The sequence below is a fragment of the Sander vitreus genome, chromosome 20, assembly GCF_031162955.1.
Source record: "Sander vitreus isolate 19-12246 chromosome 20, sanVit1, whole genome shotgun sequence".
Taxonomy (NCBI): Eukaryota; Metazoa; Chordata; class Actinopteri; order Perciformes; family Percidae; genus Sander; species Sander vitreus.
Window position 1 is genome coordinate 14582606 of NC_135874.1, and position 121751 is coordinate 14704356.

A 121751-nucleotide genomic window follows, 5' to 3' on the forward strand; every position below is an offset into this window, starting at 1 on the left:
CCTACCAAGAGCCTGGGTCTGTCCGAGGTTTCTTCCTAAATGGGAGTTTTTCCTCGCCACTGTCGCATTAGCCACTACCAATGCTTGCTCGTGGGGGAATTACTTGAATTATTGGGTCTTTGTAAATTATAGAGTGTGGTCTAGACCTACTCTATCTGTAAAGTGTCTCGAGATAACTCTTGTTATGATTTGATACTATAAATAAAATTGAATTGAATTTATGGAGAAGGAGAACCAGGAAATGAGTAGGGGGAAATGCAATGTTACCAAGGAAATGAGTCAGGGGAAATGCAACGTTACCAAGCCACGGCCAGCGTAGCTGCGAGAGGTGCACGTCAGGCTACAGCGTAGGGTCCGGCGTAGACGCAGAGGGGTCTGCGGGGGTAAGCCGTCAATTCGACGCAGGAGCATAAAACGGCCTTAACTGTCACTAACCCCCACCCCCTCCCCCAACCATCTTGTCGGTGATTGGCTGGAGTGTTTTGTTGTATTTTGGTGCATATCATGTGCCTCTAGTGTTTGTTTACGACCCCTGTGTTGTCTCCCGAGACTGGGCTTTTTCACAGTGTATTCAGGGATCAGACAGCTAGTGGATCAAGGAGAGATGCCTACGATTTGAGACAAAAATGAAATTGCGCTGAAACCATGCAGGAACTCATTGTGCACCTTTTAATCTCATTGTAAATTGGGCAAAAAAACCTGCTGGGGTTCACTGATGCTTCATTCCAATAACAGATTAAGATTGATGACAGATAGTCAGTTTTTGTTCAAGGTGACTTTAAGCAATAAAAGCAGCAATAAAAGCAATAGGCCAATAAGGCAATGATTTATCATAGAGATTCAGCTGAAGTCAGTCACATAGCTTAATCTTTGGGCTAACCCGATGAGCCTAATTAAGTCATCCTGGTTCATTTTTAGATGTAAAATGTCTCTGTTGGCTTATGTATTGATCTGATACAGAAAAGATGTATCACTATGTGTTTTCCCTTGCTGCTGTATACTGCATAACTGATTTTCCATGATTAGCTTTTCTATATAGTTAAAATTCTATCTAGTCAGGAAGATAGATGAACTTGATGGATGTGAATGCTACACTCTACACACAGTGTGTCTGACTGGGAGGAACAGACACTATCATTGAGTTACATGGACTGAACTCACCGCCCCTCCATTAGCATTCCCAAGAGGATACAGACAGACTCGCTTCACACACACGATGCTGGTTATACTTTATTATTTCCTGTGTGTGGCATTCCATACTGTAGCCTCGATTTGCCATTCTTTTTGAACTCACCAGACATTTTAAATGATATGAGAATTGGGATACAAGGTTGTGATTGTTTTATTGAGGCAAAGCAGAGCAGAATCCAAACACACTTTCATCCACTACTATCCCCCACCATGATCCCATCACTCTGGATCTTTAACACAGCTAGTTCAAAAGCCTGAGAGGCTTTCCACCCGTTTGTTGTGGTGTTAGAAGAGATGCAACACAGCCTGGGAATTTGCACCGTGGTAGTAGTCTCTTGGGGAGTTTGCAGGACTGTCAATGAGGCTGATTTGGATTCACTCTACTGCAGAGATCCTACAGTCTGGTTGAATGTTTACGCCTGGGTTAAATTAAATGTGTGTGAATGAGCTGGAGAGATACAGCTCAAGAGCCTGACAGGTCGCCTCTCAGAGGTCCTGGGTACAGGACTGTTTTTATTTTTTTTTATTTCTAAGTGACTTGACTCAGGAGAGACCAGAGTGTCACTTTTTGTCACGATTGTGCTCATCTCCTTTTGTCCTCCATCATCCTGACATAGATTGATGTAGAAGAGCCACTGAGCCTGCATTGTGTTCAGTGTGGCTGTTAAGCTAAAATAAAGATGAGGAATGCATATTTAAATGTGAACATTAAAAAACATGATGCTGTGATAAGGGAGATGTTTTGCTTGGTGAGCATGCATTCAAATAAGCTACCTGTACTGACCTTGTGATGTTTTAGATCCTGTAGTGTACAGCATATGAGTTTTTTGGACATGCACTTTTAATTGTTTATTGGCAAGGTCCATTTTTTTTATATCTAGCTCTTGCTGTTCTTGAGCATCTGCCAAATGAATGTAATGTAATTTTTAATCTGTATTCTTTGGTATATAAGGAGTTTACCTGCTCAGTACACAGCAATGTTTGTGACCAGCTGTATATTTCCAGCAAAGGGGCACATGGAATGAAATCCTAAAATGTGTGTGTGTTTGTGTTTTTTGTCCTGTGGTTTAACAATTAATATCCTGTGGTTTACATTGCTTGGGGACCAGAGGAGATGATCAGCAATGGGGGAGAATTCAAAGCCACTTCAGTGAGAGTACACCAGAGGTGTCCTCATCCTTATACTGTCTCAGGGCACATATAATAAAGGGATCCCATACTATACAATGAAATAATATTGGGACTATTTTTGCTGCAGTATGCAAGACAAAATGTACGTTCTTGCAATGTGGAGAATGTTTAAGGGTGTGAAGTGAAAGTAAAATGCTTGATTAAGCATCTTGAGTTATGATAAGAGGAAACCAAGAAAAGATGGGGGAGGTTGAGACGGTGCCTGTCAGGGTCTAATGAAGTACAGGGACACGCGACATGCTCAGGCTCATAGTGTCAAATCCTAAGAGGAGCAATAATTACTGTAAAAGCCACTTGCTCCTAATGATCATAGTGAAGCAGCTGCAGGATCCCATCACTCAGATGTGTGTGGCGGGGGCTGGCTTAAAATGTCATGCAATTATTTCACAGGTTATTTCTTGGTGCCCTTCAGGGTGGCAAGGTTAAATGAAAACCCTTAGCCAGAGGCTTCCTTTGGTTGAAGTGTGTGGGAGTGCTCAGATTTGGATATTATAGGAAAACCTGACGCTTTGTTGAATGTAGCACTCAGAATTAGGCAGGCATTATAAAATCTGTCTATCATTGCTGATAGTTTGGTTGGTTTTAACCGTGATTGTTAATCACTTGATGATCAAAATACCATCTTTGTGTGCTATCCAGTGAAGAAAATTAAACACAATCAATCATGCATTGCAGTGTACAGGTCATATATTACTGTCAGACACATAGCACTGGAGCATTTTTAATCTTCACCAGCTAATTGAATTTCCATTGTTGATTGAACGTTGTGTAATTGCATCCAACACTGACCTTTGACCCTATTGATATTTTCAACTGGCTTGAAAATAATGTACTGAGTCTGTGAGTGACTTAAAATTCACCACTACTGTTGAATTACTGCAGTAAGTTACTACATGGGGAAAACTATTCTTGCAAGCACTTTTGTCAGTGCAGGACTTTAGGTGCGAGCATGCGGCTATTTCCTGAAGACAGAACATACCAGTGCAGGCCTGATACAAGTCAAACTACCCAAAAGCATCAGTAAAAAATAATTGTTCTTCCATTTCTGGTTCTCAGAACTGTGGTTGGCATGTGTCAGTACAACATGCAAGGATGAATACTGAAAAGACCCAACACCTGGTGATGATGAAACATACATCTGTAGCTTATCAGATACCACAGTTCAGTAGCTCCAAACACACTTTCACTGAACACTGAACTAGGCAGTTCAGTGTATTCTTTATTCCAGTCACATAAATACACTGCACATTGCCTATAGCAACAAAAATAGCTACAAGTGGTGGTAAATGTTTTAGTTTAATCTTACTCTCTTTAAAGCTACTCTTGTACCGAGCATCCATTTAAAAAAAAAAACTTTGGCTGAACTCATTATTGATCTTCCTTTCTGAAAGTTTATGAGAAAAGACGCAGCTGGTTACAGTTCACTCCCCTCCCCTCTTTTCTTCATCCCCCTCTTACATTAGGAGTCCCACAGTATGCAGCTACTGCTCAGGTTCACCAGGCACTGCTTGTTCAGTTCATGCCTATGTGAAGCCACCTTATTTGTGTAACAAGCTCCCTCTTTAATGTAGTATTTGGTTAGCAATGTCTATGATCTATGAGAAGCTGAGATAATAATGTTTGAGTAGTGGATCTGAGCTTGGCCCAGAATATACCATTCCATCCAATTGTGTGTTTGAAAGTTTTCAGCTGCAGAATGGTTAGCATTAGTTGCTAATTATTCTAAACAAAGAAGTCATTCATTCCACTTATTTGAAACATAAAAAGCTGGTTTGTGAGGTTATCCCACCTGTTACGCAATCATGATGTCATGGCAGTGCAATTAGGAAAAAGTGACTCCAACTCAAAAAACCAAGTTCAGTCCCCTTTATTGCAATGCAATGTTCCTGCTAACATTCTAATGCCAAAACAGTAATGGCTGTTTGACACACCCTGTGTTTTGTTCTGGTAATGTTCACAATATAAATTACATGCATATATATCTACAAGCAAGAGGGTTTCTGTGTACAGTATGACATCTGCTTCAGCTATTGCTCTGTCTGCAGCTGCCTGGTTTTCATGGGTTTCACTTTTTCATCACCAAATCAGCTTAAAGGAATGTTAAAATAGCACATTGTGCACCAAAGCAGTGAATAATATGAACATTTTCAGTTTGGTGGTTCACTAAATCACTAATCAGCCTGACCACAGCACATCCAACAATTACCACTCTGATTTGTTGTTGCATGCAAACAAGGTCTGTATTGAGGATAGGCGCTGCTGGAATGAGGCTTAGGTTCCGTTTAACAAAGCATATGACAGCTCCTGCTTGGTGGACCGCAGCAAATACAGCTTAGCTAAAATTTAAAAATCTAGACTTTATGAGGCTTTGATAATTATATGATACAATAAAAGTAGTCTAGATTATTTATGCAAAGATCACATGACAGAGTACATTTTCACACTGTTTCCTTGAGCTGCATTTTTATGATCCCTCATTGATATGCCTGGTTGTGCTTTTCCAGGTCCCATAAAATATTATACAATGTGCTATTAATATTATGTTCCCAAATTGTACCTGCTGGATGACCCTATTCACTTTGATTTCCAGTGCTGTTATTTAGCCACAGAAAGGGCAAAATACAACTGAGGCATCACTAACGGTTCAAATATTTTTAGGCTGGTTTGGTCTCGATTTAAAGGCTAAGACCTGCATTTAAGGCAGATGTTACTGAAAATATAAAGCCATGTCAGTGGTGAAAAGGAAGGCTGGTGTTGTTTGATTCTGCTGATCTCACTGACTGAGCCACCCTGTCTCTGTATAGCAGATGTTCGCCAGGAGTGAGTGTATTCATTTCATAAGGGAGTTGAGGCCTGAGTAGCCAGTCAGGGTCAGCCTGGGTCTCAGGCTCTTCATTTAGCAGATGCCAGGAGACGCTGCAAAGCTGAAAGAATGTGTGAACACTGCCCAGTTTGTGATTTAAAGGCTGACCAGGGTTTTGCTTCGACCGCTGTGATACTATTTATACCGGTAGCTGTCCTGCCGGGGCTGAATGAGCTGGGAAGCATCAGCAGATTTTTCATCCCAAAGCCCAGTAAAAAACACAAGCGCCCTGGGAGCAGAGGCTGCAGTTATTTCAAGCTCCTGTTAACAAAAATTGAAGCGCTGGAGTCTTCACAAGTTTCAGATGGCGCCTAATGACAGAATGTTTTCTTTCTCCTCTGCCTTTTCCCAACAGGATTTTGGGAGATACAAATGTCTTTTTTTAATTACATTGAGTCTTGGCTGTGTGGCGCACAAAATACTAAATATATTCTCACTAGGGCTGCCAATCGCTTAAAACATTTAATTAATTGCATGATTGTCCAAAGTTAACTCACGATTAATCGCAAATGAATTACATAACATACATTTGTATCTGTTCTAAATGTACTTATATTTTTCAGATTTTGAATGCTCTTATCAAGATGGGAGCGGACAAATATGCTTGCTTTATGCAAATGTATATTTATTTTGTGACAATCCAAAACATGACACAACACATGACTGTCTAGAATATTATCCAGGATAACCTCACTAGTACTGTATGCTCAAACATTATGCTGAAAGCATAATATGACAAACTCAAGCCAATCAAGCAACAACAGATGGGAATATTAACCTAAATATAACATTACTTGGTAATACTAATTCTCACATAATGCAGTATCTACTTTCATGTAAACTCTGGAGCACACACACATACAAGGTTGACAGTACTCTGCTTATTACTGGTCTAATAAGCCTTTTTATCTGATACATTGTGATGGCACACTACCAGTGATGGCACACCAGCATCAGTGCTGAGCCTGTTTAGGGTTATCACAAAAGTCTGGATCATTTTCTTCTCTTTATCAAAGGTGTAATAAAAATGATCTCCAGTCAGCTGTCTTGATAAATGTTGACACAAATCTATTGACAATATGCAAATAATTAAAAAGAAGCTTGCATAATTTACAGTATTGTGCAGCGGTTTATGCATAAAGACGAGGCAGTATTGATACATATTATGTCCATTGAGTGTATAATGTCTACATCACAGACATTTTCACAGAAACACAGACTTCCAGCATGACACTGCATCATTTTCACATAGTGCTGCTTCTTTTAACTCCACCTTAAGAAAGAAACTACTGGCGGTGCTGTAATCAAAATGCTGCCTTTAAGTGCCCTCGGAAATATTTTGATTGCATACAGGCTGTATTGCAATGGATTAATCAAGTGCCCAAATGAATGGAAACTAGATTTGGGAAATTTGTGTTACATCTGAGTCAATGAATTGTGATTCTTAGAGTATGGAGGGTGTGTGAGTTTAACAAATGTAAAGATTTGATACATTTGTATATTGTATTTTCTTTTTGTTAGTTGTAACCTATGTTTAATTTAAATTGTTCATTTAACATAGGTTATCACATAAGTAGCAACAATTGGAAAATAAATAAACTAAACATCAGTTGAATTTCATCAAGTGTCTTCTTCTCAACACTACAAGAGAAAGTTAGTCTGTTCTGATTGATTTGGAAAGTATACTGAATAGCAACCTACAAGTTACCACTATTACAGGCTCTATTTTTTCCCCAAAAGTGCTTTGAATGCACATAGTAATGGGGGCATTAATGCTGTATGTATGTAACCTACTGCTGCTAGCAAGCTTTATTAATCAAAATCGCAGCAAACCTTAGTTGCCAACACCTTCACAGATGACCATAACTGCACCAGAGTCACTAAACACGGTCTGACAATGTGAGACTACTAAACACAGGTCCTAAAGTGTTTTTCCCACTGGGAATCAGACCTAGAATCATTATTAGTCAAGAAAAATGACAAACATGCTTATATGCACTGCAATAGTTTGATACTATGAAACAGTTAAACATACAGTTGGTCAGTGCTGTAAAACATAAACATCAGCACTTTAAGACCATGTTTAAGACACACCACTATAAGACTGAAATTTGACTAAGCTTAGGCTATAACAAAATGTAATCACAGGTTTTACAGAAAAGTAATGTTAACACTGTGAGATGGAGAACATTTTTAAAATTCATCTGGCGTTCTCTTCATTTTTGATGTGTTGAATAATTTCAGGTTTTGTTTTTTTTATACCATCTGCTCTTCCTTATGTTTTTTTTCTAATACAGATATTAAAGTGCGGACTGTCACACTTTTGTTGTTTGCTGAAAAATTCTGCTAACATCCATTTAAGCTAATGATGTACCAAATATCCCACATTAGTAGCAGTGTTTGTAAGTGTTATTGAGATACGTTTTTTTTAGATTATTTTTTTGGGCATTTCCGACCTTAATGATAGGAAAGCAATGAACGAGGGAGAGAGAGGGGGAAGACATGCAGGAAATCGTCCCAGCTCGGACTCAAACCCTTGACCGTCTGCGTCGAGGCATGAACCTCTGTATATGTGCGCGTATATGTGGGCACACATCGCTACGAGTCCTTCGTTTACGAGGGGCACTTAAAGGCAGCAGGAAGGAGTCCACGCCTCCCATGAATCCTGATTGGCTCTCAATTACCAGCTTGTGTCCCTCATTGGCTGTTGCGCGTCCATTGAATCCCCTCCTCTACCTTTGTCGATTTCTTGCGCTCCCGTTGAAACGCCTGGTTGTTGTTTCCCCGGGAGAAGAGGAAGAAGTTGTTCAACCCGCGCTGTCGGAGGTTTGGGAACACCGAGAGAGGATAACAGACGCTAAACCGAGGAAGCTTCACTTTCTTCTGTGACCAGAGGACGATCTGTGAAACTGAGAGTATAGAGAGTAGTGGGCTGAAAGCCAGGGGGGGGATATAACCTACCCATCACCTTGTAGCACATCGCGGTGTGCAAGCGGCAGCTGCAACTCCTCGAGCCAGCGTGCAACACCGCTCCTCTGGATTGTGTTGCAAACAAGGGAAAGACATAAACATACACAGAGATGGTTTACTACCCGCGGGGACCTTCAGAGACCACAGAGACACTACTGCTGCTATTGCTGTGAACTTGTATGTCCTAAAACCGTACAGACGAAAAGGGGGATTACAAAAAAGTGCTTATTCTTCTTATTACCAGCAAAGGGATTAATTATGCCGGACCAAATCACAGTTTCAGAGTTTGTGGCAGAGACGAATGAAGATTATAAATCGCCGACTGCCTCTAACTTCACCACCAGGATGTCCCACTGCAGGAATACAGTGGCTGCTCTGGAGGAGGTGAGTGACTATGGTGCGACTGGGATTGTAGTCCCCATTAATAATAATCTAACCAAAATATTTTCTCTTAGGTTATCCTTCCATGATATTTACCTAGCCGAATGTTTGGTTAATAATAAAGATGTATGTCAGCTCAGAGTTGTAGGTCATCTCTATACAATTTGAAAAGGGAAATTGCCCTCCACTGCACCTCTACCCATCCCTCATGCTCCATATTCCTATTCTAACCAGCCCAGCCATTGTTCATCAAGATTTGTATTACTGTACTGGATCTCTAGTGTGCCATTATAGGCTACAGTAGTTTTATAATTATTTCTGTCCCCTTAACGAGTACCCAGCAAGAGCAGGTATAGTCACATCAGTTGTATATAGCTCAAAATCATGTATCACACATTTGCATCAAAGGGCTTTACAATCTGTCCAACATGTGACCCCCCTCTATCTGTAGACCCTCAATTAGGGTAAGGAAACACTCTCTAAAAAGGGGAAACGGGGAAAAAACCTCAGGAAGAGCAACAGAGGAAGGATCCCTCTTCCAGGACAGACAGACAGACATGCAGTATGTCCTTTGCAGAGCGTAGACAAAAAACAGGAGTAACATTGAGAAACACAATAAAGTGAGAAAAAGTATCCAGCACTTTTTTTACTAGGGATAAATGCAAGTATTTTGGATACATATTCATTCCCACAGTGATAGAGAAAGAAATGTTACTCTGTTTCCCCACTTTACAGTCGCATCACACTGTATGTGCACAGAGAACACTTTTTTGCAGGTCATCAGGAAGAAGGACACTTCCGCTTTGTTCCCTGACAGCCCTCAACTGCCTCCCTCCCTCCCTTGTTATAGTTTCCCTACTTTGTGTGCTGTATGGTAGAGCCTCGCCCTGCCTGATGGTAAAAATAGAATTTCCCACATGAGCAGCTCAGTGTATTATGTGTGTTAGTGTGTCTCTGCTCTATTACGTGAGGGCACGCTTGTAGATGTTAGGTGTTGTGTGAGGAAATGGACAGTTTCCTCCTGATTTCACTGTGGAAAGTTTTAGTTGTCATCTGAATGGAATTGTGACAGACGATGTTGTGTTGGGACATTTTATTGTAAAAACAGACATCCGCATGCATGATTTGTGCAGAGGCGAGAGAAGTCGTGGCGTCTGTCAGCTTTACTCCTACTTTATTTGAACCTGTGTTTGTGGAGTGCTGAGCCAGGCAGACATACACACCTGCTCAGGCTGGCAGGTGCTTCACTTGGGCGTCAGACACCTTGCTATCCACCGTTTTGTTCAAACCTCTGCTGCTGCTGGTTTTAAAATAGGGTTGCACGATATTGACAAAATGTGATATTGCGATATCGATTATGAATATTGCGATATTTTTAAACTTATGTTAAATTACAAAAATTACGGGAAAACGCATCAAAATGGATTCATTACAAATTAAACAAGTTTTCTTATAACACAAGGTTTATTTCAACTGACAGTCATATTGAACTGGTACAACATGAATAAATAAATAACAACCATGTCTACAGAACAGGACATGTTTTACTGGTTGTACAGTATAAAATATATAAAGAGAACAGGACACAACTTTTCTTTCTCTTCTCTGATTGGTTCCGTTTTGTTGTCTCTATCAATTTCTTCACTTACACTGTCACTCTGTCGTAATATGCACACCCGCGGTACGTTTGTCACGTTTGCATACTTATTGCGACAATTTCGATATATTGCGATAACGATATTGAGTCGATATATCTTGCACCCCTATTTTAAAATAGCAATTACTCTGCTATTGGGAAGGACTTGCACTGCTTAGAGTGGAATGTGCTTTTCTGTAGAAGTAAGCAAATACGTGTGTGGATTTTACTTTTCTTAAATAGTAGCTCAGCAGTAATTGCTGGCTGGTGAGGTTGGTGTGAGAATCAAATTCAGCAACTTTGTTCTAATGATGAGCTGCAGTTGAAGCTGCTGAATTGTTGTTGCAGAGATGAAGAGTAGCATGTTGGTATTTAACATTGACCTCCCCACTCTCGGATTCATGGAACACAAGGCCTTATTGTTGGGACAACAGGACCTCGCTCACTTTGGTCTGTTTGACCAATTAAACACTGCAGTGGATAGGGAACACTTCCACTTATTGTCTGCCCGCCTTCCTGGAATCTCAAACATACGCACACAAATAAAAGCTCATTTACATATGTACACAGGCGTCCCCAAGTAGCTGGTATTTTTTTGAAGGTTAAAAAACAACTTTTTAATATATTCCTGTTAGTGTTTCTTGAAAATTTTGAAGAATCATCAAGAGGATGACGCTTTCACCCTTGAGTGTAATGATGCATCCATATTCTGTATATTCATGAAGACTAACTGAAACACAAATATCAGATTTAGCTGTTTTCAGCATTGTGCTGTGTTTCAAACATTGTGCTGATTCCGACCTTCTCTAGAACAGCAGTTTGTTATACTGTACAAGCGCTCACTTCTTAGCTTTTACCCTTGAACTGACAGTTGAGGACTGGCTGCATGGAGCAGCACAGTGTTCTGTGATGCTACATGGGGCTGGTGTATCATTTTAGAAAAGGCCTTGTTTTTTTGTGAATTGGTGCCTATGAGTGTTTTGTTGCTGACTTCAATATTTTTGCACACAATCTTCTGTTGCCCTATTGTTTTTTTTTTCTAAATAAATATTCTGGATATGAAAAAATGTGTTTATAAACCTTTTAATACTATGTGCATATATTTACTTTACAATATGCATCTAGTAGCCTATTTTCAAAGTGCAAGCAAGTGAAGTGTATGATTATGCATTGTGTATAAATAAAGTATACTCCACCAATTTTGGACTACACTCCCATAACCTTGGTAGACTCACAATGGACAGTTTAAAACAAAAATGATCAAAAAGAACCAGACATATAGGTTGAATCTCAGTTCTCTTAAATTGCATCCACGGTTCCTAGCTTCCCTTCCTCGCCTCTTAGTCCGTCCCAAAGAGGAAGCATGGGAGAGACGCGAGGAAATCATGCAAGGAGAGAGGAAACGAGGAAATGTGTTTTTAGAGGGATGAGGCGCAGGGGTGATTCTAGGATCAGACCTTTAGGGGGGCTCAGCCCCTAATGAGAATTTGACACGGATATAGTGCCTTGCAAAAACGTTAACCCCCCTGCCCCCGCTAAATCAGTAATTTCACTGGATAACAATGAATATATGTATTTATTATTATAACAGAGGTTAAATGCGAAATATTGAACATATGAAAAAATGACGAAAGCTCATTTATGGACTACCAGAATCAAATGAAATGATAATGAGGTGTAAACAATAAATAAATAAAAAAAATGTCCTTGACTGGGTTAAAGGTGCATATCATTGGCGACAGCAAATTTCTTTGAACCTGTAGTTGTTTGCCCTCTCTCACTAACAGACAAGTTTGCAAACTCTAACTTGAAGCTATGAAATTAATTAAAAAAAAGAAATTGTTTTTTATTATTATAATTTTTAGGGGGGGGTGAGATGAAATTTAAAATCGCCACTGATGAAGCGTCCTTTCCTTTTTGAAGCGTCGCGTGAATTTGTCAGCTGTATGGGCAGAGTTAGCAATGTCTTTTAGCTGCACAGCTTCTGGGAAGGCTGCTCTTGTGTATCCTCACTCACAGCTCCTTGGAGATCCCTCCTAGATCCTTGCTCCTCAAGGCAAGAATAAGACCTTTGAGAAGACCTTCACGAAGAAGGGCCAGAACAACTTCTGGTTCATGCGAGGAGCTATCAAATAAGAGAGATTCAGCCCTAGTAGCAGCTAATGTAGCCTCTAGCCGCTAGCCTCAAGCAGAGATGAGGAGTGGACTACAGACGTCTGGTAAGCTCAGTACTTTCTAAGTCCACACCCCCAGATATTTTTAATTTTCAAACTTTTAGTCTTCAGCCCAAATTGACAAATTAATCAGACTTTCTGCGGCTCCCTCTGGAGCCACAAAAGGCTTTATACAACCATTTTCACATATGCAATAGCACTGCCCAAGACCAATAAACAGAGTTGAGAGTCCATCAATTGCTCTGTATTTCCAAACCAGGCTTGCGTTTGTTTAAAATAGCTGATGCGCTCACCTTCTTGAAAGACCTTTAAAACTGACCTCTGGGTCTGGTTTTTTACAGGAAGCCTTTAAACACATTAACAGGAGAGGAGACTCAAGTGCTCAGAGGTTTTACGTTAATGGATGAGTGCACAAATGTTGTGCAATTACTTCTTTCTAAGCTTTAATTGCATCTGACACAACCTTAATTCGGCTAGTAGTTTTCCTGGCTATTAAGAGGCCATTCAAAGAGCTTGTGTGTGTGCACGCGTGTGTATGTTTGCGGGTGTGTGTTGGTAAAACCAAAAACGTGTTTAGCCAGTAAGAGGATGCCGGGCTTTGTGTCATGACCCCCCTCTGTGCTACTGTAAACATGGCTTTTCTTCCTCCACACTTGTGTTGACTATATGGCAAGACCAGAGTCCAGACTTTTCAGAAATAAAAGCTCTAGGATCTGGCTTTCCCCTCAAAGTTGAATTCAAAATGATCTGAATGGCAAGTAATGATGACTCTAGTACACTGGGAATGCTATGATGTAACCCTGATCATAATCATTTTGTCAAATACTTTGTGTTAAATTAATTTCTGATTTGTAGTTCATTTTAATGAAATGTTGTGATATGCTAAGGTTTTATAAAATGCCACATCTTCTAGAATTTAGTCTTTTGCTTTCTTGGTTTAATAAGTGTGACATTGAAATGCATGACCTAACAAGTTCCATTTGAAGGAGGGCTGAGCTGACCTCTGTGTTAAGTATTGATCTTGATGAAAATGCCCCTGTGCTTTTGTCTCGTCTAAGAAAAACTCATGGGGATGTCTGCAGGATGTCTGTCTGTCTGAGGCCAGAAACTGGCACACATTGTAGTTGTCCTATATCTATTTTTGCATCTGTGACTGTTTTTTATGCACCAGTTACCGAATCCTTCCTGGCAGAGAGAGACTTCTAAAATGATGCAATCAATAGAGTTATCTCCTTGAACAAATCTCAAGTGCATTAATCTAGCTCAGGTATGAATACAAGTACATTTGTGTGTTGCACTTATGGCTCACTGAGCAGTTGTGGCAGGCGTCAAAAGCTTTAATGGTGTATTAATTTTCTGGCAGAGTGGATCAGTTATTGGGACTGTGTTACATCAAACTGAATACAATGAGTTGAGTATGAACGGATCTGACTCAAACAGTAGACTGCAGAAGATTGCTGAGTATTAGGGCCTGTGGCTGCAAAACAACCATGACTACTTGACATTCAAGACAAGCTTTTGTGTTGTCAGCAGTGTAACCCTTTGATCAGTGTGTCAGCTGCATATAGTTGCTCAGACAGAGACACAAATGTTTCATGACAGTACAGCTGCTTTGTAATTTACAGTTGCTTGACAGGTAGAGTACATGCTTGTAATGCGATCTTGGACATCCCTTGTTATTTATGCATGAATAGAAATATCCCCAAGTTGTTTCAGACCCTCCCTGGCCCATAAGCAAGGTTCTGCGCTTGATGTCCTCAGCATGCCTAACTCTCTAGCCCTGCTTGTATACAGTATTTACTAGTGCTGTCAAATGATTAAAATATTTAATCGCATTAATGTCATAGTTAACTCACAATTAATCGCACATTTTTATCTATTCTAAATGTCCCTACATTTCTTTTTGTCCAATTATTTTTTTCTCATTTTAATGCTCTTATCAACATGGAAAAGTGGATCGACTTGCTTTGTGCTTTTGTCGCCTGGCTTTGACGAGGGGGCAGAGAATTCGCATCAGCTGTGTGCTTGGCCATCAAGTGGTATTTCAGACTGGACGTGCTGCGATGAGAGCTCAGTTCACAACAACAAAACACACACCACTTTGGTCTTTTTAAAAGTAAACTTTCCTTTCAGAATCTTATTGGCATCCATTTTGGCGTCTCGTGCTCGCCATCCACTCAAAACGTAATGTTGGCCTACTACTCTTTTGGCCAGCTCGCAAGCCCAAACAAGTGTGTGCGGCGTGCCTGGTTTTTTTTTTTTTTTTCGGTCGAGCTAGATCCGGTGTGGTGTTGTAGTTTTTCTAACGTTACTAGTTGTTGCAACAGCATGTGAAAAAACGACAAAGTTGGCTATGCCAAAAAGAACGTTAATCTCGCGATAAAAAAATGTACGCCGTTAAAATGGGTTTGCGTTAACGCCGTTAATAACGCGTTTAACTGGCAGCACTAGTATTTACGTAATGTTTATTTTTACAGGGACAAGTACATAGCATCAACCAATACCACAGCAGTCATGAACTAAGCTAGTTTGCAACAGTTGTCCCTAGATGGGCCTTGTAAAAACACACAGCTCAATAGAAAAACATACAAAACAGCACAAAACAAAACAGTAATACAATACAAAGTACCCTTAAAATCTTTATGTAAGACAACTGATTATCGGTGCCTTTTGAGATCCTTTCAAACAGAGAAAGACGGCTCTCTAAATGATGTTTTGGAGAAATTACTTAATGATTGTAGAAGCTGTGGGGATCCTGTGCCTCGCATGAACCCAAATAACCATCAACAATACTGCAATAATTGTAGGCCTTTATCCATAGAGAGAAAACAGAGCTGCTGCATTGTCTATATCCTCCCTTGTGTAGTGCCAGAAATCCACCCATCCACTAGGCCTCTCCCTCCTGTTCCATATCCCTTTGTCCAGTTTATTAATGTTTTGCCCATATAACATTTTATTTATAGCCCAGTCAGCTTTTCTTGGGTCATTAGTGGTGTTGAGGGGGGTTGAGAGTGACTCAGTCCTAAAGGCTAGCATCATTAGTCTCCCATCTGGCTATTATTTCATCCAACAGAGGTCCATCACACTGGTATGCCAGCTATGCACTCGTATGGCATGCTTCCTTGTTGCTTGATTTTGTTGAGAGGTTATTAGGGTGTACCTCTGGGAATGGGGACTGTATTTTCAGCATCTGTAGGCAACCGTTGACACTGGCTGTGCAGGCCATACCAGCCTCCAGTCTGGTTCTCATGGACTGTTTCTGATGTTGGTGAACAGCAAGGTAATTGGGCTTGTAAAATAGTAAGACGATTCTCAATAAACTTGAGTGTTAAATCAGGTGAGTGCCTGCTGTGAGAATCTTTAGTCTTTTATAGCACCACTAAACTTAATCTCAGGCTACCAATTGTTTTGGGTACTTTAACTTGACATGAACCTGTATCTTCTGCTAACACAAGATGATATCTCATTTAATTTCCAGCTGCCTCTGTGGCTACACTGCTCTGTTTGTGCATCAAAGGTTGTTGCAGAACTAAACACATTGGCTCTACTACTGCATTGTACTGAAACATCTCATTTAAAGTGTAACAATTTATGGCTGATGTGTTAACATCCGAAGGCAAGTGTGCTCTCGTAACTCTTCTCCATGTGACAGTCTGACAGCTTGTGTTGATGCCGGAGTAGTTCCCGGGCCAAGGGAAGCCCTAGCCTTTATCTGCCCTGATTCCTTCCCCCATTCCAGAAAAGGTTGGTGGGAAGGGCTGGCCTGGCCGGGGCAACAGCTGCCCCCCTGCAACAGGTGGCCTGGAGGAAAGTTTTAACAAGGCTCCAGACAGTAGGATTATCGATGCAGGGACAATCCACATTTAATAGCTTTAGAGACACACGGATGGATATATAAGCTCTAATGCACACATGGCCTAAATGTGCACTCTGGCCCAAGTGAGCAGTCCAAACCCCCAACCACTATGGCCATTTTTCAGGATACCACCTAAGAAGCTTAATGCTTCCTATAATTGAAATGGGATTTCTGGCAGGATCACTGCAGTTCTGTTTCCTCTCTTCACCCTCACTCTACGTCGGCTGTCCCTACTGTCCCTTGACTTTGCCTTACTGTAGTTAGTACACCAGAGTAGGCCAAGTGCATTAAAGCAAAGCCAACAACGCATTCTTCCAATTCCTGAGCGAGAACTCTCGGTTTTTAGGTAAGAAATGTTCATGAGTTTCCTTAATTAGCTGTTCCCGATGCATTTGTGCTCAAGAACGATAGGAAAGTCTTAGTGTCATTGTTTTGGTCTTGGATATAGGTGCACTACATTTTTATAGTTGGAGTTCAGGCACTGTTAGCATATACTTGAATGATGTGTTCACAGCAAGAGTTTAGTTTGGTAAATGATCCCAAACGGGTGATGTGGGAGCGCAATCTCTGGCACCTCATTTGTGTTGTTCATACTCATGATGCTAGCTGTATGAGCTGAGCTAACTTTGCTAGCTGGGTTTAGTTAACAGTCAACAACTTAATTTATTGTGACACCTTTTACTTCTTGGTTGCACTTTTGAATTTATGTTGTGCACATGCCAAAAGGTGAACAGTAATTACACTATATTCGATTAATAAGACACATATTTTTGTTGTGTACTGAACTCATATTTTGTACCGAACAGTTCAGGAGGAATACATGTACAACAAAGCCCAGAGTCTGGGAATCTAACTTTCAGATTCAGTGGTGGTTCACCCTTACCTTAGTAGCAAAAACCCTTTTCGTCCTTGATGTGGGATCTCAGTGATTCCTATTGGATCTTTGTTTGAAACGATAGGTCTCTCTCCAGCCTTGCAGGGTACAGCACGGTCTGTGTTATCACCCAGAGACAGGCTCAGACCCGGCCCTCATTATGATGCAGCAGCCCTCCCCATGGATCAACCAGGGGTGAAGGTCACAGTCCTGTCCTAATTGATTCAAAGCCATGATCTCCCTTATCCTCTGATGGGGGGGGTTTGACTGTTTTGATGTGATATGATTTTACTCACTCTTGTACACCGTCTATCCTTATTGAGTGTGGATGGTGGGAGTGAATGTATTGTGTGGAGCCCATTGGCCATCGTCAGTCCGGTAGGTCTGTTTGGTTTGGAGGATGGTGAAACTCTGTCAGCACGGTGTAGGAGATCGAGGTGAAAGGCAAGACTGGCTGCTCTCTGCCCTTCACAGAGGTTAGGGGGTTAGACACCAGGGGCACTGGGGGTAAATGGGAACTTAAAGCTCATCTCATCCATCAGTGTCCTGGCCCAGATTATCTGAGATGGCTCCTGTTGACGTCTATTGTTTCCTGGCAGGCCCTGCCTCTTCATTAATGAACTCCACCATTGATTTGAAGTCCTGGCCACTTGGCTCTGCTGGGGGCCAGGGTGGGGTGGGAGGGGTGAATCTTCACAGTTGTGTTGTCCTGCTGTCACTTTCACTCAGGGAACAGACCCACACCTTTTCTTCTCTGTTGGGGATTTGTTTTGAACTCCTTGGAGGCTCTCAAGGGATCTGAAGTCCAATTGTTTTTGACATAGCTGGGACCAAATTTGATGTCTGGTGCTGCAAGAAGGCATTTTTGAGTCAAGACATTTTGCTCATTATCATTTTAAATTAGTCCATGTTTTGCTGTATATGTAATGATTTATTTAATATTCCAATGGTCCGAAAAACCTGAATCCCTTCGGTCTTTTGTACAGTAGGATACAGTACATCTTTATTGGTGCAAGAGTTTTAGAACCTTAAGTACATTTAAAATGAAATCCTTTCTCATTGCAAGTTTTATCTGAAGAGACTTTTGGTAAAGTTCTCCTGAAGTCGACCCTTCAGATTGTCTGTTTCATTGAAAGGCTGGGTTTCCGTCAAGGGAAACTCTTCATGTTGTAAGTTCCCAGCGGAGTTCAAAAGGACTTATTTGAAACAAAAAAAAATGTTGTGCCACTGAAATGAGCTCTCAAACCTACAATCTTTCTCTCTCTCTCTCACTCACTCACTCACTCACTCACTCACTCACTCACTCACTCACTCACTCACTCTCACTCGCACGCACACTTTCTGTAGTGTTTTACTGCAGCGTTTTCCAGGAGAAAGCATTAGGCCTGTAACATTTCCAAATTCTGCTGTACAATTTATTGTCTGAAAAATAATTGCGATTAACAATAAAATTGTCTCTTTCAGTCAGATTTAAAAATATTTATTTATGTATTACTTTTCCAAACAAAATAAAGTTTTGAATGAATTCCAGGATACATCTTTTGGTTATATCACTGTTATGTGACCCAGATAATGTAATAACACAAGTACACAGCCTATGAATTAAACCACGCCTCTTTATTATCATAAAAACACAATCTTTCTTAGATGAACATAAAATTGACAATAGTACAGTATTGTATAGTTTTCAAGACCTTAGCTAATGATAGCAATTAATTGCGGTTAAACAAAGAAACCGCAATTATGTAAAAAATAGTGCTGTCAATTGATTAAAAAAGTAATCGAGTTAATTACATACTCTGTGATTAATTAATCTAAATTAATCGCATACATAATTTTTGCTGTCAAAGTATTTTAAATATTTCAATTCAAATGAATAATCAGCATTAGTGACATTAAAATAATTATTTTCGGCTTGTTTATAAGGCCATATGGTCAAAATTAAATGATTTAATAACAATGTAATAACTATAACAATTACTTATTTCACTAGTAAATTGCTGTTGAACGACAAAAACGACCACCAGATGGGAAAAGGGCATTTAACAATAACTTTGAATGCACCACGAGGCTGTAGGTTACCAGTTTCATTGAACAACGGCAGCTGCACATTGTTAAATTGTTACATCCTCTCCAGTGAAGGATCCTCTCCAGTGAAATACAGTCACACTTTACACAGTTTAGCGTTAGCTGTCAGCCTTTTAACCGTGTTTAATCCAGCTACTAGCTAGCGGTAGGCTAATGTTACCTGCTGCCGAGTATAGTGTTAACTAGCATCACGTGCAGCGATGTTTCTGTTTCCTGTATCGTCAGTTTTCAGAGCATTCGAGAGAAGCACAGACATATCAGTGGCACCGAAATGAGGAGTCGAAATCCACGTTGCTATTCGGTCTGGTAGATACAGGTCGTGAAGGCACCTGTGCAGTATTAGCACCGGGTTTCGGTACCCAACCCTATTCAGGAAGAAGATTTGTATAAGTAAATGTTCCAATCAATGATCCAGGCAGCACATTCTTGTCTCCCTCCTTCATTTTACAGTCGAATGGCGGCTAGAACGGCTCCGGGTCAAGCGTCAATATGGAATGGATTAATCTGCGTTTTAACACGTTATTTTTCCTCAGATTAATTAATCGAAATTAACGCGTTATTTTGACAGCCCTAGTAAAAAAACAATTGCGATTAGACAATTATGTAATAATTGTTACAGGTTTACAGGTCATTTTCCCTCTTTTTCTCTCTCAGGCATCATCACACTCTACAGAAGTGTGCAGTAACTGTTGGCCACCTTGCCTCTGGCCTCACTGCCTTGACACCATGAGGTTGACACGTACGTTTTTGTGAAAAAAGCCAAAGAGAGACTCCAAGGTGAAGTTAGGGGAGTTTTTTCTTCCCTCAAAGCGCAGCACATTTGGTCCTTATTTCCCCGGCCCTTCCTTCCAACGTGGTTTTGATCAGTCTCCTGCTAGTTTACAAACTTCATTAAAGACTCCCCTCAAAGTCAAGGAGACCATTATAACATCAGGTCTCCACTGTGATTTTTATCCATTGTATTTTAGGGCCTGACACATGTGTAACCCTCCTTTTTAAAAAATAAAATAAAAAATAAAGGATGTTTGAAGAAATGAAGGCAGTGACAAAATGCTAATCTTCAAATAAGAACAATTCCAAACAAAGTAAATTTGAAAGTTGGTTAGTAACCGGTTGGGGCTCTGACAAATCAGACACAAAAAAGATACATTGCCACCGTAGTATTATCACCAGCCGTCTGGGAAAACCACGGAAACAAAAGTTCTGCCCTGGTCTCTCACCTCATAAAAACGCCCTCAACAACGCCTTAGCAGTTAACATAAAAGATTGTTTTCTCAAACACTTAAAGCACTGCAGTTGATGTTGTCATCCCAGTGGGACTTCTGGCAGCTGACGATCAAGGCTCTGTTCCAACAGTGGTCTTTGTAGTGCTCACTGAGGAGCTGTAAAGTGTCTTTGTGCTAAAATACGAAAAGGCTTGTAGGTAGATGACATGTTTGAATAGTTGCAGCCAGGCTGAAAAACCTGAACAGAAACGGAATCAAAAAAGTCCTATCCTTCTAGTTTGCAGTCAATCTTGGTGTTTCAGTATCTGTGCATGTGTGTTTGTGCGTGTTAATGAGCTCGTGTCAGACAGTCTTATGACATAGTAAAAAGCACCCTCCCCCCCCTTTCTCTCTGATCCACACTTCCACTGAACTTGCATACTGGAGTTTTCCATCCCCCGGGGGCAGGCTGACTACACACATCTGCTGTCTGACAGAACAGAGAAACCCTGCAACCATGGCCTGTTAGCGGTCTGCTCGGAGGAACCCACTTCTATCCCAATATTGACTTTACTCACTCAACTTGGAGAAAAGTTGTGAATGAAACACTTTAAAGGGTGTTTTCAGATTTGTAGTTCTGAGTCCATTGAACATACTCAGGCTGATGTTAAGAGTCGGTCTTACAGTGGTGCTATCTCTAATATGTAACAGAAAAAGTTACAGTGAACGGCCTGAGTCGAGCACAGCTTCCTCGGGGATCTGCCTTCTCTTTGATGCCTGCAGGGTTGAACTGTATATTGGGCATATGTTTTGAATGAGTCACGGCTTTTCTTCTGTGGATGGAGAGAGAGAGAGAGAGACCTGTGTTTACCCTTACTGTGCCACATGTGGAGCTTTAGACAGCAGCTCTGTGTCTGGCTGAGAGCTGGCCAGCAGTACATATACAGCACCAGGCGACCACTTGAACGCTACACCTGCAGAAAAGCTGACGTGTCATCATAGTGCAGTGGTTCTCAAAGTGGGGTTCTAGGGGGTCCCCAACTCCTAGGGGTCCTTATAGGGGTTCCAGGGGGTCCCCAACACAAAGGGGAATAATTTATTTTCACTATAATTTCATTTCATAACACGATGACAGATTGTAAGACTATTTTGCACACAGTTTTCATTCACTTTCTGTTATTAAACATCTACAAGCAAAAATCTATCAGGTGGAGGACCCTGGGACAAAGCCTTATCAGATGAGGGTCCGTGGTCTAATTTGTGTCAGTTTAGGGGTCCTTGATGTGAAAATGTTTGAGAACCACTAATGTAGTGGACAAGACTACTAATGACAGTGGAAATCTCCATAGATTGCATTCAGGTGACTTGGCATGACTGCTGGCAGCCATAAGGAAAAAAGAATTGTGGTGTACTACGTCAACATTATGTGTTCTCCCCATTAACATCCAACGATTAATTGCATTTGCGATAATATCGCGATATGTTAAGAAGCGATTTCCTAATCGCAAAGGCTGCAATTTGGTCACGTGACTCGCAAGAGCAAATCAGTCTGCACCCGCAGAGAAAGTATCAACTTAGCACGCTAACGCTACGCCGTACCTTGAGCAGATTTCTGTCATTCAAACAACTCTGAGTTGTACTTTAAAACTTTTACAGCCATTTTAATAAAATGAAGGGTTTTATTCGGGCTCAAGTCCATACATGCAGTTAATGGATACAGGCACGCAGAACTGAAGGCTCGGTTAGCAACAATTAGCTCTGATTAGCGGTTAGCTCCAGTTAGCTAGCTCCGTTATAAAGATATGGAGTGGAGGAGACTGCCACGGGGAGGGGTAACAACCAGACTCTGATAAATGACGTTCGAGGAGCTTTCACAGCAGCGTGGCTGCGTTGTTTCAACGGTTTTATTAGTACAGTTAATCCCACGGCAAGACCAGCAGCAGCATGCTACTGCTAACGTAATGATAGCCTTTCTGAGTGTGAGTGCAATGTTGACGCTGTCATGCACGCGGCACGCAACTTCATGAGGGGAGGGAGGGGCTGAAGGCAGCTCCTCTGTGTGCGCTGTAAAAAAAAATACACTGTTGTATATACTATATTTTTACTTATTTAACTGTCTAGTAAAGTTCAAAGACAGTGTTTAAAAAGTGCAATCCACATGTTTACATATGTTTATTACAGTAAATGATAATTAAATGTATATACTACTAAGTGTGGTAAAGCCACATATTTGTTTTTATATTTCTGCAATCTGCACTTTAGTTTGTGTGATTTGTTTCTGACTTTCATATGAATGTTTACACCAGGCTTGGTCAGTGCTCAATATACTACTGTGACTGAAGTAGTTAAATAAAAGATGTCATTCATATAAATTCATGCATCACGTAATTTCATCATCACATACAGGCCTCCAGGAAAGAACAGTTTGTTTAATATATCTAATCTTGTATTGTTCATACTATACAATGATTTATTGCTTGTCTTTGTTGAATAATACAGAAGACAAAAAGTTTAAAAAATAATCGCATGTTGAATCGCAATCGCAATATTTTTGAAAAAAATCGCAATTACATTATTTTCAAAAATCGTTCAGCCCAGATGCATTGTGCCGCTGCTGTGTTGCAAGGAGGAGGAGGCAGGGGGAGGTGGGCAACCATCTTGACGATAGGGGTGTGAATCACCAGAGGCCCCACAATCCGATATTATCACAATACTTGTGTCACGATACGATATTATTAGCGATTTTAAACATATTGCTATATTGTGCGATATATCACAATTTATTACCTTTTTCTCAACTTCAAAGTATGTCCCCAAAGGAAAACTACAACATCTGTTTTATCTAAAAAGATAAATTTCTCTGTTTATCTCCCAAAATGGGATTGTCAAGCAGCTATAAATGTTGTATGCACCTGACAAACTGAACTGTTTGTATTACAGTCTAGTCCACCTTAATTAAATGAAAACAGGTATGCACTGTAGTACAGTACAGGTATTTTAAATAATGCAACTTGTTCAAAGAGTTGAAAGTTGTGCAAGCCCTTCAGCAACTGGGGAATCTGAAATTATATTACTGTTAAATGTAAATAAAATAAAACATGTAGTCTTACATTAAAATACAAATATTACATGTAAATGAAATAACATACAACATGTACTTTTAAAGTAAACAAAAAGGTTAAAATTAAATTGACTAAAAAGTTAAATTCTCACGTGCAACTCGTATAATAAAAAAAATGATACTTGGCATCCGTGTATGGATACAGTATTGCAACGGAAAATATCAAGATACTATGCATTTATCAATTCTTTCCCCCCCCTCTGCTTGACAGTCCCAGGAATGCTGCTCTATATATGGTGGCTGGTGGTACTTTCACTCAAATGTAATTTGGGTTTTTGTTAAAATATCACAGCTCATCTGTAATTGTGGTGTGATGCTTAATGTCTCGAGGATGGATATTGTGAATGTGCCACCGCCAGTGGCAGTTATTGATCTGAAAATTGTTCTAAGAGGAAAATGGATAAGAACCATCTCGCTGAAAGATCCAGTTTCACTTTTTGCTGCTTGTCCAAACAGTGTCGGCTGACCTTACCGCCGTGATGTAATAAATATGATTAACGTGATGTCAAGTCTTGCCCATGATTTTCGCATCAAAACCAGGGCTTTTTATTTACGTTCCTGGGTGAGTGTCGGTTATACAAGAGCTAGCCCTTTTAAAACTCTTAGATGTTTTAGTAGTTTTCTTTGAGGAGTGAAGTTTGTTTGGGTTTAAAGTTTTGATGGTTTAACATCTGGCACCTTCATAAAACATGGATTACAACAAACCACAGCCGTCACAGATACTGGACCCACACGTGCATCAAATAAATTGGATAATTGCATCCCAGACTGCAGCCTTCTTATTACCTGATTTCCACAGTATATGCGGCAGACTGATTCCTCGCATGACTGTCGCAGGGTGAGGGCTTAAAGGGTTAGGCAAGGTTAATAGACAAGTTATAAAGAGATACCAGACTCTGTGTGTGTGTGTGTGTTTTCATTGTTCTCTCTCTCTCTTTTATGTCCTGATTGGTGGAAACTTGAGTATTTGTATCAAATTCTGAGTACGTATCAGTTTTTAGTATGTTTTCATAGTTGTGTTTCATAATGGATGTCATATTCTTGCTGCAAAACAAATATACATACAGGTACAAATAAAGCAACCAGAACCAAGCTTAAAAAATGTGTGTAGTAATGCCGATAGTAATACTACACACAGGACAGCGTCTTGCCAAGCAGACATGCTGTCATCAGCAGATAGTTAGTCGGCAGGAACAATGGGGCTCAATCTCTGCTGGGTCTGTCAGTCACTCCAGCATGCAATCATCCAGGAATGTCTTTCTTCTTCAGACAGCCAAGTAAAGAGGTGGAGAGCACTACGATAAAACAGGCCTCTTAGCTGGACTTACTGTAGTCAGCGGCGTCATGCCCTCTTCTCCCGTCCCTCTGTTTTCACATGAAGTCAGCTTTTTGTTCACAGTAGCTTACATTAGTGTTGGAATACTTAAAATAGCCTTTTGTCTTTGAGGATGACCAAATTATTTTATTTAAAGGATGAAAAAAATTAATTAAATGTAATTCAAATGCTATAAAGAGGCTCACTCACTCACTCACTCACACTTCCCTTTATTTCTGTCTTTTTCACAGTCACACTAGCTGCAATTATGTTAATTGTACATTGAATATCTTTCCTTTTTAGAAGAGTTGTTCAGACAAAACAAGCATTTTGAAGACCACCTCAGGTTCTAGGAACTTGTGATTGTTTCTTGCATTTTTCACTATTTTCAGATTTGTCAAAGACCAAACAATTAATTAATTAAACTATTTTTTAGCAGAATAATCAATTAAAAAAGAATTGTTATCTGGACTTTTTTACGGAACCCAATCCATAACAAATTCCCCCACCTAGTTTGGTGTCCAGAATTAGCTTTGCATTCTTCTTGGGTTGTAGCTGTATAAAGGGACTTCAAATGTTTCATGTGAACAACTCAGAAAGTGGACAATGGCTGCATGTGAAGACTTGGAGACCCTCTTTTTCTAATTTCCCCTTCTTGTTTTGGTTTTGAAGACCTAGACAAATGCTGGGCCAAGCACATTGGATCCATTCGCTCTAGTTTGGGTCTGAGTATGTGCTTAACCATCTGAGCTTTGCTTTGTGACAGCAGTCAAAAATGCTACTTTATATAGAAATCGGTCACCTATTTTGGGGCTCTTGTCTGCTTATGCTGTTTTTTTTTCTTTTCTTCCAATGGTGGTTGTGGTAACTGCAGGGCCAACAGGAGGTGGTTATGAAGCCTGTGAGAGGGAAATCTGCTCTTTTTTTATTCACATATTAATCTCTGTACTCATGTCATATTTAAAATAGTTGTACCGTATCATTCAGAGCGACCAAACATTATATATTCTCAGGATGGAAACATTGTCTGCTTGCCTCTGAATGTAAATGTATACTGTAATCTATCTGAGCATCCTCAACATTAATTAGGTTTACAGTGTCTTCTTTCCCTCTCTGTCTGTCCATGCACACCCATTAGATATTATCTATCTGTACTGTGCTCACAGAGATCTGTAACCTGACACACGTTACTCTACTATTCAGGAAATGCACCACCATAAGTGAATGGATCACCGTGGCGACGACATTCAGGACCCATCAGTGTTGTGATAGTCTCTGTAGATTGGCTGGCAGCAGGTGGCGCCTGATTGTAATCATGATGACGATGGTGATGATGATGCCATTCATTAAGATGCAGATTAATTCAGTTCAGTTTGGGGTTCCTCCTCCTTGGGGAGAAAAGAGCCACTCTGGTTAGTTACTCTGAGCTGCTATCAGGAGATGAAAAATGCTGACATCGCAGTAACGTCATGTAAAGTGAGCTTGTGAAGCAGCTCCGGGCTCGGAGGCTCGGTCTATTGTGTGAGGATTCAGCTCTGATCCTGCGCTGTTGAAACGCTACACGGCAGAGGAATTCCCCTCTAGCTGTGAATAGTTTTTGGGTTAAAAGTTTCTAATTTTAGAGTGCTACAAACGAGGGCTCGCACATAGGGTGGCCCGGTGCTCGGAGAAGAGTCGCTTTGCTCAACCATGGAGCGCACATTGGAGTGGAAATGTGTGAAAGTGATTAAAGAGTCCTGTGTGTTTGAGTGTGAACGATTTAGAGCAGTGTGTTTGTTGTGTTCAGCTGCGATTGGTTTATTACCCCGCCTGTCTGCCCCCCTCTTGTCTCGCCCCTTTCCCCCGTCAGACCACTCTGTGCAGATTGAAAGGGTCTGCTGGAGCGTGATACTGCCTGATTTTGTGTGTGTGTGTGTGTGTGTGTGTGTGTGTGTCTGAGTCTGAGAGCGAGGGAGACCTTGGGTTGATGGGAGCTGTGATGTACATGTCAACTGGTCAAACTGATTCACAGGCTGATTACTGACGTCATGTGGAGGTCAACCAGGGGCTTATCTACCAATGTAGACCGTTGATAGCGTTTACTATTTTATACTGACAGGAAATGAGGCAGTAGTATGTGTACCAACTGATGTCAGTCAAACTGAAAAGCCCCTGCCAAGTAAACAAAAAGTAATGCAAAATCTATGATACTGTTTTATTTTCCAAGATCTGCTGGGAGCAGATTCACCACCATCTGCTTTTGTATTTTTTTTTAAGCCATTATAAGCTCCTCTAATTCCTTTGTGCATTGTTTGTGGGACATCCCAAAATCAAGCAGATGTAGTGCATACTGGCTTTTCTGAGTGTACTTTTAATTTTTGTCATTTTCACACTACACACTCCAAACTTGCTTTTGAATTTTAGTATGGAATTGGGATACAGCAAAGGTTTTGCTCTTAAAGCTGCAACGGTTTACAAAAGTCTTATCTAGTGTTGTAATTTGCATATGCAGATAACGTTATGACATGCTCTGTTTTAACACAAGCCTACTTCATATTAACAGAGTTCAACACACTCATACTGGGGAGCTTTCCCAGTATAACTGAATTCATCACGATTTTCAAAACATGTTCGGGAAAATTCAGCTGAAACATTTTAGGTCACAAGGCTGCTCATGATTATGATATTATGAGGTCAAATTGAAGTTATCTGAATGCCAATGAACCAATGAAGAAGGGTTGCACAGTTGCTGTGTGCTGTACTTCTAATACTTCCAATACCAAAGCAGTTACACGACTCTAGAGTGGAACACATAGCTGCCATCTGACTGTGTTAATGTAGCATATGCACCAAAAGCTTTAGTCACAAAGTGAACAGATTGTTATGAATCTCTTGTCCATTTGGCTTGTCTTACTCTACAAAAACATCAACGCTACTGCCAGGGAGCCCAGCTGAGTTGGTCAGAGTGCTGCGTTTGTATTTGCCTCCTCTTTTGTCATATTTATTATTTTTTGTACGTTGTGAAGTTATCTAACTCCACTTCTATGACACGCTTAACTACAAGAATATGTGACTTGCATTAAATTAACCAATATTTAAGCTCAGACAGCCATTAACAGAAAGGTACATAATGACTGAATCAAACATGTCTCAACACATTTTTGCAGTTCTCTTATGAAATTATGAATGAAACACACACAGACAGTCTGGTGTCTTATTGGTTCTTTGCTCCACTCAGTTGGTAAACACCGTTGCATGCTTTTACTTCATTAGCTCACCCTTGTTTGACCTCAAGTCCTCCCCACCAAACACATTCACAGCATCAAATAATCAATAAATGACAGGCTAATTTTGAAATGCTTCCTGCAATACTGAACAGGAACGAGTGATGCAGTTCTGTGAAAGATATGTCAATTTAGAGATTTAAATATCCATACAGTATGGTCAAACTGAAACTCATGTCAAAGCCAGATCCACTGTCCAGCCTTTTACTGTCATATGCAACATATGTGGCATATGTAACAGATGAGTGATTTAACAGTAGCTGAAGGAACTAAAACCACAGCACTGCAAGTCTTGCTTTTACTCAGAGGAACAAGTAGCTTCTGGTCCGCTTCTTTTAATTTGCACAGTTCCCTTCATACATCAGATTTTATTTTTAACATGTGTAACTTTTACTAAAAGGAGTTTATTTGTGTAAACACATTTGTCGGGTAAAGGTTGTGATGATTCTTTTTAAATCTAATCTACACAGATTTATTTTATTTTTTTTGTCATTTGGATTATAATCATTTTGTTTTAAGGTGTTTGTTTTGTTTGTTTCTTGAGGTCTGGTGTGAGTGAGACTGTAACTTATGTAGCAGCTCAACAACGCTGTTAAGATCCTTGCTAAAGCCATGAAAGGTGAAGAAGTAATAAAGCCACATATAGCTGGAAAAATGTATTCAACAGTAAATTCAGGTCTGGTGTTGTCCATCTCTCTAAAAATGTTTCTGAATAATTTTGACACAGCTCGTACAGCAACATAGATGAGGAAATTGGTTGCAATGACAGCTACTGCGTTCCAGACACACTTTTTAGCCCGTAAGTTACGACTTCAAGTCACGACTTGGTAGCGTTCCAGGCAAAGTCACGACAAACCCTTCTAGCTAGCGTTTGCTAGCGGCTAACTAACGTTGATGTTAACTAGCGTTATCTAGCGCTAGCTGATGCTAGCGATTTCTAGATGGCGACATATTTTGGGCTTCATTTAATAAACATAACCTATAGTAGTACACAATCATATGTGTATTTTTTTTTATTACAATGTGTGGAATTACTTTACATTGCCTATTTATGTATATTTATTTCTATTTCTCACTGTTAAGTCTGTACAGCATCAACAGGGGTTGACATTGTTGTTTATGTGTATGTGATGTCAAGACTGTAACTCTGTAACTGCCGTTCCAGGGCACATTCACGGGTAGAAGGTTGTGAAAACACGAGTTACGGGTTGCCTGCAATGCATCATTAGACTTATCATAGCAGGAAAAGCACAGGTGTACGATGACCGTGAGCCAGTATGCACAATACCAGGACCCTGGAACTGAAGCAGCTAAATGGAATTCAGTCGTTATCAATTACACCTGTGCTTTTCCCTACTCCGACATGTCTGTTTGTGAAAATGGCCGATATGGTAAAATGTGTGTCCAGCTGGTGATTATCTAACTAACTTCAGCCTTGTGTCTGAATTGCAGTGCAGCCTTGAGTTTTTTTTTTTTCAAACATTAGCAACTGTTTGTGACTGATTAGGCTGTTTGTCTTTACTCCTCCCAACTTGTAAAAATTCAACTCAACTGCTGAGCCGAATCTGACAGAGTAAATGTTGTTACTAGATGGCTGTTTAACCATTCGTGTCAGCCATTAAATGCGTGGCCTTTGCTGTATGATGTAGAGCCACTGCTCCTTTTCCCTGAAGCTTAGCAAGCCTTATTATTTAATAAAAGTGTAATAATAAAAAAGGGTGCCTCCAAAAATGCAAAATACGCTTGCAGATGGTGATACATCTGCAGTGTATCAGAGCTAATTGTCAATCTTCCTCTTTTCTTTAATCTCTGGGTTAATTTTTTATTCTGCCCGTCCCTCTGTGACCCCTAATTTTTTCTGTCATTACCCCTTTAGATTCACGCTTGTCTTTCTCTCTCGTGTGTGTGTGTGTGTGTGTGTGTGTGTGTGTGTGTGTGTGTGTGTGTGTGTGTGTGTGTCCACATGGAAATCTAAGTGCTGAGCGGTTTTTCATTTCGCAATAGTAAACAACCAATACTGCACAGATTTATGGATTTAACATGTTGTCATCACATCTAGTGGTGTTGCTGTGCAGTGTGGGTGTGTATAGTATTTGTTGTGTGTTGCAGCTGAATGAGGGCCATTGTGTGTTTTTGTTGTCAAAGGGTCTAGGGGGATCTGAGTGTCAGTCAGTTGGGGAGCAGGGCAGGGAAAAGTGGCGCCGGACGTACTTAATAAAGTCCCTAAAAACTAATTTTCCAAAATCCCCCTCATCCCGAGAGACTCCCTCACTCATCACTGGTACAGTGCTGCATTGTCTCAGCTGGACTTCCAGTGTTTGTTCTGGTTAGTGTGTGAGTCTGGGCTCAATGCATGTGAAAGTGTATGTGACTATGGTTAGTCATGTGTGTGCCCGTGTATACACCCCTCAGGGAAATTTTCCTTCATATAAGAGACCTCAGATGCTCACTGCTCTTGCCCTACAAGCTATTCTACTAATAAACACACACACACACACACACACACACACACACACACACACACAAACAATATAACCGATGATGGAGTTCAGGTCTATTCTTAGCTTTTCCTTGAATAATTCATTACTTGCAGTTAGTTGAGATGGTGTAGAGACACGCACACGCACACACACAAACTGTACCCACCACTTAAAAATGGGGATGTCATCCTCATACATGGCTTGCTACCTAGCAATGGTCATATGAAATAGTGTCAGAAAAATGGCGACAAGCGTGATTTACATTGACGCAGGCTTTTTTAAACATGATTTACAGAAATAACAACTCAAAAATTGACGTATTCTAAAAATGACATATTTCTTCAATCAACTTGAAATCTAACTTGAGTGGTGACATCCCAGTGTCTGCTTCTTTGTGTGTCTGTCCAGGCTCTGGATGTGGACCGAAGTGTTCTGTACAAGATGAAGAAGTCTGTGAAAGCCATCTACACGTCTGGTCTGGGTGAGTCCTCCTGTCTGACCTGTCTGACTTCAGGATTTTCATTTCCTTATCTTAGCACTTTCACTTTAGTCAGAAACCTTCAAAGATGTTTTCAAGCTCAATTTTATGACAAACAGCTACCCCTTTTGGTGTTAAAATGATCAGTCAATCGGTTATTTATTACAGGGGTTTTCAAACTTTTTGTGTGTGTGGACCACCTCATAATACACATAATAAAATATGTCTAAACCCAGCCCGATCTGCCGGCGATTTGATTTTGCCCTGTAATGTTCAATCTTAAAAGATTGAGCTTGGTCTGGTGATAGCCATGTAGCATATAAGTGATCGTATTAGCGCCCCCTGCTGTTGGCTGTTAATATCGCTTTTTAGACGTTTTTTTGTGCCCACGGCCGTCGGTTGGACGACTTTTCCCGAACGCACAGATTGTCAGTCTGTCCCTGATCACTGGTACTTATGTACACACGCACGCACACGCACGCACGCACGCACGCACACACACACACACACACGCACACGCACACACACATGCACAAAAAGGCCTTTCCATATCCAATTTTGTCACTACCAACGTTTTTCTTTCTTTCTCTCTCTCTCTATCCATCCATCTATCTATCTATTTCTCTTTCTCGCTCTATCGCTCTGTCAGCTGGCTCCCCAAATAACCACATCCTCTCAGCATGTTAACAAAGAAGCCCAATCAAGAGATAAAGGTCTTTTTTTTCATTTTATTCTTTCTCTTTCTCTCATTATGTTTAATTCTCCTTCAACCAACAAGCAGCATTTACACATTTATTCTAGCTCGGATTTGTTCTTTCCCCCACAAGTACCCAGTCAATATATTAAAACATTATCTCGGCAATTAGCACTGTGAAACTTGCGAAAGCACTGAACCAAGTAAGTGAGGTTGGGGATTGTATTAGTATTGGGAATAGAGTAGATGTTTCATCAGATAAAAAAAAAAAAAAAAAAAAAAAAACTCTTACATAAGTCATAGCAATACTGTACATGATGTTAGGTATAAAAATCAAAAGAGTAAATCCGTATAACCTTTTATTCTTTGACACACCATGACTGCCTGTATCCTCTCTACACTAACTTTTTGTGTGTGTGGACCACTAGTTGTGATCAAGAATTTTCATGGACCACCTCATAATACACATAATAAAATATGTCTACACACAGTCCTACCTGAATTAATCCGCACCTCTTAATAGGCCTACTAGCACTAAAACTATAATTGGTCATCGCATCAGTACAACAGGCTTGTTAAAAGAAAGTTTACTGCACACAAAGGCTGCCACATATTTAATTTATTTATTTACTCAAGCGCCCGAGGGCATAATCAGGTTCATTTGAACAACAGGATTATTTCCATATCAATGGAGTATTAAATCTATACAGTATTAAGAACACTTGGATATAGTCAACATTTCAAAACCTTTAGAGATTTCAAGGGGATTATTAATCTTTAGTTTGGACTTGAATGTCACGGCCGAGCGCCACTAGCCTATTTCAGTAATCACACAATAACTTGACCATTTAATTTAAATTAAAATTTTATATCAATATACATATTCTTAATTTTTATGGGAATTTCCTGGTAAAATGAAGGTTAAAAAACTATTTTATATTTGATATTGCTTTTCTAAGGACCACCTGCAGTACTCTCACGGATCGCTAGTGGTCCGCGGACCACAGTTTGGGAATGATTGATGATTTATTACATATCTTATATCTTTTTCATAATGTATTTCTCTCTTTGATAAATAACAAAGAATAATTTGGTGTTTTGTGGCCACTGGACTAAGCAAGCAATTTCAAGACATCACATTGAGCTGTGGCATCTTAAACATTTGGTGTTTTATTCTCTTTTTTTTGTTTTTACACAGGATAATTAGTTTAATACAAAATGTACAATCAATTTAAAATAAAAAGCAAATATTAATTACACCCCAATGCATTTGCTCCACTGCCTTTAAGGCAAAGGTAGGGAGGATAGTTATTTCCATGCTCATTGTGGCTGGTTGTGCCAGTGTTGGGTGTTTCCAGTGTCTTTTGTTTGGCCTGCCTGACAGAACCCCGCTGAGCCAAAGAGAGGGAGCGAAAGAGGGAGAGAGACCTCTGAACAATGTGCTGAGCATGTCTCTTTTTCAGAACAGTATGAGCTCTGTTCTCTTAGACCAGAGGGACAGCTGTCTGATCCAGACCCCCAAAGGAACAGCTGGGGAGGGGCGCACAATGTGTTTGTGTGTGGGTACTGAGGCATGGACATACTCCTGTTCTCACCTCACTGTTAAAAATGCATTTACACATTCATGTCTTTTTGCCACTGCCAGACTCAGAACCTCTATTTTGTCATCCCTTTACTGTTTTCAATGCATAAATTGAAGGACAGATGTGATACATTTAACTGAAATTTTATTTTTAAATGATTTCATGTGACAAATAATAAATTGATTGACATGAAAGGCGTGTGCATGCGTGCGTTTGGCATGCGTGCGTTTTTAAATATAGAGTCAGCTGTTTTAGCCCATTTACTACAGGTGCTCTATACTTAATATTTACTGCACCAATCAATTAAACCAATCAATCACCAACAATTGAGCAAATAACTGTGTAATGTGAAAAAGAGGTCTCTCTTACTGACAAACCCACAGAGAATTATTACCTGACTCTGCAGTTCTCAGCTCTACAGAGCAGTCTTCGGCTTATTGTTTTGGTTTCATGGCCCTCAACTTCACTGTTTTAGTTTACTCTCACCGCTCTCAGTGCTGCAGCAGGCAGCTGTTTTCAGCGAAAAGGCTCTAATAAACCCATTGTAAACTATCTGTTCAGCACTAAATGCCAGACGGACAGAGTTAGCGACTAGCAGGTGAACATAGCATTTAGCTTCTAAAGAGCCAGATATTTCCCTCAGTAGTTGGTAGAGACCAAAAAAAGAGCTAAACGAATAATAAATATTGGACTTATATTCAGGTGGCCAGGAACGCGATTCCAAATGACTGATAATGTTGCTCTGTAACTGCTGGATGTCTGAATAAACAACCGTTTGCTAATAAGTTCCCCATCCAAGGTTTTTACTGCACAGAGAATTAAGGTGTCCGCCTCCATCAAATTTAATGCTGCCCCCTGTTCCCGACAAAACTCTCACAGGTGTCTTCACAGTTTTCTATCAAGTGTTGATTTCTGTCATTTGTAACTGCGCTTTTGGCATTGTGTCGATGTGGGGACGCTGTATTGTAATTAGCACGGTGCACCAGGAAAGGCACTGCCAAATAGGAAGAAAAGAGCCATCTGCTTTTGGCTGGACTGCAGAAAAGCGAGAGCGCCACTGTGTTTCTGCTGGTAGCATCTTAGCCACGACAGCAAAAAATATGAAAGAAATCACAAAAGACAACAAACATTCAGCAATCAATCATATGAAACACACAAAGCCGATTAGGTCATAATTAGTCTCCTTTTCCCTGCTGTTCAATGTTTTAATATAGTTTTGTATCACTTTATTAATCTGTTCTTCAGAGAGGATGCTGAGATAAAGGCTGAATAATGAGACGCATAACAGGGAGCCTCAACATGACTGCCTCAATACTCAAAGAAGACAGTCCTGGTATGACTGGCTTTCGAGCCCAAAACACTGGAAGCATATTTTTTGGGGAACAGTAATGATGAGGGGGTGAGGATGGAGAGGGTATGGATGATGAAAGCTACGTATATAGATGAGCGAGAGCCCTGTGTTGCTGCAGGGGCCTGTCAGGTTGTCAGCTTGTGGGTTTTGATGAATAAACCAGCAGCAGCAGCATCTCAAACCCCTGAAGAACCTGGAGCTGATAGAGCAGAGCTTCTTGGACAGACCTGCCAAAGCTGCTGAACAGATAACGACACGAGGCAGACGAGTGAATGTTGTGTTCCAGCTGCTGTAGTATGGGCTGGATGGAGTTGCTGAATAATGCAGCACTATGCCAATGTTGCATTAGAAAAGCACTCAATTCGATGGCGTCTGGGCTGGCCATGTCTTTTTAAGTCGCTGCTGCACACATACACATACTGTACATTTCTGTCGTGGCTGCCAATCAAACAATGACGATGAGACTTCCACAAGCTCTAATGTAATTAAACTGGATGGATGTCTGAGGAAAAATACCCGACGAGACACTGAAATAAAGAACAAAGTCTCCTTTGTCTCCTGTAGGTAAAAGTTAGCAACACTCTCTTATCTCAGTGCCGGTGGTCGTAGAGAACATGGAGTACAGTGTTTTTTTCATAGAGTCCGTAGAGAGATATGGAATTGATCTAAGGTCGGCTGTACATTGTGTTAGTGAGCGTCAGAGCACCAGGCCTGATGGAGCTGAGTGTGAGGGAATGAGTGTGGGAGAGACTGAGAGAGGAAGCAGAGGCCAGTCTGCAGTCTGGTGATTAAACTGTGTGTGTGTGTGTGTGTGTTGTGTGTGAGAAACAAGCCTTGGGGATGTCAGATAATCCTCAGCAGACACCTGGAAACTAGTATATTACAGTATGTATGTTTTTCTGTGTGTGTTTGAGAGGGAAGTTACAGTAAAGGATGTTGTACACAACTGGGTATAAGCAGGCCATTTATGTTGGTTGTAAAATTCTGTGTATGTTCAACCAAGTCATGGCCTCTGTCCTCCAGTAAACACAAGATCATCGTTTCCTGAGGTCAAGCAACAGGGATCCTTTTTTCTATCTCTCTCTGACACACCCGTGCACACACACACACACACACACACACACACACACACACACACACACACACACACACACACACACACACACAAAACTTTTTTCAAGCATTTCTCTGAAACAGTAATTTGTTTTAAATGTGGAAAAAGCCCACATACCCAGTTTTGTTTCAAAAGGAAATATGTACATTTTGAATGAAAGTAGCCAAATGGTGTAAAACCAATGCAGATGAACACCCAGCATTTTTTTTTTTTTAAAGTTATTGTTAATACCAAAAGTCAGAAAGTACCAATTAAGTAATTTAGGAAGATCTCAGATGTTATGGAAACTCTTAATTAGTTATTTTCTAAAAGGCAAGGCACTCTGGAAAGACTAACCAAACCAAAAAATTGACAGTGCTAAATAACATTTGTAAAATAAGTAGTATGTTTTATGCTAATAAAGTTTTCTAGATCTAGTTCAGCAGTTTGTTATAAAAACTTGGTGCATCACAAGATGATTAACAGGGTAGGAAAGCAATGAAAACACATTTCTGCTACACCAAATGATCCTTTCTTCTTTTTAGAGTTTCCTCTAATCTTAACTCTTTTATTGTACTGATGACCAGGGGTCTCAAGTAGAGGGGTCACAAGCTAAAAAGGTCTGGACCCACTGATCTAGGTCATTTCAGCATCAAAATGCTACATTAGAGGATGTTCAGTGTAAAAATAAAAGGACATGTAACATTAACACAATGTTAACAAAACGTTTCAGAAGAGGGTCTACTTTTTAGAGTGATTCTCTTGAAACCATGCAAAGCTCATGTTTCTTTAAGAAAGCCCCTGAGCACCAGGTTTATGTATTGGAAATGTTTAGGCAACATGTAGAGCGGCACTCAATTAGCAGGTTTTGTTTACAGTGTAAACTAAAGAAAAGGCTGCCTCTGCCCTCATTTCTCACTCACTTCTTTTGTGTCCTTTCTCTGCCATGTTACTCATAAACTAGCTCAGTGTGTGATGTAGTCATTTGAGGTTCAAAGCTGCACTACACTGTAGACTGCATGTGTAATGTGTTAGGTCACGTTACAACAAACACACATGTACTCACTAAGCAGCCCAGGGGGGTTTGGGCGGTTTGGGCTGTTTGTCGGCGCTGAATAGCAGAGCTCTCGTGCCACTTCAAAAACAACAGCAGGCCACCGCCCTGTCAGCTCAGAGCCTGGCAGAGCCACAGCCAAACAGCTGGAGCTGATGTGTAAACTGTAGACTGCAGGTGTGTGGTAAGGCTCGGTGTCTGACACATGATGGAAGTTTATTATATCTCTGTTTCACTGCTTTGAACCAGAAGCTATTTTTAATCCTCAATGAGCAAAATAGTTGCAGATTAAGTTGTTGATAATTGTTGAATTGTTGAGCGTTTCAGCTCTAGCTTTTAGTCTACTGAATGAAAAGATAGGGTATGTTTTGTGCTATTTCAATTTTGGGTCATAAATGCAAATAAATTAAATGGCTCCATCATTTGGAGAAAAAAAATGTCTCTACTGTCAAAACAAATGTTGTGTCATAACAGCTAACATCTGTATGAAGTGCATTAAATGCGCATGGTAACGTACATTTTTAGATTTGATCTACAAAAAGTTAATTGGCAGCAAATTTTAATCATTGAATAATTATTTAAGTCATTGCAGTGAAACTTCAAATGTGAGGAGGATTTGTTGTTTCTGTTTTTGACTATTGTGAATTTAGTTTTTGACTGTTGGTTGGGCAAAATGAGCAATTTGCTGATGAGATTTGTGGTTTTTTCACTGTTATATAACATTTTATTGACTAATTTAACGATTAATCAGTTAAATGTGCTTGGTTTGTTTAAAAAAAAAAAAAGGGTTACTTTGGGTTCGTCGTCTCTAGTTGTATTGAGAGAAAAAAACATTATCTTAGGTACGTTGTACTAGCTGTTCAAAACTACCACTTGTGTCTCATGAGCTTTATCATGCAGCTCAGCAGTGGTTTAAATTAGATTTGTCTGATGTGAGGAGATCAGCAGGTAGTGACTCAGAGGCTTTCAGCTTTCCCTTTTAATAACATGATGGATATCTCTGCAGCAGAGACATGAGCATATCCAGCTTCATCTATAAACCTGCCTTGTTTGTGTGTGTGTGCGTGCGTGTCAGATGAAAAGCTGAGTCATGATATGGCAGCTTGTGTCTTTTAGTATGCATCCTCATATTTTTACACATCCCTCTTCTCTTTTTTTCCCTCGAGTCCCTCCCTCTCTCTCCTTCACGTCTCCTAGTGAGTGTTCTCATAGCAACAGTACCCAGTGCTCCATCCCTCGCTCCACCGCTGTCCCAATGGCATTAGCTGTTTTCAGGTACCTAGTCTGGCGTGAAGTGAATTAAGTAGAATTATCTAGGCAGGGATGTGCACAGATATTTGGAGGGGCTATTGCTTTAACCTGGAAACATGAGAAAACTGCCGTGTTTTATAATGGAGGCTTACCTCTGCAATATAATATGCAAACCTTCAGGGAAATCATCTCAAAGCAAAGGCCATATATGTAATTAGGTGACTGTTTAAGGTTCATCATAATAATTACATTGACAAGATGATCTGTCTGATTCAGCTCAGCAGGCGGTTCATTGATTGATCACATTGTATTTTTGCTTTGCACTAATTCATCAGAGCAGAATGTTGCAATGTAGTGGGAGAAAGTTGGGAAAAGTCGAGACAAATGGCCCAATCAGTGGTGGACAGCTCATACCACCTGGGAATACTTTGAACTGTAATGGGTGGATTGACCAGCCAGAAAAGTGGATCTTTTTTCACTGATTTTGGACTTGTAACAATCATCAGAGAGTAAAAGCCCTTAGTTTGATTCCTACAACCTGTCAAAGCTGACGTGTGTGTGTGTGTGTGTGTGTGTGTGTGTGTGTGTGTGTGTGTGTGTGTGTGTGTGTGTGTGTGTGTGTGTGTGTGTGTGTGTGTGTGTGTGTGTGTGTGTGTGTGTGTGTGTGTGTGTGTGTGTGTGTGTGTGTGTGTGTGTGTGTGTGTTCCAGCCCATGTAGAGAACGAGGAGCAGTACACTCAGGCCCTGGAGAAGTTTGGAGAAAATTGCGTGTACAGAGATGATCCTGATCTGGGTTCAGCTTTCCTCAAATTCTCCGTCTTCACCAAGGAGCTCACTGCGCTTTTCAAAAATCTGGTGAGTCTGCTGTGTGTTGTGTATGTGTGGACAAAGAAAGATTTCCATCCTCTCCCTAATTGTCTCTATCCCCTTGAGTCACTGTCTGTGTTCTCTAACACACACACACACACACACACACACACACACACACACACACACACACCAAGCACATACTGAGTCCAGCTGGAACATCAAGCCCTCAGGGAGGTAGCTCAAGTTTTTCCATTGAGATGGCCAAAGAGCCACTGCAACACCAAATATCTCCTGGATCTAATTCAACCTGTATTAAGGCCAAAGCTTTATTAGAAAAATCTGACACCATCATGTGAGGTATGTCGCTTCCCCCTGGACACTGTATCGACTCACACTGAGACCAGGAGCTTGAGATTTTTATATTAGTGTTATCTCAACACCGTATATTAAAGAAATATGAGCTGCCGCCTGACCTGGATGTGAAGATGTAATCTCTCAAAGCTTTAGCAAGCTCTCGCTTTCTAGATTACATGTGCAGCATTACACACAGAGGCTCTCAGTAACTCAAACAGGGGAGTTAATTGTCTCATAATGGATCGTGTTATATTTTGAATGGTGTGAAAATTCAATTTCTTAGCGATTGAAAAACGGTGCAAATACAAACAAACTTTGGGACATAAGAGAGACTTGGCAGAGTATAATTAACCCATTGTCCCCAATTGCTTTAGAAATGGGTATTTCCTAGTAGGTTTAAATCCTCTGATGCAACCTTTCAACTCTTATGTCTTTTCCTCACCCTCCTCCAGTTCCAAAACATGAACAACATCATCACCTTTCCTCTGGACAGCCTGCTGAAAGGAGACCTGAAAGGAGTCAAAGGGGTAAGGCAACAAAACCGCATGGTCTTGTGTTACTCTACTACCGCACAGGAAGTGTTATACGAGTAGATGAATAGAGCTTAGCCTTCTGCTGAATCATCAGTGACCACAAGAAGTTCTATAAGTTTTATAATGTGTAAAATGTAATCTGCTGGTTTAAAGTGGTTCGAAGCTACCTTGACAATCAGTGCCATCCTTGATGTCATGCTGTCTTGCTAATAACAAGCTTCTCTGATATGCCTCAGGCTTTTTTCTGTTTTCATAAAAAAATAAAAGTTGAGAAGAGACTAGATAGACAGTAGGGCTGCACAATATGAAGAAAATATGCAATATGCAATAATGTTGTTGAATATCGCGATAATGAGATTACTTGCGATAAATACACAGATATTAAAGTGTACTTTCAGTATTCTGCTAAAATAAAACAAGTTGCTTGTTTTAATTTCAGTAATTTCCAACGTTCTTTTATTAAACAATTTGAACATGAATTGAACATAAAAGGCACCATTAAAAAAAGAATGACAGTTACATTTTAAAGTGCAGTTTTCTACTGATATTTTCTGTCAACTAACACAAAAAAATCGGAATGTGTTTTTTGCGATATGTCGCAGTCTTTGTAAAACTTCTCAAACACAAAGTGGCCCCTCGCCAGGTACAGAGGTATTCGAGAAACTAAATGAAAACAGATTGAAGTGTTGAACTGATTGTTTGAAGTTGACCAACAGGCCAGTTACCCAATACAAGACCCAAATCTGAATTATCTTAGAAAGACTTGCCCTTCTTATGACTTAGTTTTGTTTGAAATGTTTGGATAGTTTTGGTACCAATGCCAAACTAATATTTTTTGAATACTTTAATTTGAGAAATGTTTTTCTACAAAATCCTTTTCTCTTCTTTTAACAAAAGAGTTCTTAAATGTTAAATGTTGTCAGGTAGGTGTACAAAATCTTTGTCTCACAAATGGCCTAAAATTGTATTGTATTATTGGTATTTTATTCCTTTCTTAGAGATCTGATTTGTGGGGAGAGAAAGATGGGGAATGACATGCAACAATTCTTCTTACCCAGACTCAAACTGGGGCTTAGCAATTCATGGTGCCTTAAACCCATAGGCCACCAAGGTCCCCCTAAAACTGACTGTCCGGCAAAAATGCAGGTCTTTCCATTCATTTTGAATGGGGTTAGTGCGTTTAGGCTGCGGCGGGGGTTGCCGCAGGGGGGACACACTAAAACAACCGCAGCGGGCATGTATTGTATATAAAAATACACAAAATAAATGGAGGTTCAATACGCAGCCCTATGTACACTGACACACAACCCCTTAGTTAGTCAGCCAGTCAGTCATGTGTGTCCACCAACCGGACCAAACCCAGACAGACACTCGTTAACAGTGTGCAGCTCTGTAATGCAATCAGCACTTGTTACTGTCCACGGCGGGCTGTGACCTTTCACTCTCCAGTCACATGATTGGCTGCGGTTTTCATCGAGGTATGATGCGATTAAGCCAGCTCTCTAATGAGTCTGGTTGCTGTAGAAACGGCAGTTGTCCCCATGACCCTCGGCCGCTTGGCTTTGTCCCGACCTCTGAACTGTTGTTCTCTTCTTTTATTTTCTCTTGCTCTTTTGTGCGTCTCTCAAGTGCAGTGTTTTCTTTTCAGCATCTATTTGCTTTTCTCTTCCATGATTTCCTTTCCTCTCTCTCTGTTAACTCCACTCTCTCGCTCTCTGTCTCCTTCACTCTGTCCCCGCCGCCCACCCTCTCCCTCAGGCTGTGGCAGCCAGTCACATCTGTAATACTTACCCACTTATTGCTCATTACCCCTATGATGATTCTCATTACCCTAGTGATATGGGGGCTAATGAGCTGCTGGTTATTTTATACCTCAGGACTCACACACTTATATAAATGTCACCACTGTTGTAATGTCAATAAACCTCAGAAAGTAAGCGTCAGTGAAAGGAAAGTAGATGAAATTATGGATTATTTCTTGTCTTTGTTCAAGGCTACACCCCCCTTCCAACCTCTTGCTCACCTCCACAGCCCCAGGCTGTTCACTTGTCCCTCCCTTCCCCTTCATCGTCTTCCTCCTCCTCTGTCATTATTCTGCTTCTTCACTCCTGTCCTCTCCCAGGGGAAGTACCTGTTAGGAGAGGGGAAAGCAGGAAGTCCAGACCTGCATGAAAGGCTGTTTAGACTGCAGGGAGAAAAGGAAGTAGAGTAGGATGAAGTCAGATGTCATGGATGTCATTAGAGATGACGAGGGATGTATATAAAGATCAGAGAAGTCTATGGAGAGAAATTAGTGTTGGGTTTTTCATGATCCACAAATAAAAACAAGATTTGTGTATGACATATAGGACAAAATACAAAGTCTGCATATATTTTAACAACTTCAAGTTGATCTAATAACATCTGCTTTTGAAAAGCTGCTTCTGCATGTCTAAAGATATTTATATGTTTTTATTTTTGTCTATAGGGGTAATGAAAGGGGCACAGCCTCTACATGCTTCATGTGACAAAAACAGTATAGTCAGTGAATTTGAAGTTGCCAAAATTAAAGCCTTATGACAATGGAATATTAAATTTAAAAAATATTTCCTTAATTATTGTGAGAATGGTAACGAGCCTTTCCCACTTTGAAATTCCAAATGAATGTGCTGAAAAGAATTGTGAAGTTGTCCACCAGCACTTAAACGCAATGTGCATGTGTGTATCAGAGGCTCAAAACTCCACACACAAATGTAACCCGATCGACACTTTTAGCGAATTGTAAATAAATGCTAAATTAAGACTGTCTCTCCACGGGAGACTGAGCATACAGAGGAAAATACTGTTAAGGAACAAAACGGCCAGGGAAACAGGAGCATCTCTCTGAAGAAAGTGTATAAATAAAATATCCCTAAAAGATCAATCTGGTATCTTAAAATGCTCCACAATTACTGCAGCTGTGTGGCAGCTATAATAGCCACCAGTCCTTTCATTTGATTTAACTCTGGACTTAATGGCTTCTTGTTAATATTCTGCCAGTGCTGTCTTGCTGTCTGGCAATGAGTGCGATGAACTAACCCAGAGGGAGCCAGCCGCTAATGGCTCTGTGATTAGAGTGCTACCACCTAGCAACCTGTCACTGCTGCTCAACCATTTTCCACCTCATCTACCTCCATGGCCATTTCACCACAGAGGGCAATTGGCATTTCATGAACAGGATAACTGTTCATGTCATAAAAAGCCTTTGTTTGACAGAAATATTTAACTGAAGTAGTCTTTGTTCAGGATACAGTTCACTTAGTCCAGCACTAGCATAAAAGGCTGGGGTGGGTCACCTGGAAGACCCAGTAGTGTTTTTACTGAAGATGAACACACCCCTAACACTCCAGTCAGTGGAAAACGAAAAGTGCTGAGTCCACAAGACCTTTCTGCTAACAGCGGACTTTCAGAGTGGACGCCGGCATGATATCATGCCTACAGCCGACCTCCTCATTGGCCAGTCTGTGTTTCTAACCCACCATGAGTCATATCATATCAGCTTATCACTATTCAGTTACAGTGTCTGGATAGTTGCTGCAGATCTGTTGTGTGTTTATGTAAGTAAGGATTGTGAGGAGAGGGACTCTGGGCTCCTGCACCCTGTCTCATTGTGGTTCAGTGGGTCGTGAACACCCGAAACACCCACGCATTCTGAGATTTTAGAAAAGAGCAAATACTAAATGAGGCGCGTTTCTAGAGGGTATACAGACAGCAGAAGTAGTGGATTAAAGGGTCAGTTCTCCCAAATTTTAACAAAAGCACATTTCCCCACTAGCTTCTATTGCTAGTCATGCAGATTTTGGTTTTTATTTGTTTTGAGTTATCTGTCTCTTAGTTTTCTGCCTCGACTACTTATATGGCAGAGGTAGTTTGTACCATGAAAAAGGACATTTACATTTTTTAATGATAACGTGCAGACTTTGCAGAAACAAATGTTGTTAATTGACAGAGAGTTAATCTGCAACGATTTTAATAATTGTTAGTAATTTTTCAAACAGAAATGACAAATATTCTTTGGTTCCAGCTTGATTCTGTGGGGATTTGCCGATTTTAGTTTTCTGTGATATTAAATTGAAAATGTTTCTATTTAAACTTGAACTTCTTTGTTTTGGTTTGTTAGACAAATCAAGCAACTTAAACATGTCAAATCAAAAACCAAGTTAAACCTAAACTATCAGATACCACCAGAGTTTTTTTTATTATTTGGGTGAACTGACCCTTTTAAGTGAATACGTCCAAAAACACTAAAGATCCAAACTAAACTCTACTTTCATTGCTGCTGACCAGGTTGTACATTCATTACCGCAGTGGGAAAAGGTATGAGGAAGTTGCTATTCGTGGACATGTGTGGTTGTAGGTAGGAAGAGGTGATACATTTGCGAATAGAGGCCCATGACATTCCTCCTCTGTCCTTTGGATTCTGCTAGACAGGGAATCAGGGCACTAAGAGCTCGCTGCTCTCTCAGGGAGTGATTTGCCCCGTGCCTTGGCCTATTCTGCTTAGCCATTCCCTGCCCAGCGATGCCTGATTCTGGTATTTTTAGCCATTGTTACCATTTTCTGCTCTCTCTGGCGGTGACATTTCCTTCCGCTCAGCCTCTCTTTTCTTTCTGGCTCTCTCTTGACCTACAGTACATTCTTTTGGATATTTCCTCTTTTGCTTTGGCTTTTTTCTTCACTGGCTCATTCTTTCACTATGGTTTTCTGCTTTTGTATTTTTATAGTCTTTTATGCTCTCATTCCTCTGGTGGTTTCTGCCCTTAAGCTGGTTGACTGAATGGCTGAGTGCTACTTGGCTTGGCTCAGTGAAGCGGACTGTGATTCTGTGGGCTCACAGGTTGAGCCTGCCACTCCTCTGCTGTTGAAGTGGAGGTCAACAGTGGGATCACGCTCCTCTCTGGAGCTCTAACAATGCACTAAAGCCATAAACTGTCTGTCCTGCCAAACATAAATAGTTGTGCTTTTCACATGTATGAACAGAAATGCACAGTAAGCAGATATGAGTGCTGCTTCTTTCTGGCGTTCTGGCTCTGGGATCGGGCAACAATTTTTTTTTTTAGGGAATGACACAGCTGATCGCACCCAGTAATGACGGCTTTTGTTTGTCATAATCACTGTTTAATAGGCACTGCAGTGTTGGGGATGTTGTTTTAATCAAGCATGTTGCTCAAGCAGCTGTTGAAAGCACACCCATGACAATGACACATCAGCTGCCTGCGTTATGAATGCCAAAAAGAATTTCACCATGATCCTGCCTTCCCCAAAACCCCTGCGCATTAACAGTAACCTCGCCAAACTCCCTGCTGAGACAGCTGTGGGCTGCTTTGCATCCGTGAGGAGGATGATTCAGCTTACTGACACACATCGTGATGAAACGCACACCTGTGAACCCACTCACACATACAGTGGTTTTGCTCATTAATGGTTGAGAAAGGAAAGTATTTTCTAAACACGTGACAGTGATCATGATTGCAACATCTTTGTGATTCCTGGTTGCTATAATGGTATGTGTGTGTTTAAATTCCAGTGAACAGCCTTATGTTGGAGGTATTCCTATAACTGTTTGATCTATAAAATGTCAAGAAATGGTGACAGATTCCCAGAGCACAAAGTGACATCTTAAAATCTCCAGGTATTCACTTCACAATAACCTAAAACGGAGAAAAGCAGCAGAGCATCACTTTTTTGAAGCTAGAATGAGCAAATGTTTTTTTCTTGAAGATTAGAATAGATTGAAAGTTGAAACGTTGTCACCACAAGGTCCATTTAGGAGCCGTTCTAGAGCTTTCTGCCATATCAAAAATTGTTGAGTAATTTTCTGTTGATTAACCAATCGATGAACAAATCATTTCAGCACTATATGCCTGACTATTGTTTACAATTTAAACTTTGTTTGTTTTTCACAGGATCTCAAAAAGCCTTTTGACAAAGCTTGGAAAGACTACGAAACAAAAGTGTAAGAAACCTAATGCGTATCCTAAACATCTTTTTAATAAATTTTTCATAATAGAACCAGTTTGTGAATCGGTTAACATTTTGCAACCTTCTGACCCAAGCTTATAATCTTGTGATTGCACAGCCATCATAAGTTTGAATTTATATGCTCAGCAATTCAAGTCTTAACTTGCCAATTTAAAGCCAACCACGTGTCTGTCAGTATGTTAAAATGAAATGTGCAGTATGTGTCTTGTCTCTGTCTGACTTGTCTTGACTAACCACTCTCCCCCTCTAACCTCCATCCCTCACCATCACCCTTCCACCTCCACACTGAGGCACCATTTCCACTGACACACCATTGTGACTGTGCATGCAAAGAGCACATGACTTTTTATAGTACTTTCATATATTTTACAAGCTGCAAAGGACATTCTTTACTGAAAGGGTAATACATCTACTCTCCAAACCATTTCAATCAGACAGTACGGGCTTTGTACTGACATTGAGAGTTCAGCCCGATGCTATGTGACTGTTCCTGACCGTCCCAACTTATTCTTATGATTTGACTCTATTGATGGCGAACATAGGCCATTAATAAAGTCCAGTTTTCTGCCTGAATAGAAAACCACACAAACATCGTAACATATCTTGCCGCTCTTCCTTTTCGATGAACCTTTGACCGCCTCTGATCTCTCTGCTGCCTGCTGTTTTTATATTTACAGACAGAAAGAGATGCATTATTTGGTCTTAACACACTATTGATTTGTGATTCCCTTATTTGGTTTGCAGGCTCTTTGCATCCGACACCTGAGTTTGCCTTCTGTTTTCAGTCTCCAGGTCGGGAGTCACTTTGAATGCTGTTAATTCAGGAAGAGTGTTTATAATTACTAAAATCAGACAAATCATATGTAAATTTGAATGCAGAACATATCTTCAGTACTCCAGTGTCTTCTGTCTTTATTTGCTAAATGGTAAATACTTCCTGAACTGATGGAACTGAAAGTGACTCGATTCTCAGCCCGATCATCAGTTTAACAACTGTCAGTTTTGCTGGCGGCCAGACAGCCTGGCTAACATGTGTCTCTCAATTAGTCGCAGCCCTGATGATGCTGTAACGCTGTCAGGGCTGAATATTCATGTGCTGACAAAGGCCAGCAATGTACTCTTAATGAAATTAAATTTGGCTCGTTCGCACTGGCAAAATGGCAAATTTTGCCAGTGCAAAGATTACCTTGGTAAAAACAAAACCTGCTTTATTTTTTTTGGAATAGTATAAAGAGAAACAAAACTGCTAACTGTCTCCTCCCACTACGACTCACACCTCAAGTCAAAGTTAGCATTTGTTCACAGCACCATGTGACACAGCCTTTGTGCACATGCCAAATGAAACTAGATGTTGTGCAACAGCAATAATAGAGAAGAAGAATTTGTTTTTTTGCTTCCTTTTTAAAGTGGTGCAACATCATGAATCTTAATAAGAGAGCAGCTGATAAGGAATGTTAAAGGAATAGTTTGACATTTTGGAAAATAGTCAAGTCAGTTTATTTATAGAGCACATTTAAAACCAACCTAGGCTGAACAAAGTGCTGTACAAAGTTATATTATGTTCTAAAAACAAAGGAAGACAATAAAAAATATAGACACAATGAACATCATACAAACAACACACTTCTATACAAATGTCCCTAAACTAAATCATAGGCCAAAGAATAAAAAATGTGTTTTAAGACAAGACTTAAAGATCTCTGCAGTAGAGGAGGACCTAATATGAATGGGAAGTTTGTTTCAGAGTCTCGGGGCCACAACTGAGAAGGTACGATCACCCTTTGTTTTCATCCGAGACTGTGAAATAGCTAAAAGGAACAGATTAGACAATCTTAGGTTCCTGGAGGAGTGATGTAGGACAAGGAGATCAGCAATATATAAAGGGGCCAATCCATGTAATGCCTTAAAATCGATTCTATATTTGACCAGTAAAAAGTGAAGAGAAGCCAATATCAGGGAGATATGATCCCTCCTCCTGGTACCAGTCAACAATCTAGCAGCCGCATTCTGGACAAGCTGCAGGCGTGATAAAGATGATTGGCAAATCCCAGAATACAAGGAATTGCAATAGATTGACTACTGCAATTCCTTGTATTATTTTGTCTCGTATTGAACGAGACAAAATAAGAGCATAAATAACAGTCTTATAAGAATAAGTCCTTACGACAGAGCAAGGATTTTAGTTTAGCAATAGTCCTGAGATGAAAAAAGCTACATTTGACAACCAAACTAATTTGTTTGTCAAATTTTAATGCTGGGTCAAAGATGAAACCTAGATTTCTGGCAAAAGGGCGCGCACTTGAGGCTAAAGTCCCCAAATTTTTCGAAAGTCCGTCAACTGAATTTGGGCGGCCAAACAACATGACTTCTTACTCTCATTAAGTTGGAGAAAGTTGTTAGCCAAAATAGTCTTTTTCGCTTTCCGACTGAAAAGTTAGATAGAGGTAGGTAGGTAGATAGTTACCGCTCGCATTTGTTTGTTAAATATTTAGCTACAGCAAGGAGATGGTTAGCTAAGCTTAGCATAAAGACTGAATTAAGGGGGCAACAGTTAGCCTGGCTCTGTCAAAAGTTAACAAAATCCACCCACCAATACATCTAAAGCTCACTTATTAACGTGCTATATCTTGTTTGTTTCATCCATACAAAAACCAAAGTGTAAAGACAACAAGTTGTTCTTCTTATCTAACTCTTGGCAAGAAAGCAAATACGTGTATTACCCAAAAACGCCAAAGTATTCCTTTAAGACTAGTTGGTAGTTTTATATTATAACAATATGTTTTAAAAGATGGCTCATGCAGCCCCACCACTTTAAACTTCTCTCTTTAAAGTTCAGTTGTAGAATGGCCTTTTTGTATTTACCGGTATTTGTTTTTGTCATATATTGTACTGAGCCTAGCTGCAGGTTGAAGTGATAACACAGTTGAACACGACGTAGTGAAGTCTGTCTTGATGCACATGAACCAGGCTGAACAGCTCTCAAATGGCTTGCGTACACCAACACCCTTGTCCCGTCTCTCTGAGAGTGAACAAACTGCTGCATCCTTTTTGTAGGGAATATGCTGTCAGAAAAACCGCATATGGAAAAGAATGCCCTGTTGCATGTTCTGGTGCCTCCCCTCTGTTTGTTTTGTGTGTGTGTGTGTGTGTGTGTGTGTGTGCGTGTGCGCGTGCGTGTGCGCGCGCTAGACATACTGTATGCAGAGTGTATGGTCTTTGTGAAAACTCAGCCCTGAATATTGACTGTCGGGTAACCTGGTGTGTGAAAGGTTTCACCAGAAGCAAGAATGCAACAGCGATTAAAATCTTGAGCTACCAATCTCATTTGCTCATGCCCTCCCTTTTTCGGTTCCAATTGCCATCATCAGTGAGAAACAACAAGAAACAAGTGTTTTTGGACACCCTCCAAAAGCACTGATGAGCTTAGTGCAGTTTAACCCCTCTCTTGACAATTCTGATTTCAGAAGTTCAAACAACACAAAGCTTTTTTTCCCCCATCTAGTTCAGCGGAATCAGAGCAATTAGACAGATGTGCAAATTTAGTTCTCAGTATGTTACAGCTGGAAATGCAATACTACAAAATAGGTGATGACTGTTTGCTCTGGCTTTAGTTCTGTTGTCTGGTAGGGAAACCAACGGAAAACATTGTGTTTACTGGGATAAATGCCAAGGTTACCTCGCCCGACTACAGAACTTAAAAGAACGTATTGCACACCTTCATTTTAAGGTTTGAAGACTGCTTACTACCTGGATGGCTTAGATGAACCTACACAGACACACTGACGTTAATGTTGCACCATAAACCCTCCAAATCCCAGTCATTTCTAACCTTATAGCTAAAACTAACCATCTCTAACCCATGACCATTTAATTAGTATTAACCATAGTCTTCTCAGGCAGCCAGCTCCCCCAACAAGGCCACCCTGTTATCTGCCGGACAGCAATAGGGCTGATTTTACACAATACCACACTTTTTCCCCTACGTTTACGGGGCTGTCATGGATGTGCTGTATGCTCTTTGACCCCTGTGATGTCACTTCTTGCCAGCACCAAGATAGAGAAGGAGAAGAAGGAGCATGCGAGGCAGCATGGGATGATAAGGACTGAAATCAGTGGGGCGGAAATCGCTGAGGAGATGGAGAAGGAGAGGAGATTCTTCCAGCTTCAGATGTGTGAGGTTAGTCCGACTGATGATTGGGTGTTTGCTATGTTTACTAAACAAGTAATTCATAATGACATATGCACCATATATTATTAAAAATGACACGCCTGCTTTCAGAAATTGACGGCACACACTTTAGTGCGTCTGACGGGTAGTTGATGTTTGGAAAATTGACTTTTTTACTGGCTAGGTCTGTCAAACTTAGGCTATATATATATATATATATATATATATATATATATATATATATATATTTATATTTCAGAATGGTTGTTTAGCCTTTTGAAATACAAATCTTAGATTACATTTAGTATGTTTGTTCGGTCTGTACCTCCTTTGATGTTTTTTTTTAATGAAGCTTTACTTAAAAGATGAACACATTTACTTTAAATTGTCTGGATATGAGATGAAAGGGATGTATATGTTTGAGATGGAGCCCTCTGACTGAACCTGGCCTCACCCTGTCTGACTAAATGTGTATTCAATATGTTTACAGTATCTCCTTAAAGTCAATGAGATCAAAATCAAGAAAGGGGTGGACCTGTTGCAGAACCTCATCAAGTACTTCCACGCACAGTGCAAGTAAGACGAACAAATCCTATACGGGAAATGTGTTCAGGTTGACCTGAAAAGTGTCAGTTTATATGAAGGCACTCACATGTAAATGCAGACCCATTTTGTGGCTGTTCTGTGTTGCTAATGTGTCCGTGCTATGTTTGAATTCATGTGCTACCTGTTCAGTTTCTTTCAGGATGGTCTGAAAGCTGTGGACAACCTGAAACCATCAATAGAAAAACTGGCCACAGATCTGCACACGGTGAGAAAACCAGCTGCTTTCTTTCCTTCACTTGACTCTGGCATTTATATCATATATCATCACGTGTTTCTTTTTTGTTCTTCCTCTCCTGTTTTCTCAAATTTACCGTCGCAACAGATTAAGCAGGTGCAGGATGAGGAGAGGAAACAGCTGACTCAGTTACGAGAGGTCCTCAAGTCAGCGCTACAGGTGGAGCAGAAAGAGGTAACACACACAGCGCTGAAGTCCTCTATGACTTTTCAATGTCAAGATGTCAATCAAATATCACATTTTAATCTTCTTAATTCCTATATTTCTGCTCTAAAATCAGATGATATTTGATATGGACAATCCTGAACCTCTTTTCAGAGTTGGAACACACACACACACTCTCTTATGTAAATTTAATATGTTGGTAATAATGTAGGACTCTGTCAGGGTTGGGGTCCAAACACTACCATGTATAAGCTGATTTCAGATTTATTTATAGGGACAGTGCATTTTGATTGATTTATGTAAATATGCATCTTCAGTCCCTTTGGCAGATTGATGTTAAATTAAGAAGTTCAAGATTCAAGAGCATATTTCTAATTAAACTTCTTGTGGAAATTGAATCTGTCTTGGGCTTAGGTGTTGTCCATTTGATCCATACATGCATTGTTATTATCTATGCTATGATTTTCTCCACCACCTGAATGAGTGGACGTACTGTAATTCTTAACTAACTCCAGCCCTGTGCTTAGCGAACCATTAAATATGCTGCAGCTCCTGGTCTCACCTGAAGATTGTTTTCTTCTTTCCTCCGCTGCCTCCGTCTTTTGTGAAACAAGTCTAGGAGAGTAAGTGGATTTTTTGAAGAAGAAGAAAAAAATTCCTGTGGTTGTTTGCATCCTGTTTTCATTGTGGTGTTGCTCAGTTGTAGTGCTAGATTAATAGTTTTTTTTAATGCCCTTTTACAGCAGCATACATTATGTTTTTGTTCAAATGTGTCATTGTCGTGTTTCAGTGCTTTGGTTCATTTTAGTTGTGCTTTTTTATTTTAAATGACTTTTCAATGAGAAAAGCTTGAGCTGGAGCTTCATTCCTGTTGGCTGTGTGTGTCTACTGATAACAGCACACACCAATAAAGTCATTAAAGCCCCGTCAACGCCTGCCTTCAGAAGTTATCCTCTCTGTTTCCCGTGGTGTTTCCAGACAGGAAATGACATCACTCATACAAATCTCTGGCCTTTGTTTGGTCCTTTTTTAACATTAGTTGTTAGATTGCAGTCAAACCTGAATATCCAAAAGAAAAATCAACTTAAGTTTAAACTTTATTAAGATTCAATCTGTTAAAACTGCATCCAGGCTTATAATCCAAATGTGATTCGTCTGAATGATCTTTTCAGAATGGCTTATGAGACTAAAATGGCAGCGTTTTGCCACCTGCCATTGCAGATTCTGATTCATAAGTGGTGTAAAAGCTCCTCTTATTTTCTTATCCCCATGCGTATAAAATCATTCAGGCTCACAGCAGCAATCTTCTATTGATACTTCCAGATTCTCAGAGGAGCAGGAGACTCAGAAGCAGAGTGTAAATCTGAGCCATTTAACGCTTCACTTGACTGCAATTTGAATGTGCAAATCAAGCTTTTTATTTAGCTTTTTTTTCTTATTTGTGTAAAGGCTCTGATTTCTTGTCTCTATTTGTTTGTGTTTTCCCAGGATTCACAGGTGCGGCAGAGCACCACCTACAGCCTGCACCAGCCGCAGGGTAACAAGGAGCACGGCACAGAGCGCAGCGGGTATCTTCACAAGAAAAGTGACGGGTGAGTTTTTAAAAATAACTTTAAAAGATCAGTTGTGGTACTGTAGGTGAAGAAAATACTAGTGTGCTGTACATACCAGTTGTAGAAACGAAGATTTAAACCATGTACAATTATTTTCATTACGAACTTACCTGCTCATTACTTTTTCATTTAATCGATTCATTTAAGTCTATAAAATGTCACAAAATAGCTAAAAGTGCTAATCACAATTTTACAGAGCCCAAGATGATGGACTCAAATTTCTTGTTTTAACTGACCAAACCATCCAAATCCCAAAGATTTTTAAGTTTACGATATAAAAGAGAAAAGGAGAAGATCCTTTCATTGGAGAGGTTGGTAATGATTTGAAAAATGACTTAAACAATGACTTGACTACCAAAACTGTTGCAGATTAATTTTTTGTGGATCAACTCATCAATTAATCAGCTAATTGTTTCAGCTGGAGAACACATGATGCAGCTTTTTGAATGCGCTGCTCAGCCTGTGTCATAACTAATGCATGTTCTGTATTATAACTTGTGATCATAAATATTATATCATAAGTGTCTGCTCTTTAATTTCAGAGTTCACAGTGTATGTGTCTTCTGTGTTCCAGGTTGAGAAAAGTGTGGCAGAAGAGAAAGTGCACAGCGAAGAACGGTTACCTCACCATCTCACACGGCACAGTAAGTAGATAGTACAGCTTTTTTGACACACGGACAGGATCTATGTGTTTGTTCTGGTTAAAGCATGCACACTTAAATGCACACACATGTGAATAGACTTCCATAAATGCTTAATTTAGTCACACACATTATCTTCACCCATTAATCTGAATTAAATTAAACCCATGAATATATTAACAGAAAGTAGCTGAGAGCCACAGTTCACAAGTTAACATTCTTCTCACATTGCTGCCTCTGCTGAGCCTCTTTTAACTCTGTTTGTTCAATATAAAGATTTAGCTGTGGCCCGGTCAACTCATCTCACTGATGCAGCTCAACTCACATGTAGCAGCTTATCAGATGTTTCATTTGGCAGCAGCAGTAGTCAGATATGGTTAAACACAGCACTCTCACTCATTTATGTTGTTGTCATTACCCTCCCTCCCCACCTCCCCTCTCTGTTCCTCATCTCTCTCTCTGGCAGGCTAACCGGCCGCCGGCTAAACTCAACCTGCTCACCTGCCAGGTGAAACACAATCCTGAAGAGAAGAGAAGCTTCGACCTCATATCCCGTAAATTCAGCTCTCTCTCTTTGTCTTTTCATTTTATATGTGGCCTTCCTTAGCTTTTTGTCTGTTCGCACCGTTTTCTGTTTTCTTAATCTGTAAACGTTTCACTCAAATGCCTGATTTTAATTGACTCCATTCATCCAGACAGCAGCAGGCCGGCATTTGTTGTGCAGCAGTGTGGTTTTCAAATGTTTTTTTTATATTTAGCAAGCTGCAGCAAGCCAACAATAAGCAGATTTGTTTTTTTTTAAATATACATTAACACATGCAGCACATCTCAATCTAGCATTTAGCTTTAATCTTAGAATGAAATAACGAACAAAATTGACAGAAAATGAATCGGCAACTGTTTCACTTTTCAGTCCCTGAGAAATTGTGATAGACATTTTTCACTGTTGACATTAATCAAAATGTCTGCAAAGTAATCAATCATGAAAATAATCTTTGACATTGTTTGTTTGTTATAGTCCAAAAAGAGTCAATTTTTGTCAAATAAATTAAGTTAACTAAGCTGTACACTGCAGTCCATTACAGAATTTGTCTTTTCTGTGAGATGTAACTAATAATATTATTAAACAGTTGGGCATTTTAGGCCTTTTTTATTACCAGAGAGATGAGAGATGACAGGAAATGAAGGGGACATAACCTGCAACAAACATTGCATTTCACGGTCATTTAAGATGAGCCAGTTTTTCCACACATAAGAGATCCTGGCATTGAGCTGGAGAGGTTAAGCTTCAGCCACTAGAGACACAACATGATTTAAGTTGCTTTGGATACAGTGGTGTAAAAATAGTTCTCCCTGGTTATTAGAGAGTGATTCACATCTAAAGAATTGACACCCTCAGTCTGACCTGTCAGTAGGATACTTTAATGCCCTCTGTAGGGAGCTCAGAGCTTTTCCCTCCATCTGCACTGCTCGTTGATTCATGTTCTCCTCTCTTTCCTCTCCCATTTCTCTCTTCTGTTGTGTCATCCATTTCTTTTTTGTTTCAGACGACAGAACGTATCACTTTCAGGCAGAGGACGACCAGGACTGTCAGATGTAAGTGCCTGTTCCTTCCTGTGTGTGTTTTGTGTGTGTGTGTTTTGTGTTGTGTGTGTTCAGTCTTGTTCCTAAGTGCATCCTGTTTACCACCTCGGCCACTTCCTACCTCACACCCAGTCAGACGCTTGGCCTTGCCTTTACCTCCTACCTCCTGACTAATAACTGCCTTTTACTCCTGTCTTCTCTCCCCTTTTACACTCCCTCCTCCTTTTCTTCACATTTCTTTCTGCTTCGGCTGCTCCCATCCCCACCTCTCAACCTACTTTCTCCTCCTCCTCCCTCTATTTCTCCTTCTTCATCTGTCATTATTCTCATTTTCATCTGCCTGACTCACTTCTCCTATCTCCCCTCCTCTCCCCCCTCCTCCAGCTGGATCTCGGTGCTACAGAACAGTAAGGAGGAGGCATTGAATCAGGCCTTCAAAGGGGACCAGCATGTCGGCGAGAACAACATCGTGCAGGAGCTGACCAAGGCAATCCTGGGAGAGGTCAAGAGGATGACAGGAAATGACGTGTGCTGTGACTGCGGAGCGCCCAGTGAGTGGCAAAGAGAGATAAATGATTGGCAGCAAAAAATCAAAACGACGACCTTTTTAAATGACTGTAGATAACGACAAAAAGGATCACACCAGTGGTCACATATACTTTACATTGTTACTGACCTTTTCCCAGAGCATGCCATACGTATTAGACTCCTTTTCTTCCTTCCAGGCAACATTTAGTTATAATTTTCATTTATAATTAATAATAGTTTTGAAAATCAACTTGCACAGACATGATTCTACCATTTCATTATTGTTTATATTTTATTGCTTTGTTCCTGTTACATGATCACTGCATGATAATGCAGTAAGGAGCAGAGACTGTTTGGGAAAACTCAAAGAACCCCACATATCCCACATTAACCTTTTTAATGCAACGAAATGACCAAATTTATATTGTTTCTCATGACAACCATGTTTAACTGTCTATTTATTTATTTATTTATTTTAAATTGATTACTGACAACCTACCGTACTGTTTTTGGAGACCAATTCAATTGATTGTTATGAATTGAGATCCCTCGATTTCTCGGGATTTGAAATCTGCTCCCGGGAAAAATACCTGCAGGGAACTCAGGATTTGAAGCATGTGTGCCTCTGTGTGTTCACATACTTAAAAGTATGTTCTTCTCTTAAACCTCATTAACACTATCATGGAACTGTTGTAGCTATATTCCAGCCTTCAGATGCAGTAATTATGATAACACTACTGCCACAATTTGCATCACTGTAATCTGAGGTTTTATAGCACAGCAGCTGGAAGGATATGTGCATTTCCAAATTGAGAGAGGTGCAATGTGCATTTTACGCGCACAGCAGCGGTAACTTCATTGGTTATTTAAATCTCCCGACACCAGGACAGGATCAGTGAGAATCTAACGGTAATTATCCACGGTTCTGTGGTTAAAATCAAATTTCATTTATGCCGAAAAAACCTAGGAAAATAGTGAAATATTCTCTGGAAGTATTGACTTTAAAAGCATTGGGAAATCCTCTAACTTTAGTCTTGGCTTCCCTACTTTGTAAGGACATAAAGCCAACAATATGCAATGGATTATTTGAACATGACTCTGAAATAAATGAACAGAAACTATTTGCTTTCTGGAAGGTAGGAAATCAGACTGAAAATGTGTGGTATGCTTTGGGAAAGCAGTGATATACTGTATATGCATTGTTATGAGCTAATGGATTTGGCTGAATGCTGAAAGTCCTGCAGACTGGATATGGAGATATTACTGGAGATATTTTGTCACGACTTCGAAACAAAATCAGTTTTTCCTCAAATACACAAAGTTCCCCTAATCATCTTTTTTTTTTTCCAATCCCATGAAATGTCCTCCTCCAGACATGTATATACTTTCACATACTGTGTATGGTATACACATACATTAGATCCACACATACCTTGAGTATCTAGGTCGGACTTGGTTACAGTACAGCTTGGTCATTTTCTTCTGAAATTGTGTGCTGTGAGATAGTAAAAAGCCCTTCAGGCAGCTATTACATTTTCAGAGCCCATGGCTTTCCACAAGGACACATCAAAGTTGGCTCACGTGCTGCAGGAATTACTTTAGCTTTAGTGGTTTTTGCCCAAGGACAGCGTGTCACCCATATTAATTTCTCCCTCTTTGGCCTTATGTGTCGTTTACCTCCTCTTCTCTCCATTCTCTTGACAATTTTCCTTTTGTCTTTCTCAGACCCGACGTGGCTGTCCACCAACCTGGGCATCCTTACCTGTATTGAATGTTCTGGGATCCACAGGGAGCTTGGAGTCCACTACTCCAGGATCCAGTCCCTCACTCTGGACGTACTCAGCACCTCAGAGCTCTTGGTAAATCACTGTTGGCGTCCGTCTTCTTGCTGAATCACTTGACATCCCCTGTTTTTGTCGCAGTCTGAGTCACTCCAATGTATTGATTTTTCCGTGCGAATCGCTGTGGGGATTTTTTGGTGGGATAAAACTGGAGGAGAGGACGGGTGGGAGTAGATAGAGCGAGGAAGAAGTCGAGACAGGAAGGAAGGAGAGTAGCATCACCCCAGGCTTCATTCTCCTCTCCTCTCTCCTCCCAAGACCTCTGGAAGTCTCCACACTCAGAATAACTGAGATTTTTTTATGGCTTTCCTAATCACTGTTTGGTGTAGAGATTTACCGTCTGTGGGACGGTCGGGATTAAATGCTTCCAGTCATGATTGCTTTCCTTAGTGTTAAGACGCCAGTTGTGTTAGCCACAATTGGGCGTTGTGCAGTTTATAGGGCTCCACGCACACAGTAATGGCTCCTGAGGTGTGAGTTTAACAGGCAAAGATGACGGCTTTTAAATGAATGCATGGTGGTGCAGATAATGTCTAGAATAACTAGTTTTAATATGTGTGTGTCTGTCTGTGTGTGTGCTCCACAGCTGGCCAAGAATGTGGGGAATGCAGGCTTTAATGAAATCATGGAGGCTTGTTTAAGTGCTGAAAATGTGGTGAAACCCAACCCAGCCAGTGACATGTAAGTCACCCCTCCAACATCTCTCCTCCACACTCTCCCCATCCCCTCCTCTCTCTCCCTGTACTCTAGCTCTCTCTCTTCTCACTTGTATCACATTACACTCTGCCACAGCCGATCAACAACTGTTGACACCATCACTGTGTCATATTGACACATCTTAACCAGCAATCTACTGTCATCAGGTTTCCTGAATATGATTAATTGGTGCTTAAAATTAAACATTTTCTCCTACCTTTAGTAATGATTTATGTTTTAAAATACATGCCTTTGTTCTTATGCCTGCAGGGAAATGGCATTTTTTTCCTCAAACAAGAGTGCCTTTAATAGAGAGGTTTAAAGTTGAGTAGTAGCATATGCACAATTGATATTGTCACCAAGTTGGTAATATTTTCTCATAGTTTGAAAAAAAATCCCGCTTTTCCTTGCAGTTTAAACCTAATTATGAAACTCGATCAAGCACTGAAATGTTAATAAGTTGATTACAAAAATCTAATTTAGTGTTTTTATGAACTAGTTATGACTAGTGGCTTTTGATTGGTTTTAAAGCACAATCGCTCCCATTCACATAAAGACCATAAATGATACAGCCGTAACTGAGCAGCTGCCTCTTCACATTTCTAACCAGGCAGGCGAGGAAAGACTTCATCACAGCCAAATACACAGAGAAACGTTTCGCTAGGAAGAAGTGTCCTGATGCGCCGTCGCGGCTCCACACGTTGTGTGATGCAGTAAAGGCCCGGGACATCTTCTCGCTCATCCAGGTCTACGCCGAGGGAGTTGACCTCATGGAGCCTATACCTCTGGCCAACGGACACGTCAGTACACAAAATATTCAACCTGTGTGTGATGTCTGAAACTGAGTCTGTCCTTCAATGGTGACTTTGAAACTTTACCCCAGTTGTTTTTCTACCAGGAGTTTGACTTCTTACTCATCACAATCTGATGCATCCTTCTTGCTTTTTACCTCCATCCTCTACAAACACCTCACATTCCCAGGGAAATATGAAAACATGATGCATGTTTTATCTTTTTATTTCAGGAACAAGGGGAGACAGCCCTTCATCTCGCAGTCAGATTGGTGGATAGAACGTCTCTTCACATCGTCGACTTCCTCACGCAGAACAGGTAAACAAAGCCAGAAAACAACAGAGGACAAAACATTTTTTTAAATTAATTTTGGTTATTTATTACTTATAGAATGCAATGTGCTGGATGGAGTTTTAACTTTCCATCTGACTGTGCAGCAAACATTGAATGCACCATTAAAAGACACCACTTGGCTGATTTATGTCTCTTAACTCACCAAATTACAAAAAAACACAACACATTTTTTTATACTCCTGTGTTGGGATTTAAAGTTTTCCTCCCTCTGTCTGTGTCCCTCGGAAGTTTGAATTTGGATAAGCAGACGGCCAAAGGCAGCACAGCACTACACTACTGCTGCCTGACCGACAACAGCGAGTGTCTGAAACTGTTGCTGCGGGGGAAGGCCTCCATAGAGATCGGTAAGGAACCACACCAGCGAACAGCACAGCCGTGATGCATTCACTGACTCTTTCTTTCAGTAAAGAGAATCCTATAAACCATACACATATGAAAAAGGGCATAATGCGTATGTTCAATACTTTAAGTACATTTGGCTATTAATGCTTATGCACTTTTAACTTAAGTAAGATTTAAAGTGCAGGGCTTTTACTTGAAACCAAGCATTTTCACATTGCTGTAGTATTACTTTTACTTAGTAAGTACGAAGTTTAAATGATCTGCGTACTACTTTTACCACTGTCTCACACAAATGTTTTCTCTTGCTGCATCATCCTCTCTCTCTCACACACACACACACACACACACACACACACACACACACACACACAGACTGACACACACACCCCTCAGTCCAAGTCTTTCAGGTTTAGTTCTCAGAGGTGCGGGCTCTGGCAACAGACCATGGCAACTCTTTCTCACAATACTAATCTTTCTGCTCCACTGTGACATCAACAAAACAGCCAAATAATAGATACAGCGAGGAACCAGATAGTTGTTCAGTGTGGGAAACAGTCTAATTACACATTTCTCATGTCGCAGTAAAATGGGAGGAAAGAATATGGGCTGTGTTTGTGCTCACGCGGCATGTGGATACACTAGTGATTATATGTTGTTGTTGTTGTTTTCCCTGCTAGCTAATGAGGCCGGGGAGACGCCGCTGGATATCGCCCGGAGGCTCAAACACCTACAGTGCGAAGAGCTGGTGAGCTTACTATGTTTAGACCTGGCTTATGCCTGCAAAAACATTGCTTCCTGAAACCATGAGCTGTCAGTCATTCGTGTTTGCATGTGTGTGGATTTGTTTGTGTATAGTTGAACCAAGCGCTGGCAGGGAAATTCAACGCCCATGTCCATGTTGAATATGAATGGTGCCTGCAGCATGAAGACTTGGATGAAAGTGACGAAGATCTGGATGAGAAGGTGAGAAGAGTTAAAGTACTACACCTAGGCAAAGGGCTCTTAGAGGATGATGAAACTTAAAACAACAACTTGGAGAGCCCTAAAATATTTCTGTGAATGGATATTTTCTATTCTTTTGTTATTAATAAAGAAATATTTTGTCTTCCAAAAATAAAAAAAAAAGATGAATTAATTATTTCCTTTTGTTCTTTGAAATCCATGCATTGACATATAAAGCATTCCCACCATGTTGTGTTTATGTGAGGATTTCTGCCTGAAGGTTCTGAACTTTTAGCACATTTTGTTCAAAGAATGACCTTTTTGTTAAATATTTCAGTTAAACTAGAAAGTTTGCACTCCCGGAGGGGCTCAGTTGAGGGTAAGAAAGTACCATGTGTGTACTTTTTTTGAGTACCTTGAGCATTGATCATTCAGTATTTGCAGGGAAAGTGTATTTTGAGTTCACCTGAGCTCATAGCATTTGTTAGGGAGTGGATAGCTTTATGTGGAAAGTGTGTTGATAGGCAATCTTTTGGAATTTAATGTTGAAATATTGCAGACAAAGTTGAATAATGTTGAAATTGGCTTAATTGGTTTTAGAATTATTTGAAGATAGTTACTGTAGTACTGGTAAACAGTTTGTTGATTCTTCGTTTTAAAAGACCAAATATCACATTTGAAACAATATATGAAAACAAGCCTAAGAAGAAAAGACTGAAAATGGCAAAAGTCTGTGCGACTGACATGTACATGATATTTTACACTGTACAAGGTAAATGCATACAGTGAAATGATAGAAATCTGATAAATCATTTCTGACCCATTACATTCTCACATAATGTAACTTTTGGCCCACACTGACCCTCTGACCTTTTGCTGCGCCTCCAGCCCAGCCCTCACCGCAGAGACGAGCGTCCGGTCAGCTGTTACACCCCGAGCAGTAACTCCCACATCCAGACCAGTCTGGGCTCCGCGGGCCGCGACGCCATCGGCCTCGCCAAGGACAAGCAGCGTGCCTACATGCCCAACCTGGTCAACAACGAGACCTATGGCACCATCCTCAACACCAACTCGCCTCAGTCTGCCGCCACCTCTGCTCCGCCCCTGCCCCCGAGAAACCTGGGTAAGCTCAGACACGGCAGTATCAGAACTTTAAGAATGGAAGGCAAATGTAGATGGAAGCATTTGTAGGCAAAATGGAGTATCCTCATTTTATGAATATGTTAAAGTTTATATCAATGAATAGAGGAAAAAGATCCAGCTAAACCTGATAATCTTTCTGACCTGAGTCTGACCTATTTGTCTGCCTCAGGGAAGCGATATTTATAAAATATGCCCTGGAGGAACAACCTGGTTTAGATCTACAGTAAGTGATGGCCTAGTCTCATTTGGCCCTTGTTTCCAAAGCCTTTGTTTTAATTACTATGCAGGTCTTAGTGACTTTTTGACATGTTTCAACACCACAGATGTCTATGGGTACTGAAGCAAGGAAAAGTCACAATGGAGACGGATGGATGGGCAACTTTTGCAGAAAGTTGTTGACCTCTTTGCTATATGAAAAATTGCTATATGGCCTTGTGCATCCAAATGATCTAAAATCTAAAGGGCTACTTTTTATGTTGGAAATAAGTGTTTTGGGATACCAAATTCAGTGTAATAAAAGATGACTTGATGAAAAGAAAATCTAAAACCTTTACTGATGAGTCTTTTTATGAGCTGCTAAAGAAAAACCTCATCATAGTTCTACAGGCTAACCAACTTGTGACACGTACACCACAGTCGGTCTTTAATAACATTAGTGGCCGTCTGGAGTGCTGCCAACGGAGCGGAGGAGAAACAACCAGCTGTATTGCCCACCTCGCCCCACCACAGCCCCGAGCCTCGGCATTATCCACATTCCCTCTCCCCATTAACTGCCACTTTCAATTACACTCAAATAGACACAGCTTGACTTTTAAAGTGGACGCTGGTTCTGGCAAAGTGCAGTGCACTCTATCTGTGTCTCTTTTTTTCATCTTAATAACCCTTCTCTCTCTCCGTATCTCTGTCTCAGTCCAGTTATCCGGTCTTGCGGGGATTGGTCAGTCTTCAGTGTCCAGCAGCTGGAAGCCTGGTTCTTTAGACCTGGGTGGCCGACAGAGGTCATCCTCAGACCCCCCCAACATGCACCCTCCTGTTCCCCCCATAAGACTCACTTCAACCGGAGGTATGGACCCCAGTAGATCCGTTCCTCCTTCTTAAACTAGACCATTGCTACAGTGAAGTCATATTAGTTTAAATAGTGTTTTAGATTCAAAGTAGTCTGTTTGTCTGTGGAGCGTAGTTCAGTGTTTACTGAAAATGTTACTGTGAGGAGGCATCTAAATGTTTCATTTTCATATTGGGCTGGGAGAGAAAAAAAAAAAAAAACATAAGAAGAAAAAAAATCATTTTGAAATCAATATCTATGTTTTCGGATAAAATCCAGATGATATGATTAACGTGAAGCAAACTAAACTGAGGGGACTAGCAGCTTCAAAACCAGAGCTACAACTAATGATTGCTGTCATTATTGATAATTGTATTTGAACTAATTCAAGAGATGAATTAGTTGTGAATAAGTGATTAATCATTTATCATGTAAAAACCCAGTGTGATGATTTCTTTTTGGATGCCCAGGTCTTGGTCCTCCTGTGGCAAAGATGGAGGCCATGAGCATACAGTCCAAGTCGAGCCAGGGACCACCGGGGTCCAGAGCAGTGCCACCTAAATCCCCTGCAGGGTAAGGAGAAAAGGGAAGGGGTGAGGGGAGGGGGACATGTTTGCACATGGCTAACACAATTTTTCAAGGTGTCTGCAACTATAAATATAATGTTAACATGTTTAGAGTGTTTAATTCTGCAGTCAGTGCTCAGTGGCGCTTTTGTAGCTTAGCTACACAGGAAAACAATAGATACATATAATTTACAACACATACACAAGAACATCGTGCTTTACCCCAGGGTTGTGTATCTTGCTGTCGAATGCTTGTAATGTGGACATTTTTTGTTAGATTAGTCTTTATATGATTATTTCTTTGTTGATGTGAGTACATTTTTATTTTGTTTTACAGCAATGATAAAAGCTTCAACAGACCTCTAAATCGAACTACATCTATTGAAAGACCTGGTGAGTATACAGATCAGAGAGTTAAAATATCAGTTTTGTTAGATCTGTTTCTGTCCAGTTTCCAGAAAGTTACATTCACATTGTTCTAGCATATGTCAGGTTCTGTTTCTTCTTTGGAAACGTGGAACGTTTTGTTGTCGTTGTGATATAATTTCCTCTTCCTGTTCCAGCTAAGGAAGTGCCAAGATGCCCCCAGAACTCCATGGGTCAGTCGCTGCCTCCAGCCCCCACGCCGAGGAAGGCCTACCCAGTGAGTCCCCTATTCTTCCTGCTGATTATCATCCAGATATTGTTTATTTGTAAAGTGCTTAATCATTCATACCATTGTACAGATCCTCTGGCTGCTGTTTTTTCAAGTCATGGTTTATTCCATTATTAGTGTTGTACAATCCCCTTCAGTGCCCTGCAGGTTGAACTATTGTCTCAGTGTTTCCAGTGTCCAGTGGAAAGAGCTTCTTCTCAGTTTTTGTAGAGAAGCTTTTTAGCTCCCTTTTAGGGTTTTTAAGGTGGAAGAATATTTACAGCTTTCTAGCCTGCAATTACGAATAACAATGACATTTATTTTTGTTTGTCAGTCAATGGAGAATCCTAGGATTAAAGCAACTTTTTCTTTTCATTTTGTGCCTTTGTCTCAGAGCCTATGCTGCACCAGTTACATGTTATCACTGGATGAATCAGTGGATTTCAAGGTCCTATATCCGCTCCTTCCAGCTTAACCCAGTCCTTTGTACAATTTCAATCAAATTGAACTTTATTGTGCAAAGAGATTAATTCCTTCGGTCAGAGGTGCAAAAACTAGACAAAAGCAGTACAAAATACAAAAAGTAAAACAGTAGAGCCGAATCCTAAAGTCCATTTTATTTGTATAGCCCAAACCTACATGTAGAGTTACCTCCACGCTCTAAAAAATTGCGGCGTTATACTCCTTATGTTGACTAATGATGACCGAGGAGGAGTGCACTCAATGGCAAGAAGTCCCCTTATTTACAGAAGCCTTTATTAACCCCAAATCACAAATTTGCCTCTAAGGGCTTTACAGTCCTTCGTCCTTAGACCCTCAATTCGTAAAAGGAAAAACTCCCCCAAATCTTTTAATGGGTTGGTTAAAAAAGAGGAACACAACCAGAAGACTGTACACTGTCGTCCCAGGGAGCTTTGCCTTGTAATGTAATTGGACACAGTACAGGTCAATGACTTCATCTTCTCTGTGTAACTTGGCCTTAGTTCCCAATAATAATAACAATAATAAAAAAAACATCCAAATAGTTAACACACACACACAAGATAGGAAAAAAGGCAACACAAGACAGAATGCACCCACCAAATATTCTCTACCATTTCTCTCTCCTGTGCACAAACTTGTTTGTGTGCTTTTTTTCTGCCTCTCAGAAGCAGAGGCCGAAGCGAGTGAAAGCCATCTACAACTGTGTAGCCGACAACCCAGACGAGCTGACCTTCTCTGAGGGCGAGGTGATCGTGGTGGATGGAGAGGAGGACCAGGAGTGGTGGGTCAGTATCTCTCATGCTGCAGGCTTCAGTGTTTCGGGGTGTGTTTTTGCATTTTGAATACTTGTTCTCAGATTAAAGCACAAAGCGCTCCCAGTCTAACTCTGGTCCCACTCTGGTCCCAGTTTTACCATATGGATGTCCGTGCACTTAGTAACCATGGTGGCTAAAGCAAAAAGCCATGACCTCATTCAGGCTGATATTCCCCCTCCTCCTTTTTTTCCGCCTGCTGCTGCTTCCTCTGTGGAGCCCCTTGTGTGAGCAGCGACCAGCTGCAACTTGTTTTCCTCTAAGCCACTTCTGCAGATATGACCGTATTTAGTCTCTCTCTCTCTCTCTCTCTCTCTCTCTCTCTCTCTCTCTCTCTCTCTCTCTCTCTCTCTCTCTCTCTCTCTCTCTCTCTGTGTCACTGCATGGATCCTTAAGTCCCCCAAGGTCCCCGTCATGCTCCCTCTCTGTCCTGTATTCAGCAGCGTTATCACTCTTTGTGTGTCTGAAATATCGAAATGAAAGCACAGTAACGATGGCAGCACGAAGAGGAGATGATGTCAGCTGTAGTGAGTGTCACTGTGGTGCTTAGTTGGTCTCTTAGCTGGAAAACATTACTGTATTATATGACTCAAGCTACCAAGTTTAATTTTTCATTTCTGAGTACACATTTATTTCATAAGAGAAGTAAAAAGGATGTTTTGTTGTTTGTAACACGTTTTCAGTTTTCGAAATTGCTTATTATTCTGTATTTATTTCCTCAATGGCATGTTTCACTTTCAGCCTTGTTTTGTTGGAGCAGAAACATGTCCTAGCTTTTTATTTTCAGGTATAGAAGACGTTTAAAATGACTTAAATGGACATAATAAGTACTGTCTTCTTTATCGACCAAGGTAATAAATGGTGTTGTTGGAATGTCATTTTAAATATTTAGATGTTAATTGTGTTTTAGCCTCTCATAGTCCGCTATGTGTGCTCCATTAGATGGTGGTTAGTAACGATAGCTATTGGCACTGATCTCCTAATGCACTTCAACTTTAAGTTTATATAGCAGTTCTCAGATTTATTTTTAAACTATAGATTACAAATTAGATTCAAATATTTATTTAATTTTTTCCCACACATAAAGCTTTCATATATACGTTAATTTCGGACTAACTCAACGGAACCTTTTTCTGTATGTTGTAATATCTTGACTTCCACTACGTAGACATTTTACACAACTGTACCCTTTTATCACAAGGAACGTGTCATATTCACTGAGAAAAGGCAGATCTGTCTTGGGATTTTAACAATCGATATTGAATCTTTCAATGGCGATTCATTGGAAAACCCAGCCCTAGTATTTAGTGGTGTTTTAGTCTTGTGTATGTGCTCTAGATAACTTATTTTGTTGACTTAAACCCAACATGGCTACAAATAGCTGCCTTTTATCATCCTCTGACGTCGCCTCTGTCTTCCCTCTTCACAGCTGGGCCACATTGAAGGCGAACCGATGAGAAGAGGAGCCTTCCCGGTGACATTTGTACACTTCATTGCTGACTGAAACATTCCTCTCTGAGTCTCAAGATGCATCGCAGGATGCAGCGCCCCTCCTTCACCCGTCTATCCAGCCAGCTGGCAAAAACATCCACCATCGTCCCAGTGTTTGTTGTCGACATCATCATCTTCATCATCTGCAAGCTTCTTAGAGTGTCACTGCTGGATAAACCCCCCTCGGCTGCAACTTAGTATGGCTGTCGTCAGGGCAACCATAGCAGAAAGTCTGGGTGTCACTCCATTGCGAGGCATCATGGGACTGTATGTGGTTTTAATGCTTGCTGTTAATGTTTCTGACAAAGACTCTTTAAGATTTAAAAACAATGATTGTAGTGAATGAACTCTCGCAATAAATGCACTTTGCTTGTCTTTATCCCTGTTACAACATAAGACGACATGCAACGTAATGAAGGTTAATATGTACAGTATTCATTTCATCCATTTTCTGTTCAGCTGCATTGTACAGATAGTACTGAGAAGACTACAGCAATGTATTTTAACTTACTAACGACTGTAAATGTGAAAATAGTCAACATGCTTACATTCCACCTCTGTGCATGAGCAGTTTTAAATGCCTACCTGTTTATAGGTGCGACCATTCAACTCTGTAGTAAGCCTCCAGTGTGGAGGTTTTCTAATGGTGCTAAATTAACCTGGAATATGCTAGAAGCTGCACCTGAGGATCGCTTCCCTGTCCCCATTTTAAAGACGGACTGGCATTGAAAGGGGGTGAAAATAATTTAAAAATAGCCTCTAACTCATCACACCTGCGAGAAACCACTTTCTCCCAGGTGTGTGGAGTGATGGAGCAGCTTTTCCACACACACTGCCTGCACTGTTTCATCGTAGAGGATAATATTCAACAGCAACACTCCAGTTCTTCCTCCTGTACTGTTTTTAGGTCGAATGCTGACACTGACACAGAGCTGCAGCAGCCAGTAATTACCTTTTATGCCGAGTCTGACACCTCGGGCTGTCTTCGCCTGTCATCTGCCTTATTAGAGGAACAGGAAGGGTTTGTGTGTTTGTGTGTCTCGTCTGCACAGAATAAGCTGAGAATGAAAGAATATTGAAGTAAGAGGACATAAAAAAGAGAACATGGGAATGTGATGAAAAGCAGGAGTTGGCTCTCTGACTTTTGTTGCTTCCTCTTGCCTTTGAGAGCACTCAGACTTTTTGCTGATTATATTTTTTGTTCACAAATGAGCTGAATTTAGTCTCCATCTTTGACACTATACAGAGAAAGAAATAGCCTTCCTCCAGCTTAAGCCTCCTGTATCTGTACATCTCTGGGGTCCCATAATGTAGAAAGATGAGTTTATCAATAGTGTTATGAAATATAAATACATGTAGTAATTAACTTCATTTTGGTTGCAGAGCAACTTTCTCTCTGTTCATAATGTTGATATTTAGGCATTTAACCTGAAACCAGTGTTCCGTGGATTTGTTAATGATAAGAGAAGTGCATCGTAGCTGATACTCTCATGTTTAATGAACTCACTAAAAACAGGAAGATTTAATAATCTATTCATGTAAATAGATTTGATTTCGTTGATATTTATATGTAAAGAAAAGTTAACCCTGGGCAGTGAATGTCTGTGTGCTGTGGTAATGAGCAGTTACAGATACAACCTCAGCTGGACGTGTGTGTGTGTGTGTGTTGAATACACAAATACACACACAACTAGGAAAATAAACTTAATTCATTCTCATTAACTGTCTGTGGATCACTGCATTGACTCTTAACTCTATTGTGCTAGTAAATGGGAAAATGAAACTGGAATAATAAAATATGAACAAACAAGGCTTTGCTCTGTTTCTTAATGAAGATCCATTTGTGTAAACAAATGCCCACTTTTACTCAATTATTGCTGACACCAAATCCTGTTTATTTGGGGGATATTTCAGTCTAAAAAAAAAAAAAGGTTGAAGGTAATGACCTGCATTTAAAAAACATGACACCATTTGACTGGTGTGATTCTTATCAAACTAAGTCAGATGATGTATCAAGAGCTCCCTCTGATGGGGAATATTTCAGCATGTTGCGTCCAAGCGCATGTAAAAACATACAAAGACACACTCAAAAGTCAAGATGACACTAAAAGAAAAAGCATAAATTACACTTCAAAAACAAAACAAAAGCCTTTATTGTACCAGATCAAATTCTTTCATTTCCTTAATGTCGCACATTTTCAACCTAATCTTAACAGGACAGTGCTGAAAAGGAGGACAGAATAAGGAGGAATGGGCTATTATGTACACTGTGAAGTCAAGTAAGTACCACGACTGTAAACATGCTTTTTCCTCCGAAATCTTTCATATGCTTCTAACAGCCTAACAGTTAGGATGTATGTGGTTTCAGTAAGTCTAATGTATTTAACGCATTTTTATCCACTGCATAAAAACAAAGAATTAAAAAAATCTGAAAACATATCAAAGCTTTTGGTACCAAGAAACTTTAAAACAAGATACAATAAGAGTCAAAACTGAGTAAGACTTCACTCAGTTAGATTTTAGCTTTGTATAATGTACCTTCGAGTCAAAAAAGACTGCTATGTCAATACTGTTTGTTTCAGCATACACAACAAAACACACAAAAGGAGATCTAAACTTAAAAAGAGATCTGAGTGGTTTACACATGAAGAGAAACAAAATGCATGTTGTAAAATGTTTGTACCGGGTATTTTCTCCTCTGAAGAACGTTTCCCATATTGACACAGCTGGGTAGAGATATTATGTACCATTTTCTACCATCACTTACATTACATATGAATCATTTACATTGTTCACTTATTCCAATGCTTTAAAAAAAAATGCAACAATTTACTTTTTTTCCAAACGTTCCTTTTTTGCTCTTGACTTTATGTGAACGGTCAATGGAACACATGAGGTAAAGGAAAGGAATTCAAAGGAAGTGATTCAGACAAATTCACAGACTCAACTGGAGAACGATAGTCGGGTGATAGTACGTACCACAAACTGAGCTTAACGTGACTTTGCCATCAATACAAAGGCTTAATTGATGTTTTCCTGCAAACTAACATGGAAAACATACAGGATGTGTCCTCCAGGTGTATCTCTCTTAAAGAAAACAAAGTAAAGTTGGACAAAAGGGAAATGATTTAAATGTTTTGGGAATCTTCTGATTCACTGTTGCTGGTTTTGTCGTTTGTTTCATTTGTCATCTAGACAGATCTCAGCTCCCGTCCTGCTCTCAGGACTTATCTGATGTCAGAGCGCAGTCAAAGGAAGCTGACAGCACCTTGCAGATGGACTGAGCCTGCTCCTGTTCAGAGAGACGATAGATAACATAACACGCAGGGGAAATACCTCAAATCCAGAAAACATTTCATCTTATACTTTTGTCACACTCACCGAGCTGCTGCACTGGTACACCCAGATGCTGCACTCCTCTTGCTTTGCATCAGTGGTTTTGAGAGCCAGGAGGTTCTTCCCTGCACCCAGGCCGTCATCGTAACACAGCATACGCACTATCAGGTACAGAGGGTGCCGGTGCAGCACATCCTGGACCAAAAGGTACAATTAAAAGCTCCGGTAAACGGTAAATCTCCGTTAATAATGTAAACAAATATTTGCGTCAGCAGCTTTGTGCAGAACCATGTCCAAAATATAAATTGATGCTAAATTCATAACCATGCAGTTAGATGACCCAGCAATACTGCACAGTCTAATCAATAAGCATTCAATCTGAAGTACAGTGTATAAACTTTTTCTTTTCTTTTTTAATTTTGGATAGGACAGCAACAGGAAAGTGGGAGAGGGAGGGGACGACACGCAGCCCAACCCAACCAGGTGAGCCACCAGTATATTAACTTTTCTATTGCTTTTCTACTCACACACTGGTCCAGCGACGCCACTTTGACTCCGTGCTTTGACACTCCCAGAATCATCTCTTCGTCTCCCGGCACGAAGGGCAGCTTTCCATCTTGCTGTGAAAAGGAGCAGAATATTTATAGCAACTTCATAAATGAATGGTGTGATATTAACGGCTGTAAGCCTACTTGAGGGTTGTCCCTCCAGCGTCTTACCTGAGTGGCATCAATGTAGTTGATGAGGTCCAGAGGCTCCTGGAGGGTCTTGCTCATGTCAAACTGTAACTTCTCAATGGCTCCCACATACTTTACACGGAACTCAGCACATGTTTCAGACGTGCTGTTACCTATGGAGGGCATCAAAAAATCAATCAGAAAAGAAAAAAGTAGTGAAAACTTTTAACTTCCATGAGTAGTTGACTGACCTGAGCTCTTGGTGGAATCTGTATCGAGGCTGGCGACGGTACTGGATCTGGAGAGTCCTCCCAAACTGGAGTCGACAGACTACATGGAGTCAGTAACATGAGAGGGTATTGGCTCAACAAGGAGAAATTGGCTCTGTTAACGTGTGTGTGTGTGTGTGTGTGTGTGTGTGTGTGTGTGTGTGTGTGTGTGTGTGTGTGTGTGTGTTGCTGTACTTTGCTTTTGGTGCTGATCTCACTGCTTTGCGAGCTGCTGCTGCTGTGGCGCTTTTTGACTTTCCGGAACATCCTTCACCATGACGACTGCATCCAGACATCCAGCCTCACCTAACCTGAATCATCAACGACTGCATTGTTAAACACTCCACAAGTGGCCTTATCAAGTCTCAATAGAGATGATGAATAATTGAATGTAGTCTAAATTCTGAATAATGGATAAATGAGAGTGTGTACCCACGGCTACATAATAATCTTGTAGCTACCCTTTGCATGGTTCAATTTTTACTGTCACAGCTGCACAGCTATTCACATTGTAGGGGTGTTAAGCTTTAAGTTAGTTAGTTCAGCTTTATTCATTCAGAAAGTCTCATTATGATCTAGGTCTCTGCAAGAGAAACCTGAGAACAAGACAAAATATAATCACACACACACACACAGAAATCCTAATTCAAATGAACACAAAGATGCTTTAAAATATCAGCAATTTAGTTGGAAAGGCCCTCAAAAGAAAAATGTGAATCCAATAGCTAATTGTAAGAAGACCATTTATGTACCTCTCCATTGAACAGGAAGGCTGTGTTAAGAGAACATTAGCTGTTAAATACGGTGGCACATCATAACAATAATATGCTAATAAAACACTGTAATACATACTACCTTAGTGGTTAGCTTCTCATGAAGGGGCACCAGTTAAATTGGAAACCACAAATTTGTTACACCTGCTACTGTAACAATATATCCTTCCTCCATCAGAGCAAAGTGTTACTCTAGGGTTTTGTGATGGAGTCGGAGGGTGTATCACTTACTCTATATAGTCTATATATGGTGCATCCGTACCGGGGTGAGGTTGGGGGGGGGGGGCAGAAAACATTTAAAAAAGAGCCCCCCCCCCCCCAAGACTCAAATTATACACCAGACACCAAAATCAACAGGTTACCTTTGTGAGGAACGCATCATTTATCTTGCTAACTAACCTAACGCTACATGCTCAGTAGAAGACATGATATTGCTCATCGTTTGCTATCTATTATATTGTACGTGCGAAAAGAAAAGAAAATGTCTGGATAAAACTCATCCTACTCCACCTTAAATGTCCCCCACCGCATTTATTTTCACACTGAAGTTGAAAAGCTTTCACATGGAGGTTAGCTAAACGCCCGAGAGAAATCTAGAGCCAGCTACACAAGTACCGGTTTGAACAGTCTAAATGTGCCGTTGGAGTTAAATTTCTTCAAAGAACTGTTACCTTCAGTTTGACTCTTTAGCTTCCCTTCGAGTTTCACACAGCCTACACCCAACACCACTTAAAGGGGACGCGACTAACAACTACTCCAAAAAAGTATCTCTAAAGTTGAGTATTGAGCCGAGAGGCCTGTGGATAATATATATTGTTAAGTGTGTACAAAGCTTTAGTCTACAGAAAAGTATTTTTGTATATGTGTGATCACCGTGCCCCTTGTAACATTTTAGCCATTTTAATAATGTAAATCCGTTACGGCAAAAACCGGCTCACGGCTGTCTCGGAACTTTGTGTGTCGACGCTTTTGATTTCGCGTCGGCTGTATTTTGGCACACAACCGGAAGTGTGACGTCACAAGAGGGCCGTCGCCGGCCGTCGCCCCCTCTCTCATTTAACAAACAGTGCAGTTTACAGTATGACAGGCTTTATTTTTTCTATTTTTCTATTTACCTGCAAAATTTGACACATATGGCGACAAAACGCAAAGTAGAGGTGATTGTCCCCGCAGAGGAGAGTGACCAGCTCCTAATTCGTCCACTGTAAGTTAATTTGTTCCAGTTTTATATATTATTTTTTTTATGAATTAAGGTTTTGAGTGACTTAAGCCTGTAACCAAAATGTAATCTTAAACGCTATTTTTTTATGTAACTATAGGGGTGCTGGTCAGGAGGTTGGGAGGTCATGCATCATCCTGGAGTTCAAAGGAAGGAAAATTATGGTACATCTTAACTAAAGTATTTAGTTGTGACTGCATGCTGCTGTGTGACTTCAGACAGACATTTATATGTACATCACTCTAGATTAAAATGTCTCACAATATTCCTTAACCCAATAACACATCTATATTATAGAACAGCAATAACTTAAGCCTGTAATTCTGTGTTCTTAGTCTCTGCAGGCTCTCATATGCAGCCTGTTGTTATTATTGTATATGTTTAAATCATTCTATTGTTGTTTTATTGAGTCATGTGTTCATTTGGTGTACCCAGGACTCCCTGGAAAACAGTATTGCTACCAAGTTCATTATCCGGGGTGAAATAAATACAGTAATATTTGTGTTTTGCAGCTGGACTGTGGTATCCACCCTGGCTTGGAGGGAATGGATGCTCTCCCCTACATAGACTTGATTGACCCAGCCGAGATAGACCTGCTGCTCATCAGCCAGTGAGTTTTCCTTCCTCTCTTTTATGTTAACTGTCTATTTTTTTAATAGTAGTATAGATGCTCAACCATACATGTATTGGTAATTTCCTAACTAAGGCATGTTCTGTTTGAATTTTATTTTGATTATATTCTAAAACATAACTAAGGATATGTCATTTGATGTTAATGTATGTATCCTCTCACCAGTTTCCACTTGGATCACTGTGGAGCTCTGCCCTGGTTTCTCCAGAAAACCAGCTTTAAAGGCAGGACCTTCATGACCCATGCCACGAAGGCCATCTACCGCTGGCTACTGTCAGATTACGTCAAAGTCAGGTAGAAGCAGGAGCAGTCGTCATTATGGCATTCTTGCAAGTTAATAATACCTACAATAATTTTGTTGTTGATTTATCGCAGCAACATTTCTGCAGATGACATGCTGTACACGGAGACTGACCTGGAGGAGAGCATGGATAAGATTGAGACCATCAACTTCCATGAGGTCAAGGAGGTGGCTGGAATCAAGTTCTGGTGCTACCACGCTGGGCATGTGCTGGGAGCTGCCATGTTCATGATCGAGATAGCTGGAGTCAAGGTAACTACTCCTGTTTGTTGTTTCAGAGAGTCCTGTTGATGCACAGAAGCTAAGTTGACTTAACAAGACCATTCTCGGTCTGTTTTTCCCCTCCGAAGCTGCTGTACACAGGAGACTTCTCCCGACAGGAAGACAGGCATCTGATGGCAGCAGAGATCCCCAGTGTCAAACCTGACATCTTAATCATAGTATGCCGCATATTAATTAACAACCAACACTACTTTTAATGAATCTTTAGGTGATCACAACGTGGTGAATCCTGTTATACTTTCTGCAGGAGTCCACCTACGGCACCCACATCCATGAGAAGAGGGAGGAGCGTGAGGCTCGGTTCTGTAACACGGTCCATGACATTGTCAACAGAGAAGGCCGCTGTTTAATCCCTGTGTTCGCCTTGGGGAGGGCCCAGGAACTGCTGCTCATCCTGGGTGAGAAGTCAAGTCTGACTCCCTGGTTTGGATTATACCTCTAAATAGGCAAATGTACAACATTGGTAGCCTCTATGCTATCATTCATGACCCTTTATCATGAGATGCTCAATATCTGCATTGTATTGTATTTTTTTTAAAGTTAGTTTTGTCTGTTGCATCTGAGTCTGTTTCATGTTCTCCTGTAGATGAGTACTGGCAGAACCACCCGGAGCTCCATGACATCCCCATCTACTATGCATCGTCCCTGGCCAAGAAGTGCATGGCTGTGTACCAGACCTATGTGAACGCAATGAACGACAAGATCCGCAAGGCCATCAATATCAACAACCCTTTTGTCTTCAAGCATATCAGCAACCTCAAGGTAGAGAGTAGAGATGTTCTGATACCGATACCAGTATCGGTATCGGCTCCGATACTGCCTAAAACGCTGGTATCGGTATCGGGAAGTACTGGAGTTTATGCACCGATCCGATACCATGTAAGAAAGCCCTAAAGAAAATCTACGTTAAAGTAGTTTATTTATGTTCTTTTTCCGTTATAACTGTCAAACTGCATAATAAAAGAAAGTTCTGGGGCGTTCATTATTCATGTTTCACAAAGAGTTTAACCTAAACCAGACCGACAACAAAGATAGCAATAATATCACATCCATACAGGGAAAGTAGTATACAGCTGTTAAAACATAATAACATATATGACACACTGGTATCGGATCGGTACTCTGTATCGGCCGATACGCAAGTTCAGGTATCGGAATCGGTATCGGGAAGCAAAAAATGGTATCGGACCATCTCTAGTAGAGAGTTCCACAGATACAGACTGTTGCATCTTTTGGCTGCTGCTGAATATCTATAACTGTGGTGTTTTTTTTCAGAGCATGGATCATTTTGATGACATCGGTCCCAGTGTGGTGATGGCATCTCCAGGTATGATGCAGAGCGGGCTCTCCAGAGAGCTCTTTGAGAGCTGGTGCACTGACAAGAGGAACGGGGTCATCATCGCTGGATACTGTGTAGAGGGCACACTGGCTAAAGTAAGACAGGATGGTAGACGTTTTTTCTCGAATAATAGACAGCTTCTTGGTGAAAAAGCGCCATCATTTCCATCATTTTTTGGCCAACTTAACTCAAGTGAGATTTGTATGCTTACAGCAACTTACTGTGATGTAATGATGATGATGTGTTGTGTGCCCTCTGCAGCACATCATGTCTGAGCCGGAGGAGATCACCACCATGTCAGGGCAGAAGCTGCAGCTGAAAATGTCAGTGGACTACATCTCTTTTTCTGCCCACACTGACTACCAGCAGACCAGCGAGTTCATCAGGGCCCTCAAACCACCACATGTGGTAGGAGGGGGGGAAAAACATTGATTGATTTGTTTTGTCTGTGCCCTTCAGTTATATCAGTTTTAAAGAAAAACCATTGACTTTTCTGTCTGCTTGTTATTGTCAGATCCTGGTCCACGGGGAGCAGAATGAGATGGCCCGTCTGAAGGCTGCGCTGATCAGGGAGTACGAGGATAATGACCAGGTTCACATCGAAGTCCACAACCCTCGCAACACAGAAGCTGTCACCCTCAACTTCAGGGGAGAGAAACTGGCCAAGGTCAGTAAACTGCCTGTCTGTCTGTCCTTCTTTCTTCTCTCTGAGACCTTTTTATTAGATTTTTATGGTCACAAAGGCTCCTTCTGGCTTAAAAATGAAATGCAAAGTCATGATTGTTGCATGTATTACTTGACACTGTGCTGATGTTGTTATACATGTTAAACTAGAATGAGGTAACTGAACATTGCCCGTCCTCTCAGGTGATGGGCTCTCTGGCTGATAAGAAGAGTGTTCAGGGCCAGAGGGTGTCAGGCATACTAGTGAAAAAGAACTTCAACTACCACATCCTCAATCCCTCTGACCTTTCTAGTAAGTCTCTGTTTAGTTCTCCAAAACGATCGCACCTGCAGGCTGCAGGATAGGACCACATGTGCATTGGTAGTTACAGCCCCAGTAGATTCAGTTCATTGGCTACAATAAATTTGAGAATCTGAGTCGGTTTTCAGTCAGTGATTCTGGGAATCAAGACAAAAAAAGAGTAATCTTCATCACGTTGGTTCCAGTTTTTTTTTTTAGTAGGCCAGGCATGGATTAAAATAATTAAATGAAATAATGAGGAAATGTACAGATCTAAAAGGACATACTGCCTTTTCGTTTTTGCCTCAGTTGTGCATACTGCTGCCCCATTTAATATTTGACAAGGCATCATGAAGTGACGTGATGTGTGTGATGTGTTTGTAGCATACACAGAGCTGGCCATGAGCACAGTGAAACAGACCCAGGCCATCCCCTTCACTGGACCTTACTCACTGCTCGTCTGCCATCTGAGGAACCTCACCGGTTAGACCACTATTTTTGCGCATGTGCAAACTTCAAAATAAATTCTTGTTTTTGGTCCATTCTTGCAGAACAGAGCTGTTTACACTTTCACTGATTGTGAGTTTAGACCATAATGACTGTGGCAGTCTTTTTTTCTCCCGTGTCAGGTGACGTGGAAGAGCTGGATGGAACCGAGAAGAACACTTTGAAGATTTTTAAAAATATCATTCTGATCTATGAGGCCGGCATGGTTCTGCTGGAGGTGAGCGGTCAGGCCAGTTCAACAAGATGTGGTCGTGCTTAGTCTGATGCAGGAGAGCAAGACTATCCTCTCTTCTCATTTACCCAATATCTCCTGTTTCAGTGGCTAGCCAACCCTCTCAATGACATGTATGCCGACGCTGTCACCACTGTAGTGCTGGAAGTCCAGTCAAACCCAAAGGCTCAGAAAGGTCAGTCTGGCAATCAGCTGTGTATGTTGTTTATCTGGATCTTTAGTTTTAAATGCTTTGTGTACTGTAGGAAGCATACAATCTATTCCTCATGTTTTATTTGCCCAACTACAAAAAAAGCTCAACACCTTTTGCCTTAATATCAGGAACTTTGTTTTTATGAATTCTTTTTTAATGTGATTCATGATTAACAGCAATGGAGACCCAGAGTGCCGTTATGGACATGGACATCTTCCAAACCCGACTAGAAGTCATGTTGCAGTGAGTGACACACAATCCTCTAACTTGTTTATGACATTGGAATCACTGTGTTTTAAAGGTGTGGTAGAAGTTTACCGTGGAAGAAACCTCTTGTTCTCTTAAAAATCACAGAGTCACCAGTGTAATGAATCAAATCTTTATCACATGCTGCACGGGGAGAAGACGAAAGTGTTCTTCCCCTCTTCTCCCAATTCAATATTACAATTGAGTTATTTCTAGAATTGTAGAAATCCTTTGTTGTGTAGAGAGCAGACGCCGTGCTGGTGAGAAAACAAACCCTTTGTTCTTCTGTCTCAACTAAAATCCCTCAGACTAATGTAATAATCTTTCATCTAAAATATTTATTTCTCACCTTTTGACACAATAGTTTAGAAAATCACTTAACATTATTTTATAAATAAATTAAAAAAAAAACTATAATTATTGATTGGCCAACAATAAAATAACAGGAACAACATAAAACCAAAACAAAATTAACTACACCACCTTTTCATCTGTTGCTATCCTTACTTGGCTCAAATGGTATTTAAAAAATACAGTAGTGTTGATTTTCCTTAAACTATCCACCTATACACACACAATAAGACAAAAATGGTCATAAGTGAAAAGTAGGTACACAAATATGAAATTGTACTAAAAGAAAATTAAACAAAACATAATAAAATGATCATAGCACATCAAGGATTTGAATTCCATAGGACGCCCAGTGAGTATCTCATATGGGGAGAGTCCAGTCATCTTATGTGGGCGGCCTCTCATGTACATTAATGCAAGAGGTAAAACTTCAAACCAAGACAGTTTTGTTTCAGCCATTAGTTTTGTTAGTTGTTTTTTAGCAGGGTTTGGTTAGCACTTTCCACTGCACCTCCGCTAGCTGGCTGATAAGTACAGTGTGTTTTTAGGTTTATCTGAAGACTCTCTGAAAGGTTTAATGTACTTTACTTTCATTATTATTATATAAATTGCTTCTCTCTCTGTCTATAGGGACATGTTTGGTGAGGAATGTGTGGATTTCAGTGACAGTAAAAACATCTCTTTGACAGTCGATGGGAAGACTGTTCACATCTGCTTGGAAACGAGGGTGAGAAGTTTGGCACCAAGGAACAGGACAATGATGTGGTGTAGGATTGTTGTTTTATATCTCTCTCACTGACTTCCTCTCCCCCGATCAGTCGGTGTGCTACGAGGATGAATGCACAGAGGACGACTCCCTGAGAGAGATGGTGGAGCTAGCAGTGCAGCGCCTCTATGACGCCCTCAACCCGGTCATCTGAGAGCGGAGATGGGACTGCAGATGTGTTCATAACCAGTTAGACTTAACCTGTAAACTGACAGGGTTTCTTAAGCTAAGTCATCACAGATATATAAAAGAAAAATCTACAAGTTCTGTGCTAAAAAGTTAACAAGCGGCTTGTATTTGTGTGGTTAAAAACTGGGTAGCGTGTTTCCAAGAATCAGAGTAACATGTCTGACGTCAATATTTCTACACTACCAGGATCTATAGTTTTTTAGCTTGTTTTATTCCAACTATATATCACAAAAAAAAAACAGCACAATGCAAATGATTGATCCATGATTGATCTATCTATAGATCCAAATCATTACGCAGTTGCCCTGTCTGGTGTGGTGTAATTAGAACACCTCAATAACCAATCCCAGTCCCACCTTGTGAATACAATTTGGAAAGACCAGATTGGCCTTCTACTAATTAACTGAAGGTTAAGGAGATTGTATGACCTGTGAGCTACCATGTAAGAAAAGGGAAATAAACTGTGTAGATAGGATTTTTTTTCGTAGATTTTAATGTTGTTTTTTTTATTATGCAAGCACTTTCAAATATATTTAATAAGTTTACTGTATTTTTGTAGATGCATTGTAGGTTTTGTTTGACCAGAGTTTGTTACTAATGTGCACTGATATGACAGACTTGTTGACTTTTAACTGTGACGTGAACTGTGAATTTCTAAATGCACTAAATGTTTGTGTTCATTATATAATGTTTAAAACAAACTTTTAAGAAACTTTGTGTTTTGTATCATTGGTTTACTTTGGTTATGTCATCAGTTTGTGTCAGGAATGTTTTTTAAACTAGAAAATGCATTCCATGCAGAAAATGCTTGTGAATGCTGAAAAGCTAAATTGCTAAAGCTAAACTGGATTGCTGGCATAATGGCGTAAGAAGAAGGTGAAGTAGTGAGAATAGTTGGAAAAGTGGGAATGGTTTTAATTAGTATGAATTTCATTGACATTTTGAATAATACTAAAATGTATTAAACAAAAGTGGAATGTGTTTGTTTTTTTAAAGAAAAGTCATGGGATGGTATGTAAAAAAAAGTTATAGTATATTGAAAAAAGTGATTAAAAAAGTCATGGTATAGTATGTTGAAAAAAAGCCATAAAGAAGTCATAGTATGGTATGTTGAAAAAAGTCAAATTATAGTATCTCGACAAAATGATAATAAATCATAGTATAGTATGTCAAATAAAGTGAGAAAAAGTCATAGTATAGTATGTCGAAAAAGGGATAAAATAGTCATAGTATAGTTTGTGGAAAAAAGTGATAAAAAAGTGATAGTATAGTATATTGAAAGAAGTCCAAAAGTCATAGTATAGTATATTGAAAAAATGTATAGAATGACAAAAAAGTCAATTTATAGTATGTCATAAAAAGCATAAAAAAAGTCATAGTAGACATAGTATGTCAGAAAAAAAGTGATAAAGTCATGGTATAGTATGTTGAAAAAAGCCATTAAAAAGTCATAGTATGGTATGTTGAAATAAGTGATTAAAAAAAAGCATAGTGTAGGATGTCTGTTAAAGTGATAAAGTCATTAAAGTATGTTGAAAGAAGTCAAACTATAGTATGTCGAGAAAAGGTCATAGTATAACATGTCTAAAAAAGTCAGTATAGTATGTCGAAAAAAGTCGTAGTATAGCATGTTGAAAAAAAGTCATAGAATAGTATGTCGAAAAAAGTCATGTTATAGTTTGTTGAAAAAAGTCTGTTGAAAAAGGGATAAAGTAGCCATAGCATAGTTTGTCGAAAAAGTGATAAAAAAGTCATAGTGTAAATAAGTGATAATAGTGTCATAGTAATTGACCAAAAATGTCATAGTATAGTATGTATTACTTACTATAACAGTATGTAGTAGTATGTCGAGAAAAGGTCATAGCATAGTATATTGAAAAATGTGATTTTTTTAGTACTTTTTTCGACATACTATACTGTGACTTTTTGGACATGCTATGCTATGACTTTTTATCACTTTTTCAATATATTATACTATGACCTTTTCTCGACATACTACTACATACTGTTATAGTATGTAGTAAAAAAGTTATAAAAAGTCATAGTGTAGTATGTCCAAAAAAGTCACAGTATAGCACAGGAGCACCACAGGGTACAGTGCTCGCTCCTTTTCTCTTCACCCTGTGTACAGCAGACTTCACGCACAACACAAGAAGCTGTCACATGCAGAAGTTCTCTGAAGATACTGCCATTGTTGGGAGGCTATCAGATGAGAATGATCAGAAATACCGGGTGGTCTGGGACTTTGTCAGCTGGTGTGAGTCAAACCACCTTCACATCAACGCCAGCAAGACAAAGGAGATGGTGGTTGACTTTCGCAGGAGGCCGCCTGGTACTACACCGGGAACATACAAATACCTGGGTGTTCACCTCAACAATAAATTGGACTGGTCCAAAAACACAGACGTCCTGTACAAAAAGGGCCAGAGCCGTCTCCACCTGCTGAGGAGGCTGAGGTCCTTTGGTGTGTGTATGACTCTGTGGTTGCATCTGCAATCTTTTATGCAGTAGCCTGCTTGGGAGCTGGGAGCACAGAGAGGGACAGGAAAAGGCTAAACAGACTAGTGAAGAGGGCTAGCTCTGTTTTGGTCTGCCCTCTGGACACCATGCAGAAGGTGGGGGAGAGGAGGATGTTAGCCAGGCTGGCATCAATCATGGGCAACACCTCTCACCCCCTACACAAGACAGTGAGTTCCCTGAACAGCTCCTTCAGCAGCAGACTGCTGCACCCTCAGCTCAAGAAGGAACGCTACCGCAGGTACTTCTTCCAGCAGCAGTCAGACTCTTTAATGCAACATCATAATGTAGCACTGCTAGCTGTTTCTGAATATGAGCCATCACTAGACAATATTCTGCACTATGCGTATTTATTTATTTCTCTGTATCACCTCCAACTGTGCAATATGTCATTTCTATCCATCTGCACCTTACTCATCTGTATATCTGTGTATATATACTCTCTGTTTATATATTGATGTTTATTGTGTAAAATTTTTTGTATTATTACTATTAATATTATAACTAATTCTATATTTTCTATTTCTTATAATACTTTCTGTATGTTTTTTCTCCTTTGTCTATTTAATGTGTATTTGTGTTATTCGATGTGTGTACATTTTCTTCTTCTTTTGAGCTGCTGTAGCACAGGAATTTCCCCAGTGTGGGATTACTAAAATCTATCTTATCTTATTTTACAGTATGTTGAAAAAGGTACTAAGAAAATCATAGTATAGTAGTAAAATCTTATCATATAGGTCTGGTATATCGAAGACGTCTCCAAGTGCCGTAATGCCTGCCGTTTTGGACGGTATTATTAATATACTGTAGGTAGTCTATAGATCAGGTTTCCCTACGCTGTGCGAGAACAGGCTGAAATTATAACTCAATTAGCAGTGTGATTTATAAAGGGAATATTGCTTACAGATGCTCGTTTGCACGGTTTTATAAATCAGAATTTTCTTTTTTGGCGTACGCCATTTTTGGCTTTTGGGCATATGTACACTTTTAGTAAAAATCCTACTAAAATGAGACCCATTTTGATATTTGAATGGTTTTTGTAGCTGAAAGTATGCAGTAGTAGGTGACCGAAAATCGTACGGAAGAATCAGATAACAATACTGTAAATGCTGCTGAATCAGCATTCACACAATAAGGTTTACAGTTAATCAGTGTTGGTGTTGTTGACTAACAAAAGACTCAAACATTTGTTTCACTGTGCTCTGACAGGCACTGCTCAAGATGTATTTATTAGTTAAATATCTGAACAATGTAATCATTAATGTTTACAATAAATATCATCCAAGGCACCTCTTTAATGAGCATAAACCTACAGTTCCTATAATATCCCCGTTTCATGGGCTCTCAAGATATGACTGATGACACACACATGCCTTAATTGCTTACATTGCCACACATATTTCATAAATAGCAATACGTGAAATATAATTTAAACCAGTTTAACCATTAAAAATAAAGATATCTGCAAGACAGATGACTTTATAAAAGCCAAAGTTGAATGGTTGTTGGTTGTAAATCAACCAGTGACTTGTGGATTTAATTTGAAGACAGCATTCACGGCACAGTGCATTACTCCTGGGTAAAGCTGGGTGTCGAACCCTAATACTCTACGGGCTCAAATGTTTCTGTATCAGAATTGGAAAGTACAGAATGTTGTCATTGCCTGGTAAGATTCATAATCATGTTACTTATTCTTTAATCAGATAATTACTGATTTAAAATAGAATAATAATGTCCTTTTATTCTGATATGTATGGCAGACTCAAAACTGTCAGTACTAGTAATCCAAGCTGTGTTCAGACAGTATGAAAGTATACATCACTGTGCTGGGATTGCAAACTGATGAACTGAAACATGCACATTTCGGTTTAGTCTTTGCTTTGCAGCTTTTCAGAGGACAGTGTTATCCTATTTTAAGACGACAGGGTCAAAATAAAGGGCGACAGCAATCATGTTAACAGTATTTATTTGCGTGTGTGTGTGTGTGTGTGTGTGTGTGTGTGTTTCTCCATGTCTCCATGTGAATGAACTTCATCACCGCTTTAAGCTGGCCAGTATAGCCACGGCCATCGCTATCAGCACCACAATTCCCATCTCCATCATCCTTCCCATCTTCGTCTCCTCGATCGTCTCCTGCTTCTTCCTAAGCATCTCCTCTTTTCGGACTCTGATATCTCTTTCTCTCTGCAGCTGCTCGTTGTAGTGGGCCTTGATAAACTTGTCGAAATCAAAGACGTCTCCTCGGCTGTCTGCGCCCACCACAGACCGTCGGCTTTCGGTTGTCTGTTTCGCGGAGCTCCCTGTGTTCTTGGCGGAGGGTTTGGCTGTTGCCATAAGGTCCGACTGACTCAACATACCCCGGTCGTATTTCTTCCGCAGTGCCTTACTGCCCAGCACGGTATAGGCTTCGCTGATCTCAGAAAAGCGGACAGTGGCGTGCTCACTGCCGGCGTTTCTATCCGGGTGGTAGACGAAGGACTGCTTGTAGTAGGCTGTTTTTATCTGGACTTGAGTGGCTGTAGGCGACACCTCCAGGATTTCATAGTAGCCTGTTTTGGTTTTGTAAAGGGGCTCAGATCGGGTTCCGTTGCCGCTATAAGCTCTGATGAACTGTCCATGTCCCCAACACAAACCGAAAGTCTGTTGTCGACGAGCGGACCCGGAGGTGCAGAACGTCCTCCGAAACTTGGCGTTAATCCGGTACCAGGGTAGATTTGTCTCTATATTTTGAACCTTGGACTTATTAGAAAGTGAATACTCTTTGTTGAGTCCAAGAAAATCGTAATATTCAGCGACATTTGCGTTTTCCCAAACCTCGTTAACCGTACCATACAGTGGTGTCACGCTTGTGTAATTGTCCTTTGAAACGCCACCGGTCACTTTGTCTGCTGCATTATCGGCTCCATGCAGTTCTCCATTTTGGATATCACCCAACAGTAACCCAGTCGATAGAGAAGAAGCCTGTATTGCACCTTTATCTTGACTTTCAAGGAGTTGTCGGTTGTAGAATTTGTGTGCAAAGTTGTACGCTCCCCTTCCAAAACATAGCCTGACCTCCGCCATGTTTGAAGGGGGCAAAAGACGAAAGCTGATTTCCGGGCTGCTGATGGTGGCTCGTTCTAACTGCAGCGCCCCCCGGTGGGCGAGTATTTTTTCATTTAACCTACCATTATTGATATTAATCCAAATGTTTACTTTAATGAGGCAAACTTGGTGATAGTTAGCCTGATTTTGACTTTCTAAGTCAAAACGATGAGATAATAAGTCCAAATTATAATAGTAGGCTAAGTCATTAAATCAACATTTTGATCATAAGTATTTTTTATACTTTTGTCATTCTTATTATAATGAAATTATATTTTATACACGTTTTTGTTTGTATAATTTTATACAAAATGCATTATTGAGCTAAATATCTGTGTAAAAAAAAAAAGTAATGATGAAGACTTTTATTTTGAAGTCTGACCATACGTCACAACAACCTCCTAACCGGAAATTTCGTTTTGTGCGACAGTCACTTTCATTATGTCGAAGTTCAAAACCGTAATTTGGCCTAAAGTCATTTTATTTGGGGACTCCATCACACAGGTTAGCTAATGCAAAATCATTTTCAAATACTGTAATACTATGCAAGCCAGCAGTTCATTCTAACCAACTCACTAACGCAGTAGTTAGCATTTGCTGCTAGCTTTCTAGATAATACTTAATGAAACAGTGCTGTTAATACTTTCAGTTTTCATTTCAAGCCAATGGCTGGGGTGCAGAAATTGCCGACAAACTAGCAAGGTCAGTAGTTCCCATTTATTGGTTCTTGATTTGTTGTTACCGTAATGGAAGTGCTCATTTAATTTGTTAGTTTCTGGGAGTTATGAACAGAAATGGCACTGGTGTGCTTTTTATTTTTTAAATACAAGTCATGTGTAACCAGACTAACGTGCCTTCGACTAATATATGAATCTGACGTTATATATTTTCCCATCAGAAAGTGTGATGTTGTAAACAGAGGACTGTCTGGCTACAACTCCAGATGGGCTAAGATAGTACTTCCTCGCCTCATCAACAGCCCAAACTCAGCAGACAACATAGCTGCTGTCACAGTCTTCTTTGGAGCCAACGACTGTGCACTGGAAGGTACAATTTTACTGACACGACCTCTAATGACAATTTAGGAAGTTTAGTAATAAAATTTGGCTACAAACCTTCTGTATCCGATTTCAGAAGAAAACATCTTTATAGTTGTTTTCTTGCTTAAAGGTTTACTCACAAGACTTTGCACACCGAGATTTTTTATGACATATATAGTATGACTTTTTTATGAAATACTTTACTATGACTTTTTTTTATAGCATAATATACTATGCATTTTTTTTATGACATGCTTAGAAAGACGTACATATTTATCAGGCAGGGAGGTCTAACAAGACACGATGCTGCAGCAAAATTTAGGATCCTGTGTGTTCGGAGCTTGGCACATACTTGAGACTAAAAGTCAGGATGTGTCAGCTTCTGCTACTTAAATTATTTATGGTAATGCAATACTTAGTTACTGGAGTACCCCTATAAATGTTTTCAGATGTCGTTCTCTGCACTTCACTGCTTAGGCTTTTTGTGATTATGACTAATGTGCTTAGAAACATTGTCACTAATAATTAATTCTCCTTTCCTAATGTTCTTGTATGAGTTTGCCTCCTTTCATCTGTTGCTGTCATGCAGATAAAAACCCCCAACAGCACGTCCCTCTGCAGGAGTATTCAGAGAACCTAAAGGAGATCACCAGGCTTCTGGCTTCAGCTGGAGTGTCAGCAGACAGAGTTATCTTCATCACCCCTCCACCTATTCATGAGCCGGCCTGGGAGAAGGAGTGCATTCTGAAAGGTAACCCTCATTCACAATCTCCTCTCTCTTGTTCTTGTATGGTAACATAGGCCATGTTTACACTCCAGGCCTACAAAGATCCTGAGTGTTTCTTCGTGTCTTTTTTCAGGATGTCCACTCAATCGCCACAACTCTGCAGCGGGGCAGTATGCCCAGGCATGTGTCCAGGCTGCCAGTCAGTGTGGTACAGACGTCCTGGACCTCTGGACACTCATGCAGAAAGATGGACAGGTGGGTACTTGTTACTGTAGCTGCTGCGTTTCATTAGAGGCCACTGTAACATGAAATCCTCACACATCGCAGAGGATAACACGTTGGTTTCACAAGTATGCAACTTCCAAAAAACATCCAAGAACTTTAATGGAAAGAACTATGTATGGGACTTAATATAGGGAAAGTAGTAATAACTTCCAGTACATTAATCCCAATTGTTAATGCTAACCGCTAGTGTAAGAGATTCTTTAAGTCAGTGCACAACAGGTCAGCGGAACATGGAAAAACATGAACATGTCTACAGACAAGCATACAAATCAACATATACAGAGAATACAATTTCCAATAATAAGAGTAATACATGAATATTTAATTAATTTAAATTGAGCTTCTGTATTTCCCCCCCGCCCCCCTATAATTAGTACCAGATTACATATTTCTTTGAAGGAATGTTCCAAATGAATTATTAGACAACATTGGAACCATAATATAAAGCATTGCTGAAACAGGCAGTACAAAAACTGTCCATTAGATTCTTCATTCAAGTAAATTCCAGTTTCTTTAATCATCCAATAAATTGAATGGGCAGGAAAAATGTAAGCTTCTTTTGTTTGTTGGACATTTACAATTTTAGATACATGTAGTATATATTGTCAATATGTTATTAAATGTTTAAAATCTTACAATACAGTGTCCTTAAATGTTTAAAATCTTACAAATGTCTCATTATGAACTGAAAGCACTAACAATGTGACCAGACCTAGTATTGAGAGATTTCATTATACCCCATTATCTTCCTTTTAAATTAATAATTTAACAAAAGCCTTCCTGTTTTGTCCTGTGCTTCATAGGACTACACAGTCTATCTGTCTGACGGGCTGCATCTCTCACAGAAGGGAAACCAGTTTGTGTCACAGCACCTGTGGGAGCTGCTGGAGAGTCGGGTGGCTGATCTGCCCTTCATCCTGCCTTACTGGGGAGACGTGGACACAAAGAGTCCCGAGAGCAGCCTCCTCTGTAACCAGTGAAGGAGAGCACATTGGCTTTTAAAAATATTTTCAAGATCCTACAGGGCTGGATATTCTGTGAAAAACAAAACACTCAACAGCACTCCTTTGTTGCACTTGTTGGAAATGCCCAGGTGAATGAATGAAGCAGCTGTGCCAGTATGTCAAATGTGAGACCACATATTAATGTTTAAAATGCACAATAAAGATTTTTATTTTGAGATGTGTGTAGGTAATGCAAGCGAAGAACTTAAAAAAAAGAGAGAGAAACATTAAGAATATACACATCAGAATATGACACAGGACATCTGCTCATTGTGTAACAGTTCACATCAACCCAGTAGTCACTGTTAGCTACACGGTCTAGTTTTTTTCTTGATCTACAGTTAAATACATATTTTACAATTTTAACATGTGGCACAGCAGGCAACAGTGGTGAGACAGCATATAATAACAGAGTGAGGTGCATAAGTCACAATGGCACAAGGACAGAAAACAAAGCATAAAAATAACATTTGAGCACCTCTGGAAGTTTTTTTAAAATAATTTCCAGATTGTCCAGATTCATGTTCAACTGCTGGAAGTTTTGCACAGAAATCAAAGTCGACTCGGAACGGTTAGGCACTAAATCAGAAAAGGCACCACGTTTCATACACATGATATAACCTCTTAAAGTTTCAACAGCTGGACAAATAAATAAAATACTGAATAGACTACCACTCGTCCCTGCACAGTATTAAAATGTCATAAGTACAAAGGGGTCAAAAGATTATACAAGCCTACAATTTAAAAAAGAAACCATTAATGACACACAGCACAGTAAGAACATGTAAAAAATGCATTTCAATGCTCCAGTGACGTGAAAAATACTTCAAGTGTAGTTATGACTAGAGCTGGGCAATATATCGATATCATGATATGAGACTAGATATAGTCTTAGATTTTGGATATCGTAATATGACATAAGGGTTGTCTTTTCCTGGTTTTATAGGCTGCGTTACAGTAAAGTTAAGTCGTCGTCTGAACTTACCAGACTGTTGTAACTGTTCTATTATTTGCCTTTACCCACTTAGTCATTATATCCACATTACTGATGATTTATCAAAAACCTCATTGTATAAATATTTTGTGAAAGCACCAATAGTCAACACTACAATATCGTTGCGGTATTGATAAAGGCATTTGGTCAAAAATATCAAATTTGATTTTCTCCATATCGCCCAGCCCTAGTTATGACACAGAGATTAAGGATAAAACTCAGTTTAAAGTCAACATTTGTTGCTTAATATCACACTAAAATGTTTTCTTTTTATGGTAAAATAACAACCACAGAATTAATCATTTGACTGTTAAACTGTTAGTGCTGTGAAGACACTGTTCTTTGAACAGGCATTTAGGGGAGAAAAGGCCAGGCTGAGGCCGTTAACATGATGCTTCTTTTTACAGGACACACGGGCCAAATTGGATAGAGCTTTGGGATCCATGTGTGTCAGTTTTATGTTTTTTTTTTGTGTATGTTTTTATGTTGCATATTCAGAAACCATTTAGCCACTGTGTTAAGACAAAAACAATTTAACTCTGGACTTTCTTTATCTGGACAAGGACCCTCTACCTAACAGAAAAGGCACCGCGTTACTTCACCACAGGCACACAAAAACATGAATTCACTCAGTAACTACTTACTTCTTATAGTGACTTCTCATGTATAATCTGTGTTGGTTCAATCCAAGTTGAAGCTGTGTTGAATATCCACATCTCATGTTGTCCTTAGTTCTGTTTAACACCAAATCTGACCTGTAAAATGTATGCTATTACCTTTGAACAATTGCCATCTAATTTGGGATTTTAATTTTTTTTTTTTTGATGCATGTTATTTGCATGTTCCCTTAAACACATCAGGTAGCATGTAAGTGTTGTTGCTTTTAAACAAAAAGTACTGGTGATTTCATCTCAGCACTGCGTCTCTTTTGTGTCCGCCTCAAAGCATTCCTGCCTCTTGAGGCGCCGCCGGTCCCTGGCTGCGGGGTTCTGATCTGTCAGATCCTCGTAGGAGGATTTCGTAGCCGACGAGCAGGCTCCTGCGGTTGTGAAATCGTCCGACAGGCACTCCTCTCCCAGGTGAGAGTCGCTGCTGGTGTCCTCCTGGATGGTGTCCATCCGCGGCCCCCCTGCGCTGTCCTGGATGGTGCCGTAGCTCGGGTCGGGGGCCTGGGTACTGGTGCTGGCCGCGAGAGAGGCAGTGACCTGGCTCTGCTGCTGAGGGGGCAGGGAGAAGGGCGCGGTCCGGCCGACGGAGGATAAGAGAGGCTGAGGAGGCTTGACGATGCGCACCGCCGCTGACTCGAGGTTGCTCAGCATTTCTTGACTCTGAAGAGCAAGAACTAAATGTGAGACTGAAGCACATCAAAGCTGACCATCTCTGACTGAGGAGGGAGCCATTCCCTTTTTACTCCATTCTGCTCTAATCTTCATAGTTAAAACTATGAAGATTAGAGCAGAATGAAATAAGTTAATAGTCAAAACCCTAAAGCCATTTCCATTATACTTTCAGAAATTTAGTAATAGGTATCTGCTATCTCCCTCCCATTGCCATCCCCAATACCCCCTTTAAAAATGGGAATGAGTAAAACAAACATTTCTCACAGTGGACATTTTGTGTTGTCAAACAGAGGTGTAGCTAATATTAATAATGGCTGCAGTCCATTTAGGAGCACGTGGGCCCTGACATTGTGCATGCTGGCTCACTTGCAGGACTTACTTTCAAACCTAAATGGAATTAAGCCATCACTAATGTTATTAGATGCTCCTCTGCTTTTCCTGCTATCACGAGTCAAAATGTCTGCCATGACAAAGGCCTATAGAGGAATGTACCCTCAGTCTCCAATCAAACCTAAAAAAATATAAATAAAAAAAATAACAGTGCGGACAGCCATTACAAAAAAAAAAAGGTAAATAAAAATAACAACCACCTAAAGGACATTACCCTCCTCATGTTGTAGCTTTGAACAACAGCAGATGCAAAATTAAAAACACTGACAAACACTGCATCCGATTTCACAAAAGACAACAAGGTGAACCCGTTCAGTCCTCTCTGTTTGAATACTCCTTAAATGCAATCTTGCTTTCTTGTGGTAATTTCTGATCAGATATGACTCGGTGTAGATGACATGTGCAGAGGAGCACACTATAGTTATAAAGTCACATTAATCAGCTTTAGTTTAAGTCTCACTCATTTTATCTCTCCAGATGAAAGACGCAGGTGAGTGCGAGGGATGAAAATGTGCAACGAGATCAGTGATTACATCAAGGAGTAAGTGACTGCAGGAGTATCCCAAACGTGGGCCACTGACCATGCATCTTCATGGACTCAATGGCAACGCAACACCAAGTCATGGCACACGCACTCACCTATGGCGGGAGCTCTACTACAAACTTCCACCATCTGCTGCAGTTCCAATGAGAATGGAAAGGGCCAAGGCAAAGAGTGATGGACAGATCATTTGGAGCTTGAAGCTGGCAGTGACAGTGAAGCCCTTACTGACAGATTCTGAATCCATTTGTGTCCTGCTTTCACCCGTTTTTTTTTTTTTTTTAAGACTGTAAGCCAATTTAGCACCAGATTTCTCAGGACTGTCTTGGGGATGCCGTTACACATTTATATTAGGTATGTCAAAGAGACAATAAACACTTTGTCAAATTACAAAGTAAGGCATAAAGCTCTTGTGATGCCACAAACAGCATTTCTTTAACAGATAACTTGGTTTCAAATCTTGCACAGATCTCAATAACATGAAATATTTATGACTTAACGAAGCAACCATCAAAGTTAGTTTTGAAATGGACACCCTCAGATATTATCAAGTGTTTCACACTCATACACTCAGCTGATCTGCATTATCAGGACTGTGTGCATGAGGTTTGATCACATTTAATTGCCCGCAGCACTAGCACACAACCCCCGCAACTGTTATCAGGTTTTAATTCACATATTGCTAAAAAGCCTGAATGGTGCACAAAATGTGCGTTAACAATATATTTTTCCAGTGAAGCTTAGGCACTTCAAAGCAGTGAAAAGAGAACAGACACAAACCCAAAAACTAAGATTTCTTAGTTTCTTTTAACTTCAGCACATTATGTTGGGTTCATGTACTACTCCTCTCAGAGTAAAATGCTGATTGAGACAGAGTATGTTTTTGGTCCTTTCTAAATAAAAAAAAATACATAAACAATTTTTTATATTTTTAGCAAATATTCTTAAATTTCTAAGTTTTTTTTTTTTTTTTTAAACCACTGTCAAACAGAGATGCATTTGGTGGTAAATATGCAAAAAGGAAATAATTATTGTATTGTTGGTAATTTAATCTTATTTTCCTCTCATCAGGACTTTTGCTAAACGTACATGTAGCACCCAGTGTAATGGTGACAGATCATGCAGGGATCCAAACAAAAAGGCAAATACCTTAACATGAACAATCAACCTTCATTCTCCCCTCTCCCTCTCTTATTAAAGATGTCAGTGTGTTTAAAAAAAACAATGTGGGATTGTATTAGTTTCGTCAGTGTGGCAGCAAGGCTAGTGCACAGAATCATATATGGGCATTTGAGACATGAAAAACTTACGCTTGGAGGGTAATAGAAGGACTTTGTGTTCTCCTCATACTGCTGGTCAAGTCGTTTGTCCTGCGGAAATAAGCACAAAAAGGTCAGGAATGTCAGCAAGGTGTAGTAAAATAAGTAAGTAAAATAAGTAAGGTCATTACTGTAAAGAAAAGATCTGCCTTCAAATAAAGTGCTACAGAACCCAAAAAGGAGCGGTTATTGGCAGACTAAAGAGACTGGGAACTAGTGTAAAATGGTGTGCAGCGATTCTTACCACACAGTGAACCAGGATACTGAGAGGAATCCAGAAGACAAGTGAAAACATCACGACAGAGCCCACTATGTTATCAGCCAGAAACTTCCCTGATGGAGAGGGGACGTTGGTCATAGATGGTGGTAGAGACAACAGAACAGACAGACAGGTAAGGCGAGTGGCAAGACCTTGACTCAGCCCCAACAGTCAACAATATAAAACAAAAGACAGACTTTTCAAATACTCATTTGTCTGCTTCGGGAACCTTTTTACACATTAACATAGGGTGGATTATATTTCAGAGTGGCCTGTTGTAACCAACTTACCAAATGTGTTAATGTCCAGCTTGTCGATAAAATCCCACAACCTCTCGATCACGTCCTGCACCTGTTTCATGCACTTTCCCTGTTTTAACAAGAGAAAGTTGTGAGAAGCTCTCCAAATAGCCAAATAAAGCTAAATCAAACTCATTGTAACATTCATACAATTCTGTAAGAGCTTTCAGAGCTGTACTGTGATAGGAACTAAAAACTAAACATGATGGAAACATGCTAGGATTGGCTAGAAGCCTGTCTGGACAGATATAAAAGATTTGGTGACTCACGTTCCCGTCACAGAAGCCCACAGTGCAGGGTTTTCCTTTGCGAAGAAAAAGAAAACTGCCATTGGTCTGGATGAAGGGAGAGCAGGCGCCACCTTTTCCCCTGCAGCACACTTTACATGAGTTCTCCGTCTCTGCAAACAGAAGAGGGGATCAACGGTTTGATTATGTTTGCGAAATTGTAATAACTATACCCTCCATTGACACTCTCAGTGCACACATTCACTTTATTTTGCAGAGCAGGAATTAAAAGATTCCTTCAGACCTGTGAACCATCTCTTCAAATCGTTTTAATAAGCCACTGCCATCTGAAAACATCCTGCTGTGTTTGTGACAATTTTGAGTTTGTTATATATAATATTTAAATGTTTGAGTTTGTTTAACCGTTTGAAATGGTTTCATAAGCCTGGGACTTGTAGACTTTTCACATCAACTCAATAATCCTTTTAATGACCTTGATTGAAGGTCAAATATAAAAACGTATCTAGTGTCTTCCTGAGAGTGTATCTTAGTGTACAACTGTCAATATATTCCTGAATACATCAATGAAAGGATACTGTTTTTTTTATTTATCTCAAAGAAACAAATTTTTTTCCAGGTATGATTTCAATTTCTATCATTCAAGTGTCTTGATTTTGCCTATCGGGGACACTCCTGGACCTCCATGATCACTGGGAATCTGCTTTTTATTTCTCGATACACAACAATAGACAACAATCCACTTAAAACTGTTATCATTTCCCTGACCTTGTGACAAATGAACTGTTCTTTACCATTGCAAGCACAAGACTGAAGTTTCTGCATGGCCTCGCAGAAAGGGTTGCACTCTCCATTGAGACACCGGCCGTTGTCCACACACACTGTGTCGTCAGCAGCGTTTTCAGGAGGTGGACACTGACTGCTGTTGCCTAACGTGAAGGAAAGGTAGATACATATTTTTTTATTTATCAATTCAAAAAAGGTACCGAACACCACAGCAAACAGCATTCCAGTGATCGCTGCAGTTCTCGTGTTCGACAGGCAGGAGGCCCTCACCTGTGCAGGAGGATATGCCTTTACAGGTGGCATTAATGGGTTCCTGGCACCTTGTTCTTGCAAGCTCAAACTTGCAATTCCTACAACAAGGGCTGTTTCTGTCGCTGTGGAGAGAACAGAGACGTGAATGTGTGTGTTCCACAATAATTTTCTGCCATTTTAGGTCCAATTAATCCAATGTTTGAATGCGTTTCAGACCTGATGAGTGCGTTTTGTTCAATGAATCCGTCTTTTGGACCTCATACCTGCACTGTGCACCGCGTCTGAATTTGCAGTCGGCTGAGCAGCAGGGGTCTTCGTTGAGGTGGAGTAGCCCAGGATCGCACTCCTCCCCATCCTCCACTCTGGAGTTCCCACACACCTTACTGTTCCTCTCCTTGAAACACACGGGAGCCTTGAAACGTAACGTCTTTCCTACGGAGATCTTGCTGCAGTTGGAGAAGCGCTTTAGGGGGGAAGGCGAGGTAGACAAGGTTAGACATTAACTAGGAGTGGATGCTTTATGCTCAACTGTGAAAGGTGGTGTGACAAAAGACTGCTATGAAGCTAAATACTAGAATAATTGATGTAAAGTTATTTTTTAAGCAAAACAATCAACAGCTATTTACTCAAATAAATGGTTGCATAGATAAAATGTATACAAAGTCAGTGAAACAATAGTGATTCTTTTTTTGACAATACTAAGCATGAATTTACATTCTGATGCAATTCAAGATTTCTCCAAGAGGGTCTGGCTTCAAGTTTAGAACAAGTCACAACAGATAAACAGCAGCACTTTGTACCATAAATTTCAGCAAAAAAGTCATATGCATATTAGCTGTTAAGGCCAATGGCGGAGGAGGTACAGTACTTTTGCTGTCTGTCATATTTCACTGGAACAACTGTGACTCACGTTTATCCAACACTTTGTAGATTAACCAACTCAAATTCACACTGCATATCACACTGTGTGTCCAAATAACTGTCAAGATATATTCAAGCAGTTCCTTGATGGTCTTGATTTTAAGTATAATGGTTCCTCTGTTTACTGACTGCATGTGATTTTGTTGTAGCATCATTCCCACCAATATTGATAGAATTATTTCCTTAATTTTTGTAATTGTTTCTGGCCCGTTTTGTAAATTTAGCTTGTGCTAAATAAGGAAAAAAATGATTCTGCTGTATCCTACTGTATGTTGGAGTTCGAATACCACTTTTTACTTGTTCACCATTTCAGAAGGTACCTTGTTGTTGATATGGTCTCCGCTCACAGCTATAGGGTACATGACAAACTTCCCGCCCTGGTCGTCACTGGGAGCACAGTAAGGGATGTTGTCAGGATCGTGCTCTGCTCCAAAGTTATGGCCCAGCTCGTGAGTGGTTACCAAATCTGCCTCCTGATGGGACACAAACACACCAGAGTTATTCATTTAACATACCTGCAAACTCAGAAGGGCTGAAAAAAATTAAATAAATAAAAACTCTTCGGATCTACACGATTCATGTGGATTACATTTTCCCCATTCAAAACGGCAATTTTCACCCAAAAGCGACTAGTTTGCAGGTATGATTTAAACGTATAGTTTACTACTTTATCAATCAAGAACAAATCACACAAAAACAAAAAATTCTACCAAGCAACAAATGCAGTACTGACACTATGTGCATCTCCTACTCATAACACCGATTTCACTGACAAAAAAAACCAAACATGCATATTATCATAGAGGCTACAGATACAAACCCCAAACTTCATCTCAGCTCACATTGTTTTGAGACTTAACTGTACACTGTGCTGAGGAGCAGCAATATACCGCTTACTAAGGTGTCAAAATGCAACCGTGTTAACATCATCACTCATAACACCCACACAAAAAAGGTGTGTCTGCTCTCCTTAAGAGCCTACACTTGGCAGGATGACATGTTGCATAGTTTCCTGGCTAAAACCGAGTACACCTAGTAATTAGTTTTGTCAAAGAAGAGAAGTGATAGACGAAGGTAAAACAGACCTTTGTTAGGATGGTTTTGCCATAGTTCTTGGTGCTGGTCAGGCCTGTGTTGAGGTAACTGGGCTTCTTTACAGAGTGAGATGGGTAGTATGCTACAAAAGGACAAAATCAAAGCAACATGTCAGTATCCGTTTTGCTTTACAAAAGCCCAGGGCTCGACTGAACAGTTTTTCCACACTTCTGTGTCATTTTTTGGCATTTATCTGGTCTGTATTCATTACAGTCTGTCCAACTTCTATTAGCAGCTTCACACACTACTTTCCCTTTACGTGACTGTGGCAGATTTTCATTAATACTGCAACATCGATATTCTTTACGCGTGACACAAGCAGCACAATATTTTAAAATATTTAAATGATATACATTCAAGTCAGCCTACATCAACCATATATTGGTAATGTACTGTAGGTGTTGCATGATGTATATATTATATGCTATTTTGCCACTAAGGGATGTTTCCTTACGTTTTGGGCAGAGGCCGCCCAGTGCCTGAGGTTTGGAGGGGGCCACATATGCCAGCCCCAGTGTGCCCTCATCGAAATCCTGGTAGGTGAACAGGTGGGCCAGACATACAGTGGAGGCATTGTCAGCTATGTCTGAGCTGAATTGCTGAGGGACAAAAGGAGAACTATCATCTGCCAACATTTGTATATGTCAAAGTCAGTTTTACTTCCTGTTTCTACTAAACTCTTGACACCACGAGGATAAACTGCAGCGCTGGCAAAATATTTTTTAACCAAGATTTGTACTGAGCGGGACATTTCACAAACTTTGTCAACCTATTTTCCGAATGACCTCGAACACATCTTTGATATTCTTACACTGGCATTTCATGTTCCTTATCGGGCCAGCATTCCCGATACATCTGTGATAAGCTTCTGTAGGTCCAGCTTGATAGTACATTTTACACATCTGTGTCAACACATTCCACGTTCCGTTGGTTGACAATTGGATTTCACCAAAAAAATGACCCACTGTATTTCACAAACCTCCCCTCTCTTCATATACATCTTTCTCTCCGTCTTTTTTTCCTACCTCCAGAAGTCTCTTTACATCCCAGACCGCCTTTCCGCTCACAGGGCTGTCCTCCATGTTATAGTGGACCCAGCCGGTGCCAGCTTGGCCAGGGGGAGGCTTTGTAGGCTCTTTGTTTATGATAATCTGAGAATTGTAACCAAAGTCTCAATTTATGAACAATTCATCAAATTGTATTCAAAGCATTCAAACAAATCTTAGTGTACTGGCTCATGATTAATGTTATGTGAAACAATTCATAGTTCAGATTTTAAGACGCACATTCAATTTATTTTGCCCCTCAAATCACGGATGAATTATAAATGATTTTACATTGAACTGCAACATAGTGTGTCAGGAGAGCCCCTGAACCTGTAATAGCAAAGCTGTAATGCATAGGGGGAGGGGACCATGTGACTCTTAAGCTTGATTTATGGTTGTGCGGAGGCTCCACGCAGAGCCTACGTAAGTGGCCTCAAGTTTATACTTGTGCGTTGGTGTGTGCGTTGATCTCAATAGCAGGGCCGGCAGTTTCGTGTGGGGTAGAACGTGACAGCAATTAGCTTCGGAGCGAGTAGCAACTCTAGAGTCATAGTGGGAGAAACAAAGTGTCTTCCGACCACGGTCGGAAATCTGTAGCAGGAAAAGTTAACCCTCTCATTGATTTCATGTTGTTTATGGAGAAGGAGAATCAGGAAATGAGTAGAGGTAAATGCAACACTACCAAGCCACGGCCGAGTGACACGTAGTTACAGTTTTAAAAGGCCACAGCGTAGGTCTGTGTCTCCACGTACCTACGTGCGTAGCTACGGCGTAGATTTTACGCAGAAGCATACATCTCGCTTTATAATCAGTCAGCCAGCATCATGTTTTGGGGTTTGCGTTTCAAGCAATAAACATTATCTAAAAAAAAATGGACATGTATGGTAAAGAAAATTGGAAAATAATTGTGGGCAGCTAAATGAGTGCATATCTTTTCAGTGAGAAAACCCGTGACTCACAAAATGACAAACAGTGTATCCATTCATTCCCAAATCCTGTGGAACTAATTAAATTACCCCACGGGGCATACACAAAAAGCTTTCAGTTCCTCCGAAGAATGCTGTCCTCAAACACACTGAGGGACAGTGATATTCTCAGCTTCACTTCCGGGAGTGACACGATGTAAAACAAAGCTATCATGCTGCAAGTCAGACTTGAACCATATTACAGTGAAGTTCAACACACAGCCAGCCACACACACACCTGATGGATCTGGACCCCATAGCCTTTGAATTCATCATCCCAGGTTGTGTTCCTATAAATGTCATCAACTCGATCAATCAGCTCAATCTGGAGTGAGAGAAGGAGGCAAGAATTATCATACAGAAATATATAACAATATTACAACAACAAAAAATACTTATACGGTTATATTAGACATATTGATAGATTATAGATTTGTCAATTTAATGACGTAAAACTAAAATGTGGAAATCAAAAAAAAGAAAATAAAGCAATACATTATCCTTTAGTTCTGTTCAACTTAATGCCCTATGTTTAACACTTTAGATGGTGAATTCGCTCTGCACTACTTTTGAACATAGCATCGTAAAGACAGACCAGGTAGTTGAGAGTGACGCTCTCTTGTCCGCGGCCCATGTGTTTAAAGAAGCGATAATCTGCAACTAGCAACAGGGGGCAGGTATTCTTCTTGTGATCGTGAGCCTGTCTCTTCTCTCTGTGGTGGGACCCTACAAGGGAGAAGCAGCAGGAGCAGTAAGAGAGACAGGAAGGGGTAGAGAAAGAAAAATGGTCACAGGCAGACAAACAAAAGAAATAGTAATGATCTGTTTTTTTAAGCATTGCCATATTCAAACAGTCGACTAATCTTGCATGAAGATAGATACATTAACAAGTTAAACAATGAGGCCATGCTCCAGTATTGCACTGTTAATTGCCCTCATTTTCACATTTAGCCGCATGTCTTCTTTTTTGTTTGCCAGTGAACTGATTAAGCGCTGCTTCTGTTCTTCAAGCCAGAATAAAATAGCATTTTATATTTATAGTAGAGTGCATTAAAAGTAAGTATTAAGGGGTCTACTGTATATACACAACGACAGTAAACTACAGCCAATTTCACACATAGACCGCGCAATGTTAGGTTCAATTACCCAGCTAGAGCAGAGGTATATGGGGTATACTCGAGGGTTTTCAATTCTGTACAAACAATTGTGTTGAATCTGTTACCACATAACTTCACTTATAGATTAAGTGATGCTTATTTAGCATCTGCAATACAAGGTTTAACTTTGTAAAGGTAATGCTTAGGGCTGCAACCAATAAGAATTTTCATAGGCAATAAATAGTTGCCTATATTAATAGTTTTTTCTTCTTCAAAAAATCCAATAATCATTTAGTCTATAAACAGTGGTTCTCAAAACTATTAATAAAATGAGCCAAGTTAAATTTCACTGACATAATATAATGTGAAACTTTTTATCCATGCATGTTTCTCAAGAGTTATATCTGTTTGAAAATTGTAAGTTTAACTTTCTCAATTTTGTAGTTTACAAATATATTAAATTGCAAATCCTCACATTTTAGAAGCTGGAAGTAAAGATCTTTGATCTCACTGTCACAGAAAATCGCAAAAATCTGAAGAGACGCCTCATAACTTCATACGACCTAAACTCTTCAAACAATGAGTAGTTGAAGAATAACAGAAAAGGACAACAGGAAGACATCCCATTTGAGCATTACATCATACACTTGGCTGTACACTGTTCAGAAGTGTGAGTGTGCACTGCCCTGGCTTCCACAACAAGAAGTGGGAGACCAGTGACGACTCAGTCTTCTCATTGGGCAGCAGAGCCTCCATGAAATTGAATGCCTCCTCCATAAGAACCTTCACCCCTAACTCGTATCCCCAATGAGTGCTTTCCACCACCAGCCAGTGAGAGGTGTGTTAGATGTCTCTGGCACATTATCACCGTTACATGCTTTACATTTCCAAAGCAGCACAAAAGAATCAAAAGGCATTTGGTTGTTACATAATAGCCACTTGTCAGCAGTGTATATGTGCATAACTTAGGCTAGGTTTTATAGATAAAAAGGCTTTTATTAAAAGTGACTGTTACAGAATCTAACACCTACCTCCTTTGTCTAAGTACTACAGCCTCCTCCTTCCTTCTCTCCCCGTTGTTATCCTCCTACTCTTTTATCTACTCTTTACAATCCACAAACAAGAGCACAGAGCCTAGGCTCCACCAGATTTGTGATCTTCAACCCTCCTACACATTTTCACTACAAATATGACCACACACACACAACTTTCCAGCCCTAGTGAGGGAAACAAACCGCAGAGCTCAGCTCACCCTTTTCTTGGTCCACCTCCTCCTGCCCATCCAAATCCCTGGCAGTCTCTGGCAGCAGCTCCTTAGCCTCTGCGTGGATATAACCACACACCTTTGGAGAGACGATGCGGCTCAGATTCCTAATGTCATCTGAGCGATAAACCAGCAACCTGCCATCAGCTGGGGAATCTGTAAACCTCCACAGGGGCTGGATGGCCAGAGAAAGACAGGTGGAGTTAGAGAACAAAACAGAGGAGTCAGAGAGGTCACAAGGAGATGACAGGGTTGGGAGAAAAAAACATTTAATCAAAAGCAGAAAAAGAAAATATAGGCGAGGAATGACAAGAAAAAAGACAGATACTGTATGAATTAAGTGGTGTATGGCCCCCTTAAAAAAATAAAAAAAAAAACAGTGTAGTAGTACAATAATGGAGCTACAACTCATACACTGTTTAACCATTTTGAATGTGTATAAAAAGGAATCACCAAGAGGAATTTACCCTCACTGTAATTGTTTCACTTTAAAACCAGTTTGCTGGAGAGCATATGTCACTTTCAAATCCTTACAAAATGCTGCATACTTTTCTTTGACATACCTACACTATAGATGTGGTACATTAGAACAGTTAAATCCTCATGAGATAAACTGGGCTACAAGACATAAAACCTACCTCTCCTACTCTAGAATATTTTACATCAGCTACTACTATATCACATTAATATTGTTGGGAGCATTCAGTGTACAATTGCCTTTTTCTTGATTTCTTTGTGGCTTTAGTAATGCTGATAATACCATCACAGTATTCAACAGTGTGGGCTCTCAACTGTCAAAGTCAAAAATGCCTTGGATGAAGTGTCTTACAAAAAAAAAGAAAAAAAAAGGTACAGTCAATACCCTCTCTATTTGGATTCTACACAGACATGATGATTTTCCACCTAGCTTCCATTTTGTATAGACTTTGCCCTCTAAGAGCTGTTGCTATTGGGTTTATAAACCCAATAGCAACAGCTCTTAAGAGGGCAAAGCCTACACAAAACAGAATCTGGAGTTACAATACGTAACTATCATTCTTACCTCTACGTTGTACTCTGCTTCATCAGTTAGAATGTGAGCAGAAAACTCATCTCCTTCTATGTGTGCCTGCACACGTGAATGCTCCTCTCCTGCAAACACAACACAAATCAGGTTAGTTTTATTAAAATAATGACATATGGAGACTAAATCCAGTAATCTATCAAGTAAAAGTTGTAATGATAATTTAACATACTATTGTATCAGTCAGTATCATCTTAACATAGCAGTATCTGCATAAGCCCTACATTAAAGTTATCACTCATATTTGGCAAATAGTGGCAATTATTTGATCAGAATTTCTCAGATTAAAAGGTTTTAAAAATAATTTTGTCTGTTAAGCTTTACTTGTTTTGCACATGCAAACAAAGACTCCTGGGGAACATGGGATCAGGGAAAAAAACTCGCTTCTAAAAAACATATTGGTGAATCCCTAGACCTAGAAGTTACTCACTCACCTACAACATGTCCAGTGAAATAGTTCTGAAGATGAACATCGTAGTTTTCCTCGCTTCCATGTTTATCAACAAACACCGCTTTAAAGTTGTCAGTGAAAATGTCTGTGTTGGTGGTCAAGTAAAGCTTGAAATTTCTGAAAAACACAAAACGAAGCACAATATCTACATTAACCTAAACATGATGACATGCCGTCAATACTACGAGGAGTCACATGGAATTTAGTGTTTAGTGTTTTACTGCCAAAAATACTGCCCAAAATACTTTGGGGATAATGTCTCTTTATTTGAGGCTGTAGTCTGATCAATGAGATTTGAGAATTGACATTTTTTCCAAGTTTATCCCAATACAATACTTTCATTGGAGTTATTGGTCAATGTAAATGTAATTCTACGTCCTGTCCATAATGGCTGTGAAGCGATCCTTTCTCAGCCCGACTTCAATGTAGGTGATGGGGAGTAAAAAAATCCACATTCCTTGTTCCGTGCAAAAATGCAAAGATCAGCTGAGGCCAATATGACTCTTTAGTAATTTATCAAGAGGGTAACTTCCAAAGTTAGTCATTTAAGTAAAAAAAGAAATTCCATCTTTTTGTTTCTGTTGACAGTGTTTCTAAGTTGCAATGGACAGAGTGTAATACAGAGAGGGAATTTCCTAATCAAAAAACTAATTTTGGAAAATATCTACTTCATCAGACTAACTGCCGAAGCATTATATTAGCTAGAAGGTTTGTGGATTTTGACCCCCTGGATTTTAACTCGGTCTTGTCTAGGTCCTGGATAAAAAGGACTCAGGATTTTATTTCAAGACCACAACTGCAGGGATATCACTAAGTTGCCTCTGCATTGTCTAATTGTATGTGTTAACATCATTACTGTGATTGGATGTAAAACTGTCTGCTTCAAACGCAACCAATAACTTCACTCATTACTAATTTGAAATTTGTAACTAGGTGCTTTCTGACTGGATAGTACTTGTACTTTTTAGAGGAAAAGTACACTTCTAAGCAGTTCTAAGAACTACTCTCCCCCAAAATCTTTTTTTCCGTTTGCATTTCCACTGGCCAAGTGGCCATAGGGACTGGTAGGAGGGGTAAGGGAGTGACGCAAGCACGGCAACGGTCTTTATAGCATCGTCACTAGACCTTAGCGCCACATACAACAACAAACGATGCTAATACTTGTGCACTTTTCCTATATTAAATGCACGTCCATTCTCGTAGTAATTCACGTAATGTTTTGCTCAACACAGACGGGGCTTTATTATACTCTGAACAGACCCCGCCTCTGCCCGCTACGCTGTGGACGTGTGTGACTGTGTGTGTGTGTGTATGTATGTCGGCCACGCTTGTGGAGTTTAACTCCCGAAAAGACAGTTAACCACAGGTTTCCGTTAATCTTATGATGGACATGTGTTGTGATATTTAAACAAACGAACCGTCAACGGCAAAATAAAAAAGCCTCTTATTTACGAGAGCGGTCTGAGAGACCTCCAGCTTACCGCGAGGTGTCTGAGCATGACTGGCCGAGCGACGAGCTAGAAGCCGGGGCAGGCGCTTGCTGGCTGTCGCCTCACTTGAAGCTTCTGAACTCCGAAAGCTTTGAAGCAAATTGTCAATTCGGCATCAATTTTCGCAAGACTGCCTATATTCGAAATCTAAACAGTTAATTTCTCGCCTAAAAACGTTGTCAGAAGTGAATTTAATGATGAATAAGATGGTGAAAATTGTTAAAAATGTCCCGCTGTTGCTCTGTCTGCAAGTTTCCGAGTTGGCAGTGGGCGTGACTTACAAGTTCGACCAATCAAGTACACCTAGGAAAAGGGAAAAGACCCTGCTCTGAAGTAGGAGCTAAAAAAAAAGTATGCTACTGAGGCCAGAGGAACTTAAAAATCCCCAAATTTTTCCTGTCGGAACACAACGAAAAAAAGTGTTCTAGGAACGTTTAGTTCTAAGAACTGCAAAAATCCCTCCGGTCAGACTCCCTCTCCCCGTCCCCTTAACACGCACTCCCAACAAAGTGAATGCAGGAGAAACTCTGGCTGTCTGGCACTGGTCTGGTCTTGGTCTTGACTTTGTCTCAACCACTCAAAGTCTTGGTCTTGGTGATGACTTGGTCTTGGTTTAGGTGGTCTCGACTCATGGGCGTCAGTTTGGTTTGAAATGTGCTGGGGACAGAGACGCATTCGGAAGTACATTTCCAGAAGTGCTGGGTACAATGACGCATTCATTTTTTTTTTCCTCTTTCACGCAGGTCATGATTTGAAAGACGCTGTGTAGCTTACTAAAGCATAAAAACGTGGTTTAATGTACGTAAACAATGATCAATGATTACCAAATTTCTCTCTCATATTGCTCCTCATAACCACTGAAAACTCAAAAAAAATCGAACCCAAAGTCCAATTATTATGGACGTTATCTGACATTAAGCGTTTCTGCTTCACATTTTCAGCAGGGCAGCAGAGCGGCTGTGGGTTGACTCCCCACGGTTCTCATGGGGTTTATAAGTCATAACGTGGTTTAATGTACCCAAACAGCGACCAATCACCACCACATTTCTGGCTCGATTTTTTGACAGTTTTCAGTGGTTATGAGGAGCAATATGAGAGACAAATTTGGTAATCATTGATCATTGTTTATAGGTACAAGCTTTTTCCTCGCCATAGGCGCCAATGAAGAAGACCACGCTAATGTGAGATAACTTATATAATCGTTGGTTTTCGGTTTAGTTCTTTTGACAGGCGTAAGTGTTCATTACAAGATATGGCCATGGGGAATTTGGTGATCATTGATCATTGTTTAGGTACATTAAACCACGTTAAGCAGAATGTCCCGACAGGCAGTGTAGTGAACAGAGCGTGCAGCCAGGGCAGCAGCATAGCGGCTGTGTCAGTGCATGCCCTGTGAGGAATTGGGGATAGAGATTGTTGTGGATTTTTAGGCATATGTTGCACAAGAATTGTGTTATGGACTTAAACTAAATTGAGCTCGAGGTTTTCAAAAAAGTGGTGGGTACAAAATGACTCATGACGAAATCTGGTAGGTACCCGTACCCACCGTCCTCACCGAAATCGACGCCTATGTCTCGACTACAACACTGCAGCAACCAATAACGTTTTCGATATGTGCATGGGCGTGTGAGTTTTATTTTAACAGTCTTGAAAAGATGTCCGTCATTACTCGAAAGATCAAAACAACTGTTCTTCGAGGTAGGCTCTGTACCTGTGCAGGGCCTTGAAGCTCACCAGGCGCTCCAGGTGGGATTGGGTGTGGACGTCCCTCTTCCTTACAGAGTGCAGCTGGAGGCCTGACAATGGCAGCACCTCAAAATCTGATAGGATGGAGTGCAGAGCATCTGGAACACATGGCGATAACGGTCACACACGACCAAGCAAAAACTGCGTTTGTTCGTTTAACGTCAAATACTTCAATCCGCACATCTAATCCAGTCTGAATTATGTGGCTTTATTTGCCAATGCCTAAACATTTTATGACACATAACGGGATATCATCAATACCAGTGTTGATAATCACAGGAAATAAACACAGCACAAATAACATTAAGTTAACATTAACATTAAAGCTAACGTTAGCTTGCTAAATTGCTTACCGAACTCGGGGTTTTCTTCGTGATTCTCTTCCGTAATAACTCTTGATTTAATTGCACTGTTGACCCAACAAGGAGCCAGCAAAGCAATTAAAAGTATGCTCCTCATTTTCAGCCAGCTCAGTCAACTATACTAGTATGGTCATTGTCACAAGTTAAGTCAGTTTGTCGGTCTGGACAACTAGCTAGTTAGCGAAGCTACCCGGAAGTAAGGGCACCGAGTGGAAAACATCCGCTTTTAGCATACTTGGGAATACGTGACGCTACATGCTGCACACAGGTAGTTCATTTATGACATTACAGGTTTGGTAATCGACGTTTCAACGATCGATCCATATAGTGGTATATTCCTTAGAGGAGTTGACATTACAAAGAATAAATGCTCAAATAAATACATCAGGAATTATAAACAAGCTGTAACTCTGCCTCAGGAAGATTATTTTGGGGCTCGCTTTATTGAGAAATTAAATGGCAGGACATTTGGGTAACTTAGTTGGAGACTAGCTAGCTGTTAAGACTATTGTCTTAATGACACAGATAAAATGTTTCCTTTGAAATTTGGAAATAACATATAACCAGCAAAGGACATTAGAGATTTATACTTGGTATTGAATATTCTTGCATTTCCTGTGAACTAGAATAAGAAACAATCTTTCATTTATTTGATCACTGCAGTATAATTTACTAGAATATTTTGGGTTGATGTTCAACATTTTGTAATAAGTAAAACTGGCAAACAATTTAATTTCAGGATAAAAACATTCTTATATGTTTTAAAGGTAATGAGATGGGGGGGGCAGGGCAGTATTTTATTATTGGGAAACTTCCACATTCTTAAGAAGAAATGGACGGACTCCAAACCAAACTTTGGACATTTCTATCAAGAACTGCATCAATATGGCTACACTATAAGAGCACTTAAAAATAAGAAGGCAATTAAGACTTTTGTTTTGTAAAAAATTAAGACTTTTACAGGTTTTTATTGATATATTATACTGTATATATACATATATTTGCATATGCCTCTAGTATGGACAGTTTTTGTGTGTACATACTGTTAAGGTACTTGTAATATTAAAAAAATAAAAAATAACTGCATACTGAACCCTACTGGAATTTATTTTTAAGTTGTAATTGGTGGAGTTGTTACCAAGTGTATCAATACCGTATATACTGTTGGGCAGTTTAATCTGTAATAATGTATCATATTTTACAATCTAATCGTTATTTTTATATAAAATCTTCAACCGTAAAGTGACCAGTATCTGTAGCTGTTAAATAGACAAAAACAAGTTGTTTTGTTTTTCCTCTAAAATGTAGTAGAGCAATAGTAGAAGTATTAAGTAGCATAAATTATAAATACTCAAGTAAAGACACTTAAAACTGTACAGTAATTAAATAAATGTACTTCAGCACATTTCACCACTACCAAGGATACATTAATATGACCCATTGATTCTTAATTTCTTTGATTTTGGATCTGGAAAATGGCCACTACAGGTAGTTTAATCTTTTATAATACATTCTACTTACAGTCATCATAAATTGTAAAATAGTTTTAGTCCACTTCAAGTGCCATTTGTGTAACTATAACACAAGGATAATGACTCAAACACACCAGATTTCCCTTATTACAGCCATTTCTCCTTTACGGTGTTAAGTGGATGCTCCCATCACTGAGCATGCTCAACTGTCAACTTGCAATTTCAGTTTGGGTTAGGGCAAGCCAGAGGTAAAGTAAGTAAATGTTAAATTTCCCCTCAAACACAAAAGAAAAACCCTGAAATTGTAATACAAACAATATTAGCAGAATGACATGGTAAAACATGTCAAATTAAGTTTAATTCCCTTACAATAATGGAGTTAAATTCCAAAATACATTGAAATTGCATTCCTGTCTAAGGTTGTCAGAGCCATTTATCAAATATCAATGAAAGAATAAAAAAAAAAAAGTTTTTTGCAAGAATAGACATAGGGAACTTACAAACATTCAAGTACATTATGAAGCAAATCAAATAAAGAGAAAGACCAACTTGGACTTGGTTTATAAAATGTTTTATTCATGTTAACATAGCTGATACATAGGGATTCAAACAGTTCCACAAGGCTTCTGGGGACTACAATTGAATGAATAGCAAAACAATAGTGGTCCAAATCTCTAATGACAATCACTGGACAGACTAACAAATCACCCACTTGTAGGATGTGTACAAACCTGCATTGAAAATTACTAAACTTAACACTTGGACTTGTGTTTTACAGCATTTGTTCCCATTCCAGTGTAATATCTCAAGAGACATGCATGACAGAATTGTCTTCTTCCCATTAAAAAGGTCCCTGCGATTGTTCAGACAAGCCCCACCATCCCCACCACCCCAAACAACAGGCATGCTTCAGTGAAAGAGTGGCATCATAACCAGGGCAGAAAGTGAGGATTTAACCAATTGGCACTACTTGGCTGTATTATATTGTGTTGTCAGCATGTAAAGTGCACTAGCTTTCCCTGCAGTAAGAAAATTTTAACTGTTTGAAGTTGGACTTCAGCTGCTGTAACCGTACCACATAACTGTGTAGAGACAGACACACTTATTAGAGCTATAGGGAAACTAGTTTTTTTTTTTCCTTTCTACATTTCTTGTTGGAAAAAAAAATCCAAACGTTCTCAATTGATGGGATTTAAGCTTCCAGTTATTCAACAATTGGACTTATTTTTCTGCCTCTTAATTAAACTAGGAGTCTGATACCATGTCAAGCTATCAATCACTTGTCTACAGCTGAAACTGCACAAATGGGAAGGCCAGGACAAACACAAACCAAAGGAATGGAGGGTTTCTCTTTTCACCAGTTGTCCAAATCTACATTGTGAAAAGAATAATTTTTTTTTTTTTTTTTTATAATTTCCTTACATGACTCTTTTCAGCAATGGGTTTCATTGGTAGAATGTTTGAGTGGAGCAATAAGGAATGAAGGATGTGTAAAAAGTTGTTTTTTTTCCTTTTGTTGTTTTTGGAGATGACCCCAACTTCGAGGGCTTGTGTTCTTTAGTTCTCATTCTCACCGCCCTCTCCTCCTTCTCCACCATCGCCCTCCTCAGCAGCGGTGTCTGATGTCCATAACTGAAGAGAGAAACGCATACATTTGTTAAAAACACAGTGGAATACAGTCAAATATCCAGAATACTTCACTATTTCTGAATTGAGTTATAGAGTTTATTAAATTTGACTTTCTGTCTATGCACAATCCTGTAACTGTAAAAACATGATCAGCAATTTGTGCAAGTGTACTAAGGGAAAAAAAAAAAAAAAATCTGAGCTCTCCTTTACATGTTTTCAAAAGCTTTAAACTCTTCTTTCAAGAGGTACTCGCTGTAATTGTCAGTGATTACACATTAGACATGTCTGATTGATTAACACAACAATGAAGTGCAAACTTCTCTTCTTAAATAAATCCTGCCTACAAAGTTTGGTTACTGGACAGTGATTGAATACTGAGGCAACTGTATTCTTCAAAAGAAGTGCTGGTCATGTTGTCGAACAGCATTTGAAACAGCGGAATTGGCGGGGATGAGGGGGGTGACTTTACGCAACAGGCAATCTGACAATCGTAGTAGTGTAGTAGGATATGAGCTTCTCTTTCTGGCAAGACCATGAATCAGGTTCCAGGACTTTAACCCTATTTTCATGTGCAATCATTCTGTGCCAAGTTTCTATAATATTGGGAGTCAAAATTAACCACAAGAATTCCAAAGTACATTTGTATACACGGTAGGACTGGGTAATCATTCAATTGTCTCCTTTACTGACTTTCAGTGGATGTTGTTCAGCACACAGCCTCCTCAACGAAAGGGTCTGCGTCTGCGCAGCAGCAATGATGCAGCTGCTAGTACACCACACCCAGTCGATTCTTTGCTCACACCTTTAGGATGTGTCCTGGACGATTTCCTAAACCTTTTGGAATTTCAGGTACATGCCTATTCCAGGCTGTTCATTACCATATTAAACCTCATGAATGCCTCTGGGGAGAGACTGTCCGGAAGCGTGCGCAGTTATACCCATTTGTATGGTTCATCGCATCTCACCCATTACTATGACAGCTAGTATTTGTCCTTAACTTTAAGTGAGGCCATTTCAACAAATTAGTTTGTTTGAAGCATACTGAGAACATAAGACATACTGAGGCAAACATAATTGTCACACAATGGAGATCATTTTTGTGCCATGTGAGAGCAGAACACTCACTGTCAGGTTGTCTCTGAGAAGCTGCATGATAAGAGTGCTGTCTTTGTAGGACTCCTCATTTAGCTGGTCAAGCTCTGCAATGGCTTCATCGAATGCCTGTAAGCAAAAAGGAACATGTTACCCCCTCATTGTACAACTGCGAACACGGGAAAGTGACACAATTTTTGTAAGACAGTTTGCAGACCGTTTTAGCCAATTCACAGGCTTTTTGTGGGGAGTTGAGGATCTCATAGTAGAAGACGGAGAAGTTAAGTGCCAAGCCCAAGCGGATGGGATGTGTGGAGTCCATCTCAGTCTTGCTGATGTTAAACGCTTCCTGGTATGCTTGCTGTGAGTTTTCAATGGTCTCTGGAGACAGAGGAAGGAATCAAAACAGAATAGAAGAGTCAATGTATGTATGGATTTATGTCCACTCAAAGCAACGTCATTTTTTAAAGTTTGGTTTTACCAAAATTTGTCCAAACATTTCTCCAAAAGTTTTTGAAAATTATACAAGTTTCTAGTCAAAGCTACAAAAATTAAACTAACTCATTGGATCAAACATGACATTAAAGCTATAGTTCGACTGTACAAAAACTGATAAATCTGTGGGTTTGTGGGCAGTTATGTGCTAGACCATTCACCGCACTTGTTGCAAAGTAGCCAGCAGAGACTTCAGGAGGTTACTGCTCCTGGCCAAGAAATAGCACATAGCCGCCAGTAAAACGTTTTTACATTTTGGTTTTTTGTACATATAGATAGAATGTGTTAACTAGTGAGCTTTAGGGGTGCTGGTAGATCGATTTTGTTACCTTTGGACAGTCTTTGTGCTTAGCTAAGCTATTCGGTGGCTGACTCAAAGCATCACATTCACTGAGCAAACTATAAGCATATATCCAAAAATGTCGAGATGTTCATTCAAAGTACAAGGCTGGTGATATTATTTTATTATAAGACCAAATCCAACAATAAGTTATTATATTTAAAGTATTGTCTGTGCAGCAAAAGCCTGATATAGCTTATTCCTTTGTGCCATAGACCTTGATTGTCAAACTATAAAAAAAAAAAAAAAATGTGTAAGTGAGCAACAGTTATACTGGGTGACATGTTCCTTCACTCACTTCAAAAACCGTCCCCAAATGCATTACTTATTCCAGTTTTAGTAGTTTAAAATAAAAAAAAAATAATAATAAAAAATGCATTTTTTATTTGTTTTAAGATTTACATGAGGAACCAATGGGCTTGCGGCTGAGAGCTACAGACGGGGTGGGGACATCAGAAAGTGCTGATGGACGAACTAATGCAGTGCAAGTTTGTCTTTTTATAAGATTTGACAAAAAAATTCTTAGAAAAATATAAAATAACACATTAGCCTTCAGCCTTATGTTTTACACATTACGAAGATGTTTTATCCAAGCTCAAAGCCATTTAAAAAAGGGACATTAAAGTGGAATATTGGAAATTAATGTGGCACAAAGATAACCAGTTGACACAGACAGTGGTTATAATTTGATGTTCATTCATGTTAAAATTGGATCTGAAATACACAATGCTAATAAGAGAACAGTGAGGTGGGGAAGACATTCTGTCAGTACACATTTTTCCATGTAGGAAAGCTGGAGGCCAATTAGCTGCCATCCACTCCTGTTATACCCTCCAATGAGATGGGGCCCTGTGGTTACACGGCCATGACGCATTGCCCTACTTGACGTCATTTCCAACTTTTAGCTCAAAGACACATTCCTATATGGAGTGTAAACAGGCACAGATTTATATTTATAAAAAATAAGGGCGGGGGGGCATCTCAAAGACTCCCCACTACAACATACCGTACATACAGAGAAACGCAAAGCACTGAAACTTTCTTCCAGGATGAAATGCCTTTCTAAATAAAATAAATGCAGTACAACTGTGAACTCACTTGATCTCTCGTCTCCAGAGGCAACTTCAGCAAGGTATCTATAGTAGTCCCCCTTCATCTTTAGATAGAAGACTTTGCTCTCGGCATTTGTGGAGTTTTGAATTAAATGATTATCCAGCAGTTTCTGTGAAGACAGAAAATGTCAGATCATTTGAATTAGATGCACTGAGCAAATATTGAACAGTTAAAAAGAAAGATTGCACACTGACAACTGAAGAACTAAATCTGAAGGATATTAACAAAAACATTCACTGAAACAGCAGACGCACTACATTTAGAGAATAGTAACCAACAGTGCCAAAGTAGGCACACATTAAAAGGCGTGAGAACAAACATCCAAATCAAATGTTACGCTAAAAGTAGGTGGGCTCACCCATTGTAAGTGTCCCATTAGCCTCCATCCACCATAGAGCACTACTCCCTTTGCCCTTCATAGCTGCTCAGCTCAATGATTGAGTGTTCTGCTCCATCAGGAGTCAGGTGCATGTACTCACCCAGTGTCATTTAGAGGAAAACATTTTCTTTGTGTCCGTTTCAGCTAAAGTCTCTCCAAATTTGTCTACAACCCAGCCAGGCCTCTATTGTGTCCCCAACTGTCTTCTGCCCCAGATTCCACAAGAACTCTCCTCCAGTCAGCACTGTATAGCAATGTTTGGTGTCTTATCGCTGACACCAGCCTTATTGTCGATTTTAAAAGACTAAGTAACTATTTAATTCCCTACTGAAAGTCTCGAGTAAGATACAAGCGCTGCCTTCGTTGCATCATCCTTACAATTTTTACTTGCGTGTACACTCACCGGCCACTTTATTATTGAATAGACCTTTTCAACTGCTCGTTAACGCATATATCTAAATCAGCCACTTAGGTAGCAGCAACTCAAATGCATTAAGGCATGTAGACATTGTCAAGACAATCTGCTGAAGTTCAAACAGAGCATCGGAATGGGGACCAAAGGGGATTTAAGTGACTTTGAAAGAGGCATGGTTGTTGGTGCCAGATGTGCTGGTTTGAGCATTTCAGAAATTGCTGATCTACTGGGATTTTCACACACAACCATCTCTAGGGTTAAGAGAGAATGGTCCGAAAAAGAGAATATATCCAGTAAGGGGCAGTTCTCTGCTGAAAATGCCCCGTTGATGGCAGAGGAGAATGGCCACACTGGTTGGAGCTGATAGAAAGGCAACAGTAACTCAAATAACTACTCGTTACAACTAAGGTATGCAGAAGAGCATCTCTGAACGCACAACACGTTGAACCTGAAGCACATGGGCTACCGCAGCAGAAGACCACACCGGGTGCCACTCCTGTCAGCTAACAGGAAACTGAGGCTACACTTGGCATAGGCTCTCCAAAATTGGACAATAAAAGATTAGAAAAGTGTTGCCTTGTCTGACGAGTCTCGATTTCTGCTGCGACATTCAGATGGTAGGGTCAGAATTTAGCATTAACAACATTAAAGTATGGATCTATGCTGCCTTGAATCAACGGTTCAGGCAGGTGGGGGTGTAATGATGTGGCGGATATTTTTCTTGGCACACTTTGGGTCCCTTAGTACCAATTGAGATAAGTATTGTTGCAGACCAAATCCATCCCTTTATGACCACATTGTACCCATCTTTTAATAGCTACTTCCAGCAGGATAACAAGCCATGTCACAAAGCTCATCTTCACAGCCTCCACAGTCACCAGATCTCAATCCAATAGAGCACCTTTGGGATGTGGTGATGTGGGAGAATCACATCATGGATTTGGAGCCGACAAATCTGCAGTAACTGTGTGACGCTAAGGGGTCTAACCCAGTACTAGCAAAGTGTACCTAATGTGGCAGGTGAATGTAAAAGACAAAAGGCAACTCCATCTCTGGCCGGCAAGCAGGATCGGCCTCCATCTAGTCTATATAGCGCAGAAATAAGATAACAGCTCAAAGATGTTCAATGATGAGTTTACTACTGGAACTGCCTGCTCCTTTTCTATTAGATCACCCACACAGTTTGAATATAATTATACAATATATAGCAGAACAGTGAAATTAAATATTCATTTTCACGATCTTTAAATTAATGTAATCTGTGCTCTCCCACTGAAAAGGCATATTTGCTTAAAACAGCAACAGGATTTAAACATAGTAATCGTAGTAAAACATGTGGTAATATAGCTAAAATATAAAACAAGTGTTAGAAATCACATCCTCCGATTACACTCTAGGCTAAATTGGCCGTCTTTGAATTGGACATGGGAAGATTACCGGGGCTAATCTGTGTCAGTGAAACCGTGGTTTATGCTCAAATTAAACGGTTTAGTGAGCAGATTAACTGGTCACTCAGAATGAAAATGCTTGCCAATAACCAAGAATGACGGTCCTGACTGAGAAACAATATGATGTTTAGGATGGATCTAAACATCCTCTTTAACTTAAATATATTACATTTAACGTTCCCTTCCAAACCCTGGGAGAAAGAAGCTGCCCTTGTCTGAGCCAAACCTATCCCAGCCGCCACTCCCCGGTCATTTACTGACACAAAGATTGGCTCAGCCGAAAAACGTGCATGTCTCAAGTGCTAAGCATTCCTCTTTCACTCAATGCTCTGCACAATAGACAAGAAGAGGTGTAGCCTCGCCTTCAGTGCTTTCACACAAAGCTCTGATTTCAGTCACCAGTACTGACAAGAAAGCACAAACAGTCTTGCTGGATTAAAGCCTGACTGGCTATGTGTGCGAGCGCCTTAAATGTCAGGAATTTTTTATATATATTTTTTTCCAAGCATGGACTACTCCCTCATTATCGATTCAATTAACAAACACTTCAATTAGCAGTTAGGTGGTTCTTTTGTTTTTTTAAACTTAAAAAAAAAATAAAAAAAGTGATAATCAGACATGACTGAATAAGAAAAGCATGTTGCAGTCTCTATGACAACTGACATAAATTACATTTTGAAATGTCACACCACTAGAATACCAGACGAGCCTATGCTGGAAATCCAGTTGGAGGAACCCGATTCACATTTTTGTAGTATTTTATTTGTTCTAAAGCTTCAGCTGTCAAGGTATTGTCTACAGCGTCATGTTCTGAAGAAGCGTGAATAGCCTGAATTTGCTCAGTTGTCTGGTCTACAAGCCCTACTTTCACATCCTGTGTGGAAACTGGAGCACAAACTTTTTCTCAAGATTTAAGATTCATTATTTTATTGCTATACAACTTAGTTTTTCTCAGCTTAGCTAAGATGCAAGTCCATCTGGTTTCACAGTCTGCTTTGCAGGAAATCAAGGGGTGGAGGGGCCCACAAGCAGCTTCCTTGTCTAATGTGGTCTCTGCGCTTCTGCCTTTGTGGGTGCATAACTAACCTGCCAGGCTTCTGCAGACAAGTAAACGCATGAGGACTGACACACCCTCCACTGCTGACAAACCCCCAGTCAACACTCACTAGCAGAGATACTGAAAGCTGAGTCACAGCTGTGCATATTCTCCAGAACGCGTATGGAAAGCTGGTTGAAAATGAATTGCCCCTGCAGCTTTGCAGTGCATTTTAAAAGAAGCGGCAGCTCAGGGAAATTCTCTCAATCTTACGGCTAAGCTTTCACTCAGATCTCCTAATCTATTATCAAGGCAGGTTAGAAATAATGCAAAGCACCAACGTGTGATCACACACTTTATTTCACATAACGGTCAAGCATTCATTCATTCATGCCTCATCAATCTGATGAGCAGGAGGGGTCATGTATGATGATCTATGCAAACTGGCCTTGAGGGAGTGTATGAGTCGTTTAGACATGTACATTCTTGCACTTGGCTAACCACATTAGGCTTCTATCTGCCAGATGGTACTACATGGATACTTAACATAGCACAGCTTTACAGAACACAGATTATACTGGCATATTTCCTGTGTATGTTCGGAGTTCTCTCGCCACCCATTCAGACACACCTTGCAGGTGTTTTAACTATGACCTTTTGTCAGTTCACGCCCTCAAGCCCATTGTTCTAAATCCAGATTCCCAAAAGGCAACAGTGGGAGGACTACATAATACTTCCTTGTCCTCTCCAGCCATATTCATATAACATAGGAGCTCACAGGAAACAGGGCTGATGCCATTTGACACACATTATTGTACTAAAATAACCATGTGCCACTTTACATTTTGTGACTACAGATGCGTCATGTCATGAAGACAGACAGCTGTGAAAGACTCAATGCGGACACGTTAACCTTCAAGATGAGCAAATATAGTTTATTCCAACAATTTCTAAGTGTATCCCTAAATAGCTAAGCTAAACCATGTTGAATTATAATGATGCAGTGGTATATGGGCTATTTTACCAGAACGTTGTTGCAGATCTCTTGCAGTTCCTTCTCCACCGTCTCCCGATACTCCTTGACCATCTTTTGCTTCTTCTCACACCCCTCGGTCTTCAGTCCGATACTGGACATCACCCTCCATGCGGAGCGCCTCGCCCCAACCACGTTTTTGTAGGCGACGGACAGCAGGTTCCTCTCTTCGTTTGACAGCTCGTCTCCCTTCTCTGTAACCGCCTTCATGGACTCTGCCATGTCGTCGTAACGCTCAGCCTGCTCCGCCAGCTTGGCCTTCTGAATAAGATCCGTTCTCTCCATAGTTAATATATTTTTGGGGACTGATAAATTGGAAATCCGGTTGTATGTGACAATCAGTTGAGTTGAAGATTGGGTGTAGCAAGTGATCGACGATGTTATTCCCCACAGTAACGTTACAAGCTGCGAAAAGGAGTAGAAAATATTAGTAGGTGTCGATAAAATTGTAACGTTATGCAACTTGAGTGCACAATAGCCCGCCGACAGTCATGACATAAAAGAGCATACATCCGCCTGGTATGAGCTGGAAAGTGGAACCATCTAGGTAACAGCAGTCATTAATAAACGATCAAAGCGGAAAAAAAACGTTTCCAGAAACAATTACCTTTAATTACAAAATTACCAGACCGTTTTCACCACCATTAATGTGCATAATAATCTGATAAATTGCAGTGTAAATTAAAACAACGTACAAATCCTGTCTTTAAACGGGTTCTAAACTAAACTGAGGTCGGCTACGAGCATCGGAAGTGCATCGGATCTGCTGGCAAGCCCGTTTCGCACGGCAACCCGCCACAAAGCTGTCTGATGCAGCTAGCTAGCAAGTTAGCAAAAGCTAGTTGGCGTTAGCTACATCGGCCACTCCTTTCAGTAAAAAAAATGTCACGTTAGCGTTACACATACAAAACACTAAACGAACCACAGCCAGTTTGGCAATCAAACAGCGATCATATACTTAAAGGAAAAGGGAAAGAAAAGTACTCATCGTTTCTGACCTACGGAGGTCCAAATTTGCTCCTCAAATTGATCCGATTTGAGAGGTTGGTCAGAAAGGCAAAGAACTGCAATAGCAGCGAAAATACAGCTGAACGTGCTGAAATAGGGCGGTTCATGTGAATGTTGACTTTCCAATCATAAATCGTAATCTCACTTGATCGACAGCAAGTTTGAGCGGTGTAAACCAGTAGTTGTTTAGCGCGGGGGAAAGAGGAGGTCCTTCTGGGATAGTTTGACAGACCGGAACACTGCAGCGGCTGGGGCCACGGGGTTTCCTCCAATTAGAGCAAGGGATGAAGACGTCATCCCATTGCCATGGTGATGCTCATCCAATCACTCCCTGCTTTCACACGCTGTAGGCACTGTAGGCGGGTGTGGCCCTGGCACTCACTAGACATGTATCTTTCTTGAATCTTTATTCAAGGATTATCTGGTAATATTTGTCATATTGTCAACCAATTCCAACACCAAACACCAACATCAACAATGAATGTATCTCTCTCACAAGCAGCCTATTGTCTGCATATTCAAAGCCTGATGTAGCTTATTTGTCTGTGCCATAGACCTCCATTGTTAAAAAAAACATATAGACACATCAATGAGCTACACTGTTGCACTGGATGACATGTTCCTTCACTACCAGGAATATGGGCACTAGTTTATTTCAAGTCAGTCCCACAAACAGCATCTCTTTCTTGTTTCAGTAACATGCTGAATTCAGTGTAAAGCTTTTTTAGGAAATAGTTTGCCCTTTTTTACAAAGATAGCCTAGGTATATTCAATGGCTGTATGGCTCTTTAGTAAGAACCATGGGTATGGAGAAGTCAAAAAGTTTTTAGTGATGGACTAACAGTGATTATGGTCTTTTCATGAGATGACAGTAGGTAATTAAACTGTAGAATAACTCCAGCTTAATCGATAGAGACAGGACTTGTACACACACTGCCATATTCTACTTTAACCCCTGCCTCTGTACATCCTGAGAAGGATCACTTTCCACTCTGGAATGCCCCCCCCCTGGACAAATGAAATTCTACCCGAAACCTTTGGCAATAAATGAGCAGACAAGGATTGACTCACACATGTTGGTATGCCAGTCCCTTTGCTGTTTAGGGATAATGATGTCATTATTCCGTATTATTCTGTATTCTTGAGATGATGCTCATTGTAATAAAACAACATAGCACCCAGTGCAGTATGGCTCACTGTTTTTAATAGTTTTTTTTTTTTTTTTGGATAAAAGAGCTCTATGGGACAGAAGAAAAAAGCTACAGGCATGGGAGGTTTCATGCAGAAATACAGAATATCACCAGACATAACCTTTCATTTGTGTTGCTGCAAATACAGCTGTACCTTGTATTTGCATTAAAGGAATACCTATTGTTATTAAACAATCCAATCACGATTGTTGGTTTGTATCCTATCATGTGCTGGCTTGACCTCTGTGAGTTGACTCTGAAAGCAGTTACGAGATCTCGGAGAAAAAAGTGACACAAAGCAGAGTTCAGTTCAACAATGTTTCAAAAGGTTTAATAAGAAACACAAGAATATATACATTTGGTAACAATCGTTCTATTCACTTCGTGAGAGTAGATAGATAAGAATGGGCAGGTTCACACAGATACATCCTCAGGGAGGGAAACAGTGTAACAATTTATGATACCAATTAAAACAGATGAGATAGCCTATGTCCAATCAAAAAATGGAATGTGTCATATTCACAACACCTTGACAGGCCTTCTTGTGTATGGCACTTCTCTCTAATAACTGACTCATTCAGTGAACAGCTTAAAGTGGCTCAAACAGGTACCATGTGTCTCTGGGAAAATATAATGGGCAGTCTCTATTCAAATCTTGTTTGCCATCAGCCACCCTCTTCAAAGGTCTTTTCTAAGCCGATGTCTTCTCTTACACAATTCAAACCTTCTGACTCTGACCTTTGTGCTTGCTTTACCTCTCCGTCACAGAGGAAGGCAGAGTGACAAGCTGCTGAGGTCATGAAAAGGCGTGGGCTTACGTAATGTTTGAATGGGGGTAGTTGGTTTCAGCTGAAACCTTTCTACCTGGCAAGACCTCTCATTCAGTTTTCTTTGGTCTAAATGATGACTGGTACAAACCAAACCAACAATATGAATGATATGGAGAATGTAAAACATATTTCAGATAAATTAATGGATATGTTCCTGGGGTTGACATGCAGTACAATGCTGTAATAAAATACAGCCTTAGTTTTCCTCCTATACTGTTAGCTGCTTGTATTACTGTGTGCTCAGTCATACATGCCCAAGGTAACCACAGATGCATTATTTACCATTGCTGATAGACAACAGTCAAGGTAATGACAGCTTTAATCTGTGTGTGAGAGAGATCTGTGGTGAATGAGGACCAGCAATGTGCGGGTAAATGGGGACGGGGGTGGGAGAGGTGGGCGGATGGTAGGGTGGGTTGGTAGGGGTGGGTTGATATAATCAACAATAAGTATTGAGGGAAGCATAGTATATAAAAAATAGAGATGAAATTTTGATGAAACTCTGATTTTGATAACATTTTGAAATCTGTCTTTTCCTTTTGTTTATTTTTATTTTTTATTTTTTATTTTTTTATTTGTTGTTTCACCTTTATTTGATGTAATTCCTGGAAACAAATTATGATGACCCACAGAAATTAATACAAATAAAAATGACAGCTTTAATTAAACTCGCAGCTGGAAAAAAGAGACAGACAGACAGGATTAAATCTTGATAAAACAAGCTGCCTTTTATCTTTCTTCCTTCTTCTTTGTGTTAATGGTTGGATTGCACATTTTTACAGGATCACAAGAGTCACTCCCAGACTACAGACTAATAGTGAATGATTGTAACGGAGAAAGTAATTTAAAAAAGCTTGTTGTTCTATTTAGTTATTTACTTTTTGACTCATTTCCTCTTCACGGTTGACTGCAAGCCTGCTCTTGCACTGACTCCCCGATGATGAAGATGATGATGATGACTTGTTGGCAGTGAGGAGTCACAAGCGATTTAAAGAAAATTCAAACAAAATCTGTGTAATCTGGCTCACTTTTACAATTCATTCTTTAGAGACTATACTACAGGTAAGAGATTACCATATGTAGGTAAGAAAGATATGTAGAGAGAGTCATCACGTTATACTTTATCTCTCTGTTTCTATGCTCAGCTGCACAATATTGCAGGTGCATTTTGCTCTGTCCACAGAGTTTTGGCACTGTAAAGGAGCAACTTTTGATGCTCTTATGCAAATCATGGAAACATATTTTACAATAAATAGGAAGAGCAACATTTTCTTTCATTACTCTTCAGTTAATTAGTACTCATCTCAGTTGTTTTGGATCTCACCACTCTACAGCTCAATCACACAAAACTCTTCAGAGCTAGAATAAACTGTTCAAACCTGCCTGCTGGGTGGGAATGTGCCCTGCCCTACAGTAAGTGAAGAGTTGATGCAACCTTATAGTTGGCAATACAATTCCCATTCTTGTATTCGTCCATTCACTCCATAACATTTTAATTAGTGGTTTAAAAAGGGCATGACAAAAAGTCCAACTCTGCAAAATATCTCTGGAATCTTTTCCCAAATTGTAAACGATCTAAAGTCTAGTGTAGCACGTATATTATTAATATATAATTTTGCATTGGTATAAGTGCTTTGCTCATATACAGTAAGCCTTGTTATCAAGGATCTGTTATCATAATTTCGCACCAAATGGTGGGGGTGCAGTATTTGATGCCAACACTGTTTAATATCTTAATAGAGCTTTGTGTTTATTGTGTTTTTCTTGCAAAAGATGAAGCCAATGTTAAATGTTTTCTGAAACCCTATTTCTTCAGAAGAGTCATTTTACAGCAAATGCAACCGCTCCAGTTGGAGCAAGCCATGCAAGTGTTTTCTGAAAAGAGCTAATCAAGAGTTAGATTCAGCACCAACAAACCAACAAAGCCTCTTTTACAGCCAGCACTGCAGGTCAGGATACATTCCGACGCTATTTCTACTCTCAATAGGAAAAACATTAAGGTTAATATCCTGTTAATGGTTAAACCTAATCACACAAGCCTTTTCTCACCTTTACAGACTCATTTACAGTAGTTTCCTTTTGTATTTTAAGAGCACCTGCATCAAAGGGAAAAAAACTATAAAATATAAACTAAAACACATCTAAAACTAGATGTGATGTAATATGCATTCTGAACAAAGTGTCTTTTCAATTTCAATATCTCTAGTGAATAATGCATTTTGACTTTCCAACACAATCAGGTCCTCTTCCTCAACTTTAAAGCCTATATTGAATTGCCACTTACACTCCATAGGCTGAAAACAAAGACATTTATTTCTGTCATTAGACATGGGGCTCTTAGATGAAGAGTCTCTTGTCCGCAGTAGGCCAGATGGCTATAAATAGTAATGGTTAATAGGTTGGGAAATCCCACGGCACCAGCTCTAGTTTTGTGCTGCTTGTGTGAATATTAGCCAGCAGCATGGCAGCTTTTATAGCTCAGGTTCACATTTCCCGTTGTTCCATCTGATATGTGGAGCAGCCAAAATATCAGGTTTGAAGAAATTGTGCTCAAATGGACAATGCTTCCCTGGGTGTATTTGGGCATTGTGGGTAATGTTGCAAATCAGTGAGCAGAACTTTTTCATCGCAGTATTGGATTTTTGTATATTTTACATTAATGTGTGATGTAGCTTTATTTGTCATTTACTGTATTATTGTCATATTTACGTCACAAGATAAGACGAAAAACAGATATTGATGCAATACCACCCACCCCTAATTTGATGCTTATATGTAACTTTTTATATTACAGTAATAGCAGTCTCCTAAAGTACTATTGCTAGTGTTGTGGAAGAACAGTAAAGGGCTACTTTTTAGATCCAGATGGAGACATATTGGCTGATTATAAGTCTGAGTTATAAATGTAATATATTTTAGGTTTT

At 40.0% G+C, this 121751-nt stretch overlaps 7 protein-coding genes across 13 annotated transcripts; 3 read left to right on the forward strand and 4 right to left on the reverse strand.

Annotated features, from left to right (window-relative positions):
* The first annotated feature begins 8376 nt into the window (after window positions 1–8376).
* Window positions 8377–68302, forward strand: asap2a (ArfGAP with SH3 domain, ankyrin repeat and PH domain 2a). Of its 3 annotated transcripts, none has more exons than XM_078276681.1 (28): window positions 8377–8599; window positions 31017–31089; window positions 38822–38967; window positions 39729–39803; window positions 45734–45783; window positions 49857–49986; window positions 50468–50553; window positions 50713–50788; window positions 50906–50992; window positions 52472–52575; window positions 53171–53240; window positions 53704–53791; window positions 54785–54833; window positions 55206–55372; window positions 57075–57208; window positions 57777–57871; window positions 58497–58686; window positions 58911–58996; window positions 59261–59376; window positions 60052–60119; window positions 60230–60337; window positions 61205–61439; window positions 62370–62522; window positions 62975–63077; window positions 63408–63463; window positions 63634–63713; window positions 64853–65010; window positions 66429–68302. In XM_078276681.1, the coding sequence occupies exons 1-28, from the start codon at window positions 8474–8476 to the stop codon at window positions 66454–66456; spliced, it is 2937 nt and encodes a 978-aa protein (XP_078132807.1). In that variant the 5' UTR covers window positions 8377–8473; the 3' UTR covers window positions 66457–68302. The 3 variants fall into 3 exon arrangements, with proteins under 3 accessions (XP_078132807.1, XP_078132806.1, XP_078132808.1); XM_078276680.1 differs by having other exon boundaries at window positions 64853–64972; XM_078276682.1 differs by having other exon boundaries at window positions 64853–64968.
* A 323-nt stretch (window positions 68303–68625) lies between these two features.
* On the reverse strand, window positions 68626–72312 carry itgb1bp1 (integrin beta 1 binding protein 1). 3 transcript variants are annotated; one of them, XM_078276684.1, is made up of 7 exons: window positions 72217–72312; window positions 70968–71083; window positions 70755–70833; window positions 70546–70676; window positions 70354–70446; window positions 69872–70021; window positions 68626–69782 (listed from the first exon to the last, which is right to left on the reverse strand). In XM_078276684.1, the coding sequence occupies exons 2-7, from the start codon at window positions 71037–71039 to the stop codon at window positions 69711–69713; spliced, it is 597 nt and encodes a 198-aa protein (XP_078132810.1). In that variant the 5' UTR covers window positions 71040–71083; window positions 72217–72312; the 3' UTR covers window positions 68626–69710. The 3 variants fall into 3 exon arrangements, with proteins under 3 accessions (XP_078132810.1, XP_078132811.1, XP_078132812.1); XM_078276685.1 differs by having other exon boundaries at window positions 72161–72247; XM_078276686.1 differs by lacking the exon at window positions 72217–72312 and adding an exon at window positions 72056–72153.
* Window positions 72313–72487: 175 nt separating this feature from the next.
* Window positions 72488–79740, forward strand: LOC144534713 (cleavage and polyadenylation specificity factor subunit 3). Its single transcript, XM_078276683.1, has 18 exons — window positions 72488–72749; window positions 72865–72928; window positions 73277–73374; window positions 73561–73689; window positions 73771–73948; window positions 74047–74136; window positions 74226–74376; window positions 74565–74740; window positions 75254–75412; window positions 75579–75725; window positions 75832–75984; window positions 76185–76293; window positions 76666–76764; window positions 76911–77005; window positions 77108–77195; window positions 77390–77456; window positions 78441–78537; window positions 78629–79740. The coding sequence occupies exons 1-18, from the start codon at window positions 72679–72681 to the stop codon at window positions 78728–78730; spliced, it is 2073 nt and encodes a 690-aa protein (XP_078132809.1). The 5' UTR covers window positions 72488–72678; the 3' UTR covers window positions 78731–79740.
* A 3521-nt stretch (window positions 79741–83261) lies between these two features.
* dnajc30a (DnaJ (Hsp40) homolog, subfamily C, member 30a) lies at window positions 83262–84377 on the reverse strand. The gene has a single exon (XM_078277988.1). It carries the CDS (start codon window positions 84343–84345, stop codon window positions 83317–83319), a length of 1029 nt encoding a protein of 342 aa, XP_078134114.1. The 5' UTR covers window positions 84346–84377; the 3' UTR covers window positions 83262–83316.
* A 380-nt stretch (window positions 84378–84757) lies between these two features.
* iah1 (isoamyl acetate hydrolyzing esterase 1 (putative)) lies at window positions 84758–87598 on the forward strand. Its single transcript, XM_078277989.1, has 6 exons — window positions 84758–84870; window positions 85016–85068; window positions 85265–85413; window positions 85996–86157; window positions 86267–86388; window positions 87222–87598. The coding sequence occupies exons 1-6, from the start codon at window positions 84808–84810 to the stop codon at window positions 87396–87398; spliced, it is 726 nt and encodes a 241-aa protein (XP_078134115.1). The 5' UTR covers window positions 84758–84807; the 3' UTR covers window positions 87399–87598.
* adam17a (ADAM metallopeptidase domain 17a) lies at window positions 86501–105567 on the reverse strand. 2 transcript variants are annotated; one of them, XM_078277986.1, is made up of 19 exons: window positions 105339–105567; window positions 104951–105083; window positions 101733–101866; window positions 101278–101366; window positions 100224–100410; window positions 98470–98600; window positions 98113–98199; window positions 96889–97014; window positions 96318–96462; window positions 95854–95945; window positions 95089–95241; window positions 94111–94310; window positions 93866–93969; window positions 93604–93738; window positions 92834–92964; window positions 92556–92634; window positions 92251–92339; window positions 91998–92057; window positions 86501–87385 (listed from the first exon to the last, which is right to left on the reverse strand). In XM_078277986.1, exons 1-19 carry the CDS (start codon window positions 105442–105444, stop codon window positions 87341–87343), a joined length of 2226 nt encoding a protein of 741 aa, XP_078134112.1. In that variant the 5' UTR covers window positions 105445–105567; the 3' UTR covers window positions 86501–87340. The 2 variants fall into 2 exon arrangements, with proteins under 2 accessions (XP_078134112.1, XP_078134111.1); XM_078277985.1 differs by lacking the exon at window positions 86501–87385 and adding an exon at window positions 88970–89744.
* A 1806-nt stretch (window positions 105568–107373) lies between these two features.
* Window positions 107374–116907, reverse strand: LOC144535758 (14-3-3 protein beta/alpha-1-like). 2 transcript variants are annotated; one of them, XM_078278395.1, is made up of 6 exons: window positions 116798–116907; window positions 115791–116204; window positions 111474–111597; window positions 109758–109921; window positions 109574–109669; window positions 107374–108451 (listed from the first exon to the last, which is right to left on the reverse strand). In XM_078278395.1, exons 2-6 carry the CDS (start codon window positions 116082–116084, stop codon window positions 108377–108379), a joined length of 753 nt encoding a protein of 250 aa, XP_078134521.1. In that variant the 5' UTR covers window positions 116085–116204; window positions 116798–116907; the 3' UTR covers window positions 107374–108376. The 2 variants fall into 2 exon arrangements, with proteins under 2 accessions (XP_078134521.1, XP_078134522.1); XM_078278396.1 differs by lacking the exon at window positions 116798–116907 and adding an exon at window positions 116407–116477.
* Between the last annotated feature and the right edge of the window lie 4844 nt (window positions 116908–121751).

Coding starts and splice junctions, on each gene's coding strand:
- dnajc30a (XM_078277988.1), bottom strand. CDS start 84,345: ATGGCGGAGGTCAGGCTATGTTTTGGAAGGGGAGCGTACAACTTTGCA.
- itgb1bp1 (XM_078276684.1), bottom strand. CDS start 71,039: ATGTTCCGGAAAGTCAAAAAGCGCCACAGCAGCAGCAGCTCGCAAAGC. Junction 70,677..70,754: donor AGATTCCACCAAGAGCTCAG/GTCAGTCAACTA, acceptor TGCCCTCCATAG/GTAACAGCACGTCTGAAACA. Junction 69,783..69,871: donor TGTACCAGTGCAGCAGCTCG/GTGAGTGTGACA, acceptor CTCTCTGAACAG/GAGCAGGCTCAGTCCATCTG.
- LOC144534713 (XM_078276683.1), top strand. CDS start 72,679: ATGGCGACAAAACGCAAAGTAGAGGTGATTGTCCCCGCAGAGGAGAGT. Junction 73,690..73,770: donor TCAGATTACGTCAAAGTCAG/GTAGAAGCAGGA, acceptor GATTTATCGCAG/CAACATTTCTGCAGATGACA. Junction 76,765..76,910: donor CCATCTGAGGAACCTCACCG/GTTAGACCACTA, acceptor CTCCCGTGTCAG/GTGACGTGGAAGAGCTGGAT.
- asap2a (XM_078276680.1), top strand. CDS start 8,474: ATGCCGGACCAAATCACAGTTTCAGAGTTTGTGGCAGAGACGAATGAA. Junction 49,987..50,467: donor TCCAGCTTCAGATGTGTGAG/GTTAGTCCGACT, acceptor ATATGTTTACAG/TATCTCCTTAAAGTCAATGA. Junction 57,872..58,496: donor CCCAACCCAGCCAGTGACAT/GTAAGTCACCCC, acceptor ATTTCTAACCAG/GCAGGCGAGGAAAGACTTCA.
- iah1 (XM_078277989.1), top strand. CDS start 84,808: ATGTCGAAGTTCAAAACCGTAATTTGGCCTAAAGTCATTTTATTTGGG. Junction 84,871..85,015: donor TTGGGGACTCCATCACACAG/GTTAGCTAATGC, acceptor TAATACTTTCAG/TTTTCATTTCAAGCCAATGG. Junction 86,158..86,266: donor GAAGGAGTGCATTCTGAAAG/GTAACCCTCATT, acceptor GTCTTTTTTCAG/GATGTCCACTCAATCGCCAC.
- LOC144535758 (XM_078278395.1), bottom strand. CDS start 116,084: ATGGAGAGAACGGATCTTATTCAGAAGGCCAAGCTGGCGGAGCAGGCT. Junction 109,670..109,757: donor CCTGTGAATTGGCTAAAACG/GTCTGCAAACTG, acceptor TTTTGCTTACAG/GCATTCGATGAAGCCATTGC. Junction 108,452..109,573: donor TTCTCAGAGACAACCTGACA/GTGAGTGTTCTG, acceptor TTCTCTCTTCAG/TTATGGACATCAGACACCGC.
- adam17a (XM_078277985.1), bottom strand. CDS start 105,444: ATGAGGAGCATACTTTTAATTGCTTTGCTGGCTCCTTGTTGGGTCAAC. Junction 96,463..96,888: donor ATGTAAAGAGACTTCTGGAG/GTAGGAAAAAAA, acceptor TTTGTCCCTCAG/CAATTCAGCTCAGACATAGC. Junction 94,311..95,088: donor GAGACCATATCAACAACAAG/GTACCTTCTGAA, acceptor TCCCCCCTAAAG/CGCTTCTCCAACTGCAGCAA.